This window comes from Xyrauchen texanus, chromosome 27 (assembly GCF_025860055.1).
Source record: "Xyrauchen texanus isolate HMW12.3.18 chromosome 27, RBS_HiC_50CHRs, whole genome shotgun sequence".
NCBI lineage: Eukaryota > Metazoa > Chordata > Actinopteri > Cypriniformes > Catostomidae > Xyrauchen > Xyrauchen texanus.
Genome location: NC_068302.1, coordinates 27,771,306 through 27,915,484, shown reverse-complemented (window position 1 = coordinate 27,915,484; position 144,179 = coordinate 27,771,306). Strand labels below are relative to the sequence as shown.

Genomic DNA, 144,179 nt, shown 5'->3' with positions numbered 1-144,179 from the left:
TAATCTATTATTTATATTGCCAAGCCAGTTCTCGCCTCCTCCTTGCCCATCGAAATCCCTTTACAAAGCCATGTCAAAAAACACTTTTCATTCAACTTCCATTAATTTAAGCAGTTTATAGCTACACTTTAGGGTTTGGGTTCCGTGTTAAATAATTACCATTTGGATGAAAATATGGTCCTTCTCCTTGTGTAAATTATATCAAACATCTTGTATAACTGATAATATGAACTATAGCTGATTGGTTACAACCTGATATATTTGTGCCTTAAATTGGTTAACTTTCAGAAATGAAAGTTGGGGATAGTTCACCAAAAATGTATATTCTGTCATAATTTACTCACCCGCAAACCAGCATGACTCTTTTTCTCTCTCCATGGAATACATAGGGAGATGTTCAGCAGAATGTTAGGGAATGACAACCTCAGTCACCATTCACTTTCATTGCATTGTTTTCCCATTTGGAGAGTGTTGTGGTTAAAAAGAGGTGACTGGGATAATGTTATGCCTTCCAGTGGTGAAATCATGCACACTTTGAATCTAGGCCAGGCCACTTACATAAGGAATAATGTATAACAGGGCAGAGTCCAGGAAAATAAGTTTGTCTTTCCCATCCTCATCCTCTCTAAAGCTATTATTTTGTAGCTTTATTCGGTCTGATTCTTTTGGATTTTATGAATGGAGGTATGAATGTGTTTGTTTGATTATGTTTGTGTGTGTGTGTTGGTGACTAAAGTTGCAGTTTGTGCTGTTGTGTCGACTGGTCAGCCAGTATCTGGAGCATAGGAAGCTTTGTCCTTGATGGGTCCCTAATCAGGGCTTTGGCTAAAAACAGACTGAATTTGAGCTGAGTCAGGCCTCTAGGACCAAATAACACAGAGATGGAAGATTGGACGTGCCTTTCAGACAAATGCTATTGTATAACCATATTAATAAAAAGAACAAAGTGTTCTGTACAGGTAGGGCCGTAGACAGGACATGCTGTTAGAGTGGGCCTCCAAAATAATAATAATTAAAATAAAAAATATCCTATTGGCTCAGTGATATTTCATATTATACAACATTTTGCACTGTAATTGTGTGGCTGTTAATACCAACTGGGTAGGCTGTGCCTACCTCGTCTCTGCTGTAAGGTACGGGTTTTGTACAAAGTGTTTTCTTAATTTTAGAAAAAAGTTGTTAAAACAATATTTTGGGTTCAATACAAGTTAAGCTCTATTGACAGCATATGTGGCATAATGTTGATTATCACAAAAAATAACTTCTACAAATCTTGTCCAATCTTCACCAAATTGTAATCATATGATCTCCAGACTAGGCCGCAAAAAAAGTTATCAATTTGATTTTTGATATACCAACCCGCTACAGAGAAATCACCTTATGAATTTGACAATGAGGACACCAAAAAGGAAGTAAGGCTGTTTCTTTACAATGCTTTGAGCTATTGTAACAAAATTGGTATATGTCATTGTGTGGCGTGGGGACGTAGTCATGTGTCGGTCTGTGGGAAAGGGAAGCACTATCGGCTTGTAGGTCACTCTCTCGCTCTCTCTTTGGACACTTGGCATGCCTTTTATGTCACATCACTATAACAAGAGACTGGTGTTCGGATTATTTATGAACCAAGTGACAAGCCTTACCGCTCGCTCTCTCTCTCTCTCTCTCTCTCTCTCTCTCTCTCTCTCTCTCTCTCTCACAGACCGACACATGACCACGTCCCCACGCCACACATTGCTATCAATCTCTGATGGTACCTGAGAAGTTTGGTAAAGAACCACCTAGTCGTCAGGAAATTACAGAAAATGCTCAAATCATTTATTTATGTGAAACGTCCTAAATATTGAAGTACATAAAGAGTACACACACAGAGTACACTTGGATCTGATGTTGTTGTGCTTGGCCCAGATTATTGATAATTGCTGATTGCAGCTCTATTTTATTATCGCTTTTGTAGAATTTTTACACTGAATTTGCCAAAGATTTGCACCCCTAAACTGTTGCAGGAGAAATTGACAAGCATCGGAAATCGTTGTTGAATCGGATTCCTGAATCGAAATTGAATAAAATTAAGAGGTGGCTAAGGATTCCCACCCCTACTAAATGCAAGATGGCCATACTTAACTTGGTTAGGTCTACAGATCTTGAGATATCTTGAGTGTTTACAGTAGTGCTGATTATGGCTGCACGATATAGAGGAAAAATGCAATATGCTCACTGAAATGTGTCAACTCTCATGTAATTACCAACTCTGTTGAAATGACAATGGAAAAAATGAATAGGGAATATCTCATGCTTTTCTGTGGCGCCTATGCACACTGCATGTACACACACACAAGTAACAATCGCACAGCCAGTGTATTATCTATCCGCGTCCCCATAAACATTACTTCATAAAGTATTAAAATAATTCCGTTATCTGATTATGAACATTTTTGAAATTTCAGTAAATGCGATTTATCGTGCAGCCCTAGTGCTGAGTGGCAGTTATGGATGAAGAACTGTTCTATGAATGAAGTCTAGAGAGGTCTGAATCATTGACTTTGGTCGTGTAGAAGGTAACCCTCCAGTTGCCGAAAGTCTTGTGAGAGCCGCATGTGACATTCACACACTGAGTTTATTTTGTTTATATGGAGTCCAACGGAAAACCTACATGACCCCTAACCCTAACCTTAACCCTACCTCTAAATCTAACCATAACCCTAACATTCGTAACCATGAATAAGACTCTTGTGAGACTTTGGCTGCCGGTGGATTAGCTACCAGACATGGGTCAGAATGACAGCTAAGAAACAATCATCTCTGATTGGCTGGAGAGTAATGGTATTTATAATTTACAGATGTTTGAGGAGCTTCTATTGGACGCAGACTTGAGTGTGAACGTGGGCAGCTGGATGTAGCTCTCCTTTAGCTCTTTCTTTCAACTGTTTTTTAATTGATACTGTTCAGTGGGATTCGGCAGGAGCACTGACCCTAATGGCGATTTCATTTGGTTGGTAACATTCCCAAATGTTCACACATAACCCAGAGTGAATTAGCTGCTTGGAAAAAAAAACACTTCAAAGCTAGTGAATTGCATTAAATATTAACCTTAAAGAAGGACAATTAAGTAAAATAAGAGAACTAAGAATTTTTTTCCCCAAAGTAACTTGATGGCCACAAAGCATTATTGGGTAATTTGGGAGGGTAATTCATTCAGTGATATGAGAATTTTAGAGGGGGAGAGGGGGGGTATACTCACCTTTTTTCCAACTATAGACCTCATTTGTCTTGGTATATTCTGTCTGAGATAAAAGTAACAAATGAGGCCAAGAATTGTGGTTTAGGTAACAACGTAAATTAGTCAGGAAAGAAAGGAACAGACTGAACCCAATAGCCTGTCCAGGTATTCTGATTTTATTCTCTCTATTCCTTGTATTTCAAGAATATGGTACAGTACAAATTTTTTAAAGAAAGTTGAATCATGTAGTTAGAAGGCCTCATGGCCATGTTTGTCTTTTAAATATTTGTGTGATCATTATATTTAGCTTCATAAGCATGTTGGCCAAAAGCTTGAATGTTTTGCATTACTGTGCGATCGTCTCATGGATTGGGTGAAAAGTTAAGCTTTACCTTTCCACTTTGTGAATTGTGGTTGATTGTCTTTAAGTCAAAAGCTATTCTCAGCCAAAGCATGGCTTTGGTTGGATCTGTACAAGCGTTATTATTTTTTTCATTCACTTATATATTACAAAGTTAAGTGTATTTTCCTGAGTCTAGACTCCTAACCTGAAATTTTCTAAACATGGGAACCCAAAAGCCACCTCGTGTAGTAACCTTCCTCATGTTTATGATGAGACTGATTTAATCTCTCTTTGTTTTTCAGACGATATTTACCTGTTCTCCGAGGTTTCCCTGCCAAGTATATCTATGACCCGTGGAACGCCCCAGATTCTGTGCAGGCCGCTGCCAAGTGCATCATTGGAGTCCACTACCCCAAACCCATGATCAACCATGCAGAAATGAGCCGCCTCAACATCGAGAGGATGAAGCAGATCTATCAGGTACTTTTGCGTTACAGACGACTTGGCAAGGATTTGGATAGTTTGAATTAGCATGCAACTAGCTAGGTCAGATGCAATTTATGTTCATAAAATGTATTCCTAAAACCCCCCTGTTGAAAAGAACAGCCCTGCGATTTGTATGCTTGTTCCTAGTATATGATGCTCTGGTGTCCCTACCGGGCTTCTTAACTAGCAAGCCTCCATTGTTCAACCAACTTTATCATAAAGACCACTCTTGTAGACAACAATATTTTGCTGGTTAAAAACATAACTACTCTGGTTCAACAGCTAGACCAGCAGCTTACCAGCATGTCTCAGCTTGAAACAGCATGGAAATACCTGCTAGTCTAAGCTGGTCTTTTAAGCAGGGCAAGCATTTGAGAATACAGATGTAATATGTAATTCAGTATATGTGAAAAAACAATAAAAATGTATGAGGATGTCAGATGCAAAATGGTATCAGTAGTACCTTAGTAGAAAAGTTAATTAAACAGTTTTTCCAGGACTTTTGGCCTCTGTACCATCCACACACAACGGGAATGGAATGGCATACTCCCCAGGGGAACAGCAGCCTGGGAAAAACACACTAGGTGAGAGTCACATTTTTTCCCTTGGTTTGAGGTGCTAGAATATACTGGTTAACCCATTTCACAACAACCACTACTGCATGGAGCCTATTAAGAGTTACTATTTCTTATTCTGATAAATAGATTGACTGAACAAATCAAGAAAAAGTAATGGATAATGTAAGATTTGATTTTCTTTGACAAATGAGTGGAGAACTCTTGTATTTATTTCAAGTAAAAAAAAACAAAAAAAAAACAATGATGTAATGCAAATTGACTTTTTGACATCCCAGTAGCACCAGCCATATCGGGCAGTTCTGTTGCTAGTGGTAACCGGAATGGAAGTATTCTGCTGAAGTTTGACAGTGAAGAGCACCAGGGACCAAGTGGAATTAGGCAGCAACAACAGCAACAATTAGGTAAGATGTCCCACAAACTTGGGTTTGGCCATTCATGTGGACATTAATTTGACATGTGCCACATACTTAAACATCGTTGCAGACCAGGCACACCCCTTCATGGCAATGGTATTTCCTGATGTCAGTGGCCTTTTTCAGCATGATAATGCACCCTGCCACACATTGTTCAGGAATGGTTTGAGGAACATGATGAAGAATTCAAGGTGTTACCCTGGCCTCCAAATTCCCCAGATCTCAATCTGATTGAGCATCTGTGGGATGAGCTGGATCAACAAGTTCGATCCATGGCAGCTTTACCTCTCAACTTACAGCACTTGAAGGATCTGCTGCTAATGTCTTGGTGCCAGATACCACAAGACACCCTATAGTGTCTTATAGAGTCCATGCCTCACCAGGTTGGTGCTGTTTTTGCGGCACGTGGAGGATCAACAGCATATTAGGCAGGTGGAGGTGGTCATAATGTTCATTTGTGTATATATAAAGTTCACATATGGTTGTTTATCATGGGGATCTTGCAACCTCTCACAAAATATGACACTATATGACACAATAATAAAATTGTTGTTTTTGTCACAGCAGATGAAGTATGACATTTGTTTGCCTCTTATGAATTAGACTGTTGTTGCATTTTTTGTTTTTTTTTGTCTAAATTCTATCCTTCTCAAGTCTGTACACAGTTGTAAAAGTAAATTAGTAAAATCTGGTTAAAACTGGTCTTATGCTTGACCAGATCTTAGCATTGTAACACACCAGATCATCTGCAGACCTGCAATCATTTTGATGCAAGAAAACTGAATAAGGAAACAACCTTAGTTCTTGTAGGAATGAAATAAGTAACTGATACCACTGGGGGGCATCATTCATGCTTATTTAAATTCTTGCATTTGGCTTTGTGTGGGATTTTAGCAATGCATACTTTAAAATAATAATAATAATAATATTTTTGCAATGTTGTTGATTAGTTAAAAACTTTTTTTTTTATCAAAGCAAAGGCAATGAATAAAACTGACATATAGTTCCTCTGTATTTTTCCTTCATGCAGCAACATGCTTTGTTATTATTTTTATTACTATATGTTTCATTTAACAAAGTTTTAGAAGGTACCTTGATCAATAAATAACAGAAAGAAATTGAAACTAAAACCAAAAAGAGAGGGCAATTGAGAGAAAAGAAAAATGAATAAAACAAATCCACAATTTCATGATTGAAATCATTATTTCAGAAATTCAAGAGGTTGTTTGTTTGCCATTTGAATTGTAGGAGTTTGTGGGGACTGAGCTTCATTCACACACATTCTGTTCACTCTCTGGGGCTTGGCCACAATGAAGAACGAAAAATGTGTTGAGATGTCCGGGGCCCTCAAGAGGCAGGGAAATCTGGCCTTCCGGGCACTTATCCTGCTTTGCAGTACCTACTTTTGCTCTTTATGTGTCTTGAATACAAAATTATGACAAGAAAATACAATTTAAAAAAAAACTTTATCCTTAAACTGGCACCGTGATTTATTGAATCAGAATGAAAATAACTTGTATTTCCTGTCCTCTATATGCGGTGGTCCATGGCTCCGGTTGCGTTGTTCTTCATGTCCAGGACCTCAAGCCAGACCCTGATTTGTATGTTAGTGTACAGAAGAGGCCAAAACTAGTTGCCACAGCAACTGTGCTGAATCTCTCACGGACCCCCCATCCCCTTCCACCCCTCTCAGAACACTGTGAAACAAAACAAACATTGTCCCTTAACAAGGCAAGGAGAGACAGCGTTCTGTTTAGAAGTGAGGGACATTCAGGTCATATTAGTCCTTCCTCGTTGAGTCTAGAGTGTGTACACATACAGGACACGCTACTTTCTCATGTCTGCTTAGAGTGACTTAGAACAGGAAGCCCCAGAGTTACTTCACCAGCCGGTCACCTTACCCATGACAAAATACCACTTAAAGGTGTAGTGTGCAATTTACACAAAGATTTGTTTGTGATAAACTTACCAGAGTACATAACAATGCCTCTAGTTCTGAGACAGGGAATCTTTACAGATCAGTCTTGTCTTGGGCCATAGATATGTGTTTAAGTCTTTGTTCAGTTAATTCAGTTTATGCTAAATGTAAGGTAGGGGGTAGGGAAAACAACTCAACATCATTAGTCATGACATTTGTCAAACAATACAATTATGTAACCCTCTTGTCTATTTATTATGTCATCTTCATTAGGTTTTTAATATTTCTTGTTTGTTGTGGCAGGCCATGCTTATACATTCTAATAGAGGTTTTAGAATGTATGGCAACTGAGACAGGGGGCATGACATTTTGGTATTCTATGGTGGTGGGGAATTTAATTCCACCCAGTGAGTCGGGTCTTTTGAATCCGTTCACTGAAAAGAATTAGTCAGTAACCGTGTCTGCAGATTGCATATTTATGCCAGTAGATGGCGAAAAATGAGCATCATTTAAGCGTTGTGTGTCATTCATTGAGTCAACTGATTCCTTAAAAAACATTGTCATGACCGAAACAATGGAAGTAAACGATAATGTTTTGCTTACTGAAAAGATTCTTATAAAAACACTTATTCGTTCAGGTAGGAACACACTAGTATTTTAGGCAAAACTCTCAAGTGAGGCAAAAAAGTTTTAACAAAATGGCGGAAAGTATGACAAACAGTCAGAGATGGGTAAATTACTAATTATTTATGTAAAAATGCTTCATAATGCACCACACATTCTGAATTGGAGATAGGTCAGAACTGCAGGCAGGCCAATCTAGCACCCACACTCTCTGCTCACACAGCCATGCACTTGTAATCTGGCCAGTATGTGGTTTGAGGTTGTCCTGCTGTAAAATGCAGGGACGTCCTTGGAAAAGACTGTGCTGAATGGCAGTATATGTTGCTCCAAAATGTTTAATATCTGTCTGCGTTCATGGTGTTCTCACAGATGTGTGAGTTACCCATACCATGGGCACTGACACACTCCTTGCCCATACAGACACTGGCTTTTGGATCTGATGATTATAACAGCTTGGATGGCCGTTTTCCTCTTTGGCCCAGATAACACGACGGCTGTGTTTTTCACAAACTTTTTAAATTGTGGACTCTTCGGACCAAAAAACACAGTTCCACTGTTCTACTTTCCATCTAAGATGAGACCGAGCCCAGAGAAGTCGGCAGCGCTTCAGGTCGGACAGTGTTGATGTAGGGCTTCTGCTTTACATAGTAAAGTCTTAACTTGCATCTGTGAATGCAGTGGCGAATTATGTTGACTAACAATGGTTTACTAAAAGTAATCCCAAGCCCATGTTCATGATATCTATTACAGATGAATGATGTTTTTTAAGAGAGTGATGTCTGAGGGATCAGAAATCACACACATTCAGAAGTGGTTTTCATCTTGCCCTTGAATCTTTTAACTATATTGTGCAATGTAGAGGGTGAAATGCTAAAAATCCTTTCAATTTGTCATTGGGGAACATTGTTCTCAAAGTGCTGGATTATTTGCTGAAGCATCTGTTGGCAAATTGACAAGTCTTGAACGATCCTTGCTTTTGAAGGACTAGGATGTTTTTGGAGGCTCATTATATGACACATTTGCCTCAACTGTTTCACATCGCCTTGTTATTTCAACTCGTCAAATTGTTTTGTCGTCTTAAATTGCTCGTCTCAACTTTTTTGGAGTGTGTTGCAATCATCCATCCATCCATCCATCTTCAACCGCTTATCCGAAGTCGGGTCGCGGGGGCAGCTGCTCCAGCAGGGGGCCCCAAACTTCCCTATCCCGAGCCACATTAACCAGCTCTGACTGGGGGACCCCGAGGTGTTCCCAGGCCAGTTTGGAGATGTAATCTCTCCACCTAATCCTGGGTCTTCCCCGAGGCCTCCTCCCAGCTGGATGTGCCTGAAACACCTCCCTAGGGAGGCGGCCAGGGGGCATCCTTACCAGATGCCCAAACCACCTCAACTGACTCCTTTCGACGCAAAGGAGCAGCTGCTCTACTCCGAGCTCCTCACGGATGACTGAGCTCCTCACCCTATCTCTAAGGGAGAAGCCCGCCACCCTTCTGAGGAAGCCCATTTCGGCCGCTTGTACTCGCTGACCTAGTTCTTTCGGTCATGACCCAGCCTTCATGACCATAGGTGAGGGTAGGAACAAAATTGACCGGTAGATCGAGAGCTTTGCCTTCGGCTCAGCTCTCTTTTCGTGGACAACAGTGCGATAGAGCCGAGTGCAATACCGCCCTCGCTGCCCCGATTCTCCGCCAACCTCCCGCTCCATTGTCCCCTCACTCGTGAACAAGACCCCGAGGTACTTGAACTCCTTCACTTGGGGCAATACCTCCTTCCCTACCTGGAGTACGCACTCCATCGGTTTCCTGCTGAGAATGTGTTGCAATCATCTGATTTGTAATTACAGTACATTAAAAAAAACTATGAAATTCACAGGTTAAAACATCATATAATGTGTAGTTGTAGTGTTATAATATAGCAAATGATTATTATAATTTACAAATCACTGTTTTTTGTTTTTATTAGCATTTTTTATACTGTCCCAAATTTTTGGGAATTAGGGTTGTATGAGAAAGAAGCTAAATTAATTAAATTAAATGTAAGTCAGTGGGACAGATTCATTAAACAGTTGTGCCACCTTTGCAAGTGGTATTTCAGTCTTATGCTGCCTTCATGTGCTATCAAAATTATCATAAATACAAGTTCCAGTGGATAAATTAGCCACTACATGGTCTGTGATTGATATCTAGTAAACATATTTGTCAACTAATATTTACGATTTTATTTCTGTTAACATAAATAGGCTATGTTTTTTTTTTTTTTTAAATGATTAATTTCCTATACACGTATATCTTTCCATAACAGGGCGGTTATGTTATGCTTGACCACATATGACTAACACCACAACATAAAGGAAAACATAAATACATTTTTTTTAAATAAACTTTCAATAACTCAAAGTAATTTTGCAGAATGGGTGATGTACATCTCCAGTCAGGGCTGGACTGGTAATCTGGCATACCGGGAATTTTCCCGGTTGGGTCAATGCACTTTGGGGCCGATCAGGGGCAGAATGGCCATCGGTAGAAGCGAACGGGCCGGTGGGTCGGCCACGTAACGTGCTGAATGGGCCGTGATAAGAAAAAATAAGGCACCACGTTATGCAGAACGGACCACAAAATGGCGCCACGATATGCAGAAAAGGACCGCAGTTTGGGTGTGTGAGACGCTAAAATGTGGGACAAACGGCATTGCGTTTGGATTTCACACGGAACACAATTTTTTTCCAGGACGATTCCTTATTTTACAGGATGTTTGGCATATTTTGTTCATTCATTTTACTTGATGCTGCTTCAGCGTTAGCATGACTCTCCCTCTCTCTCCACATAAATTCCCTCAGTTGTTGATGGTGGCGACAATGGTTGTCAGGGGTGTGGAATGACAGAATTCAAGTGATAATGCACAAGTTACAACAAAGAATGTCCAGTTTCACAAAATAGCATCCAATACAGTTAAAGTCAAACTAATGACAGTAGGTTATAGACATCTGATGCAGCAAAACAAGTGGGTATACTGAGGGTATACACAAATATTGATCCTTAGAAGTTGTTACAAGCAAACAGCCCTGGGAAAAAAGTCAGTATATGGTGTACACGTGTGTATGGCCCCGACTACACCACTGCTATAATTCATTCTTAGTGAATCTGACTTAGTAACTTTAATTTGGTTACAATAATTTCAAATGTATTCAATTTCACTACATTTTTTTTAATAAAAATTTATTAGATTACAGTATCTAATTACTTTGATTACAGCCAACACTGCAAACATTACATAAAATACATGTTCACATAAATCATGCTAATTATCTAACCACATTCCTAGTGTGTTCTATGTTCTAAGGTTCTTACAAATGGCAGTTTAAAACCTGTGAAAGACAATAAAAACACCCAGCATTCAAGCACATGCCATATTTTCCATAATCAATCACATAAAAAACAAGGAGCGGTGCTTGGCCTTGCAAAACTTGCCATTATGATGCTATGCTATGGTGTTGTGGATGGTTGCCAGGGCTTTGCTATGCAGTTGCTAAGGTGTTTTGAGTGATGTTAATATATTGCTATGCTGTTGGTTCGATTTGGTTGGTTTAATATTTAAATGCCCACTTCCTGCTCTCAGTCAATGAAAACTGTCTGGAGCAGCATGATATTACATATGTTCTCTCTTGTCCAAACTGACATTGTCATGAATGTGACCTCAATGAGACTCATGGCAAATGCTACTGACTGCATGACAGACAAAGCGAGACCATCACATGTATGGCTGTCATGCTCAAATGGATGTAAAATGAATTAGGTTGCAATCAAATTAAAGGGATAGTTCACCCAAAAATGTAAATGATCTCATAATTTACCTTCCCAGATGTGTATGACTTTTTTTATTCTGCTGAACTCAAACAAAGAGTTTACCAGAAGGTACAAAAAGCACATAAAGGCAGAATAAAAGTAATCTAGTTGACTCCAGTGGTTAAATCCATGTTTTCAGAAGTGATCTGATAGGTGTGGGTGAGAAATTGATCAATATTTAAGTCCTATTTTACTATAAATTTTCCTGCCTGCTTATGGTGATATGCACAAAGAATGCAAATCGCAGAAAAAAAAAAAAAGAATGCGGAAGTGAAAGTAAAAGTGAAGATTGATAGTTAAAAATGAACTAAATACTGATCTGTTTATCACCCACACCTATCATATAACTTCTGACGATATGTATTTAAACACAGGAGTCATTTGGCTAATTATTATGCTACCTTTAAATTGTTTTGGACCTTCAAAGATCTGGCCACCATCCACTTACATTGAAAAGACCTACAGAGCTGAGATATTCTTCTGAAAATCTTTGTTTCTGTTCAGTAGAAAAAAGAAAGCCATACACATCTGAACGGCAGAAGGCTGTGTACATTTTGAGAGAATTTTCATTTTTGGGTGAACTATCCCATTAACATGGAGAGTTTCACATTTACCATCCTTAATAAAAAAAAAAAGTTTAAAAACATATTTTTTAACCATTTTTGTTTAAGGCTTTGATTTATTGTAGTATAATGTTTCCTCTCTCATTGGTCATTGGCAAGAGTGTTGTGAGATTTGTTGATTTGTGCCACAAATGCATTACAGGGAACAGAGGCTCGCCTGTTCTCCTTCAGTCATTATGGCCAGCAGAGCTCCTCTCTCTTCAAGTCCAACTTCAATTCTCTAATGAGGCCATTCTCTTCCTCTCTCACTTGTCTTCTGAGTCCCTGACAGGCTCTGAGCGCAGGCCAAAACCAGAAGACTTCAAAACCCCTTAAAGAACACCCTGTCTAACCCAAACGCTGAATGCACCATTTAGATATTTAATTTAGCATCATGAAAGGTACTGTAGTAAAATGGAAATATACTGCTTTTTATAAAACGGTAGCAATAGCAGTTTGATAAAAGAGACCAATCTTCAATAAACAGTTCAAGTTAGTATTAACAAGCATCAGAATAAACAATTGTAGGCTGTTGTTGGCGATGGAACAGCAACATGGCGCATTAATACGAAATAAGCTGTCACATGTGTGTTTATAGTCATTTTAAAGGCTTCAAACTAATTTAATTAATTTTATGATAATATTTATAAATGGATACTTAATGGCTAGTTTTAACATCTCAGTTGACAACTATCGATATGTTTTTATAGAGCCTTCCACAAAAACACTTCTTTAACTTCACGGTAATGACTCCTTTTAGTTTCTTGCTTTAATTCTCACTGGTCGGCTCACCGACAAACATGATAATAATAGAAACTTGTTTTACTATTGACAAATTCTTGATTCCCACATTGAAAAGAAAGGGTGGGAAATCCAAGTGGGTTTCCTTTTCATTTGCACTTGGCCAATCTGAAAAACACGTGAATTTTTAGATGGTATCTTGGCAACTCCGCCGTAGTCTGGGCATTGAAATTCACAGTAGAGGCTTCCATCTCCTTTTCTAACAATCCTAGTCTGTGATGACAAACCTTCTCCCTCAGGTTCTTATTGACATATGACAGATTAAATCTCTTTCTTACACTTTACTGTTTCTTGAAACTTCAAAGATTAATTAGACAACATAAATTATTGAAAGGTATTTATTGAGTTTTTAAACGTTTTATGGACTTTTAAAACAATTTGCTTATGAAAGCAACTATGTGCAAAAGTTACAATAGTCCACTGAGGAGAGACCATTACATTTTTGTCTTTTCATACTACTACTACTAAGGATTTTGCTGTTTTAAAAATGATCCATTTACATTCTAATGATACAGCTGAGTGCATATACAGACATTGGAAATCAACAGTGTGAACAAATATTCAGTGGTTATGAAAAATGTATTATTAATTAAAGTTAGTGATAAATAACTTTAGCCTAACAGACAAATACTCTCAAGCCTTACCAAGCTTTTGTTTAGCATGTTTTCATATATATGAACAATATGTATTATTTGTGATCTGGTTGCATTTTCACAGAGTGTTTTTACTAATAAATTGAAATACCTGGAACTATGCATATAATTAACAATTGTATCTTCATAACAGTAGAACTATGAGTTTGGGAAATTAAATAACTACAATAACTTCATTTGAGACCCAGGTGATAGTAGATATTATGCCATCCTGAGATGTAATGGAATGAAACCTCAGCTTTATAATTTTCTTAGCTAAGTTTAATACTTGCTCCTGATTGAAATGGTCTTTTCCTATTAAGAGTTCATGTTCAAACCATAGAAATTGCATAAAATGGCCTCAAATTTGTGAACAGTGCAAACATGCACCAAAATTAACAGTGGAAACTTCCAATATAAAGATGGACACTTGTGGATAATGGGATGAGGGTAGGTGGTAGGTGTGGCTCCATTCATTTCATGATTAGTTGGGGACGGGATCCGCCTACTCAGCTACCAATTGACAAGATGGTCGTACTGTCCTTGGCTTTGTCAAAAAAAATGGAGGACACATCGTTGGAGGACATGAGCTTGCCTTCTGCAATATTTTGGGTGGATGAAGAGTTGCTTGGTTGGCATTCTTCACAGCAGCAGCAGCAACAGTCCATGAATGCCTGACCCAGAGACTTGCACAGGCAAAGCAGCAGCACGGGTGTCACAGACGACTTAAAGAAAAGGAAAAACTGATTTATTAGGGTCAAAAGAGAAGACACCTCCTCTGACACCTGGATGGGTGCATAAGCCAGGGTCAGATTGCAAACGTTCTCTGGTAGCATACAAACTCCATAGACCACCGCTAGAGCCATGACCGTGCAGTTAAGCTGTCGCTCAACTTGTTGAGCATGCTGAAGCTTCTGTTTTTTGGATGGAGATTGGTCCTCCGACCGCTTGGGAGAACTTTGGCTCCCGCCAGACACGTTACAAGTGGCCAACTGACAGAGCAGGGTGAAGAAGACAGGTAGACAGAAGTAACAGCCAAAGTACCACCACATGTGTGCGTCGTGGTAGTTGATAATCAGAGAATAGATAGATTCTGGGAGATCTGGATATGGACTCATGATGCAGGTGTCTACCTGGTTGCCCATAGTATGTGGTGTCACTTGATGCAGCTGCCACAGGAGCAGCTCTGGAGCTGCAAGCAGCATGGAGCCAATCCACACCACGGCCAGCTTGGCCAGGATCTTCTGACAGCGCTCAACCCGTCGGGCCATTGGCAGGGAGCTTGTTGCAGCGTGGAAACGGTCAATACCCAAACCACACAGACTGAAAGTGGTCACACCTAGTGATGTTACCTGGAGGATATACAAAACAGATCATTACATCCCTTGAATTATTATTTGTGTATTTGTTTGTGATTTTATTCATGTGGATTATAATGCACATAGATATGCAAGGATTTTTAGAGACAAATAACCACAAAATGATCATGCTTACTGTGCATTTACAGGCCCACCCTGAATCTGTGCACGAAACAATGCAGAAAGCTCTAATTTCTGTAGAATTCAATTGCCTGTCATGTACGTGTTTGTTTGTTAAATAGCTACTTTGACCAATTTGATACTGCTTTGAGCTACCAATAAAAGTGAAGTAATCTCAGCTCAATTTAATGCACTTTATCATGTTTAAATCCGTTCCAAATAATTCCACAGATTTCCTCAAATCTGAGCAGCAGATGCAGGGGATTCCCACAGAAAATTGGGATATTCCATCTGGGCCAGGGCACTTATAATATTATTAAATAGGAAAAACATTGTATATTAAAGTTCAGATTTGATGGTATGTATGGTATAATATCAGAGAACCAGAAGTATATCTGTGTATGTCTTGTGAATGCTTAGAATCCATTGGCCAGAGCTCTGAAACTTTGCTAATGACAAATTTGACCGTTAACAAATGTTGACAGTGGGTGCTGAATATATGTAAAACTGATCAAGACTAAGTACAAACTTTAGAATAAGCCTTATAAGGCCCTCACCTCTATGAAAGGCACAACCCTGCAGGAGAAATCTCCCAGCAGCCTCTTATTGGTGAGTTCATTGAAGACCACCATAGGCAGACAGACGCACAATACCAGGAAATCCCAAAACGCCAGACTAGCGAGAAAGTAGTTCCAAGTACTCCTCATGAAGTAATTTTGCCAAACAATGCACATTACTGCCAAATTACCCACAACACCAAAGGCAAACACCACAAAGGCAAGAAAGAGAATGCCATAGGCACTGTAGGAGCTGTCAGTGAAAGGAAACAATGGATTGTGTATTTTTGTGATGCTCCTTTTAGTTGGATTGCCATTAGGGATTTCTTCACCAGTTGTTTCATTGCTGTTTTCATTTCCAGACATTGAGGAATTGAAAATCACCGTGAAAGACAAAGGGCTTGCAGTTGAGGTGTTCGTGGATCCTCTATCTTCATCCGTACTGTCTTCCAAAGGAAACACTACTTCTTGCTGAGGGCGTTTTTGTGAATCATCTTGATCAAAGCTGTCCTCTTCAACATTCAAAGGTGTCTTTTTGTTTGCATTTGGGTCCTGACCATTCTGCCCTGGCTTTTCTCTTTTTGCTCCAGAAATGCAAACACTCAGAAACAAAACAAATGTTGCAAAATAAATTAATTTAAAACCTCTAATCCCCATCTTTAAAGAAAAAATCCAGAAATGTACAAGTTAGAGGGCACTTCTTTAAATTGTCCAGCACAGTTCCTAAGTGAAGACCCTGGTGAAGGCACTGCCGAAGTTGCGATCCTTTGTGCCAAAAGCTGTTTTCTGCAGTCAGCTCTCTTTCAGAATGAGGCTCTCTCAGCAAAGCCATGGATGGCTGTTCACTCTCAAAAGGGTTCCACATAGGCACACCCCCTGTTTCTACTCTTCCTTGCAGTCTGAGGGGGATGATGCCCTCTGCTGGCATTAAAATTATGATTTCAAGTTCTTTGCCATTTCATAAACTGATTTACAGCAATTAGGGTTTTAAACCTGATTGTTAAAATGACCCTCAAGCTGAGTTTAAAGAGGTTCCAAAAGAAAAAAAACTAAATTTAACAAAGAATTATTCTACTCTCAATAATTTCTATGAATTATTTCTCTAAAATTGTAATCAGATTACTTTATGAATTATATAATTGAAAAGTAATCACATTACTACTTACTACTTAAGGAAACACTTTTCCTTTTTTCCAAATTCAAAATAATGTCTATATTTCTTCCTTGTTCCTTGTTTCACAAACGTCACACTCAACACCTTCACATTTCTCCTTTACAATAACTTGTTACGGGGCCGTAATTCATGTATTCTACATAAATAATATATTAGAAATAAGCATAATCCTATAATGTACGTTAAAGTAATTAAATGAATTGAAAGTCAGTAACTGTAATATGATTACAAGAATTTTAAATGTAATGCATTACACTACTTTTTTGACTAACTAATTACTTTGTAATTGGATTACACCCAACACTACAAACAGGTAAAGGGACATGAGTTTAAGAGCAATAGCTTCGGAAGAGAAAAAAAATAAGTTAAATCTATCAATGATAAAAAGACATTCAAGGAGTTGATTTATCTCAGTGTGATTATGGAGTTTAATTTGTATGTTCAAGTCAGAGAATGCCAAGGGAGAATTGGTATTGCTATTGAGAAACTTAATGTTATTATGGATGTTGGTGTTTTAGCAGTTAATAAAAATAATACTATAACTGTGAACAAAAAACACCTTTAATCCCCTTTTTATATGACCCTTTAAACCTGTCATAATGACTCATAAGCTTCTTGAAACTTGTGTTCATTTATTATATTTAATCTTGATAATTGATTCTACTTTGAGGGACAGTAGATGTGTCTAGTCACACTTAAATCTGACTAGAGGATGGAAAAACATATGCACATAGAATATAAATCTGATTTTCTCAAAAATCATTATTACTATAATTTCAACATTTTGATACATTTTATACAAAAACTTGCCATCTTAAGTCCTAAAAAGTTGGGTTGCGTGGATGTCATTATTTATCAACTTGCAGAAGAGACATTTTGTGCTGCAGTTCCTGTTTTGTTCTGGGGAGGGCACAGTCTGCACACGAATACAAATTAACTACACTGGATAAAGCGGGAACATTAGGGGCAGTTCACATCAAACATGTTTTTGTGTATGTCAGCACTGTTTCCGGTTGTTTTCTCGTATAAACATGCATTTTGTCCATGTCACTGCGTGTAGATTTTTATTTATTTATTTTATTGTATTTTATATTTTTTAGAGCAAGGACCGCTGTCCGTTGTGAATGGCCCTTTAAGTGTTACCATAAAGAGCAACTTCAACCTAATATAACCCTTGAAATGAGTTTTGCTGGTGTAAATTCATGTTGATTCAGTGATGTTAAATAATATTGACTTGAATAATACTAATTAATGTTTAAGTTACCACAAAAAGGAGATTTTTTAGGTTAACATTTTTTCAGTTTACAGAAATAGGCCTGGGCAGTGGCCATATTTTACCGCAGGACTCTGGCCACAAGTATTAAAAGGTTAAATGCATATTGAAATGCATATAAGTGACACAGTTTCTCAGTGTCAGCCAGATATATCAACCATTCACACATTTTCTTATTCATTTTGCGGAAGTATACTTGTGTACTTATAAATAACATTTGGAACTGGATTAATTATTTACAGCTTTCTTGGAAGTCTTTATTTTAACTGGGTCAAATTGACCCAGAGGGACTACAAAGGGACTTTCTTTATAACTTACTTTTAAAAAACATAATATGAATGATTTTAAATAATCTTCAAATCACCTGCATGGAGGACGACATAAAGTTTCAGGCTGAAAGTTAAAGTTCCGTTGATGTAAATTGGTGTACAAATCTAAAATGGGCCAAATTGACCCGGGAGGTACTTGTGTTAAAGGCCTAAAGCTGTGTCTAAACAATTGGTAATACATCACATGAAGTCTCCTCCTCATAGTGGAGAGGTATGTGGTTTTACATACCATTTATACATTTCTTTCATATATGTTTCATTCTCCAGTCCATTTGATTACATATTGTACTCTGATATTGAGAAGTGATTAATACATATTGGATTGATTGGATGACAGGAAATGACTATGTAAAAAAAAAAAACAATTATACCAATGTTTTCTTCTGTTGTGTTCTAGTGCAATATATCTCGTTTAAGTCTCTATGAGTGTTAGAATGTTTGTGAGTGTGTGTTAATATAAGTGACTATACTATTCTCTCCATTTAAGATATTCTATAAAAGTGTTATCACACAAATCATTTGCACATATGAGTCACATCATACATGGTGCTTGCTAAACTCTGAAACCTGATGTTTTATGAGCAGCAGTATTACTGAAACAGGAAGGAGTGGTACTTTTACACATTATACTGCTATGGTTGGAGGAAAGATTATCAAAATGGATGATATCTCTGCTTCTCACACATGCACAAAAGTGCAAAGAATATCTCACTCTTAAACCCAAAGTTACACCCTCATCTGTCAAGATGTATTGAAAATGGAAATGCACCTATCAACCACCCTGCTGTCAATAACGGTAAAATAAGCAGTCTTGGGTGAACTTGATTACATTTATAATTCCATAATTCTAAAGAATAATTACAAAATCATAATGTTATACTTTATAATATTTTGTTGCAATAGCAAAACCATAAACCATAATGTCCAAATCTTGTAAGCCATCTGACATCAACAGGAAATCTCAATCTAATACTAATGAGGGCGAGTCATTAGTGGTTACTCAGAAGAACATTTCACAAGAGAATTGAACCAGAGATGCTCCAGTATAGATCCATTTACGGGAAATGTGTTCAGCGTTATATATCTGGGAAAGAAACCGTGATCCTAAGAGATGTTTCTAAACATGGATTTGTTACTTTTTTCCTTTAAAGTGAGGAAATGTAGGACACAACAAATTGATGTTTTATGACTGACAGATAATTTTCCTCCTATTTGATAAGTGGGCTGAGGCATTGTAGACATCTCCCTATGTCAATAAGGATATGAACTGTAAGTAAACCTGGAAATCTGGTGCAGGAAGCACAGCCGTGCTTTAAATATGCAAACACACTCACACTGCCTATTGACACACTACAACACTTTTCACTGACAGGTGTTTTTTTAATAACACCCGTCTGCAGGAAAGGCCTTGTTCGCTCTAGCGGCTCTTATCGTTGTCACTGATCATCAGTTATGGAAAGCGTTTCCCTTCGTCTGTTTATGTCTTTCTGCATCACAATTCTTTCTTATCCATTTTTTATTCTCTTGGTCTGCTCAATTGTCATTGTTTCTGTTTGTGTGTGTGTGCCGATTAAACATGCATTGTTTTTCAGTGTTATGTGCGTTAATTAATCTTAATTTAATCAGAGCTAAATAAATCTGGCCTGGGTCAGTATGATTTTATTGAAACCCATCAAATTCTTCTTAAAGGGATAGTTACCCCAATATAAACATTCTTTAATCATTTACTTACCCTCATGCCATCCTATATGTGTATGACTTTCTTTATTCTGCAGAACACAAACAAAGATTTTTCAAAGAATATTTAATCATTTAGGTCCATACAATGCAAGTGAATGACTCCAGTGGTTTAATCCATGTCTTGAGAAGCTATTGATAGGTGTGAAAAATATCAATATTTAAGTCATTTTTACTATAAATTGTCCTTCCTGCCAAGTAGGGGGCAATGTGCTCAAAGAATGCGAATTGCCAAAAACAAAAGAAGAATGTGAAAATAGGGACTGATCGTAAAAAAAGTAGACTAAATACTATACTAAATATTGATCGGTTTCACAACCACACCTATATTATTGCTTCTGAAGGTATGCATTTAAGCACTGGAGTCTTATAGAATACTATAACACTGCATTTATGTGCATTTTGGACCTTCAAAATTTTGGTACCAATTCACTTGCATTGTTAGGACCTAAAGAGCTGAAATACTCTTCAAAAAATCATTTGTATTCAGCAGAAGAAAGAAAGTCACACATCTGGGAGTAAATAATGAAAGAATTTTATCTTTGGGTGAAATTTATTTAATTTAGTTTCTTACAATGAAAATTCAATAGTTGTAATTGACTGTTAATATAAAGACTCTTAGGAGCCTTTGAAATACCCCCTTGATCCACACACACACACACACACACACACATACAAAATGCAATGCAATGTTTTCACACCAATTAAGTAATTCAGTGAGAAGTGAGAAATAAACATAAAACACAATATAATTGTTCAGACAAAATAGCTATTAAAATGAACCCATTTGCTAAAATATTAAGCTATTAAGAAATGTCCTACCGGTTACTTGTAGTCCCCAAATGTGGCCTTGCGCTCAGGGGTGGTGCTAATAAATGTCTTTATGAGATTTTCCAAGGTGTAAGTGATAGCGTTGAAACATGAGAACACTAAAGCTCTAATCGGTTCTGTTCTTTTTTGTTGTTGTTGTAAATTATTATAATTTCAAAGGATAAGCTTACATACAGGTAAAGCACAATATTTTTCTGGAGAAAAATATTTAAGATTGAGGTTTGATTCATTTGTTTTTATTAATATAAACTGTAATATTACACTACAATATTTATTATTAAACAACAGCATTAATACAATAACAGTTTAATCGTAATTTATTTTTACATTTCTGTTGCATTGGTAACAATCACTTTTTTGCAAATAATAGGAAAAAATGGAGAGTACAATTCACTATTATCCATCACAAGGGATCTCTTCAGTTCGAAAGAGCCCTGCCCACAAACATGACAAATCTCTCTGAAACAGGATGCGATCTTTATTAAAATAAATGACAGATATACTGAAAGCAAACATTTTATTATATACTGCATAAATGCAGTGAAATATATTAAGTTTCTTTGATACTCACTAGGGTTGCTTCAGCACCCTCAGCACCCCCATTCCTGTGTCTTTGTCGATCTCTGTATCATGATGTTATGATGGAATAGGGGATCCGTTCATTGCAAAACTTCATAAAACAACTATGTTTGGCAGCCAATGGTGTAATACATTCATTTGTAACACCTTAAGATTCTGGCACACACATAGGGATGGCCAGTGTTGTTTTGCTTAATATAGCAAAGCCCTCTTAACATACTCAGATCATGCAAGTGCTAGTCCTTGCCTCCTCAGTCTCACCCAACTGCCTCTTAACAGTCATTAATATGAAGTCAACCAAAATTTGTGGCCATATAGGAAAATTTTAGCTAAACATAATCCAGGCCTCTTTAACGGGTCAGTGAATGGTAGCAAATTACCTGTGAAAAATACTGAGCTTCAAGATAATGTGAATTTTAAGACATTTCCAAATGAGGCCATAACTAAGGCTGGAGAAAGAAAGCCTTCTATGGTGTCGTTGAGTTTTAATAGCTGTTATGTGGGGAATATTCACTAACTGAAAACAATGGCTAGGAAAGGAAATCACAGCACACACAATTGTTTAATTAATGTAGCTCAAATGGTAGGATTGGCAATAGCAACACAAATGTCATAGTTTTTTTTTTTTGGGAACACACAAACTGATAAAATGTATACATTGAATGCACTGTAAGAAGCTTTGGATAAAAGTGTCTGGTAAATGCATTAATGTAAATGTGATTTTTGGAGATTAAGTGGTGTTTGCAACCATTACATGATGAGCAAATACTTTGTCCCAAAACAATAACATTATGGATAAATTCTTTGCTAATATGCACCTTGTTACAGTATATGTATTTTCAGGACTATCAAGCCCTCATGTTGCTCCAGGAACATGCCCCACTTGTGTAAATCACATTGTGTGCCTAATTGTCCATAATATCCCTGTAGTTTCTGAAGTGGAGGTCACATTTCAACAAAAAATGTGGGGTTGCATAAGGAGAGAGTATAGGGAAATTGCAATAAACTTGTAATTGACTTTCATATGCCAGCCAGTAATGCATATCCAGCCACAATTGAATCCCATCTTTCCTGAAGCTTGATTTGAATGCAAATTTGCCTAGACATCCATTTTGAATATGTGGAAACATGGCTCAACGTTCAGAGCGAACACTTGTGCACAGATGTGATTTTGCATGTCACAAATACACAAGTCTCTTAGTACCTTTTCTTACTATTGATGGCTCTTTCGTTTCCTCAACTCTTTTTGAATACCCCTTTTATATGCAACATCAACGTACTGTGACCTTGTTTTGAAGCAGAGATAATTAAAAGGTTTATGCAACCTTTCTCAGCTGTGAATTTAAAACCTACAGCGTAGTGCTATAAACCACAACTACATCTGGAGAAGAAACACATCAAAGTGCTAAAAACTCTCACTGTAGTAGCTGTCTACAGTATTCATACTGTATACTGTAACACATAATGTCAAATTCTACAGGAAATGTATTCAAAACTCAACATTGCGACTCATGGCATTGTAGAATAATCTGGTTAAAATAACTTGAAAAGTGCAAGATTAAAGCATTAAATATTGATAACATTGCACTCATGTGGTTATTAGAAGTATTGTACACAAAGACGTCTTGCTCTGTGGATCAGATTGATATGTCTAAAACAAAATAGTTTCAGTAGAGGTTGAACTGACTAACTGACTAATTTGAACATTATACTGTGGGCCCATATTTAGACCATGTGGCCTTTGTATTGTATTGTTGAACACCAAGGTTTGTTTTATGAATTGAAACAGGAAATTTAACCCTAAAACGTCAGGTTGGGTGGGTCTACTTTTATACCGGCCAGTACACTGCCAGACATGAGAGACACTGTTACTCAGTTTGCTAAGCTATTGAAAATGAACCATGGTAACCATAGTTTGCTTAAAATTACCAAAGTCAGGCCTACTACACTATTGGTTAGACTACTATTAAACCAGACTAATAAAATATTAGATCTCATTGAGACCTTTTGGCTTAAGTGTCAAAAGTTTTCAGAAAAAAGCTATTCTTTTTGCCATTTCTAATTTTAATGTCAGTGGTGTGTATGTTTGTGTGTGCTAATCAGCTGAACAACACTGCAAATCTCGCACTAAGACCCAGTGCCACAAATAGAGCATTTAAGTGATTTTAAAGATGCTGTAAGCAATTTTAGCCATTCTGGAACTTCCACAACACTAAGATGTTAAATTAGATACACCCCTCTTTGTAAAACACCACCCTCCGAAGATAGCTTAAAGGTGCTGTAAGCAATTTAGCCGTTCTGGAACTTCCACGAAAATGAGCTGTTGATTTAGCCACGCCCCTCTTTCCAAAACACTGCAAAGATACAGTTGAGACCCAAAGCATGTTCCCAAGGTTGTCAAACACAACAGTATCTTAATGGTGGCCATTATAATTCAAATTGTAAATCAGAATATGGCATTAATCCTCAATAATTCGCTACAACAACACTTTAAGAACCCACAAAATGATTTACAGACAGAAAGCACCAGAGACCGCAGCACGTGGACACATTTTTGTTTGCTGTTTACACAGAGACCGGTGGGATATCTCAAGACGCTTATTTCAGTGATATATTTAATGGAGAAGGAACCTTTTCTGCATACCATTCCATAAAAAAATCGCTTACAGCACCTTTAACTTGACACAGCGTCTAAAAAACGCAGCGCGAATGCGCGAGACGCTGACAAAGCAGCAAAACGCGGCGTAACAGTCAAAGACGCACATTTCGGTATGAACGTCCCTTATACCAGAAGCATACTAATAACGAACCAAATACGAGTCTAAAAAACGAAATACATAAAATACAATATACTAGTTTACACGAGTTCTTTCTTTGTTTCTTTGATAGCAGGTCTGGCTTTAGATATGACTGTCCAGCAACTCACATCGCGTCGCTAACTTGCAGCGAGTAAAAGTGAAGTGTCTCATCTATATTCTTCCACGCGATGCCCTCCCGTACAGGCGTGTTTTGACTTGACAAAGTTGCGCGTGCTTCCTGGTTTGAAGCACTATGTTCTCAGGTACATCGGCGCAAAGCTCCAAGATCGAGTCACATCTGTCACACTCTGGTCACCATTCCCGGCTGCCCGTTCAAACTGTAATACACTTTTGCAGTTTTTTGTTCTTCTGCGTGGTTCCCAACTCTACCGGAATGTATTTATACTTTAACTGTGGGTGAAGCGCGTGCCCACACCCGCTTTATCAGGAAGAGTTGTCAAGAAAAGTGTCCGGTGTTCTTAAGATCATATTGAAGCATCCAGACTTTAAAAAGAGAAGATGTCTGATTCAGCGTCCAGTTTTTTGCATATAGGGGATATTGTGTCCCTTTATGCAGAAGGAACTGTCAATGGTTTTATAAGCACATTGGGGTAAGTGACTTTCATTGACTTCACTGTCTTCCTGCCTTCAACCCCTCAGACCCTGCAGCAGCAAAACACTTATATTGTGTATTGAAAATGCAGGCGTAAACTACAGCTATTGTGTGAAATGTAATTTCGTATCAATTAAATTACAAACAAAATATTAAAATAAACTGATTTTTTAGAATGCAATTTTTTTGCCTGGCTGTTTTGTTGCTGTCCGACTTTTTATGTGTTATGAGTCTTTGGTTTGGTAAGTCTGGGAGCTCCTCACAAAGTGTTTTTAGTAGTGCAGTCACTTTTGAATAAATGCTAAATCAGATCACAATACTTCATGTTTTGAGAATTTTTTGTATGCTATGGTGCTGGTGCTGGTCCCTGGCATTAGTTTATCAGGTCTATTCCAAGATTGCAGGTGGTCAACAATACCAATAACGGATGTTTTTTAAAACTGTATAAGCTACAACACACTATTATAATAGTATTACTGTATATAACCTGTTTGATTAAGGATGCTGGGGCCACAGAAACTTCCCTCAAACTGTTTGTAAAAACATCAGCTTAAAGGAATACCCCCCCCATTTACACACACTCATGCCATTACAGATTTGTATGACTTTCTTTCTTCTGCTGAACACAAATGAAGATTTTTAGAAAAATATCTTATCTCCATACAATGCAAGTGAATGGGTACCAACCCCTTGTGAAACATCAAATAGCACCCCTGTAAAACCACCATCCCCACTTACCATCCCCTTTAGATAAATTGTGTCATGTATTACTTAGAACTAATCATGCAGGTAAAATATTTACTTTTCTATGTTTGATGAATAACAGATTTTAAAGGTGCAGTATGTAAGATTCAGAAACCCTTGTTATTAATGACACCTGTGGCCGTTACGTGAACTGCAGCTAACGAACTATTGCTCGTGATAACGCTCGCGCACACACACCGTAGGGACGTGAGCATATACAAAAACAATGATGTAGCATACAAAGAGACTCATGCTGACAGATGAGGTAGCATAATTCAAATTACACAGTTATGATTGTTTTACTACAAATTTTGAGACTAAACTGAAACTACTTTTCAGCTAACATACCATACTGATACACACGTACAGCTACACACTACCGAACTATACCAGACAGTTTACTGTTGCAATGTTATGTTGTACTGTTGTATGTTTTGTATGTCATATGTTGTACTACGATCAAGAAACCAGCATATTTGCTTAAATTCATCCTGTATACCTGACTTTTAGTATAAAGAGAAGATTTTTGAAATTATTTGAAAATGATGAAGCAAGGTAGCTCGCAATTCGTTAGCATTAGCAGGCAAGATCAAGTTAGCTAAAATTAAACAGATCAATCCTTATGGCACTATATTTCACAAGCTTTGGAGTTATGTAAATTTACCTGTCCAATAAGAAGAATGCCAATTCAGGGTCGGTTTTGATCCCCAAAACTAAACAAACTTCCCTCCAGGAATCAAATGCCCTGCCGATGTTCACTGTAGTTTTCACTCGAACACCATCACGTTCCCACTTAGCCAGATGGGATTCAGTAGATACATTTTTTTTGTGTTAATTTTTTTTGGCTTACTCTGAGTTTGTGTAGGAGTCGGTGTTGTGCTGGAAGCCGGACGTTTGCTGAATTCCATCTCTAAGATAACGTTACCTGGTGTTGCAGTTTGTTGTCGCTATTGAATAGCTGAAGAGAATTACTGAGGCAAGGCTTTCGGAGTGCACATCAACGTCACATTCTTTGGATTTTCCCAGCAAAACCGACCCGCTCCCTTGGCATGAAAATCATGTCTACAGGCTTTAATAGGCAACCTAGGAAATCCGGGAGGGACTTTTTTGAAAATTGCTACATATTGCACCTGTAAATAAGGGCGATTAGCCCTATTTCGACTTGTGATGTTGCCAGATTTCTATAGGTGAAATCCCCAATTAGATCTTGATTGACACTTGTACAGTTTGAAAATATTCTGTCAGAGTGACGCTGTAGTCATGCAATCTGCCCTCTCTCCACTGCGAAAAGACACCGGTTTGTCGAGATTTAGCAATGGGTTGACTTGTTCTTTCTAGTGTTCACATGAAACTTACACCACTGAAGGTAATGCAAGTTTACATATATTTCACACATTTTTATAAATGGCCTAGAGAACATTTCAAGGAAATATTTTGACTTTCTTTTAAAAAGAGAACATAAGATAATATATTGCTATTCCCCTCTTTCTGGGGCTTAAAATAAAAAAGTTATGTGGTGTGCAGAGATGGAAAAAAAAAGTCAAAGCCTCATTAAAAAGTGAAATTCCAGAAAAAAGAAACGTTGGCATGACTGGTGCAGAATAATCAGTTACTGTTATTTCTTTTAAAAAAAAAAAGAATAAAAAAAAGCAGTGAACCAATTGTTTTAAAATATTTAAAAACACCTTTGTTCACAAAATAAAAGTCATTGGGTGTAACCAACATGTAGGTTTACGCTGACCATAAAAACGAGCAGACAACTTTAGACCCTCAAGACTGAGCATGAAGTTTAAAAAAAAAACAGCTGATATTTATTTTGACATTTTTATTAAAAGGCACATTTTGTTCAAGTCATGTGTTGTAACCCTGTGAAAATGACTTGATATTGTGTGACTCAAAAATTCATAATTTGTTTTTACCTTGAAAATTGTGTTTGAAATCTTTTTGGAAATTAATGATTAAGTTGTTTATACTCTCATGTATTCAAGGTGCAAATAAAGTATTATAATACTTTTGACTTGATGGTTACACCACATGACAATTTGAAAGTTTACATTTGTTTTGTAGAAAATGCTATAAACATAAAAAAAAATTATGAAACTAAATTGGAAACAAAGATTACATGTCTGAGAATATGACACATGACACAAAACAAGTTTTTTTAGAAGTCAACCACCGTATATAAGCAAATAAAATATTGATTCTGATCTGTTGTATTAGTTACGTTTACGCTGACTTTATGTGCTTTTTGGAGCTTCAAAGTTTTGGTTACCATTCACTTGCACTCTATATTGCAATTACATCACACATTACAGAGCTGAGATATTCTTCTAAAAGTCTTCGTTTGTGTTCAGCAGAAGAAAGAAAGTCATACACATCTGGGATGGCATGAGGGTGAGTAAATGATGAGATTATTTTCATATTTTGGTTGAACTAACCCTATAATATAGAGGTTTTCGCACTGAATAAAGTCTTGAAGGTGAAAATTACATACTGTAAATTTACATGTTCATGATTTAAACCTTTTTGAAGATTCATTGAAAGAGAGAAACCTTATTTCGTGCTGTTCTCACTCTATCGACATTTCAGCCAAACCCTTACTGTTGTTTTATTGTCAGAAATAAATACCACCACTGTTTTGGGTACAGGCCAAGATGCAAAAACAAAAAGAGGGAGGCAGACATCTTAAAATGCAAATTTTATTCAGGAATCAGACTCTTTGTGTGGTAAATAGTGCAGCTCTCAGAGTGTCTAGGTCTTTTCCCTCTGGCTATTTCATTCACTCAGTCAGAAAGTCTCACCAATTGTCTTATTGTAACTGGCTTGGCAACCAGTTTCTAAGAAACCCTCAAAGACTGCTATAGTTAGTGGTTAGTTACCCTAAGGGTATTATCAAATAGGATTTAATTTATGATATATTTAGCCCTTGAATGAAATTTGGCAGAATATTTGCACCTTAGATGATAAAATATTTAGCAGGATGTCCATTAGAGGTCTGCGGAAATTAGGACATGCACCCTTCAAGCCAGGACTGAAGCTCATTTAGAACTTGTGACCCATAATTTTATATGATCACTGGTGTGGCTCTCAGAGGATTTTGAAGAATCGTTTTATTGGGACACTTTGATGACTCCTTGTGTTTACCTTCCCAGGTTGGTAGATGACCGTTGTGTCGTGGAGCCAGCTGGTGGAGATCTGGACAACCCTCCCAAAAAATTCAGAGGTGCATTATACTTATATAAAAAAGTGTTGAAAGCGGTATGTAAAATGTTTCTTTGGAATTTTGGTTTCGAGTCATGGCTGCAAGATAATGTTTAATTTAGAGTTGGTTATGAAGCTACTATTTACATTTGTCTCGGTTTGTTGGTGCTAACTGGGTCAGCGATGCAGCAAAGTAACCTCAAACCATATAACCCCAACCTCAAGCTCCATTATTGGGATGATTAGCTGTATATTCTTTTTATTCTAATTTAAGTCTATTTTAGATGAAAATGTCTTGCACGGTTCTTTTTTTCCTGTTTCCAATGAAAGTTTGATGCAATTTGTAAATATTCCTCTTATTCTTCCCAAAAACTCAAATTCACTTAACAGTGTGGTCACTTTTGTGTAAAGTGTTCTTTGGAGAATGAGCCATATTTACAAAAACAGACACACAGGAAATTAATCTAACCGATGCTGGTGTTTTTTTTAACAATTTTTTTTATAAAGACTGCCTCTTCAAGGTGTATCCCATGAACCGATATTCTGCCCAGAAACAGTTTTGGAAGGCCAAACAGGCTAAACATGAGAAAGATAAGATCGGAGATATGGTGCTTCTTCAGAAATTACAAGTAAGTGACACCCCCCTCCCCCCCCACACAAACAAACATGCACTACTGTGGTCGCCAGCAACTAGATCATCAAAATAAATACAAAAACTGCATAAAGAAAACAAACTAAATAAAAAAAAAACACATACCCAACTAAACTACAAATCCCTCTCTACAGCCACTCCCCGAGAACCCTCCAAAAAAGCCAAATAACCCCCTCACTTTCTGACGAACAAATCCCATTTCCCCAGCCTTCTAAAAAACATCTCCTCAAACACCGCCTCCTCGCCCATCTCCCCAGACATTCCCTAAATGATGAAGCCCCAGCCCACGTCCATCCCTTGAGGATGATCTTCTTACCAGTCATGACTCAAGCTAGGACCCAACTTTTTAAATAACTGTCCCCAATATCCAGAGTATTCCCATCACCCAGGATACAGAGTCTGGGGCTAAATGAAAAATCAGTGTTCAACACCTCACACATAAAGTTCTGAACCTCCAACCCAAATTCTTGGATCATTACACATCCCCAAAATACATGTATTGTGTCCCTGTCTTCTGATTCTTTAAGACCCAACCTATACAATCTAGAGGGGGTCCAGTAGAACCAATGCAAAATCTTCAATTGCATCAGACCGACCCTTGCTTCTCTAGATGCAGATTTGATTATTTTTAGGATCCTAGCCCACACTCCCTTCTCCAATACAGGTTTAAATCCTTCTCCCATAATCTCTTGAGAGAAGATGAAGCTCAATCCCCCAGACTATGAATTAACAGGGAGTAATACACAGATGCTTCATGACCTTTCCCAAAAGCAGTAATCACCATTTCCAGAGTATCTGCCGCTTTATGGGGGTGTACACTACTCCCAAAAATAGTATAGAGTAGGTGGCACAGCTGTGTATTACCTAAAGAACTGGGATCTAGGAAACTTACAATGTTGAACCAAATTATCAAAAGATCTCAGTAATCCACTCTCATATATTTCACCTGTGGCCAAAAGTATTGGCAGTGAAATACATTTTGTGTTTTGCAAAGTTTACTGCTTCTGTTGTTTTGGTGTTGATTCACGTTGTTTCTAGATTATTGTGCAGATCAGATGCATTTTAAATAATTGCAAAAAGCTTCATTGGCCAAATTTTTTTACTTTATAATAAAAATCAAAATTTCACTGTTTTTTGGCCCTGGCACAAAATTACCAGCTAACATAATTTCACTAATCATATCTGCAGCACCTGGGAAAGTGTGAACGAGTACTAGTCAGGTGAAATCACTCTATCATTCTGATTGGATTATAAGAGCAGACTGATTGCTATAAAAGGAGGGAAGAAGTGCTTCCAATCATTGTGTTCTTGTTAGCAAAGTTTACCTCTAAAGAAAGACATGCAGCCATCATCGCTTTGCATCAAAATGGTCTCACATGCAAGGAAATTGCTGCAAAGAATATTGCACCTAAAAGAACCATTTACCGGATCATCAAGAACTTCAAAGAGAGAGGTTAAACTGCAGTGAAGAAGGCTTCAGGACGTCCCAGAGTGTCCAGCAAGCGCCAGGACCATCTCCTCCTGAGGAGTCAGCTACGGAATCGTGTCACCATCAGTGCAGAGCTTGCTCAATATTGGCAGCAGGTTGGAGTGAGTGCATCTGCACGCACAGTGAGGCAAAGACTTTTGGACAATGGCCTGGTGTCAAGAAGGGCAGCAAAGAAGCATCATCTCTCCAAGAAAAACATCAAGGACAGACTGAAATTCTGCAGATAGGACACGGATTGGACAGCAGAAGACTTGTGCAAAGTTATTTTCTCTGATGAAGCCCCCTTCCTTTCCAGACGTTTGGGACATCTGGAAAATCGATAGTACGGAGAAGAAAAGGTGAACTCTACCATGAGTCCTGTGTCATGCCAACAGTGAAGCATCCTGAGACCATCTATGTGTGGGGTTGCTTTTCATCCAAGGGAGTGGGCCCTCTCACAATTCTGCCCAAAAACACTGCCATTAATCCCACAGAGAACCTGTGGTCAATCCTCAAAAGGCGGGTGGACAAGCAGAAGCCCACAAATTGTGATCAACTCCAAACACTAATAAGGCAAGAATGGATCACCATCAGTCAGGATTTGGCCCAGAAGCTGATATCCAGCATGCCAGAGTGAATTTTATAGGTTACGAAGAACAAGGGTCAAGACTGTAAATATTGACTCTTTGCATATATTGAATGTTTTTGCCAATAAAAGCCTTTAAAACTCATGAAATGCTTATCATTGTTTTCCAGTATACCATAGAAACATGTGAAAAAATAATCTGCAAATACTGGAGCAGCAAACTTTGCAAAACACAACATTTATGTCAACATTTATGTTGTTTCAAGTTGACTCAGAGGCCAGATAAGAAACACACCATGATTTTGTCAGTCCCTCAACTCTATTAAAGACATTGCTTGTTGTAGGCATGTAGATATTTTGCTGTCATTCTTATCACTGGCCAGGAACTTCAGTGTAAAAGCGATCTTCCGTCAATGCAAATGTTTCTTGATGGAGTGTTATTCCACAAAACAAACTCCAGCCGCTAGGCAGAACCAACACAAAAAGAAACAAAAATGGCACCCAGCTTCCTCAGACAGCCAAGAGTAAGTGCAGCGAGTCAGTCCACTCACATGAGAAACACAAAATGGCTTATTCACTCCAATGTTTTTATGAAGGACAGTGCTTGCTTGGGGCATAAAATACTTTGTGGCCATCCTTAGTATTTATACTCAGTTTGGCCAGAAACTTCAGTGCAAAAGCGATCTTCCATTGATGTAAAATCAAAACCGAGATCAAAAATCAAATCGGAATCAAAATTAAATCCGAGTCTCTGGTCCGCAGGCCCATCAGAGGTTTCAGCTTGAGCACGTAAGTGTCTTTTCATATCTCCAGAGAGCGAGTATTTTGAATTTTTTGACATATTGACTTCAAAGAGCAAATATGCAGCAAGGTGTATAAAATCTCATCAGATTATAACGCAAAAATAACTAAAAACTAGTGCGCAGAGCTCGCCATTTACACATCCGGTCCTTGCATGGCGTCCAAGCTCAAATACAGGTGTGAACTAATCTGATCTATTGATATTGTCTGATGGTATAAGTGTTAATTATAAATGTTGATTGATATCTTATATGGTTTGATCTGTGATGTTGCTTACTGCTCTTTGTTCTTTCTTTGTTCTTTTTCTGTTTGCACCAAAGCATGCAGCTAACTTGGAACAGAAACAGAATGATTCTGAGAACAAAAAGGTCCACGGGGACATTGTAAAATATGGCAATGTGATTCAGGTGAGAGTCACAGAATTAATAAAATTATATGCGTTAATGAAGTGATGAGAGAGTCAATGCTATCTGATGCTTTTATTTTTATTTATTTTTTTAAGCATGATACTTTATCTGCAAGGTTTATGTCTACAATTACATCTCTGCATTTTTGATATATAGATATTTTACAGTGGCATAGTGCCTTATATAATAATTCTTCCATATTGTAATGAAAGTTTTAATTATTAAATCGCAATCTAGTCAAGATATTTGGACCTAAGAGTAAAACCACAGAAGCCCTTGTATATAGGAGTAGAAATGTCAGAACATCAGTTCTGTTTCTAGAAACAAAAGATTAAAAGGTAGCCTAGTTACCCTGAATAATTCCAATTCTGATTTCAAGTTGACTTTAAAAGAGAAAGTGTTAACAAACTTTACGTTTAATTAAGGGGTTATAAACTTAACCTCAAATTTGTATCTCAAATATTAAAATGGCGCACTGCCTTGCTTTAGTGAGGTCATTTGTAGATAATGGTGCACACACTATAGGAAGCCAGGCCTTTTCCTGATACCATACAGTGTTCTGTGGGTTACAGCTTTTGCTTAGAAATCCAGCCAACACATTTGTCTGGTTCTTTTCCATAGATAGTTCTGGTTAGTGTTTAGGGCTGTGGCACTGGCACAGAAAAAAGCACTTTTTTCATACAGATATAAGATAAATTATTAGACTTGAATTATGAATTGTTTACTTATGCACACAATATTTATTTTATGAGGTTATGTGTTTTAATAGAACCCAGGGCCCATAGACCATTGTCCTATATAGCGTTCAGTTGAATGAAAATATTATTTCATTTAATGTGAGCACATGCAGGGTTTATCTGCAGGGACAAGTAGTCCCATAACCAAACCAAAATCAGTTTCACATTTCTCTGTCGCAATGTGAACTTGAGTTTCACTTTCCATTTTTCATCACATTCAAACTTTTGCGTATAAAGTGACAAGGACCAGCCCTGCATTTAAACAAACCCAGGCAAGCTTTCTGAGGCATGGCTTTGTGGTGGACTTGGCTGAAATAACTCTCTCGTAGCCACTGGGTAATTGTTAAGTGGTTTAAAGCGATAGCTCTATTCACTGCCATTCAGCTCGCACACAGTATCTGAGGTGGTGCTACCATACTGTAGTGTACATGTTCAAGACATTTACACAAAAAGGAAGTATCTTCTTTTTAATAACTCGTTGTAGAATTTTGTAATAAAGCAATAAGCCAGAAGAGGCTGTGTGTTACAGTGAACTTATCGCAGTTAATGTTTGTTGTTGGGCATGATGCAAAGCGAACTGACTGGAGTGGCTTATTACTTTTATTAAATGGGACAATGTGATATTACACATAAATGTTCAATTAATAATTTAATATATAATAATTCTTCTGCCATATAATACATTTTAATAGCTTAAAGGGATGGTTCAATCAAAAAAAAATTATTCTCTCATAATTTACTCACACTCATGCCATCCCAGGTGTGTATGACTTTCTTCTGCTAAAAACAAACAAAGATTTTAGAAGAATATTTCAGCTCTGTAGGTCCTTTCAATGCAAGTGAATAATGGCCAGAACTTTGAAGCTACAAAAATCACATTCAGGCAGCATAAAAGTATTCCATTACTTTTAGTCCACTGGTTAAATATATTTGTTCGAAGTGATGCAATCATTTCAATACTTTTTTTTACTATAAATCTCCACTATTACTTTCAGAGATTTATAGAAAAAAAATTACTTAAATATTTATATATTTCTCATGCATATATAGATTTAACCATTGGAGATATATGGATTATATTAATGTGGCATTTATGTAATTTTTTGGAGATTGACAGGTCTGGTCATCCTTTACTTGCATTGTATAGACCTATAGAGCTGAAATATTCATTTAAAAATCCTTGTGTTCAGCAGAAGAAAGAAAGTCAAACACATCTGGGATGGCATGAGGGTAAGTAAATGTTGAAAGAATTTTCATTTTGGCTGAACTATCACTTTAACTATTTTAAAGCTGAAGTGTGTCATTTCTTCTATGTTAAAATACTTTTTCCTATCCCAGTTTAATGTGCAGAGACAATTACTGTATAAGTAATCCATTTGTAGATTTATTTCTGAAAAGTGTAAACACTGTGGCTCTGTGGAGCTATCACAACATTGCTCTGTTTGTTTGAGCATCCAATCAGCCTTACATGGCAGACAGGTGAAGTGTTTGAAAGCAACCCTATAAAGCAATCATTATTTTTACAATTCTTTCTGGTGATGTTAATGAATCAGAAAATACACAATTTAGCTTTAACACTTTTAATGGTTTTTAGCAAAATGGTGCATTCATATAGAATTTACTTGATGTGCTTTTACAGGTGTGCAACTTGGATGTAGCTCATTCAGTCACATTTGTGAGCTGGAACTATACATTTTATAATGGATAATTTTTCCAATAAGAGTTTTACAAAGTAGAAATAGTTCATCTATTTTTTATTCTGTTTTCAGCTCCTGCACATGAAGAGTAATAAGTATTTGACTGTGAATAAGCGTCTCCCAGCGTTGCTGGAGAAGAACGCTATGCGTGTAACTCTTGATGGGACGGGCAATGAAGGCTCCTGGCTTTTTATCCAGCCATTCTGGAAGCTCAGAGCCACTGGGGACAATGTAATTAACACACACATGCAATAAAACAATCCTCTTAACAGTAGGCACACAGTATACACAAGTTTTATGGGTGAATCTCACATAACATGTCAGAGCGTACCCCAAACTCAAATGAAAAAATAAAAAAATTATATTTTGCATAATCAAAATGAAAACTATTTTGTAGGATCATTGAGAGTTTTTGCATTGTGATATTATTTTCATGACAATCAAACATACTCCCCAATTCTCATTACCGTAATGCAATGTATTTTTTTTGTAAGTATTTATACATGGTAGTTTGTGTTCTACTGCCTTCAATTTTTGCAGATTTTACTAAAAATAATTGTACATTTTTGGATATACTTTGTCAAAAAATACTATTACAGTAATGAGAATTACAGAGAATTATGAGAATGACCAAAAAAAAAAAAAAAAAAAATCTTAATTTTAATGGAACTGCAAAAAATATAAATGGTCCTAAAAAATAAGCTTGATTTTCTGTATTTACATTTTTTTTTAATCATTTTGGGGGTATAAGCCGGGCATGTTTTCATGAGATTCATACTGTACACCCACGCATGCATTAATTTTTTCAAAGGCATATGTTTACCTGCACACCAATACAAATATAGGCAAACATGCTCTGTACACACATACACACTCACAAAGTTAAGTAAATGAATGCAAATGATCCTTATACACATTTAAATCAGGTTTACAGAGTTAATCCATGTTTAAATGTTTGTAGATTGCTTCTCGCTTGTGTAAATTGCAAGAGATGTACATATTTGCTTTTCAGTTACAGGTGGCTGTGACAGTCATGCGCAGCCCCTCACTTAATCTTTTTTACACCGTTTCAGATTGTAGTTGGAGATAAGGTAATCCTGAATCCTGTTAATGCTGGACAGCCTCTCCACGCTAGTAGTTATGAGCTTCTTGATCACCCAGGATGTAAAGAGGTGGGCCTGCTTCAGAAGACATGATCAGTGTGGTGTAAAGTTCTATGTCAAAATGGATTTTGGGTTATTAAGAAAGGTCCTAATGACTATTAGAGACATTTATTCATGTCCTAAAGCAGTGGTTCTCAACCTTTGTTTCATGAACACCCCCTACTTCATTCCCTTACACTTGACGCTGCTAGATGCTAGACTTCAAAATCAGATGAACCGCGGTACAAATGCGTACCAAGCCATATAATTGAGAACCAACTGATATACTCCAAGTCTAGACAAACGTTTTAATGCAAAGAGGAACTTGATAGATTTGGTTCTTATGACTGATAAACACCCCCCATTTGTATCCTAATGGGATCTACTAATTTGCTCTCAGCGCACCTTACTGCTCCCGTTGAAAACCCCCGGCCTAAAGGATTCGTTCACCCCAACACAAAAATTCTGTCGTAATTTACTCACTCCTTATGTTAGCCCAAAACCCATGGAAGCCCATTTCTGGTGAAATCAAAATTATGAGATACAAAGTAATTATGTTGAAAAAAGTCATAATTATAAAATACAAAGTAATTACATTGAAATAAAAAGTCATAATTATAAAATACATATTCATAATTATGACATACAAATGAAACATCATTAGATGCTAAGTTACATTTATGAGATACCTAGTCAAATCTTTTAGAAAAAAGTAGTTTATGATACTAAATCAAAATAATGAGATACTAAATCATAATTATGAGATACTAAATCATAATTATATCTCAAAATTATGGCTTAGGCTCTAATTATTATGATTTAGTATCTCATAATTATGACTTTTTTTTATAATTAAGACTTTTAATCTAAAACTTTGACTATTATGTCTACAATTAATTATAAAAACTATAACTAAACTATAATTATGACTTTCCAAAGCAGGTTTTTTTCTTTCCATGTGGTGGAAATGGGCTTCCATACAAACCTGTATCACATTCTTTGGTGCTTTCACCCCTTACTTTTAAGCTGTGATGAGTGATGAGTGCTGTATGCGCAGTTTTCATTATCTTTAAAATGTTACACTGCCCTCTACAGATCAACTCGGTGAATAGCAACACCAGCTGGAAGATCAGCCTGTTTATGATGTTCAGTGATCATAAAGATGAAGTTCTTAAGGGAGTAAGTGCAACTGCCCTGCAGAAAGTTTCTTATGTTAATGTCAACTCAATCAGATGTCAAATTTTATACAAACTCTTATGATGAAACAAACAAATTGGTGCTGATGCCTATATATATATGTCCACACATTCTCAAATGTGGGGCTGGCAGCTCTTATGTGTACACTTGAGACCTACTGAGACAAGTTTTATGATTATCTAACCAATACAAAAGCAATAAAATAAAGTAATAAAGCAAATGTGTGACAGACTTAATACAAAGATACTATGAAAAAATCTAAATAGAAGCATTTTCACAAGTGGACTCATGGACAGTTGATGTCATGGTGACCCATTTTGTATGATGTCCTTGAATAGGGGGATGTGGTGAGGCTTTTCCATGCAGAACAGGAGAAGTTTTTGACCTGCGATGAGTACAAATCTAATCTGCACGTATTCTTGCGCACGACTCTACGCCAGTCTGCTACTTCAGCCACCAGTTCCAATGCTTTATGGGAAGTGGAGGTAAGAACACCCTGTACATAGACCTGTGAGCCGAGCTGCAGTTAATAGTAGAATTTGTTTATGGAAGTGTGGGTAAATTCTCAAAAGTAATAAAAATGTGGGGCCTTTCTATCTCAGCAAGTAAAGATGCTTACTACCACACCTGGAGTCGTGAGTTCGAATCCAGGGTGTGCTGAGTGACCCCAGCCAGGTCTCCTAAGCAACCAAATTGGCCCGGTTGCTAGGGAGGGTTGAGTCACATGGGGTAACACCCTCATGGTGGCTATATTTTGGTCAGCTCTCGGTGGGGCGCATGGCGAGTTGTGCGTGGATGCGGAGAGTAGCATGAGCCTCCACACGCGCTATGTCTCCGCAGTATTGTGCTCATCAAGCCACGTGATAAGATGCGCAGGTTGACGGTCTCAGACGCGGAGGCAACTGAGATTCGTCCTCTGCCACCCGGATTGAGGCAAGTCACTAATCCACCACGAGGACTTAGAGCGCATTGGGAATTGGGCATTCCAAAATGGGGAGAAAAAGGGGATAAAATCAGAAAAAAAGGTAAAAAAAATTGTTGCTACAAAAAAATACATTTGAATTAGAAATCATTCCTAAAAAAGTTAATTGTTAATTAGAGGTGGTGTTTTTTTTTTTACACAGTCCTTTTGTTTATTTTGTAGTATTTAGAATGTCAAACAATTCTTTATGTGAAGACGGATTGTTTGCTTGTTATATGTAGGTGGTGCATCATGATCCCTGTCGAGGGGGAGCAGGCCATTGGAACAGCCTCTACCGATTTAAACATTTGGCCACAGGCAACTATCTTGCTGCTGAGGTAATACTGTCAATATAATCATTGAAATATGCTAAAATAATCTAAATATGATGGATATAAAAATGTCTTGATGTTTTTGTTTGTGTGGCAGGAGAATCCAGGCTACAGAGAAAACATCAGTGAAATAGAGGTAGTTTAAAATGGCATATTCTGAATGAATTGTTATATAAGACGCATATTACACTTATATTAAGTAATAAAAAAAAAAAAAAGTCTGGTATACTGTATATGCGTGAGCCTGTCTCTCTGAGAGTGTCTATGAATGGTGCTTTTTCAATAGTTGAATAGTAGCCGCATCAAGCGAAGCCTCGGTGAGAGGATCAAGTATAAACTAGTCGCGGTGCCTCATGGGAATGATATTGCCTCTTTGTTTGAGCTGGACCCCACTACACTACAGAAGACCGATTCATTTGTGCCAAGGTATTCAAATATGCATTTGTCACTGTCTTTTTCCACACTCTGTTATGCGAAAAGCTTGTTGATGTAACCTCCTACCTTTATCTGCTCTTGCCAACAGAAATTCTTATGTTCGATTCCGTCACCTGTGCACAAACACTTGGATCCAAAGCACCAACATTCCCATTGACATTGATGAGGAGAGGCCCATTCGATTAATGGTGAGAAATTGACTATTTCTCCAATAAGTCTAACCTTATAGGCATAGTTCACACAAAAATGACAATTCTCACATCATTTAATCCCCATCATGCCATCCCAGATGTGTGACTTTCTTTCTTTTACAGAACACAAAGATACAGATTTTTAGGAGAATATCTCTGCTTTGTAGGTCCATACAGTGCAAGTGAATGGTGACCAAAACTTTGAAGCTCCAAAAAGCACAAAGAAAGCATAAAAACAATCCATATGATTTCAGTGGTTTAATCCATGTCTTCTGAAGCGATCCAATCGGTTTTGGGTGACAACAGACCAAAATATAACTCAATTATCACTGTACATCTTGCCATTGCAGTCTCTAGGCCATGATCAGGATTTAAAGCTTGATTATACTTTCTTGTGCTCGATGCATGTGCATAGCGCTAAATGGCGCTAGGAAGTGTAATCGAGCTTTATATTGAGAAAAATTTGTTACATTTTGGTGTGTTCTCACCCAAAACTGATTGGATCCCTTCAGAAGACATGGATTAAGCCACTGGAATAATATGGATTACTTTTATGCTTCCTCTATGTGAAGCTCCACAGACCAACAGAGCTGAGATCTTTTTCAAAAATGTTTGTTTGTGTTCTGCAGAAGAAAGAATGTAATACACATCTGAACTGGCATGAGGTTAAATCATTTTTGGGTGAACTATCACTTTAACTTCTTTGAATGTTTCTTTTTCATTTATAAATTATTAATACATTTCAAATGTGGACTTTCATTCAGACTTAAGTAGAGTTAAAACATAATTATATGTATTTTCTTAAATCTTTTGGGTTTCATCATTAAATCTTTTATTGAAACTATTTAAAAAAATATTTGTATGTATTTAGAGTTTTTTTTTGTTACTCTTCATTTTGTAAATATGGAAGCATTTCACAGTCTGTGGTGAAGCATTTCTGCCTTAATTTAGCAGGGTGAATCTTACAAACTGTCTTTTATTATTTTTTGATTTTGTATTATTTAATGTAAATTTATATCACTATAATTTGGCTGATAAAGTACTTACTGAATTCATAATAATAAAAAAAAATCTTTACTGAGGCATTGCCTGTAAATTTGGCATCTTTCTCTTTTCTGACTGCTGTAATCCACCACTTTGTTTTTTTCTCTCTTTTAGAAAGTCATGGAAATGTAATAGTGGAGTTATTCTTTACCTGTTGGAGCTAATGGGAAATGGGAAATAAAATATATGTTGTGGTCTCCCATTTGCCTCTATACGATTACCCCGCTATAGTTTACTTATGTGTTCCAAACACAGAAATGTGAAAGGGTCCATTGTGTATCATATTATCTTTTTTAAATTGTATATGAACAGTTTAGTGTTCAGCCCTAGTGTTGAGTTTCATCTTCTCTACATATCTTCTCCTCCTGTAGCTGGGCACCTGCCCCACAAAAGAAGACAAGGAAGCTTTTGCCATTGTCTCCGTGCCAGTCATGGAGATAAGAGATTTAGACTTTGCTAATGATGCCAGCCTGATGTTGAGCACCGTGGTTGAAAAGTTCAATGTTGGTTTCCCCAGCCCTAATGATAGAAGGTAGAGTTGATAAGACACACCCAAATGTCTTTGATGAATGTGGAATTACTGTGTAAGTGTTTGTAAAGTAAACCTGTTGCAGAACCTGCTGTTAGAGCTTTGTGTTGCCTCTCTATGCACAGGTATGCCATTAAACTGCTGGAAGATGTAGTTTTCTTTGTTGTGGACCAGTCTAACAATGGCCAGCCTGCCCTGGAAGTGACGATGAACAAGCCCAACAGAGAGAGACAGAAGCTCATGAGAGAACAGAACATTCTCAAACAGGTCTGATTTTTACAAATTGTCAAATAATCAAGGTTTCACAATAATCTAGACATATTATGTAATCCACATTCCCTTGATATCTCATCATCTTTTTAGATATTTGGGATCATTAAGACCCCATTTAAAGAGAGAGGAACAGAGCCTCCACTGTTGAGGTTGGAAGAGCTGTCTGATCAGAAGAATGCTCCCTATCAGTACATGCTACGATTGTGCTACAGGGTGCTGCGGCACTCGCAGGAAGACTACCGTAAGAATCAGGTACTTCGACCATGTCAGATACACCCAGTAAAACGTTTGAACACTCTTATTTCCTATGATATAAAAAAAGCAATTGTTCTAAATGCTTATGTTTAAATGCTTAAAATAAATTTTAGGACAATTATAAATTGTGTCTCCAAAAACTGCATTTTATAGCTGAATTATGTAACTTTTTCAGTGTTAAAATACTTTCTTCTATCCCAGCTTAATATGCAGAAACAAATATAAGCCATTCGCAGGTAAAGTTCCTCAAAAATTGTAAACACTGTGTTTGTGTAGCACTACAAAAAATCCTGTGTTTGTTTTGAGTGACCTACCCCACAACGTTACTCAACCAATGGTGTAAGTTGGGGCGGGACTATCTGAACAACAGTAGATGAGTTTTGAATAAATTGTTTATTTTTGCAATTCTGTCCGGTTGTGCTAGTGTGGCAGAAATTACATACTTCAGCTAAAATGTAAAAATGTTTTTGAAATGGATGCGTTGGAATAGATATTGAAGGAAAAGCAGCCAACAAGTGCCCAGCATACATGGGAACTACTTCAATACTGTTTACATGGATATATGGATGCCTCATGAAGTTGCCCAGAGTGTGCAGAGCTGTGATCTATGGAAAGGATGACTATTAAAATATAAGATAGTTTTGATTTGTTTACCATTTTTGGTCATTATGTAATTCCCACTCTTCTGTGAATGCTATTTCAAAGCTTTAATGGCTTTACTTTCATTATAAAATGTATGTAATTTTATGGAAAATAGTAATAATAAAGAACAAGTAGATGTGTCCAAACTTGTGACTCCTAGTGTATTACACAGGTGCTCAAGACTGGTTGAGAATACATTTTCAACCTGAAGATATTGTCAGTAAAACATTGATATGTTAAGGTGATGATGTTCAGAATTTGTCACACTGGAAGAGCTACAGGAAAACATTCAAAGAGAAGGGCTGATCAATCCATCTGTTGTAATACCTGTCATTTCCTCCCCCTCTCTGCTGTCTTACAGGAGGACATAGCCAAACAGTTTGGAATGATGCAGTCTCAGATTGGCTATGATATTCTGGCTGAGGACACCATCACAGCCCTGCTACACAACAACCGCAAGCTGCTGGAGAAACACATAACCAAGACTGAAGTGGAGACCTTCGTCAGTCTTGTGCGGAGGAACAGGGAGCCAAGGTCAGTCTTTCCATGCCATTAACCATTATTGTGAGTAATTTTCAATTACTGCCACTGAAATAAACACTGTTTGCTCCAGCTATGTCATATATTACACAAATTAACTATGCATTTAATGCAAATTGGTTTGAGTGGAGCACATTACAATAAGCTTAGTTCTTAAAGGGATAGTTCACCCAAATATTTAAATTATCTAATCATATAATCACCCTTATTCCATACCAGATGTGTATAACTTTCTTCTGCAGAACTCAAAGATTTTTAGAAGAATATTTCAGCTCTGTAGGTCCATACAACGCAATTGAATGGTGGACAAAACTTTGAAGATCCAAAAAGCATATAAAGGCAGCATAAAAGTAATCCATATGACTCCCATATGATAGGTGTGGGTGAGAAACAGAAACAGTGCTTTTTTACTATCAATCTCCACTTTTATGTTATTTTTCTCCATTAATCTACATCTTATGGAGTTTTGTGTTCCTTGCCACAGTCGCCTACAGCTTGCTCACTGGGGTTATTAATACAATTATCATTTAATTATTTTTAAACACTATTAAAAATCGTATTTTATCTAAATTACACAATGATGATTAATCGACTTTATAGACATTACAGTTTTATCATCTGTTAATGCTGATATTCTGTAAAGCTGCTTTGAAACGATGTGTGTTGTGAAAAGCGCTATACAAATAAAATTGACTTGACTTGACTTGACTTTAACTTTCACATTCTTCTACTTTTGTTTTTGGTGATTCACATTCTTTGTGCATATCACCACCTTCTGGACAGGGAGGAGAATTTATGTTAAAGAAGGACCTAAATATTTATCTGTTTTTTACCCATACCTATCATATTGCTTCTGAAGAAATGGATTTAACCCCTGGAGTTGAATGGATAACTGTTATGCTGCCTTTATGTGCTTTTTGGACCTCAAGAGTTATGGCCACCATTCACTTGCATTATAAGGACGTACAGAGATGAGATATTCTTCTAACAATATTTTTTGTCAGATATTAGTGAAAATCACAGTACACAAAAAAATCACCAATTACTTATTGATGGCGGAGGATGCTGGAGAGTGCTCCGTTTTAGTGTTGCTTGATTTAACTGCAGCATTTAATACAGTTGATCATTAAGTCTTTTCTGATACAGTAAAGAGATGGGTGGGAATATATGGGGTGGCTTTAGACTGGTTTCTTTCTTATTTGTCAAATAGGAATTTTGTAGTGTCTGTTGGAGATGAGATGTCTTCCTCTTCAAAGAAGTATTGTGGTGTTTCCGCAAGGATCCTTGTTAGGGCCAATTTTGTTTTCTCTATATATGTTACCTCTTGGTTCTGTGAGTTGAAAATACAAATTCAATATACATTTTCATTGCTATGCAGATGACCTACAGTTATACTTGTCTTTGAATCCCAATGATCTATCTAGTTTAAATGTTCTTCAATGTGTTTAGCAGATATAACAAATGGGATGGCATGTACATTTCTGCAGTTAAATACTGATAAAACAGGAGTTGTCATAATCGGTCATGATTAAAAAAAAAGACAGATTGAGTCAGCACTTAGACAGGTGGTCCAGAATATTCTGCAGATGGTTAGAAATTTGGGCGTCCACTTTGCCATACATTTAAATTTTGAATATCACATCAGGAAGTTAGTTCATTCTTGTTTTTATCAGTAAGTTGTAACATGGTCAAATTGAAGTCCTAAAATGCAAGTTCAAATCCCAATGGCACATAATACATTCCATAGCATTCACCTTTTTAAACCTTGCCTGATTTTGACACCATTTCTGCTTTTGGCACCCCCCACTGGGAAACTGCAGTGAAACGTGTAATTAAGCACGTAATTTTGTTTTGCAAAAATGTTACCATGGTCTCGTAATGTTCATGAGATTGGGCTAACAATATGACATTTCCAAATCTGATTGTCTGTGAATACTATTCCATACAGTGTATGTTTTGGTTTCTAGGTTTCTGGACTATCTTTCAGACCTCTGTGTGTCCAATAATGTTGCGATTGCAGTGACTCAAGAGCTAATCTGCAAGTGTGTGCTGGACGCCAAGAACCAGGATATTCTCATGAAAACAGAGTAAGTTGACAAGTCTACAACAATTGCAATATCATACCTGGGCAACAAAGAAGCTGTTATTCTGCTTGTGTGTATGTCTATATTGTGTGGTGTGCTTTTGTATATGATTTTTTGTGTTAATGAAGGCGACGAGCCCCTAAAGAGGTTCAGCACACTACTGAGTACCTGGAAGAGTTTGTAGAGGATGATGAAGTTTGGCTGATCTGGTCTGATAAGGCAAATGAGACACATGAGAAGAGCATTCGGCAGCTTGCCCAAGAGGCCCGTCAAGGAAATGTGCATGATGAAAATGTGCTAACTTATTACAGGTACTGGAAAAGAGAAATAACAAAGAGCTTCTAAAAAAGAGCTTATTACATGGCTCCCTGGAATACTTGATCCCAATGGATCACAGCATTGAGCATGAATATTTTTATGTAATGCCTATTTTGCGATAATGTCCAACTAGCTTTATGTTATCCCTTACATATTATTCCTGGACAGTGCCAGAAGTTACATTACTTTAAAAATATTGTTTCTCTCCAGGTACCAGCTCAAGCTGTTTGCACGAATGTGTTTTGATCGGCAGTATCTGGCCATAGATGAGATCTCAAAGCAGCTGGATGTGGAGCTGATCTCGCTCTGTATGATGGATGAGACACTTCCCTTTGATCTGCGGGCATCTTTCTGTAGACTCATGCTACATGCACATGTTGACTGTGACCCTCAGGAGCTTGTGACACCCATCAAGTTTGCTCGCTTGTGGGCAGAGATCCCCATCTCTATCAGCATCAAAGAGTGTGTTAACATACCCACTCCTTCACCTATCATTTTTTTTTTTTTCTTAGGATACACAGCTTTGTAAAGACAGTTTACACTCATATGTAAAATGTCATGTAAAAGTAACCCATTTTAGTTTGTTCTGTGGAACACGAAAGAAGATGTTAGGGACTGACAGCCTAAGTCACTTTCATTGTGTGGAAGAAAAGAGAAACATTCTTCAAATTTCTCCTATTGTGTTCTATTTAAGAAAGATAATCAAGGGTTTTGAATGACATGAGGGTGAGAAAATGACCGCAGATTTAATGTTTGGGTCAACTAGACCGTTTTATTGTAGGAGGGTCAGTAAAACATTTAGATGGGCACTTAAAAACTTTATTTTTGCTTGTAAAATACAACTTATTTTGCCAAAAAACAAAAATTCTCTCATCATTTACTCACCCTCATATCATCACATATATGTATGACTTTCTCTCTTCTGCTCAACACAAAGATTTTTAGAACAATATCTCAGTTCTGTAGGTCCTCACAATGCAAGTGAATGGTTACCAAATCTTTGACGCTCCAGTGTTTAAATCTATCTTCAGAAGCGATATGATAGGTGTGGATGAGAAACAGATCTATAATTAAGTGTTTTTTCTATAAATCCCTGCCCAGTAGATGGCAATATGCACAAAGAATATGAATTGCCAAAAACTAATTAAGAAAAATGTGAAAGTGGATATTGATAGTAAAAATGGGCTTACATGTTTATTTAATTCTCTCCCACACATATCGTGTCCCTTCTGAAGATAATGATCTAACCACTGGAGTTATATGGATTACTTCTATGCTGCATTTATGAGCTATTTATAGCTTCAAGATTGTGGTACCCATTTTCTTGCATTGTATGGACCTACAGAGCTGAAATATTCTTCTAAAAATCTTTGTGTTCAGCAGAAGAAAGAAAGTCATACACATCTGGTATGGTATGAGGGTGAGTAAATGATGAGAGAATTTCATTTTTGGGTGAACTACTGTATTCCTTTACTGTAATTGTTTCACAAAAAATGTATTTGATATCTAACAATAATTGACGCACCCCATGTAGTACCACACTGGCATAGAGTATAAAGTCACTATTTAATCCGGTAATCCTGTTATTTGCAATTTTTTTCTAGTTATGATTCTCACATGGACTATTCAAGAGACAATAAAAAGAACAAGTTTGCCAATACAATGGCTTTTATGGAGGAGTACCTCAACAATGTTCTCAACGATGACCTGCCTTTTGCCAATGAGGAGAAGAACAAGCTAACATATGAGGTACAGTTTTATATATTGTTTTCAAATAAGACAACATGCTTTTTTAACTCTAACATTCCCAAATGACACTATATGTATTTTAAGGTGCTTGATTGACCTTGTTATGTAGGTGGTGAGCTTGGCGAGGCATCTCATCTACTTTGGGTTCTACAGTTTTTTCGAGCTCCTGAGATTGACTCGCACTCTCCTGGGAATCATAGACTGCACTCCGAACCCTGCTGCCATCAATCCCATGTTTAGTAGTGATGATGGCAGTGGTATGTATTTTTCATACAATATTTCATACAATAATTCAATTCATACAATATTTTATGCAGTTCAGATTTACAGCGGCCCCAAAAAGTATTCAGACACCTAAATTACACTTACAAATGTCTGAATGTCATTGCAATATAGAATTAATTTGAAATAGTTTTCAAATTTCTGAGTCACGTGACGCCATCGAGGATCGGACGTGTGAACGGCGAGCTCTGCGCACTTAGCTAATTTTAATACCTTTTTATGACATAAACCAATGAGATTCGATACACTCTATTCCATAGCTGTTCTAGGAGGACTGTATGTCAAAGAATTCAACATTACTTGGGCTCTGGAGACATTAAAAGACACTTATGTGCTTAGGCTGTCACCCCTGAGCAGGCTGCGGACAAGGGAGTCAATTTGGTCGGAGAGATGCGGGAAATGTGGCAAGAGATGTTGAACATGTCGGTAATGCTGACGAAGGTCGTTGCTGACTTGGAGGATCTTGCTGTTATGTGTTGATCGATCACTGCCATGGAGGCAAACTTTATTGATGTTGTCACAAGAGTGGGGGATGTCGAGAAACGGATCGGTTATATGGAGTCATCGGAGAGGGAATTAACAGCTAATCTGCTAGTGACCAAGGTGGATTTGGAGTATGTCTGGGAGAAGTTTGAGAACATGGAAAATATAGCTGGCAGAATAACGTCCATATCGTGGGAGTCCCGGAGGGAGTGGAGGGACAGAATATGGTGGAATTCCTGGACGGGCTCTTTCCGAGTCTGCTCGGCATAGCAGGCCATAAGATGGAAATTGAGTGAGCTCACAGGGTTCCAGCTCGGCTATCCACTGAGAGAGACAGGCCCCAAACAATTCTTGCCAATTTTCTGAGATCATCCGATAAAGATCATGTGTTACGTGAGGCGAGAATAAAGGAAGTTATTCTTGTAAGAACCACAGCATTTTCTTGTTCCTAGACTTTGTTAATTCGACAAGTGAGAAACGTGATTGATTCAAGGAATGCAAGAAACTTTTATATCAACGGAAGGCCGCTTTTGCGCTGACGTTCCCGGCCAAATTGAGAATAGATGCTAAGGTAAACATTCACAGGTCCCTAGAAAGTGATGTCCTTCATGAAATCAATGGAGTGAGTGGGTCATGTTGTGGTGCTCACGTTGCAGCTGGGAGGACCAGCTCAATGAACATTCGTTTGAATGTTTGAAGAATCTGCACGTTCTTTTTTGAGCTGGTTCCGCCTAGCGGCTGGAGTTTGTTTTATAGATTATCTTATGCTGTGTAATTCTGTCTCACAAAATGTGTATAGATACACTGGACTTGAGCTATCCGACGGCAAAGTTGTCATGGGGGTTCTCATAGGCATACCTGAACAGTTTGAGTTTGGAGGGACGGATGCCAGTTGGCACTGTCGTGCGCTGGGTTAATGTGCACTATTTATTTTTTCTGTTTTTTTTTTTTTCTAAGGAAAGTTCGGGGTTTGATTTTACCCCTCATGATATAATATTGGGTGGACACTTTTATCTTTTGATGGACTCAGTCCTTGATCATTGTGAAGCAAAAGTAAAAACTGTTAATCAGAAATTGTTTTCCAATTTCAAATTAAAGGTTTCAAATGATAAACAATAAATATTGTTCAAATACAGATAAACCTCACCTGTGGTTGCTCTGCAAGTACACGTGTGTGCAAATGTGACTTAAAGGTTCTATTTCAGGTTCAGTACAATTAAACTCAATCAAAAGCATTTGTGTCATAAAGTTGATTACCAAAACTTTCCCTCCTTCCCTGCCCTACTTTAAAAAAGCAAAAATCTGGGTTAAAGTGAGGCACTTACAATGGAAGTGAATGGGGCCAGTCCATAAACGTTAAAATACTCACTTCAAAAACTTCAAAAGTTTAGCCAAAAGACAATGTGCCTGTTAACATGATTTAAGTGATTAAATCACTTACTAACCTTTTGTGTAAAGTTATATCCAATTTGACAACTTCGTTTTCATGACGGCGTAACGCTGTAAACACTAAAACGATCGTAAAAACGACAATTTAAACAATAGCTAAAAAAATACACAAGTTTTAACAGAAGAACTATTTTTGCTTTTTTTTTTTTTTAAAAGAGAAGACGGGGCGAGTCAAAGTTATTTTTTGTGGTAATCAACATTATGCCACAAATGCTTTCCATTGAGCGCAACGTGTATTAAACCTGGAATATTAATTAAAGTGTCCGAATACATTTAGGTGCCACTCTATATTAATTAATAATTTATGTTGCATCCACAAAGACAGAACCAATCCTGCTAGAATTACATTGTCAATGTTCCAAAATTGGAGAGTAAAATGCTTCTTTTATCTTGAATCATTCTTCCAAGGAATGAATGTCAGACGCTCCATCCATGGCATGGGGCAGATGATGTCCACCATGGTGCTGAGCAGGAAGCAGTCAGTTTTTACCGGCCCTGGTCGCCCTGGCGCTTTAGACAGCCAGGCCGGCAGTAAAGACAGCATTGACACACAGGACATCACTGTCATGGACACCAAACTGAAGATCCTGGAGATATTACAGGTAGACACTTCCATAGATGAAGATGTTTGTGAAGAAACTGCTTTGTGCTGTCATAGTTGGAAACATCTAAAACAACTTCTGGTTTTCTTTAGTTTATTCTCAGTGTAAGGCTGGACTATCGCCTCTCCTTCCTACTCTCCGTCTTCAAGAAGGAGTTTGTAGAGGTCTATCCTATGGGTGATGCAGATGCAACACATTATACGGAGCATGAGGGTAACTACTCTTCAAATGGACTTGAGTGGTAATCAAGCTGCATGTATAGCAACCGAGTTTCCAGATACATATATAAAACAGCTTTTATAAGGCTATGTTTAGGCTGATATTACTGATGAGTCTTCATCATCATACAAATGGATGTGATTTTAAACATATTTTTCAAATGTAATACTCATTTCTTTGTGTAAAACTTTTTTAATTGAGGAAAAATGTATGTCTGATTGAAAGATTGATCTTCCTATTCAATAAATGTTTTTATATTCTTCTAAATTCTTCTTTATTTGTTATTACATTCAACAGCTTCCATCAACCTCCAACAAATTGGAGAGCAGGCAGAAGCCATGTTTGGAATTGGGTATGCTAATTGACAATTCATTCAATTAATTCATTCAATTAATAAAAAAAAAAATAAGATGGATCATTAGGATTATATTTACCATTTGTGATCTTATTGACCTTTTCCTGAACCTGCAGTAAAGGGAACAGCATTCTGGAGGTAGATGACGAGGGTGGGCGAATGTTTCTGCGCGTTCTGATCCACCTCATCATGCACGACTACCCTCCACTGGTATCCGGGGCCTTGCAGTTGCTCTTCAAACACTTTAGTCAAAGACAGGAAGTCCTACAAACCTTTAAACAGGTAGAATGTACAGCCCACTGAAACAAACACAAACAGGCTTGAACAGGGAAAAAGTGTGCCCAGACAAGCACAGCATTCTCAGATTTTTCGAAATGCAGGTGTAAACTTTTTTTTTTTAAATGCACAGATATGGAATTTCCGAGATGATAATGACAACCGATAATCAATGATACAAATAACCAATAATAAACAAATAGCCACTTAGAATTGTGAAAGGTGATCTGGCCAACTCTTAAAAACTGCTTTTAATTGGCTGATAAATTAAAAGTATTCAAAAAATATTTCCAGTGCCATTTTGTGCCACAGAAATCAAGGGCACTCTCTCTGGTGGTCATAATGCAATCACACTGATATAGCAGGACATCTTGCATCGCTCTTCAGAGAAATATGCATTTGTTTTATGCATATGCATTACGGCTGGGTACTGATACAGGTTTTCGATTCACAAGCTTTCGATTCTATCAGATTCCGATCTCGATTTGATTCGATATTGATTTCTGTTGCAGTGTCCATATTGCTTACATATAAAATACATTCTCTCTCAACTAATGCTCTTAATTATAAAGGAACCTTCTAGACAACCCTTCAAGGTACGAATCAAAAATATACATTTTACAAATTATATTTGATCAGTTCATAAAATTGGTCACATATTAGATTTTAAAAATATTTCAAATTCAGTCTATTCCATCAATGTCTTGAAATTGCATATATGATGTTGCATATGTTTTTGTTAAATTTGTATTGTTTTCTTGCATAATTTGTACTATTAATAAGTATTTACTTTGATATCTAGAACATGTGCTTAATCGGTACTGTCAAGCGCATATAACTAGATAAGACGTGAGTAATTTCTTTAACGCATCCATGTTAATTATAATTTAATGTGTATTTCTTTGTTGTATTTAATCAACAACTGAGTGTAGAAAACAGAAAGGATATTAACATAGACACTATACAATGACATATGGATCTGTGGATCTCGTCTTTGGATGAGTTAAACAAAACTTTTACCGTCAACACTCTGTGCTAAAAACTCCTTCTCAAATATACTACTCATTCACTGGTGAATTAAATCTGAACATTTACCAGCCAGTGGATAATCATAGACTCTTTTAGTTGCATAGTGTGAGATTTGGTTGAACATGCAAGTGATTTACTTGCATAGTAGAAGGTTGCACATAGAGTTTAAGATTGATCTTAGGATTTAAAGAATCGATATCGAGATTGCGATGCATCGGAAAAAAAATTATTTACCCAGCCCTAATATGTATTAAATTTTATACATGCCAATGGCTGATATCAGTGAGGGTTTTTTTTCTTCTCAGGTCCAGCTCCTCATTTCAACTCAGGATGTAGACAACTACAAACACATAAAAAACGATCTGGATCTTCTGCGCACCATGGTGGAAAAGTCAGAGCTTTGGGTCATTAAGAAAAGCATCTCTGGGGGAGATGGAAAGAAAGACAAGAAAGGCAAAAAAGACAAGAAGGACAAAAAAGAGCCTGTAGAGGTGAGGCATCTCTGTAGTGTCCCGTGGAGAACTTTATGACTGCACAGCAATCTTTTAGCATTATATCATTGTGTAGAGTATAACACAATAATTGGGTGAAAGAAGGCTCATTTCTCTTTTCTCTTGCAGCCGCCTCCAGAGGAGGACACAATCTCTAAGAAACAGAAGGTGGAAAAGAGCAATGAAAGCTACCAGAACGTCAAAGAGGTTCATAATGTGTTCACTTCTCTCCTGACTGTACTTAAAGAGTGTGATCCAAAAGGGTGAGGCCACGTTGAAAATCTGGGATTCAAAATCTAATTTAGACCTGGAAAGTTGCATTTCACTAATGGTCTCAGACTTTTGGACCCCACTAGAATATGTTGGAATGACAGACATAAATTCTTCAGAAATATAGAATGAATGAAGAAACCAGTGTTAACTCTTTCTGGTCCCTAGATCCTGGAGCGGCTGAATAAAATGTGCAGTTCAGGTGTATTTAAGAAGCAACAAAGGCTACTGAAGAACATGAGCGCCCACAAAGTGATGCTGGAACTGTTGCAGATCTCCTATGATCGGGTTTGTGATCTTTTTGAAGTGACACAGATAAGATCTGTAGTAGATATGAAGCGGTGCTGCTCTTCCAGGTCATATCCCTCACTAAACTCTTGATTTTCCTGTTAACAGACTGACACCAAAATGCTGGAGATCATCAAGTACACACACCTGTTCCTGCAGAAGTTCTGCTCAGGGAATCTGGAGAATCAGGCCCTTCTCCATAAACATCTTAACCTCTTTCTTACCCCTGGGGTGAGTGCAATCACACAGGATCTCTTATACTAAAAATAGTGACCCCACAAATCAACTGGACCTATTGATAAACAATATCAATGCAGGTGGCATCTAACTGGAAACAAAAGATACTAACTTCACTTTTCTGAGACAGATTTTCAATGACTTTGAACCAAAGGTGTCTTTAGTCTAGGATTTAAGTTCATACAGGTGTCTTAGCAGAGCAACCACACGCGTAGTTTATCAAATTAACAATGGACATGCTCCACAAGGTTTGGTATCCAGAAAGTGTCCAAATAATTTTTGTCTTAATTTTAAACAATATGTACACTGATGAGCCAAAACATTATGACCACTCACAGGTGAAGTGAATAACTTGGATCATCTCTTAACAAGGCCACATGTCAAGATGTTACGATGGTTCGTGAACAATAAGTTCTCGTAGTCAACATGTTGAACGCAGGAGAAATGGGCAGAAGTAAAGGCCTGAGCAACTTTTGACAAGGGCCAAATTGTTATGGCCAGACAATTGGGTCAGAGCATCTCTGAAACGGCAAGGCTTGTGGGGTACTCCTGGTCAGCAGTGGTGAGTACCTACAAACAGTGGTCCGAGGAGGGACAAACCACAAACCGTCGACAGGGTATTGGGCAACCAAAGCTCATTAATGCACGAGGGCAACAAAGGCTATTCCATCTTGTCCGAACCGACAGAAGGACTACTTTGGCATAAGTCACAGAAAAATGTTATGCTAGTTAAGGTAGGAATGTGTCACAACACACAGTGCATTGCACCCTGCTGCGTATGGGGTGCATAGCCGCAGACCGATCAGAGTGCCCATGATGACCCCTGTCCACATCCAAGCGCCTAAAATGGGCACATTAGCGTCAGATGTGGACCTTGGAGCAGTGGAAGAAGGTCGCCTGGTACAGTGAGTCCTGTTTTCTTTTACATCATGTGGATGGCCATGTACGGCATTTACCTGGGGAAGTGATGGCACCAGGATGCACTGTGTAAAGACGAGAAGCCATGGAGGGAGTGTGATGCTCTGGGCAATGTTCTGCTGGGAAACCCTGGGTCTGGCCTCTCATGTGCCACCTACCTTAATATCATTGCAGACCAGGTATACCCATCATGGTAATGGTATTCCTATTGGCAGTTAGAGATGACAGTGGTTTCTTTCAGCATGATAATGCACCCTGCCACACTGTTCGGGATTGGTTTGAGGAACATGATGAAGAGTTGTTGCCCTGTCCTCCAAATTCCCCAGATCTCAATCCGATTGAGCATCTGTGGGATGTTCTGGACCAACAAGTCCGATCCACGGCGACTCCACCTCGCAACTTACTGGACTTGAAGGATCTGCTGCTAATGTCTTGGTGCCAGATACCACAAGACACATTCAGGGGTCTTGTAGCATCTTCAGGGGTCTTGTTTTGGCGGCACATGGAGGACCAACAGCATATTAGGCAGGTGGTCATAATGTTTTGGCTCATTTATGTATAGTACAATATATTAATATTTTTTATAATTTGAAACCTAACACATTTTTTTATTAAATGTTTTACCTTAAAAGTTTGCTTGTACTTTTGTTATTTAAAATGAATAAATAACACTTTGTTTTATAATGCTATAAAGATTTTCATACATTTTGAAATGTGCTTCAAGTATCCAAATGCTTTAGGGGCCACTGTAATGTAATGTGTACCAGGATATGTAATCACAGAAGCACAAGTTTAAATGTCTTTTCTTTTCATCTCTCACTCATCTTGTCTCACCAGCTTTTTGTTGTTTTCTTTGCTCTATTCCTTCTTAAATCATGCTTTGTTTTGTTTTTTTCTCAGCTCCTAGAGGCAGAGACAATGCAGCATATTTTCAGTAATAATTACCAGATCTGTTCAGAGATCAGTGAGTCTGTGTTGCATCATTTTATCCACTGCCTGGCCACACATGGCCGCCATATTCAGTACCTCAACTTCCTGCACACCATCATTAAGGCCGAGGGCAAATATGTGAAGAAATGTCAAGACATGATCATGACTGAGGTTTGTGATTGTGACCAAAATACAGAAATCTTGCAGTGCACAGTATTCAGTAAATACACAGTGTAAAACATCACCGATGTGAGATGACATCTCTCTTCACTATTAGCTCACAAGTGCTGGTGATGATGTGGTCGTCTTCTACAATGATAAGACATCATTTGCCACCATGTTGGATCTGATGACGCAGTCAAGGGAGGGGGTGCAGGAGAACAGCGCTCTGCGTTATCACATTTCTCTGGTAGAGCTTCTGGCTGCATGTGCTGAGGGCAAAAACGTCTACACTGAGATTAAGTGCACATCTCTGCTGCCCCTAGAGGACATGGTGAGAGTAATCACTCATGAAGACTGCATCACAGAGGTAAATGGCTGATGGTAAAAATTAAATGTTCACTACTTACGGTATACACAAAATGTCTTAATTCTTAATTACTGTGCTTGCAAGGTGTGCACAAGTGTATATTGAAATTCCTCTGATTAACTTTGATAAGCCGAAGACATACTATCTAGGCATGATTTTATAAGCATTATAATTTTTTAAGAAATAAAGATTAACCCTTTAAGCTCTGAGGGTGTTTTTAAAGATTTCCTGTTTCAGTGGTATACCCAAAATTAAAGGCTTATTAAGAAAAGAAAACAGTCAGAGCTGTAGCCTAGTGGGCTGTACTCAAGACATGTGGTGCTGGCGCATTGCGGGTGACCCGAGTTTGAGTACCGGGTGGTGAGGTCATTTCCCAATCCTATTCCCAATCTTCTCCCCTGTTATTTCCTGTCTCCTCTCCACTAACTCTGTAATTAAAAAGCATACAGATAGCCAAAAAGTTGCAACAAGGAGGGTCAAGTGTTTGGTTTCAAAGAAGCTTTTACATTTTTTTGTGATTTAGATTATGATAAATTATGAGCAAAATGTACTTTTCTTTCTGATTTGACATTATTTACATCAGGGTGTAAATAAGTTAGCGCTGAAAAACTTTTGTTTTGTTCATGTCACCTGTAACTGAGTTAAATTTTGTGTTGATACGACAAGACATTCAAAAGTTCAAGCAGAACAACTCTAATTTATGTGTCCAAAAATGTCTCCAAGTGTCCAAAAGCCTCTCCAAACAAATAAAACATGCTATTGTAAGGAAGAACTTATCACACATATAAAAACAATGACTTAAAAAATAATTTTAGTAATGAGATTTCACAGAATAAGTTTCATTCTGTGCCATTTGAGTCATCATTGCATCTGATCCTCTAAGTAGTGGTATGTGGCATTTTATGTTCCAATTATTTTTTGTGAAGCTATTAGCAAAAACACAGCATATGAGCAACACTTATTCACATGAAACATGGATGTCAGAGACATATACTTAGCTGTTACTCACTTTATTTTTATTTTTCTGTTAGTAAACCAAATAGGCTGTTTGTATTTTACTCTTTGAGAGCTTTCCAACAACATATGATGCATGGCTATTTGATGAGTTTGATGTTTTTACAAAAATTATCGAAACAGAACACTTCTGATTTGTCTGCAAATTTCAAAGCACTTGTTCAGTTTTGGTGATTATGCTTACATGCATTGTAAAGTAGAGCTTCTAAGCTTTAACAGAATACCTATTTTGTGTTGGTCAAGAATGCAGTTATTAATATTTTGAAAATTATTAAAGTTTAAGATTTTAAATCACCCTTGACAGCGCTGATGTCATTGTAATTTTAACATATGAATTAGCATTAGCATTACCACAGTTTTTTGCTGTTGTGCAAGCACTGGTATTTTTTTTTAGGAAATGTAAATATTTTGTTTTCTCTTATCCTAAAGGATTACATCTGATTTGAGTTTCAAAATCCAATGAATGCATTTTCTGGAGACTAAACCTAAAAACTAGCCAAAGCCTAATGCATTTGGTTATGAAACTCCTCTATATCTTACAGGTGAAAATTGCTTATGTTAACTTTGTGAACCACTGCTACGTAGACACAGAAGTGGAAATGAAGGAGATCTACACTAGCAACCACATCTGGAATCTGTTTGAGGACTTCACTACAGATATGGCCAGGGTATATATATATATATATAGAGAGAGAGAGTTTCAATATGTACTGTATGAAATTGTTGTTTGTTCTGAGTGGGGTTTCATTTCTTCATTGAGCTTTGAATCCGATTCTCTTTGTGTTATTGAAATTCCAGGTGTGCTCTAACCGTGAGAGACACATGTCAGACCCCGTGCTGGAGAAGTACGTGATTCAGGTGGTTTTAGACACTATAAATGCCTTCTTCAGCTCTCCATTTTCAGAGAACAGCACCAGCACAGAGGTAAAGTATCATCAGTCTTTCATAGTATTATTTCTGTTCTCTGCCACATTGTCTGTGAATGCCACTAATTATTATTTGTTTAAAGATTTCATCATCCTTTCAGTAGCCTGTAAATGCAGAAGCACTGTAATACAATACAAATGGAAAGGATATTGGCTGTTGATTAATTAATGGATCATTGGATTAATGTTTTTATCCTATTTAGGCTCATCACACCACAGTAAGGCAGCTCCTGCAGTCTACCATGCGTCTGTTAGACTGTCCCTGGTTGCAACCACTGCAGAAAGTCCAAGTAGATGCCTGCATTCGAACTCTGGCAGTGACGAGTAAATCAGTCTTCCTTAAACATAGTTTTGCCTATTTAAACAAGTTTGAAGCACACAAGTTCATTGTTTACATAAATTATTGCACATTGTAAGTACATTGTTTCTGTACATGACAAGTGGATCTCAAAGGGGAAATAAATAAAAACATTTGATATGGCCCCTTTATAGGCAAGCATATTTCAGTATTTCTTTTTGTGACTATTCTTCCAGCAAAGAGTCGTTCCATCCCTCTGCCGGTGGAATTAGAGGCTCATGTCAGCATGATGTTGAGTCACAGCAACTCCGGCACACTGTCCCGCTCCAGCAACATCAGTAAAAACCTGTCACGCCTCACAAAACCTGTTGCTCCCAGCAACCCCTGGGACTACAAAAACATAATTGAGAAACTACAGGTGTGTGTTTGTCTGCAAAACATATGACACCATGGCTTATGCTTAAATCAGTTTTTTGTGTCCTATTTTTATAAATATAACTTTTTAAATGTTTGTGTGTGTGTGTGCGTGCGTGTGTTAATGTGTGTGTGTGTGTGTGTGTGAGAGCGTGTATTTATCACTTTGTGAAGACCAAATGTCCCCCATAAGGATTGTAAAACCCAAATATTTTGACGTGGGGAAATGAGGAAAACAGCTTATAAATCATACTAAATTATGTTTTTTGAAAATGTAAAAATGCAGAAAGTTTTCTGTGAGGGTTAGGTTTAGGGTAGGGTTAGGGTTAGGGTTAGGGGATAGAATATATAGTTTGTACAGTATAAAAACCATTATGTCTATGGAAAGTCCCCATAAAATATGGAAACACAACATGTGTGTGTGTGTGGCTTTAATTGTCTTTAAATGTTACACTCTGCTGTTAGGATATCACTAACGCACTGGAGGAACGTCTGATGCCTTTGGTGAATGCAGAGCTGTCAGTGCTAGTGGATGTGCTGCATCAGCCTGAGCTGTTGTTCCAGGAGGGCACAGATGCTCGAACACGCTGTGAATCAGGAGGCTTCATATCTAAGTGAGTTACTGATGTTTTAACCTGTGACTTGACCAAAGACTGTCCCATAAAGCTTGTTATAGCTTGTTAAGATTTTTGGTAACAAACCTACATGATTTAGTGCTCAATAGATTAACAATTTGCTATGCAAAAGCAAAACACAGTTACTACACATTTGGTCAAAATTTTGTTATAGACCGAAAATTGTCTTTGACTATGATCTGTCCTGTGAAAAACAGATTTGACTCAACTATGCTCAGACTCATTTCGCAGAGTATTTTGTGGAGTACTTTGCAGTATCTACAAAATTTACACTACAAACAAGTAACTTTGAAGCCATTTTTCTCATTTTCAGTGTTGCTGTAATTACTGGGTTTTGTCTTTGTATGGCAGAATAGTTGATGTACGCACATTTAAATAGTTACAAATAGAGCTAAACCGATATATCGATTTTACCAATTAATTGGTGTTGATAGTTGCATTTTGGAACTTTTGGTTATTGGCCAAAATCTGATCTGAAATCTGAAACAAAAAACATAAAAATTACTTCTCCATTTTCCTCTGCGGTCAGCACTCGAGGAGTGTACAGTTAGAATGGCTTGGCTCTACAGTATAACAGTGTCCTCTAGAGGTGAATTAAAAACAATCACTGATACCTCATGGGGATCTAAATCTTTAATGCATATTTATATAGAGAATTCAGAAAGTATTCAGACCCCTTCATTGTTTTCACATTTGTTATGTTGCAGCCTTTTGCAAGAAATTTTTTTTTCCTCTGCCGTTTTCACCCTTATTTGGTATGCCCACTTCCCAATGCCCTCTTGTTCCTTGTGTTGGCGTAGTGACTCAACTCAGTTCGGGTGGTGGAGGATGAATCTCAGTTGCCTCTGTGTCTGAGACAGTCAAGCCATGCATTTTATTACGTGGCTTGTTGAGCACGTTACCACGAAGACCTAGTACACGTGGAAGCTCACGCTTTTCTCTGCGGCATTCATGGACAACTCACCACGCAACCCACTGAGAGCGAGAACCACATTATAGCGACCACTAGGAGGTTAAACCAACATTACTCTACCCACCCTAGCAATGGTGCCAATTGGTTGCTTAGGAAGCCTGACTGGAGTCACTCACCACACCCTGGATTCGAACTTGCGACTCCAGGTGCGGTAGTCAGCGTCTTTACTTGCTGAGCTACCCAGGCCACTGCTAAAATGCTTTAAATAATTTTTATTCTCACATCAGTCTGCACTACATTCCCCATAATGACAAAGCAAAAAACAGATTTTTGATAACTTTGCAGATTTAGTAAAAAGAAAAAACTGAAATATCACATTTACATAAGGATTCAGACCCTTTGCTATGACACTTGAAATGTAGCTCCAGTGCATCCCATTTCTCTGGATCATCTTTGAGATGTTTCTACATTTAATTGGAGTCCACCTTTGGCAAATTAAATTTTGGATATGACTTGGAAAGGCACACACCAGTCTACATAAGGTCTCACAGCTGAAAATGCATCTCAGAGCAAAAACCAAGCCATGAGGTCAAAGGAACTGCCTGCAGAGCTCAGAGACAGGATTATGTTGTGGCACAGATCTGGGGAAGGCCACAAAAAATGTGTGGCTGCATTGAAGGTTCCCAAGAGCACAGTTGTCTTCATAGTTCTTAAATGGAAGAAGTTTGGAACGACCAGGACTCTTCCTAGAGCTGGCTGCCTGGCCAAACTGAGCATCGGAACCGGATGGTCACTCTGGTTGAGCTCCAGATATCATGTGTGGAGATGGGAGAAACTTTGAGTAGGACAGCCATCACTGCAGAACTCCACCAATCTGGGTTTTATGGCAGAGTGGCCAGATGGAAGCCTCTCCTCAGTGCAAGACACATGAAAGCCCTCTTGGAATTGCCAAAAAGTGCCTAAAAGACTCTCAGCCTGTGATAAAACGAAGATTGAACTGTTTGGCCTCAATTCCAAGTGTCATGTCTGGAGGAAACCAGGCACTGCTCATCACCTGCACAATACCATACCAACGGTAAAGCATGGTGGTGGTAGCATCATGCTGTGTGGGTATTTTTCAGCGGCAGGTACTAGGGGACTAGTCAGGGTTTAAGGAAAGCTGAATGCAGCAAAATACAGAGCTTCAGAGGATCTGCAGAGAAGAAAGGTCTTGATCCGGTGATCCTCCATCCACACCTTGATTGACCTGGCTGTGTGGAATGGAGCATTGTCCTGCTAGAAAAACAATTAACAGAGTTGGGGAACATTGTGGAAGCAGATGGAAGCAAGTTTTTTCCAGGATAACCTTGTATGTGGTTTGATTCATGCGTCCTTTGCAAAGACAAATCTGCCCAGTTCCAGCATTGCTTAATCACCCCAGGTCATCACCGATCCTCCACCAAATTTCCCAGTGGGTGTGAGACACTTTGCAGCGGGATGGACTGGGGGACTAGTCAGGGTTAAAGGAAAGCTGAATGCCGCAAAATACAGAGATATCCTTAATCAAAACCTGTTTCAGAGTGCTCAGGACCTCAGACTGGGCCAGGAGAGGTATAAAGTCACCCAACAATGTGAAAGGCTGGTAGAGAGCATGCCAAGATGCATGAAAGCTGTGATTGAAAATCAGGTTTATTCCACCAAATATTTATTACTACTCTTCCGAAGTTAAAACATTATTATTCTGTTGTTTAAAAATTAATATGAACTTGTTTTCTTTGCATTATGTGAAGTCTGAAAACACTGCTTTTTTTACTATTTTGACCAGTTATGTTATTTTCTGAAAATAAATGCTTTGGGAGAAATGTTGTCAGTACTTTATAGAATAAAACAAAAATGTTCATTTTACACAAACACATACCTATACATTGTAAATCCAGAGAAACTCTTATACCATGGAGACTTTTCACCATTATATCAGCTAATTGTGTGACAGCAGTGCAATGCATAAAATCATGCAGATAAGGATCAGTAGCTTCAGTTAACATTCACATAAACCATCAGAATAGGTAAAATAAAAGGTATATGTGTGTTCATCTTTTAGTGCACGTGTGGCTGTAGCGTCATAACTATTTGATTAAGTTAAGACCGAATCTGACTCCATTAATAACTTAATCTGACACCAATTGTATTAGACCTCAAATTTAGTTTGAGATTCCAGTTATTATTGATCATCAATTGAGATCTTATCTAGATTTGGATACTTGATTATTCTAGTTAATTCTATACTTTTACATTGCACTCGTTCATTTGGATTCCTGTTAGTAGAGTCTATGCACCGTCTGGGTTATACATGATCATTCCACAAACTGGCCAGTTTTGGATCATTATCCAGAGGTAATTGACTTACACTATTCAGACAAGTTGCTCCCTGCATACTTTTATCTGAATAATAGTTTTGTTTATTTCCCCTAGATCTGCATACACTTAATTAAAATAACACAACTGTCTGGATAGGCTGACCAATGCTACCTTATCTGGATAGTACTTTTAAATAGTCTTCAATGTTTCCTATGTACTCTTGGCCGGAATAATCTTTACAGTAATCAGAGGTAATGACTATCATTATTTAGGCGGTTCGACCAACATTTTGTTGTTCTAAATGTTTATAATTAGTCCCTACATTTTAGGTACACTTAGTTAATGCTAAATAGTTATCCATAAAGCTAAGGTCTCAGAAGACATGCCCGATGCTCTATCAATGCTGAGCCGTTAATTTGTACTAACACTGATCACAGATTTCTGTCAACAAGGACTTAACATAAACTACTGAAAGCAAGAATTTCAGAATAGAATATAGTTTATTAGTATTTAGAATATAGTTAAACAATTTATTAGTCAGGTTGTAAAACAGTTAAAGGATGGGCAAGGAGGAGGCGAGAACCAGCTTGTCAATATAAATCATAATTTAATGAAAACTCAATCCAAAAACACATAAACAAACACACATGACGGACATGCCCGTAATTCTCTCTCTCTCGAACAATCGTCACCGGCCGCCTTTATCCCTCGCGTGCCTCATCAGGCCGATTGGGGACCGGGCGCGCGATATTCCGACCCGGCCCCGCCCCCCTTCGCTCCACACAGGTATATATGTATCAAGCCAATTACATAATTAATCAATTCAGAAATAATCAATACAAAACATCTAATGCTCAAAGAAGAATCTTAAGAATAACATGCATGCCTGACTTCAGCAAATTACATAGTACATTGTTCATTGGAATTTCTACAAAAATCCCTGTAGTTTCATACTAAGTTTCCTAAATTCTCAGACCACAACCAAATGGAATGACAATAAGAATTTGGGGATGAATAGGTTTATATGTCCTGGGGTCACACCTTATCTGCATATAGGAAGATGGGACGCCCCAGAACTTGTCAGAATTTCTCTAAATTCTCAAAACTGTTATCATGTAGTTTACCGTTATGGTAATTAGACCGTCTTAACAGTCACACTGAGACATTTTCAAATATATGAAACATGAATAGTCAGATATATAATTTGACATTTGTTACCTACAAGATTTAAGTGTGTTTTAAGGTGATTTTGAGCTTAGAGGGACACCAACAACATGATTGTTGATGCCAGATGGACTGGTTTGAGTATTTCTATAACTGCTGATCTTATGGGATTTTCACGCACAACAGTCTCTAGAGTTTACTCCAAATGGTGCCAAAAAATATCCAGTGAGCAGCAGTCATGCAGACGGAAACCCCATGTTGATGTCAGAGGTCAACGGAGAATGGCCAGACTGGTTCAAGCTGACAGATTCCATCATGCTGTTGTTTCTATGTGTATGTTTGTGAATATGTTTGCGTGTTTGTGCAGATTGATCCAGCACACCAAAGCCCTGATGAGCTCAGATGAGAAGCTTTGTATCAAAGTCCTAAGAACTCTACAGGAAATGCTTATTCGTGACCTAGACTTCGATGAGAAGGTGAGACTAAAGAAGTGCTATTCCTATGAAATGGTGTATTAGTGTACTTTTGTGGATGTTTTAACATTGCTTTTGGGGACAAAATTGCTGTCCACAGAGATAAGCTAAATCTAAAAAAAATGTAATCCAAATGATATTATTGTTTACCAAGATGTCTATAATTAATGTCTATATTCATGTCTAAAAATTTCAGAAATGTTACATTTATTGGTAATATTTGAATAGAAACAAAAGGAAAGTCTTTTTTTTTTATAAACATGAATGAGTGTGTTTATCAATTAAATCAATGCTGTCTTTTGCAGGGCTTCACCTTGAGAAAGGTGTTGCTCCACAACTACCTCTTCAACAACAAAAAGAACTTGAAAGTAGAACTTGTTGAACATGGGGGAGGTAATTTTACATATAAATACATGAATACTACACAAACTCTAATGAGAAATGCATAGAATAATACCAAATTAAACATAACTCCAGACTGCATAACACTATGTAACAAGGTAAAAGGATAAACATGAAACACATCTGTGTGGGCTTATCTATGTTTAGTGCATGATGTACGATGATCTGTATGTGAAGGTGCAGAGGGAGAGAGAGACTGGGTGGCAGTTGCAGCTTTACAGTGTCGTCTGGACAGAGAAGGCTGCACTAAACTCTTCACAGACCTCATAACCAGCACGAAGAATGAGAAAATCTTCTTGGAGAGCATTCAGCTCGCCATCTGTCTGCTCGAAGGTGGCAACACAGAGATCCAGGTGGGGATAGTAAAAGCAAAAGCTCTATGCAGAAACTTTGTTGATAATTTCAGCGAAAATTTCCAAAAGTTTAACCCAAAAAAAAGTCGAGAGTGGAAAATTATCAATCAATATTTCAATAAATATAAGTCATCAAAATTTTGGTTTTAGTTGATGCAAAAATGAGTTTCTGACTTCCCCTCTTATTTTAAAACACATCATATGTGTGTGTGTGAGAGTGTGAGAGCACATGAGAGAGAGAGTGTGTGTGTGAGAGATTTATAATTGTCCCACATTATACATTTTGCATATGTACAGTGAAATTCTTTTTTTCACATATCAGCCATGATATGGCACCCCTGTAGCAGATATGGTCAAGGGCCTTGCTCAAGGGCCCAACAGTGGCATCTTGGTGGTGTTGGGGCTTGAACCCCTGACCTTCTGGTCTGTAACCGCTGAGTCACCACTGCCCACAGAGAGAGAGAGAGTTTGTGAGAGAGAGAGAGAGAGTGTGTGTGAGAGATTTATAATTGTCACACATTATACATTTTGCATATGTACAGTGAAATTCTTTTTTTCACATATCTGCTGGGGTCAGAGCGCAGGGTAAGCCATGATACGGCACCCCTGGAGCAGGTAGGGTCAAGGGCCTTGCTCAAGGGGCCCAACAGTGGCATCTTGGTGGTGTTGGGGCTTGAACCCCCAACCTTTTGGTCTGTAACCCAGAGCCTTAACCGCTGAGTCACCACTGCCCACAGAGAGAGAGTGAGTGTGTGAGAGAAAGAGAGTCTGTGTGTGAGAGAGAGAGAGTGTGTGTATGTGTGAGCGTGTATTTATCACTTTGTGGGGACCAAATGTCCCCATAAGGATAGTAAAACCTGAAATTTTTGACCTTGTGGGGACATTTTGTCGGTCCCCATGAGGAAAACAGCTTATAAATCATACTAAATTATGTTTTTTGAAAATGTAAAAATGCAGAAAGTTTTCTGTGAGGGTTAGGTTTAGGGGTTGGGTTAGGTTTAGGGGATAGAATATAAAGTTTGTACAGTATAAAAACCATTATGTCTATGGAAAGTCCCCATAAAACATGGAAACACAACATGTGTGTGTGTGTGTGTGTGTGAGAGAGTGTTTGTGTGTGTGTGTGTGTGTGTGTGTGTGTGAGAAAGTGTGTGTGTGTGTGTGTGAGAGAGAGAGTGTGTGTGTGTGTGTGTGTGTGTGTGTGTGTGTGTGTGAGAGAGAGAGAGAGATAGAGAGAGAGAGAAAGAGTGTGTGTGTGTGTGTGTGGTGTGTGTGTGAGAGTGTGTGTGTGTGTGTGTATGTGAGAGAGAGAGAGAGAGTGTGTGTGTGTGTTTGAGAGAGTGTGTGTGTGTGTGTGTGTGTGTGTGTGAGAGTGAGTGTATGTGTGTGAGAGAGAGAGTATGTGTAAGAGAGCGTGTGTGTTTGTGAGGGCGTTTGTGTGTGTAAGAGAGCGTGTGTGTGTGAGACAGCATCTAATCTAATGTAAATCTAATGAAGTGCACAGGTTTCTATCAGAGCATGTGAGCGTAGCGGAGCGTGAGCGTAGCGGTAATACTTCCTCCTGAGCAGAGAGCGCCTTTCTGAAGATTCCGCTCCGTCTGCTCAGCGCCGCTCGCTCTACCCGGAATGCCCTATTGTGATTTGCTAGTTCGAGAATCGGTGAATTAGCTAAAGCAATAGTGGGTTGGTTATGGAGTTCAAATATTGTTTTAAGGAAGTTGCGAGCCTTATGCATAAATGCACAGTAAAAATCACAGTTAAGAACGAGCAGGGAGGAGAAATTGAAAGGGAGTGTGGAGGGACTGTGAGAGTTAGCAAAGATTCATATTGGAATATAAAGCGTCACATTGCCAGAAAGCACGAGGATGTGCTACGCAAACATGGTAGTGCAGCAAAAGGTGAGCTATAGCCTATACCATTCGAAAATAAATGAATAGATAAATGGGTAAGGTAGGCTGTTGTACTGAGCCCCTCTCATGACATGCAGACAAAAATATATTGTAATATACAAATTAACATTTCGTTCCCAACGTCCCATGAATTAAGAATTCGTTCTCTCATTTAGGGTGGCCACAAATTAAATTCGTTTCTACAAATTCGTAAATCGTTCCCTGGTTTAGTAAATCGTGGCCATGTTGAACTAATTCGTAGGCTACTCTCGTTTTATTAAAACAAGGAAACAAATTATTACAACGTGGTCACGATTTACTAAACCATGGATCGAAATATTATATTGTTAATTTTGTACGATTTAAATAAAATTAGGAAATTAATTATTAAAACATGCTGACGTCAGGTTGGAACGAATTGTTAATTCGTTATGCAATCATCATATCAGTGCAACTAAAAATAACCTATAGCCAACTCACAATATGAATTAGCCTACATAATTGTAGTTGGTGTAGCCTATTTTTAAGTTGAAATTAGACAGAAGTTATTGAACCACTTGTTAAATTTAAATAAAAAAATAAAAAAACTGACCCGAATAATTAGGTAGGCCTATAATTTAGATGTAGGCCTAGGCAACAGAAAATGTACTGTACGCTATTATAATGTACGCAAATGAGTTTTTACAGAAAAAACTGCTACCAATCAAAGGGAGATAAATAATTTTTTTCCTCTCCTGCGTCCCCAGACTCCCCAGTTCTGAGCGCGTGTTTTCCGCCGCTGGATTACTGTCCCGGGCACACCGCATGAGCCTGAAACCTAATACTTTGTCCAAGCTAATGTTTGTAAAAGTAAATTCTAAAGTGATGTAAAGATTGAGACGTTTTTAAATAGACCGCAATTACCCGCAGTTATATTTAAACTTTAGAACGCGCGTTTCTTTTACTAATGCCAGTAAATCATCCAGGTGTGCTTTGATAAGATGTTGTTAAGTGCATTTCACCTGTGTGTGCTTTTATGAGCATGATAGTCCAGATGTGTTTTGTGAAGTTCTACATGCATTTCATCTTGTTTGTGTGTGTGTGCGTGTGCGTTTTAATATGCCTGTTTTGCAACTGCAGTTATGTTCACGGAAATAAAATAACGAAAATCAAATATACCTTTTCAGTTATTGCATTTAATAGGCAAGTTTGTCAAAGGGCTAGACATGTTTTATAATTAAGTTAATTTAATGCATTTAAATGAATAAAAAGAACAGACTTTTATTCAGAATCACCCCGAAATAACTTCTATTTACAATCCTAGCTACTGTAATTTATACACGTATTCCAGATATTCATTACAAAGTACAAACAGAAAGCAAGTAGCCTACAGAGACATTTTATGTCTGAGCGGGATCTGAGCGGGATTTGTTTTACCGGTGAGCGTGAGCGATTCGTCAGTGGAGCGTTCGCTTGGGACGCGAGCGACTGAGTGGAGCGCACGCGCATAGAGCAGAATATTGAGCTGAGCGTCACACCGCTCCGCTTCGCTCACATGCTCTGGTTTCTATGAGGGGTAGGGTTAGGGATAGAATATATATCTGGCCTGCAATAAAATCAATGAAAGTCTATGAGATGTCCTCACAAGTATAGCAAATCAAACACGTGTGTGTGTGTGTGTGTGTGTGTGTGTGTGTGTGTGTGTGTGTGTGTGTGTGTGTGTGTGAGAGAGTGTGTGAGTGTGAGAGAGTGTGTGAAAGAGTGTGTATGTGATAGAGCATGTGTGTGTGTTTGAGTGTAACAAAACTGTGAAAAGTTTAGCTTTACAGTTGCATGTATGACGTGTAAGTGTAATAAATGTGTATGTGTAATATTGTTGATTAACCCTTTTCTTCCCTTAATCTGCAACTTATCTCAGGGGATACGCACAATTTAAAATGTGCAAAAAACAACATGAACAACAAATGGCTTAATTTACATCTACCGAATCTTAAGACAATGTTCACAATTAATATATATTAATATGTAATTAATTATCACAAAGTCTGCATGACCTGAACCATGGGCAGATCCAACTATGATAAATGATAACAAGATTGGGTGAGAATCTCTTTCTCATACCCTCTAATAAACTAAAGAATATGTATCTTGGGGTGCACGTTACTTGTTTTAGAGTTGAGATATTGTTTCTGACCTGATCATACAGTGTCCCATACTAAAAGTAGGTCTTTTGTATTGTACACGTTTACAACAGAACTCCTTCTACAAACTCATGATGGGAGATAACAAGTCTGAGAAGTTTTTTAAAGTTCTGAATGACCGCATGAAGAACGCACAGCTGGACATCAAATCCACCATTTCAGTCAATGTGGGCGAAATTAGCAACAAGGCCAAGGATGACAAAGACTTAGAGACAGGTAATTCAAAAAGAAAACAACAAAGTCCACACTTGTTTCAGTTTACTGTATGATGGTAAAAATGGGTAACTTCAGCCAGTAATGACAACTGGGTTGAGAGAGAAAGGATGCAAATGTATTAGTTCAATGTGCAATTATAACAGCTACAGCCGATTTATGCAATTGGATTTCTAATAACTGAAATAAATGCTATTTTTAAATCTACATTCATTCCTGGTTTTAACAATGGTGTTTTCATTCAGGTGCAGTGCCTTCCTTTGGCCAGCCTGAGACACCTCAACAGGTTGAGCAGCAGGAAGTAGAGACAGAAATGGGCCCCTCTGTCACCATCATGAAACCCATCCTCCGTTTCTTACAGCTGCTCTGCGAGAACCACAATCAAGATCTTCAGGTCTGATACATTTTTGATTAAAGTGATAGTTCACCCCAAAATGAAATTCTGTTAACATTTACTCACCCTAATGTCACTCCAAACTTGTATGACTTACTTTGGTCCTTATCCCTATTCGAACGGGATTAGTTGTCTAAATGATGTTTGAGTTTCAATTATTATTATCCGACATCTGTGATTTCATGTACTAATTTGGACAGGACTTAGATCCCCATGCATATTACAGAGTTGGGAGTGTCTGTTTTCTAGATGTAATCATCAAAATCACATTGAACATATTGTATTAATTTAGGTGATAAAATACATTTTTAAACCTTATCTTTTAAAATTACAAATTATTTATCATTTTAAAAATAATATTTTTTTTAATTTTATCAAAATTACTTAAAAACCTCAATTAAATAAGCTTCACATGAGTTTATAGAAGTTGCTGCTACCCACTGAAATAAACAAGACTTATCTGTGATTAATTATATCATTATAACATTACATAACTGAGCGGAGAAATTAAGCTGAGTATCTTACCTGATGCTGATATTACTGTGGCCAGTCTCAGTTTCTATGATTTGGCTCTCCTTATTGGTTTTATTTCTTTTTTTTAGTTGGATAGCAAAAATGACTACAAACAATATCCATATTGAAAGGTGCGCAGCAGGAAGAAGATTGTCACGCATAAGTACGATCTTAACGGTAGTTCATATACCCTGTAGGTCAAAAACATGACAGGGAAAAGCGTTGTGAAAATACAGTATCAGCAATCACAGACATTCGCATTCAGGCACGATTCGATTTCTCAGAGGACCCTTGAGTTACCCGAAAAATAGTAGGTAATTTGCTCTGAAATTTTTAAAGCGGTTGTGTGGGAAAAACTCGGATGGGATTAAAATCACAAAGTAGATGTGTGAAACACAAATTTCCGAATTTCCTCAGGGAGAACTAGTCTCGTCCCAATTGGGCTCTTGTGACAGATTTATTTATTTATTATTATAAACTGTTCACACAGCTCTTTGACAATGAATAGTGACTCCAGGCTATCAAGGTCCAAACAGGACTCATGCATTATATTCCATGTTTTCTGAAGCTGTGATGAACATGCCGAATTTAAATGAATATTCCAGTTTCAATACAAGTTAAGATCAATTGACAGCATTTGTGGTATAATATTGATTACCACAAAACAATATTTTCTTTAAAAAAGTAGAAATCAAGGTGACAGTGAGGCACTTAAAATGGAGAGTTTAAAGGCAGAAATGTGGAGCTTATAATTTTACAAAAGCAATTACATTGAATCTTCTGTTAAAACTCATGTATCATTTGAGCTGTAAAGTTGTTTAAATCCTAATATTTACAGTCGTTTTAGGATTTGTTGACATTACATTGCCATGGCAATGAAGTTGTTAAATGTATTTCCATTGTAAGTGCCTCACTGTAAACTATAATCAATATTATAGCTTAACTTGTATTGTAAGTCGTGATTCACTCTCCGATCAAGTCATTGATGGATCATAACTGCATCCTCGCAGATTATACCCATTTATTGCTATATCTTTTTAAAAGTGTGTCGTAACTGTCTATTAATTATATATATTTAAAACATTTCCCCTAGAATTTTCTTCGCTGTCAGAATAACAAAACAAACTATAACCTGGTATGTGAGACACTCCAGATTCTGGACATCATGTGTGGGAGCACGACAGGAGGGCTTGGGTTGTTGGGCCTTTACATAAATGAGAACAATGTTGAGCTGATCACACAAACACTAGAGACGCTCACAGAGTACTGCCAGGGACCATGCCAAGAGAACCAGGTGAGATTATCAATTAGCAATACTGTACAGTGCAATTCCATGATTCTACATACAAATTTTTATAGCACAACAAAATCTTATATGCTATTGAACACACATTACTTCATACATTTAAAATTGAAGCCATAAATAAGTTGAATAAGTTTGAACAGCTGGATGTTTTGTTGCTGAATTCAGGAAGTGCTTACATTTGCCTCTTTTTGTCTCTTTGAAGACATGCATTGTGTCTCACGAATGCAACGGCATTGACATTATCACAGCCTTGATTCTGAATGACATCAGTCCACTCTGTCGTTACCGCATGGAGTTGGTGTTGCAGCTTAAGGTGAGGATCAGGTTATGACCTCTCTTACAAACTGTCGATGCTAATTATAAGTACATTTCCTATTGACAAAATTCTTCATAACTAGGCTGTCTTTTTATCAGGATAATGCCTCCAAGCTCTTGCTTGCTTTGATGGAGAGTCGTCATGACAGTGAGAATGCAGAGAGGATCCTGTTTAACCTTCGACCACGTGAACTGGTCAGTCGAACACATGACTTTGTTGTTTGAATTATGTTTATGAAATTAATAGCACTTACAAGATAGCACTTCTGTATATTTAACATTTTGTGTGCTTTATTTCTATAGGTGGAGGTGATAAAGAAGGCTTATCTGCAAGAGGCTGAATGTGAGGAGGGAGAGGTGTCCCCACGGGAGGTCGGACACAACATCTACATACTGGCACTACAGGTGGACCCTTACTATCATAATGCATATTGTATTTTGTTAATTTTCATATGGGAAGTTGATGCAAAACATGTCAATGGATTTTATTTGGGGGGCGGGGGGAGCGAGGTGGGCGGGGCGTTTAGAGACCCAGTTTCAGTGTTGATCTTGTTTTTTGCAGCTTGCCCGACACAACAAAACTCTCCTCACGCTGCTTAAACCGCAAAAGAAGACAAAGGAGGAAGGAGAGGAAGGCATCTCCTCTATGGTAACTTGAAAAAATGGTCATTTTTATGAAGCAAACTTTCAACAATGCCTATAGAATACATCAAGACATCACCAATCAATTGTTTTCTGTCTATAAGTTTTTCACTTGTTTTTTACTGTAGCTCAACTTGAACAACAAGCAGGAGGACCCACAGGAGGATCCATTAGAGTACTATGACCATCAAACCTCTCAGATTGAGGTAATCTTAAAAATATTATATACACAGTATATTTAATTTCTCTACATATTCCTTGTTTTATGTCCTCAAATTGAAAATCTAATTAAAAAAAAAATTGTGGACCACAGAAGAAATTTAATAATAAACAAAACTGTTATGACACCTTTAATCAAAGGTTATCTGTCATCAGCCATAAGTTAACACAATAGGTACTATAACTATAACTAAGAATGAACAATACATGTACAGCATTTATTATACTGATTAATGGTAATATACAAATATGAATACAGATACTAATACATTTTTAACATTAATGTTAAAAGTAGTTCATTAATGATCAATTAACATGAACTAGCAATGAACAATAGAACTGTATTCATAAATTAACATTACCCAAGATTAATAAATGCTGCAAAAATAATTGTTCATTGTTAGTTCATGATACCCAATGCATTAACCAATGTTAACATATAGAACCTTACTGTAAAGTGTTACCAATGAATCTATCCAGGAACTATAATTTAAATTGTGATTTAGCTCACTACTTTACCACTGATGTGATTAAAAGCCAATTTATCAATGTAAAGAAGCTGTGAAGTAATTTTTGTCAACATGTCACATGCAGATTGTGCGTGAGGACCGCAGTATGGAGCAGATCGTGTTTCCCATTCACCCCATCTGTGAGTACTTGACGGAGGAGTCAAAGTTCCGTGTGTTTACCACCACAGAGCAGGATGAGCAGGGCAGCAAGGTCACGCACTACTTTGAGCAGACCTCCTTCCTGCACAATGAAATGGAATGGCAGAAAAAACTTCGCAGTAAGTCTTTGGGTGGTGTGGCCAAAGAGCTTGACTGACGGCCCAAATTTTGTCAGTTTAAACCCTATATGGAGGGATTTATGAACTGCTTATTGTACATTATGTCCTGAGGAAGGTGCTTAACCCCAGGTTGGTCCAGGGGGATTTTCACTCTAGTAAATATACTGCTCCATGTTGCTTTGGACAATGTATAGGCTAAATGAAGAATAATGTAATGTAAGCTCAAGCCAATAGTTTGGACAGAACAGAAGTGACATTAAATGAATGTTTGTGTTAAATATTTAATCTGTGTTATATTTGTGCTAAATAGTTTAGTTTTATTGATGGCATATCTGGTCTGCTGCTAATTACATCAGAATAATTTTCTACTCGCCCCGTAGTAAATTTGTTTTGTTTGCGTTAAAACAAAACTGCACCAGCTGTACCAGCACCCCAAATAAGCTTTTAAACTCTATGAAGCATTATCATACTGTTTTTCACAAGTAAAACCATGACACTTAATTGTTACACATGTTATCTTGAGACTGGTGTGATAAAATCACTTATCAAAATGATCTATGCAAAGATATTATTTTTATATGCATGTTATGACCAGATAAAAAGTAAACCCAATTCATTTTAGTTGAGATCTATGTAAAAATCCCTTTTTTGCATCAGTTTCTTTTTAACAGAGCAAGGAAATACTTCAGCCAATAACATTTAGTATTGTTTTATAGAGAGAGGGAGAAAGAGAACCAGGGATTAGTTCAAACTTCACATGCTTCAAGGGATATTTCACCCAAAAATGGAATTTATTTGATTGTTTACTCTGTTTCATGCCATCCCAGATGTGTATGACTTTCTTTCTTCTGCTGAACACAAACAAAGATATTTCAGAATAATATTTCAGCTCTGTAGGTCCTTACAAAGCAGGTTTGTGACCAGTCATTTGTAGCTCCAAAAATCACATAAAGGCAGCATAAAAGTAATCCATACAAATCCAGTTGTTTAATACTGTAAATACCGTCTGAAGAGATGCAATCACTTTGTTTGCAAAACAGATTCATATTTCAATTATTATTTTAATATACATTTCCACATTCACTTTCACATTCTGAAAGAGAAAGTGAAAGTGAAGATTTATAGTATGATCTGTTTCTCACTAACACCTATCATATCGCTTCTGAAGACTAAGATTTAACCACTGGATTCTTATGGATTACCTTTATGCTACCTTTATGTGATTTTTGGAGCTTCAAAGGACTGGTCACTATTTACCTGCTTTGTATGGACCTACAGAGCTGAAATATTATTCTAAAAATCTTTGTTTGTGTTCAGCAGAAGAAAGGAAGTCATACACATCTGGGACAGCATGAAGGTGAGTAAATGATCAGATAATTTTTCTTTTTGGGTTAACTATTCCTTTAATTATTGTAAATTATGATTTTGTGTGTGTCTTAGGCATGCCAGTGCTTTTCTGGTTCTCTCGCCGAATGTCTCTATGGGGCACTATATCGTTCAATCTGGCTGTCTTCATCAACCTTATCATCGCTTTGTTCTACCCACATGATGCTGGTCAAAGTATGTTCCCAGTGTGTTTGTTGTTTAGTATGTGTGTATTTCCTGTTTATAACTTTGATAGAGTATTGATTGTATTTATATACATTTCATGAAATTGCTACATTTACAGGTGGTTTCAAAAAACAATTTTTTTTCTAATTTTGTTCCACTGAGATTGTGATAACATTCAAAGCAGAATGCTTTGCTGGAAAATTGAGGTTAAGCTGATAGCTGTGTTTTAGAACATGGTAGCTGGTTTCTTGCTGGTTCAATCTGGTCATTAGCTGGTCGACTTATGTTCCAAAAAACATTTTGACCACCTTAAATTGGTATGACCAGTTAGTAGCTGAATTGTTGATGGATGAAGTTGGTCTACCAGCTTGGGCCAGCAAGAAACCATGTAGAGTACCATGTTCCAAATCACAGCTACCAGCTTAAGATGGATTTTTGAGCAAGGGTATGGGTAAATGGATGTATTTAATTTGTGTTTTCATGTAATTGTAACTGTTTGTGGTGTTTTCAGGTAGCATAGACTCTTCTCTGCTGATTATGGGGTTCTGGTGTTTTGCTGGACTGGCTGTTGTTGGCCTGTTATCTAAGCGCTATGGGTTCCAGGCCCTCACAGTCACCATAACCCTGCGTTGCATATATCACTTTGGGATTGGACCCACACTGATCCTGCTTGGAGCTCTCAATGTAAGTCTTAGATACCAGCATATTTTGTGCTTTGCTGGCATACATCAAGTTGTAATAAAATGTTTTAACTTCTTTCTCTATTTAAACAGCTGATTAATAAGTTTGTGTTCGTGTTGAGCTTTGTGGGAAACAACGGCACCTTCATCATGGGTTATAAAGCTATGGTAATGGACGTAGAGTTCCTGTACCACTTGGCCTATGTGTTAACCAGTACACTGGGGTTGTTTGTCCATGAGCTCTTCTACAGCATATTGGTGGGTTTCTCAAACCTAATTTCATCACTTCAAGTATTTTAAGTATCTGAATGTTCTGAATTAAGATATCTGAAACAAAGCAACACTTTTTTTTCATACTGTTATCCACATTGTATTTAATATAGTAGAATATAATGTTATCTTTCACACCAACATGTCAAAATGTAAGTTATTAATTAATTTTAGTTATTAAAAAAAATAGCAACTGAAAATGATTACAATTTTCACTTATAACGTGTTATATGGAAATCACAGAACAGATATAACACAGGAAATGTAAAGATACAAATTTGGAAATATCAGGCCTGCTATAGTCATGGAAATGAATTGTATATTAACACACATATATTTAGACATTTTTACATATACAGTGGCGGCCAAAAGTTTTAAATAATGTACAGATTTTGCTGTTTCGGAAGGAAATTGGTACTTTCATTCACCAATGTGGCATTCATCTGAGCACAAAGGATAGTCGGGACATTACTGATGTAAAAAAACAGCACCATCACTATTTGAAAAAAGTCATGTTTGATCAAATCTAGACAGGTCCCATTTCCAGCAGCCATCATTCCAACACCTTATCCTTGAGTAATAATACTAAATTGCTAATTTGGTACTGGAAAATCACTTGCCATTATATCAAACACAGTTGAAAGCTATTTGTATAAATGAAGCTTAACATTGTCTTTGTGTTTGTTTTGAGTTGCCACAGGATGCAATAGACTGACATGTCTTAAGGTCAATATTAGGTAAACAATGACAAAAAAAAGAAACTGCTTTTTCTAGGAACTCATCAGTTAATCATTGTTTTGAGGAATGAAGGCTATACAATGTTTGAAATTGCCAAAAAAAAAAACAACTGATTTCATACAATGGTTTACACTAGAGTCTTCAAAGTCAAAGGACAAATGGCTCAAACAAGCACAGAAAGAGATGTGGAAGGCCAGATGTACAACTAAACAAAAGTACATCAGAGTCTCTAGTTTGAGAAATAGATGCCTCTCATATCCTCAGCTGACAGCTTCATTGAAATGTACCTGCTCAACACCATGTACAAAAATAAAGAGAAGACTCAGGGGTGCAGGCCTTATGGGAAGAATTGCAAAGAAAAAGCCACTTTTGGAACAGAAAAACTAAAAGAAAAGGTTAGATTGGGCAAAGAAACAAAGACATTGGACAATAGATAATTGGAAAAGAGTGTTATGGATCTGAACTCCATTGAGCTTTTGTGGGATCAGCTAGACTGTAAGGTGCGTGAGAAGTGCCTGACAAGACAGCCATGTCTATAGCAAGTGCTACAGGAAGCGCAGAGTGAAATGTCACCCGAGGATCTGGACAAACTGACAGCTAGTGGAGGAGTTTTTGATGAGAACTCTTTGAAGTAGTTGAAGAAGTTCTTGAACTGTAAAATTCAAATTGTAAAAGTAATTTTTCATATTATCAATGTCCTGACAATAAATTGTGATCAGTTTAATGCCACTTTGTTGAATAAAAGTACCAATTTCTTTCCATAAGAGCAAAATCTGTACATTATTCCAAACTTTTGCCTACCAGTGTATATATACAAATTTCTATTGTGTAATTTTCTAGTTGTGCTTTTCTCTATAAAGATTTTACTAGTGAATAACTGTTTCCTTTTTTTTTCTTAATGTTTTTTGAAAAAAAAGAAAGTAATTCCAATGATATTCCACTTCATTCCAGATTGGATAGATTGGAAATTCAGATATCTCTAAAAAAGGTTTAGTAATCAAAAATGACTTAAAAGGTCAGGAAAAATCATGGGAAGTTCATTGACCAAAACATGTGGGATAGGATGTGAAAAGTTTTGGATTCGAAATTTCACTGTGGGCATCACTAAATCTTATGTTCCCCTTCTCCCTTTTTCAGCTGTTTGATCTGATCTACCGTGAGGATACGCTCTTCAACGTCATCAAGAGTGTGACTCGTAACGGCCGCTCTATCCTCCTCACTGCTGTGTTGGCCATCATCCTGGTCTATCTGTTCTCCATCGTTGGATTTCTCTTCCTCAGGAATGACTTCATCATGGAGGTGGACAGACTTGCCATTCCAGATGCAGGTAAATGGCATACTGTACTCCTGAAGAGATGGGAGTAGTTAGTGGGGGTAAGATATATGAGGCCTTTTGAATAAGAAATTGAGAAATGAAACTGATTTGGAAGTGGTTGTGGTACACTTTTTGATAACTTTGGCCTTTAATCTACTGTATGTGTAAATTTTTAATGTATATACAAGTTTTTATAGTAGTTGCAGTAAAGCATCAAAACAAGAATTTATGATTTATTGTAAATTATGATTAAACATACAATACACCATTTATTAGAACAGATATCTACTCCTTTAGCGCCTATGGGTCAGGTAGAATATTGTAGAGCAATACTGTAATATTATAATCTTTATGGTGACTTGTCCTCTAATTAGGTACAGATAACTCTATGGGCAGTTGCAGTACAGATGGAGTGGAATGCGATGAAGAAACTGGCCTGGTTGCACCTCCAGATGGTGAGATTAACAATAAAAACTAGTATTATAATAACTTTTCTTGGAAGTATTCATAAAGTACTAAACAAATCAATGAGCTTTTTGAATGTTGTATCCATTAAGCCACTTGGTTTCTAGAGTAGTGGTTCCCAAACATTTTTAAACTACGGCACACATTTATAGTGTTTGTTTTCCACAGCACCTCAACTAGTAAATGTCAGTTGCCAATGTAACTACGATAAAATGGGGCTAATATGATCATATTTCTTGGTTGTAGTCAGCACTCTGGCTGCTGCATTTTGAACCAATTGAAGTGTACTTACTGAACTTGCTGGACATCCTCCCAGTAATGCATTACAATAATCTAGTCTTGAGGTCATGAATGCATTAATTCATTTTCGGCATCAGCAACAGAGAGCATTTGTTTTAACTTAGCAATATTTCTTAGGTGGAAGAATGCTGTTCTACAAATATTGGACATTTTATTTTCAAAGGACAGATTGGTATCAAATATAACACTTAAGTTCTTCACTGTTGAAGATGATGTAATAGTGTATCTATTGAAAGTCAAAATATATTTTAACGGCTTATTTTTAAAGGTTTTGGCTCCAATAACTAGTACCCCTGTTTTCTCTGAAGTGAGTAGAAGGAAATTTGTGGCCAGCCAATCTTTGATCCAATCTTCGATTTCATTGATACACTCTGCTAATTTGGAGAACATAGGAAATTTCGTCAGATTTCAAAGAAATATAAAGTTGGGTATCGTCGGCAGTGGAAACTTATTCCATGATTCCTGATAATATTCCAAGGGAAGCATGTATAAGGAGAAAAGCAGAGGCCCTAAAACTGATCCCTTTGGCACTCCATACTTAACTTTTGTTTGATTTGACAATTCCTCGTTTACACACACAAAGTGGTAGTGGTCTGCTAAATGAGACCTAAATCATGCTAATTCAAGTCCACAAATGCCAAAATAGCAAGTCATTAGTAACTCTGATATGGTGGTGTGGTCTAAATCCTGACTGAAACTGTTCACATGTACTATTTCACTGTAGAAATGAACATAATTCGGAGGACACAACCTTTTCTAGAATTTTCAACATAAACGGGAGATTTGAAATCAGTCTATAATTTGCCAAGTCTCCAGGATCAAGTTGTGGCCTCTTAATAAGCAGTTTGATAACTGCCTTTTTAAAGTTTCTTGGGACATGTTCTAAGAATAATGAGGAGTTAATAATATTAAGAAGAGGTTCTGAGATTACAGGGAATACCTCTAAGAGCTTAGTTGGTATTGGATCCAGTGCTGGACTAGTAATCTAGCATACCGAGCATTTTCGCCGCACTTTGGGGCCGATCAGGGACGGACTGGATATCGGGACAACCGAGCGGTCCGGTGGGTCGGCCGCGAAATGTGCTGAATGGGCTGCGTTAAGCTTAATTGAGCCGCCGCGTTATGCAGAACGGACCACAAAATGGCACCGCAATATGCAGAAAAGGACAGCAAACACCTAACCAACACAATAAATCAGTGCAAATAGTTTTAATAAAGTTCAAATAGTATAACATTAATGTGAAGAAGAAAAGCTAGAAAACAAGAAAGCTAAACTGTTTATTCAGCCAAACTTAAGGATAAGCACGGTTTAACAAGATAACTAGTTTAATATGAGATAAACTTGATCAGTTACTGTCAACTAGGGCTGCCCACTGATAGTCGACTAACTATTAGTTGATGAGAAGTGTTTTGATTGGTCGGTTGGTATAAAAAAAAAAAAACTCTGCAGGAAAACAACGTACAACAGTATTACCGCTGGTTGGACGCTAGGTGGTACTATTGGGTAATTTTTGGTAAACATGGTTAGGGTTAAGCCTACACAATAAAACAAGACACCTTGATTTCAAACTTTGAACTTTATTTTTTATTTATTTTAAAAGTTCAAATGAAACTGGAAAAAAATTAAAGTACATTTAAATAGTAACCACCATTCCATTTACCATCAGAATCCATCTAAACATGCAGGCGGAAAATTACTTGCACAAATGAAGACATAAAAACAATTATAAATGTAAAAATAATAATTATAATGATGATAACAATCACTGAAATATAAATCATGGTTCGAGGTGAACTTGTTTTTTAATTATTGTATACATTTTTTATTATTTTATATAATTTGTATTTTACAGGCTGCAGAGTTGCGTTCACAATAAACTGCTCTGTGGAAATAAAGTGAAATGAACTCAAAGCACCTCCTGAACTGAGATGTCTGAGGCCATTTGCAGCACTAATTTAAAAATAAATCGGAAGGATAGAAACAAAGTGTGAGATCCTTAGATGCGCGTGTTCACTAGACTGCACACATCCGTATCAGCACATCATATATGCGCATATATGGCTTTTTTGTCATCTGTACTTAATAATATAATCAAGAGTGTTTCTTCAAATGCATGTCTTTGTGTCTAGGGGCAAATTATTTGTAATATTAATTTGATAATAATAATAGTCTAATAATAATAATAATTTAATAGATTAATGGGAAAATTAGCCAAATATCATCATGACATGGTCAAAGTCATCAGCTATTAACGGTCACTCTGACCATCGTCGATACCCGAGGTCATCGTCTGTTTGCTCAACAGGAATGTGCATTTCTCTCAATAAATTAACAAAAAAATTTCAGACAGTCTCTTGCTTGTTTTTCCGCTGCATCTCTCTTTGTGCGTGCGCTTGTAAAAAATTATATTTTAAAGTCTCATTTTTATGGTTGAGTATTTCTCTGTAATGTAGAACAGTGTTAGCAATGTTAGTGATAACATTCTTTCTCAGTCCTGGAACTCGAACCATTTTCTGATACTAGTGTTTTTCCTTGATGCCTACAGAAAACCAATTACCAGCACTTTTAGATTTGGGCACATCCAGCATGCTACATGCTTATCACTGATGTTGACTAGATTAACCCCTTAGGTATCGAAATTTGGTACCGAACGACAAGACATTTTTTGATACTCGATTGTTTAGAGGCAATTCGGTCTGTGCCTAAAATGTATTGAACTCGATACCCAGCCCTGCTTCCAGGTTCCGAGCTGTTCTGGTTGGTGTTAGGGGAGTTGAACCAAGATAAATAGTGAGGTTGTGGTCGACAGATGGGTTGGCTGGGATTGAGGAGTTCTGTCTTGGCAAGGTTGAGCTGAAGGTGGCGTTTCTTCATCCAGGCCGAAATGTCCGAGAGGCAGTCAGAGATATGAGTTGAGACAGGGTCATCAGGCTGGAACGACAGGTAGAGCTGTGTGTAATCTGCATAGCAGTGGTAGGAAAAGCCATGTGCCTCACTGATCGTCAGAGTGATGTTATGTATATCGAGAAGAGGAGGTGTCCAAGTGCTGATCCTTGGGGAAAACCAGTGCTCAGCTGGTGTGACTTGGCCACCTCTCCGCTCCAGGAAACCATGAAAGATCTGCTAATTTGTTATGACTCTACCCATCCCAGTGCAGTTCCTGTGATGCCCAGGTCAGACAGTGGTTCACTGTGTCGAAATCAGGAGACAAGTAAATGAGGATGAGAAAAGCTGATTTGGAGTTTGCTCTTGCCAATAGTAGGGTTTCAGTTACTGACAAGAGGGCAGTCTCTGTTGAGTGTCCTTTTTTGAAGCCAGACTGATGTCTGTCAAGTAGGTTGATCTGTAAGAGAAAGGTAGACAACTGGTTGAATACAACCCTCTCAATAGTTTTAGACAGGAAGGGTTGGAAGAGAGACTGGTCTCAAATTGTCGACTACTTTTGGGTTATTTGTTGATTTTCTGAGCAGTGGGGTTACTCGAGCCTGCTATAATTTATTGGGAAAGTTTCCAGTTGTAAGAGATGTGTTGATAATGTGTGTGAGTGTGAGGGGATAGGGTCAAGTGGACAGATGGTAGGACGGATAGAAAGAAGCACTTTAAAGACCTCAGTCTCGGATAGAGGGGAGAAAAAGGAGAACAGAGGATGGGTTGTAGTCAAAACAGTGTGGGTACCATATTCACTCAGTAATTTAGATTCTGGTAATTTTTACATTGGTGGCTTTAAAGATATTGAACTGAGCAGAGATTCCACGGCAGCCCTAGCCAGTAATGGCAGCACCCAATTTGGGAACCACTGCTTTAGAGATTAGTTGTGTTATTAGCATGATAAGAAAAAGGAATTATCTATGATGTGTTTAATTATGTGGTTTTGCAGAAGAGGAAGGTGATACAGAAAGAGCCTGTGATACACTCCTATTGTGTATTGTTACTGTACTGAACCATGGGCTGAGGAACGGAGGAGGTGTGGGAGATGTTCTACGCAAACCTTCGAAAAATGTATGGAGACACACATTCACATGTGAACACATGCATGCATGAATTCACACCTACCCAAGCTGACAAAAATGTTCTTCACCTTACAGGAGCCATTGTTCCCTGCTCGTGTGGTGTATGACCTTCTCTTCTACTTCATTGTAATCATCATCGTCCTTAATTTGATTTTTGGTGTGATTATTGACACTTTCGCTGACCTGCGTAGTGAAAAACAAAAGAAGGAGGAGATCTTGAAGACCACATGTTTCATCTGCGGTACGTCTTGAGTAGATATATACAGTGCATTCAAAAAGTATTCAGACCCCTTCATTTTTTCACATTTTGTTATGTTGCAGCCTTATGCTAAAATGCTTTAAATTATTATTAGTAATTTATTTCACATCAATCTACACTCCATACCCCATAATGACAAAGAAAATCCTGATTTTGATAACTTTGCAGATTTATTAAAAATAAAAAACTTGAAATATCACATTGAAATAAGGATTCAGACCCTATGACACTTGAAATGTAGCTCAGGTGCATCCTGTTTCTCTGGATCATCATTGAGATGTTTCTACACTTTGATTGGAGTCCACCTATGGCAAATTCAATTGATTGGACATGATTTGGAAAGGCAAAGGTCAAAGCTGAAAATGCATATCAGAGCAAAAAACAAGATATGAGGTCAAAGGAATTAACTGCAGTGCTCAGAGACAGGATTGTGTCGAGGAACAGATCTGGGGAAGGCTAAAAAAAAACAATTCAGCTGCATTTAAATATACATTTATGCATTTGGCAGACTTTTATCCAAAGTGACTTACAGTGCACTTATTACAGGGACAATAACCCCAGAGCAAACTGGCGTTAAGTGCCTTGCTCACGGGCACAATGGTGGTGGATGTGACGATCAAACTGGCAACCTTCTGTTTACCAGTTCTGTGTTTTACCACACTACGCCACCAACACTCCACAATACAAGCCTGAAGGCTGTATTGAAGGTTCCCAAGAGCACAGTGTTCTCCATGATTCATAAATGGAAGAAGTTTGGAACAATCAGGACTCTTCCTTGAGCAATCGGGAGAGAAGTAGCTTGGTAAGAGAGGTGACCAAGAACCCGATGGTCACTGGTTGAGCTCCAGAGATCATGTGTGGAGCTGGGAGAAACTTGCAGAAGGACAACCATCACTGCAACACTCCACCGATCTGGAGATGTTGATCTAGAGGCACTGCTTTTCACCTGCACAATACCATACCAATGATGAAACATGGTGGTGGTAGCTTCATGCTGTGGAGGTGTTTTTCAGTTGCTGGGACTGGGGGACTGGTCAGGGTTGAAGGAAAGCTGAACGCAGCAAAATACAGAGATATCCTTTAAAAAAAATTTGTCATCCCCCTTTCTCCCAATTTGGAATGCCCAATTCCCACTACTTTGTTGGTCCTCATGGTGGTGCACTTACTTACCTCAATCCGGGTGGCAGAGGACAAGTCTCAGTTGCCTCTGCTTCTGAGACAGTCAATCTGCACATTTTATCATGTGGCTTGTTGTGCATGACACCACAGAGGCTCCCAGCATATGGAGGCACATGCTACCCTCCACGATTCACACACAAATTACCATGCACCCAATTGAGAGCAAGGACCACTAATTGTGACCACGAGGAAGTTACCACATGTGACTCTACCCTCCCTAGCAACCGGGCCAATTTGGTTGCTTAGTAGACCTGGCTAGAGTCACTCAGCACACTCTGGATTCGAACTCATGAGCATCAATATTCACTAAGTTACCCAGGTCCCCAATACAGAGATATCCTTAGTGAAAACCTGGTCCAGAGTGCTCAGGACTTCAGACTGCGCCAAAGGTTCACCTTCCACCAGGACAATGACCCGAAGTACACAGCCAAGACAACACAAGTATGGCTTATGGCCAATCTGGGAATGTCCTTGAGTGGCCCAGCCAGAGCCAGGACTTGAACCCAATCAAACATCTCTGGAGAGACCTGAAAATGGCTGTCCACCGACGGTCCCCTTCCAACGTGACAGAACTTGAGAGGATCTGCAGAGAAGAATGGCAGAAAATCCCCAAATTCAGGTGTGCAAATCTTGTTGCATCATACCCAAAAGACTTGAGACTGTAATCGCTGCCAAAGGTGCTTAAACTAAGTACAGTTAACGGTCTGAATACTTATGTCAATGTGGTATTTCAGTTTTTTCTTTTTTAATAAATTTGATTTGTCATTATGGGGTATGGAGTGTAGATTGATGTGATTTTTTTTGTTTTAAAGCATTTTAGCATAAGGTTGCAACTACAACATGTGAAAAAAATGATAGGGTATGAATACATTCTGAATGGACTGTACATTATGGCTAATGCATTACTGCTACAGTCTGGTGATGTAACTGATTTACTCAGACTTTTCTCAATGCTTCCAGTGCAGGTTTCACTGATATTTTTTTTTTGTCAATAATGAGGAGGTCCACACAGAATCTGTCTTATTCTATACAATCTTTGCCCCTTATGTGTTTGTTTATGATCTGTGTATTTTGCCCAATATGATGATGCTTTCAGCTACCAATAAGGGAGCAGTACTCTCAGCTCTCTTTAAGACATTTAACATGTTGGTAATACTTTACAATATGGTTCCATTTTTTAACATTAGTTAGCAACATTAGTTAGCATGAATTTACAATGAACAGTATTTTTACAGGATTTATTATACTTAGTTAATGTTATATCCTCATATCATGGCCCATTTAAAGAATGGGCTCAAAAAATAAATGAAGAGAAATCATAGCAAACATAAAGGAACTGACTGCTCTGTATTTGTGATGTTATATCTGTTCCAACAGGTCTTGAGAGGGACAAGTTTGATAATAAAACAGTGTCATTTGAGGAACACATTAAATTAGAGCACAACATCTGGAACTACCTCTATTTCATTGTTTTGGTCCGAGAGAAAAATAAGACAGACTACACTGGCCCAGAGAGCTATGTGGCCCATATGATAAAGGTAAATTATTGCTTGCTCATAACACCTTGCTACGGTTTTGATTCATTGTTGCAGGAATATAGATAATACTGTTAAAATAATATATAATATTGTATAATTAAAGGGTTAGTTCACCCTAAAATTTCAATTATCTCATCATTTAGTCACCTTCATGCCATTCCAGATGTGTCTGACTTTCTTTCTTCTGCTGAATGCAAATTAAGATTTTTAGAAGAATATCTCACCCCTGTAGGTCCAATGCAAGTTCATTTTTGCCAGACCTTTTGAAGGTCCAAAAATTACATAAAGGTTAGATTTACATAAAATTAATCCATATGACTCCAGTGGTTTTGGGTGACTTGTCAATGCAGTCTCAAGGCACGATAATGATTTTAAGCTTGATTACACTTCCTAGTGCTTGACACATGCAAAGAGCACTAGAAAGTGCTATAGGAAGTGTTATCAAGCTTGAAATCATTATCGCCAAAGAGATTGCTATCAAGATGTACAGTGAAAATTCTAGGAATTCTATTTTGGTTTGCTCTCACTCAAAACCAACTGGATCGATTCAGGAGACATGGATTAAACCACTGGAGTCTTTTGGATTACTTTTATGCTGACTTTATCTGCTTTTTGGACCATCAAAGTTGGACCTACAGATCTGAGTTGTTCTTCTAGAAATCTTTGTTTGTGTTCAGCTGAAGAAAGAAAGTCATACACATCTGGGATGGCATGAGGGTGAGGGGTGAACTAACCCTTTTAAGTAATGTTAAATGTTGTTATAATTATAATATAAGATAATATTGATCATATTATAATACTGTCTTTTAAATAAGATCTTACTGTGCCAATTTAAAAAATTATCTCTAGACAGCAGCTTTAGTTGAAATATTAATACATTCATTGATGAATCTGCCCTTCTCTTGATAGAATAAGAACTTGGATTGGTTCCCACGCATGCAGGCCATGTCTCTGGTTGTAACGGATGGAGACGGTGAACAAAATGAGATGAGGAACCTGCAGGATCGTCTCACCTCCACCATGAAAGTGGTCACACAACTCACGAGTCAGTTAACAGAGCTGAAAGAGCAGGTATTTTTCTAAGATTTAGTGAGACATTTCCATATTCTTTTCAGTAGTTTTACATCGTTTTTCCATAAAAATATGTATATTGTGATATATATTGTTAATATCAACCAAAATGTTTTGATAATTTTGTGAGACAACCACCCCATTCCATGCTCAAGCAGATCAAATAGTGGTTATGTGTTTGATCATTTAGATGACAGAGCAGAGGAAGAGACGGCAGCGGATGGGTTTTGCTGATGTTCAGGCTGGCTCAAACCCTGGGCTGCCTATTCCGCCGAGTGCTGCAGGAGGAAATCACGTCTTAATGTCCCCAGCCAAGCTTCCACAGGCTTTATAATGTAATTGTCAACATGGAGAAGCTGTGTGCTGTGCATTTACACATCCATACACGAAGAGCTCTACTGTCACAACATTCAGTCAGTCATTGATGGGTTAGGTTCAATTTAAAGGTTTAAAGATTTTAGTACGCACACAATTTATATATATATAAAAAATCATGATATATATATATATATATATATATATATATATATATATATATATATATATATATATATATTATTTTATTTTTTCACTCTTGTTTTAGAGCAGCCTTTGGTTGATGTATTTGATTTGTTAAAATCATTGATTGTGCATTTAAATGTAAGCTTCTTTAAAAAAGCATACTGGATGTACAGATAAACTTGTCATTATGTAAGGCTGATTTCTACAATAATAATAAGGGATCATAAAGTTAATACATTAAAACTGTTTATTTTTATGTGTGAGATCATATTTTTAGGACTGAGTTTCACAAAAATACAGCATCATGCACCTGGCTTCATTTAAATGTAGTAATTTGGGAAAGCATTTTATGTTTTGGTTGTGAAAATTTACCCAACGTGCAGTTTGATATCATGTCCTTTATTAACCATGTCATGATAAACCTGGCAATGCTAACATATTTGTGTAGTTGAACTGAGATTTCTCTTGTCTGAAGATTATAAATGGCATATTGTAAAGCAGTATATTTAATTGTGTTTAAAGTTCCTAGAGCTTTAAATTAAAAGTCAAAGTGCCTATGTCTAAAACAGCATCTGTCCAAATAACATGAATTAGCATCTGCTAAGGAAAATAACAGATTTACAAGATGTATCTACTGTGTCATAGAAACACCAGTGAGGTTTTATATTATACATTGTATGTTCATGTTTATTTATGTGTGACTTTTTTTTTTTTAATAATTTATTGTGTGACCATAACTAAAATGTAAACTGTTGCTTTGGAGCAGTTTTTATGGCCATGAATAGAATGCTGGAACTTGAATCTTGGCATTGCTATTATATCAGTGTGTATATAAAGGTAGCCAGTGTTTGTAATTATTAAATTCCTCTACTGATATACCAGTTTCAGAGGCCATTAACAATTTACTGTCCATATTTGCTATATATAGGGCTTCACCAGACTTGCACATATAACCAGTAGACTTTTGACTTCTTGTGTCTCATCATTATTAAACATGACAACACAGTAAGGGAAACGAATTTATCATATGATTTTACTAGGATAAAATTGTACAACAATGTTTAGTAATTCATGAACACAGTCCACAAGCTGAAAGACTGCATGAACGAATCATTCTTACTAATCATAACAAAATTATAGTGTCTACATTCAAGTAAAATAAACAGTCTAGGTCAAATATGCTCTCGGTAATAAGTGACTGATATGTCTTGTGTGTTGTGTCTGATTACGTCCCTTCTGTCGCGCAAAATTCACAGTATCAGGGTGTGAACAGAATGAGGGGCTCAATTCCCTCGCGTGAGCGTCGCGTGCTGTTCAGAAGTTCGTCCTCAGTGCAGGTCAACAGGTAGGCCTAATATTTGAATTTTAAGGTCATATTTAAAATTTGAACCATTGTATCGAACAATTATGTGTGCGTATAATATAAATCTTAGATTGAATATTTACATACAAACACTTGTAAAATTAAAATTAGACTTAAAAAGTATCTCGGCATTTAGTCCTATATGGATACATCAGTAACCACAAAGTGCTGCTTAAAAGTCGATGATCTACAGTTGGCAAACTTGTTTGCTTAATTTATATACAAAGTGTCTTATCTGATCGTTTAGGGTTATGTGAATGTAACCTCAGACCACAGGAATAATCGACAGGGAAACCACATGTTTTATCTTGAAACCACAACTAGACCTCTAAAATATGTATAGCCTAGGTATAGGTTAACGGTGCTTTGTTGTTTGTTGGTTTTTATTTCAATTGAAAAATGGCACACACACAGACACACAAGTTGTTGCGGCTATCCTTATGAGGACTCTCCATAGACATCATGATTTGTTTACTGTACGAACTATTTATTATATTCCCTAAAACTAACCCTCACAAAAAACTTTCTGCATTTTTACATAAAAAAAAAAACAAAAACAAAAACATATATTTTAGTATGTTTTGTAAGCTATTTGAATGTCCGCATAACACCCTTAATTACCTGTTTATAACCTAAGAAAAGTCCTTGTAAACCACTTAAATATGCCCCCCCCACCACCACCACCACCACCACCACACACACATTATATATAGGCTATATATATATATTTTATATAAATGTAAATGTATGTAGTAAGTTTTAATTTACCTTTCATACATTAACAACACAACTCGACACATTTAGGCTATTTGTTGACTATTTTAAATATGCTTTCTGTTTAATGGGTTTATACTTCTCGGTAAGCTTAATCGAGCTTTCATCAGTGCGTATGACGAGCGTCTGCGCGCTCTAGATAAAGCGAGCTATCGATTGGGCCGCGCCCGGGTGCTGGACGCGCCCAGCGCTCCAATGAAGTTTGGAGAAGCGTCATTTGATAGGGTCTTGAAGGGACTGACATGTTTATATTATGTAACTGTGGCCAATATTATACTTAGTGTAGTTGGACTTCTTAACAATCTAAGTAAATTCTTATTACACCCTAAAAAGCTTTTTATTTATTTTATTTTTTTAAGGCCTATAGGCCTACGGTATATAATTTTGATTGTGCACATAAGACATTAGACATAATTTGCTACTAATCACCATTTTGTCATTCTTTACAGCTGTTAAAATCATGTCTGCTTTTCTACATCACTGTCCATTCCTGAAGTCCACTCCGGGCCCTTCTTTGAGGAATGTGGCAGCTTACCTTGGCTTGGCACACCGATGCCCGATCATTGTACGGCAGATCTCTGTAAAAGCCGCTCAGTCCTCGAAGGAAAATGGTAAGTGGTGTGCTTTCAAAATGTAGTTCTACTTTGTCTAAATGATAATGCCAAAGTGACACTCATTTGTTTTAAACTATTTAATTGTGAGGTTTATCAGCCATATAGAGTAAATTAAATTCCATTTTTTGGCATTAAGTTTTCCAAATTAACAGTTGTATGTTAACTGTATCTTAGAAATATACAGTTGCTTACATTTGGGTGCTTATTCTTTTCAGTGCTCCCTTATAAGGAGCCAAAGCGACAGCTGGCCACGACAGCCACTCAGGTGGCGATCTCAATGTCGCAGAGCTGTCCATTTGTTTCCTCTAAGATTGGACTAGTTAAAGCCAGTCCACAAGTGCAGGAGGATGTACAGCCAATAGATCAAACAGAAAATCAAAGCACCACAGGTAAACAAAAAAAAAAATAAAGCTGGCTCATTGCATGAATGTTTTGATGAGTGTGTCAGTGCTGGTTGGAATGTGGATAGGTATACTGTGAGTGTGGAAATATTGTTTACAAATTAAAAAATTTAAATAAATAACAATAGACAAAATATTGAAATTCTTAATTAACTATCGAAAGACTAAATAACTTTATTGATCAACGAAGAAATGTGCAGTACACCACAAAAATGGTACTTCAAATGAACATAATATGTTTTTGTGACTTTTTGCCAGCAGTGCTAACAAGAAGTGTTTATATATTGCTTAAGAGGCAGATGCTGTTTAGCTGTTTTTTTATAGAGCCGTATTGTCTGTATGTCTCTTTTTGCCACCACTGTGTAACTCGTTTTTTGCCGAATAGCTCTTTTGTTTGTCTGAGCAGTGTATCATGCAGCAGTTACAAGCCCTTTGTACTGCAATTTTCACAATTTATCTTTAATTTGAAAGCTTCGTATGTGCCCTAGAAAAGTATGGCAAAATATCTTCTTGTTTTATCATAACTTAGTCTGGTGGAGCACAATACCATGTCAATAAACATCTTAAACCTTAAAAATGTAAGTGTGTCTTTTAAAAACCAAGACAACTTACAAAGATTGTCAACAGTGGCAAGTAAACTGACAAAACACCTACTTTGTTGTATGTTTACAAATGCAACAAGCTTCCTTAACTCCGCCTGCTTATCTTTACCATCAACATCGTCTGAAACCTTGCAGAAATACAAGCATATCTTCAGTAGTTTATTCAGTTATTAAATCTTGCAGCTGATCTGTGAATACTGGAAAGTGTGGTAAAGATAGAAGTAACAAAATATTTTACACTTATCCTACCATGCAGTGGAAATTTACATATTTCATCATTTTTTTAAGCTCGTTTACAGCCAACTTAGAGTACCTATCTTTCTTCCTGGCAACCTATAACATCCTTGGAAAAACTAAATAATAATGAAGCAGAAATCATTTAGGAAAAAAAAATTCTACTCATACATCAGTGGTGTTATTGTAGAGGTATAACAATGAGCAAAAAAAGGTAGAGAAATGTTATCAAAATTGTAGACTTGCATTGTTATCTGGCTGAGGTAGTACATAGGGCCTGAATTAATTCGTTTTTGCATTTTATTTTAGTAGGAGGCTTAAGCTGTGGGTCCTCCCTCATCAGAAATATTTCAGCTGTACTGGAGAGTTCAATGACATAACATGTTCAGTACTGCCCTGGCTGAAAACAACAAAAAGCTTAAAGTTGTGAATTTCTTAAATTATATTAATGTCATCCTATGCTAACATTATATGTTAAACTGGTTCTATTTCCTTTCATTCCATACTGTATGCACTAGTTGAAAACTCTAGCGCTTGCTCTTTGACCGAGAATACAATTAGAAAGTTGTCACACCGTGACGCATGATGTGTCTTTAGCTATAAAAACCCCTGAACCCCCCGCCAGCTCAATCTCTTCTAGTGATGGGAAAATCTGATAATTTTACTGATTTGGATCTTTGAGTCTCGTTCAGCAAAATGAACGAATCTTCAAGTCATTTTGTTCATTTGAGCAGAATTAAATTAAAATGTTACTTTTTCAATAGTCAAATCCACCCCAACATGTCTATTTATGCAAACTTTGATTATAATCCCAATAAGGAAAAAAATACAATGCAGCCAAGGACAAATTATGAACAAATGATTAGTTCACCTCTGGAGTGAATCTTCTTTTCCAAATTCTTTGCTCTTTCGTCACGTGACAACTGTATACGCTCACATGACAAAAGAACGAACGACTCAGACCAGAAGACTCGAGAGGTGAACTAATAATTTCTGTTTCCTGTGTGAGTAATGCATAGTGTATATGCCTGTCACTTGACAAAAGAACGAACGACTCGGACCAGAAGACTGGAGAGGTGAACTAATAATTTCTGTTTCCTGTGTGAGTAATGCATAGTGTATATGCCTGTCACTTGACAAAAGAACGAACGACTCGGACCAGAAGACTGGAGAGGTGAACTAATAATTTTTGTTTCCTATACAGCGCCTAGATGCGGTTTTCACTTAATAAACGAACGGAGGTTGCGCAATACACATGTGCGGCCAACACAAAATGAACGAATCACTCTCTGAGACTACTTGTATCCTGTCAAAAAGCTACACTTTGATGCTGCACTGATTTAGTGCTTTGGGAACAGTTTTAGGTGTGACCAGCTGTGAATATGTGTGCAACACGTCATGTGGGCAACTAGAATTTATAGCCTCTGTTGGTGACATCAATTGGATGCACCTGTAGCAGGGCTATAAATAGATGTGTCACAGGTGCATCGTCATATCTTTTGTCTTCAGACCATTCTGTGTGTGTTGTGCTTCTTGACTGTTAGAACTTTCTAGTCTAGTCTCTTTAGAGTTAGAATGGTTAGGCAGTGAGCAGAAAAAAAAGAAGAAGAAAAAGAATGACTGACAAACTGCCCTCAGCAGCCCCCAAAGCAAGACCTCAGGGCAGTAATTTCTAAGAGGAAAAAACCCTGACGGTCTTGCGCCCAGCCTTGTGGGGGTAGCCCCCCTTGGGACGGGGCACATCATCCACTTCTTCCCTCCCCATACCCCCATGAAACCTCTCCATTCCCGCCGCCTCTGGCGTTTTGGGAGTCAGAGGCTTCCAGCGAAATGTTGGGTGTACCATTGCTTCCTGCCTTAGTCCAGGACGCGGAAACACTCGACATCCCCATTCATAACGGCGTGGTTTCCCACTACCATGAAACCGGAGCAAGCATGTCTACTGTGGAAAGAACTGCAAAATCTCTTGGTCAAAAGGGCCATAGGACATGTTCCCCTTCCAGAGAAAGAGTCAGGTTATTACAGCAGATACTTTCTGGTTCCCAATAAGGGTGAGGGGTTGCGTCCGATCTTAGATCTTTGAGGCTTGTATCGCTTAGTCAGAGCCTTCAAGATGCTAACTAGCAAGATGGTCGTGTCCCAAATCCAACATCACGATTGGTTGGTCACGATCGATCTCATGGATGCATACTTTCATATAGAAATTCTGCCATAACACAGGAAGTTCCTGAGGTTTGCTTTCGGGGGCGAAGCCTTCCAATATCAGGTTCTTCCATTCGGCCTAGCCCTATCACCCCGCACATTCACGAAATGCATTGATGCAGCACTGGCATTCTGAATTACATAGACGACTGGCTGATACTAGCACAGTCTCAAGAACTGGCAGTTCAGCACAGGGATATTGTCTTCGATCATCTGGTTTTTCTGGGTGTGAGACGCAACGTCAAAAAGAGCTTTCTCTCTCCCACTCTGGGAATTACCTATCTGGGCATTGTATGGAATTCGATCATGATGCGGGTACAATTGTCTCCCGCTCAAATTGTATCCATTCAGAACACCACATCGCCTCTCTCTGACACCAAGCGTGTTTTCAAAGTGTGTCCAGGCTGCACTGGAACCACTACAGAGGAACATTAGGAGAGTTTTGCCATACCTGGATGATTGGCTTGTCTGTGTAGCATCACCACAGCAGGAAATGGATCAAACTCGCTAGTTGCTGGACCATATTAAAGCTTTGGGGTTCACAGTGAATTGGGACAAGGCTTGTCCCAACTCAGTCGACCCATTTTATAGGTCTGACACTCAACTCTCCCAACTATCTTTGCTGGCCTCCCCCACACCAGAGAGGATATGTAAAATTCTGACAGTGGTGAATCATCTTCGAGTGGGCATCACTCAACGCTGCAGTACATTAATGAGGCTCTTAGGGAAGCTTACAGCAGCAGCAGCATTGGTGCCACCGGGATTGCTATGGCTGATACCATTCCAACGCTGGCTCATTCAGAAGCAGCTGTGTCCAGTGCGGGACAAATAAACAAGGGTCAAAATCACAGCGTTGCTTTCAAGCCCTGGCTCCATGGTCACAGAAACAGTTCCTCCTAAAAAGAGTTCCACTGGGTCCTCCACTTTCTCGGTGGGAGGTAATAAAGATGGTTCCCAGTCTCTCGGATGGGGTGGAGTCTGGCGCCGGAGAGGAGTGAATGGCACTTGGAGCAGGGCTTTGTGCACAGTACATATAAACTTTCTGGAATTGACTTCAGTGTTTCTCACTCTTCTCCATTTTCAGATGGTGCTTAGGGACAAACATGTCTTGGATTTTAGTTTTTTACATCAATCATCAGGGGGGCACAAGGCCACGGAAAACACTTCAAGTAGCTCACAATCTGCTGATATAGGCTCAAGAAAACCTTCTTACCATTTGAGTAGTTTACCTGCCCGGTCAACTCAACCATGCCATGGATGCTCTCTCACACAGTAGGGAGTTACAGTGAGATTGGAGTCTACACCTGGAGGTGGTACAGATGATATGGTGGACTTATGGGACCGCAGCATAATAATTCACATTATGTGAGATTACTAAGTGCGAATAAACTTTTTATGGTCTAAAGAACTATGGCACTATGCCATAGTGCCAAAATACTATATTTTGGCACTATGAAGAACCTTTTGTGGAATGGGAAGGTTCCACAGATGTTAAAGGTTCTTCATAAATACATATACCCAACAATGAACCATTTAAGTACCTTTATTTTTAAGAGTGTACAGGGCTTGTAATTTACTGAAAAATATTAAAAAGACTTAGACAATGGCATGAGGTTAACACCAATGTTTGTAAGTGCAGCAGTTAAGTGTTAAGTAGTATGAAAAAGAGCTAAAAAAATACATTTATTGTTTGTTTAAAGATTTTTTTACATTCAACCTCCTTTTATCCAGGCGTGATGACCTCACTCTTCAGTGGCTTACAAAGTCATCACTCTATCGGTCCTACACACCTTCTCCAGGACAACATTGGTATGTTCAACAAATTTTCCTTGAAGATTTTTTATCATCCATAATTTCCTTCCTTCCTTCCTTTTTCACTCCTCCCTTCCTTTTCTTCCTTCTATCCTTTTACCTTCTTTCTTTCCTTCCTTCTTTCCTCTTCTTTACTCCCTTCCTTCCTTCTTTCTTCTCCTTTCCTCCCTCCTTCCTGCCCTCTATCTTTTTCCTTCTTTCCCTGCTTACTTTTCTTCCTCCCATCCTTCCTTCCTATTCCTTTTCAATTATTTTCTTCCTTCCTATTCCTTTTCAATTATTTTTTCCTTCCTTCCTTCCTTCCCTTCCTTTTTCCCTATCTTCCTTCCTTTTCTTCCTTCTTTCATTGACTTTCCTCCTTTCCTTGCTTCCTTCCTTGCTTCTTCATTCTTCCTTCCTTACTGACTAAGGTGGTTGCCCATTTGCTCTTTAAATATTACAGCCAGGCCCAGTTTCAACTACGATGACTTTTTCACTCAGAAGATTGTGGAGAAGATGAATGACCATACCTACCGTGTCTTTAAGACGGTGAACCGTTTTGCAGAGGTTTTTCCCTTTGCTGAGGACTATTCTGTCCCAGGACGCACAGGCTCCCAGGTGTCTGTATGGTGCAGTAATGATTACCTGGGCATGAGTCGACATCCCCGTGTTGTCAAGGCAATTCGGTTAGTACATAGAACAGGAAATGAAATTAATTGTTTGTCAATTTCATTAAACATATACATTTAGATTAACATTTAAAACTATTTCTGATAATTTGCTCTTTTTTAATACATAGCTTTTCAAACTTGTTCTGATGGGATGAAATAAACTAGCTGTCCAATCACAGGGTTTAACAATGTTTTCTAGAGAATCTTTGGAAAAACATGGAGCAGGAGCAGGTGGTACCCGGAATATTTCTGGGACAAGTAACTTTCATGTGGCCCTGGAGCGTGAACTGGCCAGTCTACACCAGAAAGATGGAGCATTAGTCTTCTCTTCCTGCTTTGTGGCCAATGATTCCACCCTCTTTACCTTGGCAAAAATGCTCCCAGGTATTCAACAAATGGATCAACCTTTGAACGATGAATTAATGTTTACAGTAATACTGATCATAGGGGTCATGATAGAAACTAAATTAAATCAAATTAAATGCTGCAGGTTGTCTCCTATCTGTGCCTTTCAATATAGAAAGACAATCCATACTACAATCCATAATCATTCAAACAAGAGAGGCCATCTAAGCCTATAAAAGTGTGTTGTCTTTGTGATTCACCATAGACATACAGTATTTGGGAATGTTAGAATTGTTCTATTTAACAGTGTCTTTAATTAAGCAGTTAGTGGTTAGTAGTGCTTTTTTTATTACAAGGTTTTAAGTACCTTAAATGTCTCCTGTCTGCACAGGCTGCGAGATCTACTCAGACATGGGCAATCATGCCTCCATGATCCAGGGCATCAGGAACAGTGGAGCCAAACGTTACATTTTCAGACACAATGATGCCAATCATTTGGAGGAACTTCTGAGTCGTTCAGATCCACTCACCCCCAAAATTGTGGCTTTTGAAACCGTGCACTCTATGGATGGTGAGTCAGGGGAGGTTACAAATCTAATCCAAGGTGGAAAATTTTCCATTATTGAAGCCCTCCAGATCACCAAATTTGAGAAGTAAATGATGACAGAATTGTTATTTTTGCATGAAGTAGTCCTAACACAAAGTTCTTGCTTTGCCTTGGGAATTAATTAATATCCCATTTTGTTTTTCAGGTGCCATTTGCCCTCTAGAAGAGCTGTGTGATGTAGCTCACAAATATGGTGCTCTGACCTTTGTGGATGAGGTTCATGCTGTCGGGCTGTATGGGGCACATGGAGCAGGTGTGGGAGAGAGAGACAATATCATGCACAAGATCGATATTGTTTCTGGAACTCTGGGTAAGAGAGATCAATGTCCTGTGCATAATCCCCCCCCCAATAAAAGATTTGCATAAAATGTCATGTTACTCAGTCAGTGTCACCTTACTGTCAGCCCTGTGTTCTTATTCATGATTATATTTATATGTAACGTTATATTAAACATCTCTAGGTAAGGCATTTGGCTGTGTGGGCGGGTACATAGCCAGTACTGCCGCCCTGGTGGACACTGTGCGCTCCTATGCTGCAGGGTTTATCTTCACTACCTCCTTGCCTCCTATGGTGCTTGCGGGGGCTCTGGAATCGGTGCGTGTGCTGAAGAGCCCAGAGGGCCAAGCTTTGCGCAGAGCTCACCAGAGAAATGTAAAACATATGAGACAGCTGCTGCTGGATGCCGGACTGCCTGTGGTCAACTGCCCCAGTCACATTATTCCCATACAGGTCAGTGTCTGCAAAAGTTTGCAAAAAAAAAATAAAACATTTACAAAACAAATAATGTTGAAATGGGAGAGCACATGCATGGAAGAATGCCAAATGCAATATGCGGTTTGAAAATATACGTTGCCATCATCGATGTCGGTTTTTGAAAAATCAGCGGGAAATTTTCAAACTTGAATATTACATTTCTTAAAAAGTACAGAGCTTACAAAAAACAAAAAGGTTGCACACCAAAGGCTAAAATTAACTAACAAAATTTGAATGGATTGATCAAGCAGTTTGGGCTGAATTACAGTTTCTCAACTGATTTGGCACATTTACTGAAACAATTGTCAAAACACTAAGTGCAGTCCTCACATCACATGGTACATTCAGCACACCACTCTATGTGACCTGCAAGAGGTGATTACTCAATCAAAAGAATTAACTCATGTTTCAAATGTAAATAAATCCATCAATTAATAAAACATCTAAACAAAAGGTTCCTTTATCATTGCTTAGACCAAGACAGTCAAAATGCAAAGACATCTTGTCAAATGACAGTGTACTCTGAAAGTGTGATAGTTACCCACTATGTATTATTGTCCAATTGCTAAAATTGTATATCTAGGCAGCTGAAATTGATGTCAAGAAGTCATGGCACACACTATACTTTCAACAAAACATTTATTCAAACATTTCTCATCATTGTATGTACATACTTTACAGCCAACCAAACAAAACGTAAAGAAAGTTGTACAGAAAAAAATATATACAACAGAAAAATTCAAAAAATATGCTGCAAGTTCATTAACCTCATGGGTCTTCCAATCTCTCCTCTCTGTCTGGCCACAACATTTAATCTACATCACACTTGATATCCTCTCTTGCAATGCAATGAAGGAAAAATCTTTTGGCATGACGCAGCCACCCCCTACAACAATCTGCTGTGATATCCTCACAACCAGCATCCATTGCAACCAGTAAGGACAACTAGTCGTGAGGACAGTGATCATAGACCTTCCATCTCCATGCAGAAAATAATTCCTCAATGGGATTTAGGAATGGGGAGTATGGTGGGAGAAACTCAATTAAAAACATGGGTTGGCAACAAACCATTCCCTGACTGTATTTGAACGATGGAAACTTACGTTGTCCCAAACTATAACATACGTTGGCAAGTCATTTCTTACTACCCCCTCTCTCATTCTCAGGAATGAGATCCCTGTAAAGAGTTTCCAGGAAATTGAGGAGATGTTGTGTGTTATAGGGACCAATGATGGGAATGTGGCGGAGTACTCCTTTCCCACATATGGCAGAACACATTGTAACGTTCCCTTCACGCTGGCCTGGCACATCAACAGTAACTCGGTGGCCAATAATATTACAGCCACGCCTCCTGACTTTGGTCAAGTTGAATCCTGCTTCATCATCATACACAAAAATATGTGGGGCTTCATCAGCCTCCAGCTCAATCACTCTGTATAAAAGATAGTAAAGCAATTTAGGAAATAATTTACAGTAGATATTGTAAATCATACAGTTACACATATCCCACATTGTGTAACATATTCTGCATATACAGGTTGTACTTGTCAATACTGAAAGACAATGAGATTACAGCACTGTGTAATAAACAATGATAATTCTTACCTGTACATACTGGTACCTCAGCTACTTCACTCTCTCACCATTCATCTCAAAAGGTACCTTGTAGAGTTGCTTCAATGCAATCTGATTTCTCTTCTGCACTCTATCAATTATGAGAGGCTGACATTGTTGTCATTTTGAAAGATGCCATCATCTTGTCATTTTGAAAGATGCCGTCATCTTGTATGACTGCACTTTAATATTTTTTAGTCTAATAGCATTGTTTGCTACGACCGTATTAGACATTTCAAATTCTTGTTGAGCAGTGAAAACAGATCTTCTGCCAACACCATGGGGCAGACGCTCAATCCTAGACAGAAAATACAGCACATGTTTGAGAACTGACAGTATATGAGTTTCACCTGTTAGATAAATTGGACGGCATTTGCTCTAAATTTGGAGGAAATGTAATTGTTCCCTATCTAGCCTAAATCTATCAATCTGAAAACTATAACAACAATACCACATAACTATTATTTGTCTAATATATGTGTGACAAGTTTTTGTGATTTTTGGTTGCTCTATTTAGCATGTAGGGATTAACACAATGAACATGTGTATAATTGCATTTGAGAGTAATATCATTCAATAGCAAATTAATGCAACTATTTTGATCTGCAAGGCTTACTCAATGCATGTTGTGCCAAAGTGACTATAGTTATGTGAACAAATGACCTAATGTTCACATAGTTAGTCATATAGTTTGATGAAGTTTAATAGTCATTTGAAGATTGTGCCATAGCGATTTAGAAAAACTGTAACTGCAGAAGTTTAACACTTAGGGTTAGGGATTTAGAAAAAACCCTAACAGAATGTTTATGGAATATCAATACGTAATAAAAAGGCTAATGCTGCACTTTAAGTGCTGTGACTTTTTTTATTATGTTTGAACCAAACTATAGCTTTTCAACCAGCTTTTTCCAAAATCAGTTATGATAGATTTGAATTGAGGAAGCCTCATAATCTGGACAAGTTTGAATGTTTATTACAGGTTGGAAATGCTGCAAAAAACTCAGAAGTGTGTGATATTCTGTTGGAGAGACACAACATCTACATGCAGGCCATAAATTACCCAACAGTGCCTCGTGGAGAGGAGCTGCTGCGGCTGGCTCCTTCCCCTTTCCACAACCCCATTATGATGAACTACTTTGTTGGTGAGTGGTTAAGTGCTAGTGAAAACACTTTTGGTTTTTGATCTGATTAGAATTTTGGATTTTATCCCGACATGATGCAAAGGGGTCTTTATTCATCCTGAAGCAGCTACTTAATAAACAAGTTAATGGGTTGACTTTAAATCATTGATTTCAATCGAAATAATTGTATTTTGTGATAAGAGCATGGAGTGCTATGAGACAATAAACTAGCACAGTATAGGAGACTGAATGTTGCAATTTAACAATAAGAAATAATTATTCCAGAATTGAGTATTCCAGAAATAACATCTGGTTGAATTTCATACTGATAATGACTTACCATGGTATTTTTAAATAATATTTATTGGTATTTTGTGTTGGACAGAGAAACTGTTGGACGTCTGGCAGGAGGTGGGACTACCACTGAATGGACCAGCGATGGCCTCCTGTACCTTCTGTGATCGCCCACTCCACTTTGACCTCATGAGCGAGTGGGAGAAGTCTTACTTTGGAAACATGGAGCCCAGGTACATCACTGTGGCTGCATAGTGAGTCAGCCATTGAGCAGATCAAGATGATGAACATCAAGTCCTCAAAAATTTGAACATCCAGTTCCAAACCTGATTATCTTTCATGGTATCTAAAACAAATGTGGGGGTGCTCAAAAATGTCCTAAATTATGTTAAGCACTGTTTGTGTCAATGTGAAGTTTTGCTGTTTTGTTTGCTGTGATTGTTATTAATAATGCAAGGAGAATATGTTTCATGTATTTGTATTAAGTTACCACTAAAATGTAGTTAAATTGGCTTAATTACACAGTAGTTGAGTGTCCTATTTGCATGACAACAAACCTGCACATGGGCACGTTTTGGTAGTTCTTATTCAAGGAATCACATTGAAGTATTATTACAACCCCCCATTCAAAGTGTTATGTATGCATGAAAGACCATGTTTAATAACAGCTTACACTGAAATTATGTCCACTTTGTGCTTTAGACCATGTTATTTTCCTATTGAAATGTATGTATTTAGAAATTCAATAAAAATTATACGTGCTAACTACAAAAAAAAAAAAGATTATGATTGATTTTTTTTCTTGGCCATACATAAAGTGAATTTAGATGGGATCTGAGACTGAAAATGCATTTGAGACACTTTTTCATCAAAACATTGAAAAAGACCATTTAGAAGCAAAATGCTAACATATGTTAGACATTCTAGTCACATAAATATTCTTGTGTAACTTGCGTAAAGAGTGGCTCTCTAAATACTGTAAAACACCACACTGTCGGACAGTTTCGAAAAAGCAAAAACAAACTAAAAACTAAAAACACCAAATCATTTAGGTCGTAAAGTGCATATCAACCGTGCATCTATAACATTGCTAAATAGTACCTGCAAATAAATATACACTCATTCTTGTGTGTGTGGTTTTAAAAAATATATTTTATTGTTCAAGGAATGGATGGTACAAAACTCTGTCCACTTTAATAAGAGGCCATGTTCTGTGAAAGATTAGAAAGGGAAAAGAACACTGTCAATAGTAATCTCCACAATGACAAACATTGTCCTATAGAAAATGCCAATTCATTTTAATGTGACTATTGAATCAGTCTCTTCTGTTTGCTATTAAACAACACATACCTTGCTGATCCAGTCAATATAGGCGCTCACACGAGTGAAAACAGTGGGCTTCTTCGCGTAATTGCAGCTCAGGCCAGAACCAAAGCTCACAATACCATGAACTTCCCAAGCTCCATCATTACCCTTACAGTTCAGAGGGCCACCAGAGTCGCCCTGTGTCAAGTGACAAATAGAGGTTCATTGATCCTAAATGATTTAAAGAAGATTCTATGAAGTCTAAAGACTTCTTTGATGGAACTAACCAAATTACTGAGCCAAAACTTTCATTATGAAAAATGTCCCTACTTTAAATAATAATTTAAATAACAAACTTTTATCACTACTTTCACATTACACTAATGAGAAAATTTTAATATGTTTGTCTAATTGCCCTATATATATATATATATATATATATATATATATATATATATATATATATATATATATATATATATATATATATGTACATACATATATACATACATACAGTGTATATTATTATTATTGTTTTTTTTGAGTGAAGTAAAAACATTTTATTTGACAGGTTTTATGAGATTGGTCTAATCTTGAATATATATTCAAAATACACTTTTTCCAAATTATTTGTAACGACTGACTGAGTGTTACCCTTCAACAGTGTATTCTCAATGCATATTCTCAACAAATAAATAAATAAAATAAAATGTCCTTACATTACATCCAGCAACAACACCATCTCCACCAGCGCAGACCATGTTCTGTGTGACCTGAGATCCCCACCAGTCAGACTTTGAGCAAGTGGGATAATCCACCACAGGCAGGAGAGCCTGCTGCAGGTTATCAGCAATGGGACCATTGGCTAGATGTTGAGAATTGGAAAAGTGGGTGAGAGAAAAGTTAGGGTAAATTATACAGTAGCTGATTGTCATTCTTTAATCCTTATAGTATTTATTTAGCAGAGTATTAGATAAAACAGACTGAAATTAAATAAGTTCTATATGGGTCAGAGGAGCATAAAGTAAAATGTTGAAAGAAGTAAAAAATACAGTAGGGTACAAAAGTCTGGGTCCAGCTGTGAGAAGCCTTCTATTTTGCATTTTTATAATTTAATACAGTTTTTGCTTTACAAATTATATCATCAGCTACCAATTTCAGTGAAAGGTTTATTTGAATTATTAAGAATTTTTTAATATTTATTATTTTCTCCTTTTGCTTTAATGACAGCATGCACTCAAGCTGGCATTGGCTCCAGAAGTTTGTGTAAAACCTGTAGATCCATGCTATTCCTGAATAATTTTAGAATGTTTCAAAGAGCATCTTGTGTGCTTTAATGGAAGCAAGGAAATCTGCACTTTTGCAGAAAGTAGTTATGATGGTCAAATTTTCCCAAATGACAAATCTTTATATCCAGGTTTAAATTATATTTGAATTCCAGATTTTCAATGTGAACATTTGACCCCACTCTAGTTACTCCTTATGAGTGGAAATCTCAATTTTTTGGGGATTGTGCCGCCTGTAGTCAGTTGAATTTAGCAGCACAATGCCACCATCTTGATCCATAATCATAAACATTACTTACTGTAGAGGCGTCCCCAACCAGTGACGTAGCAGGGTGCATTGTTGGGCTGAATATCCCCATCCACAGGAAGACATGCAGGTGCGATTTTGTCATTTGGGGTGATAGGAGTCTGCAGTTTGATCAGGGCAATGTCATTACTGCAATCCAGAGACAACAAAATTATTAGTACATTAGACTCATTATTATCTTCAAAACATTTGTTTCCCAGACATTTAGAGTCTTTTGGCCTTCATACCGGATAGTAAAGGAATTCCAACCCTCATGGACAATGATCTTGCCAGCGGGAATGGCAACAGATCCATCCTCCTCCTGCTTCAGGTTATGTTTTCCCAGATACACTCTATAAGTTCTGCTGCTGCTGCAGGGTCACAAGATGAAGACAAAGCAGTTCAGAAGCACAAATAGAATGGATTACCAACAATTAGCTTACAATTAAGTCCTGTGGCAGTGCCATAGTGATGATATCAAATATTAATATCATGGTAATTTGAACTACCATGGTATAAAATCAATCAATCAATCAATCTATCTATCTATCTATCTATCTATCTATCTATCTATCTATCTATCTATCTATCTATCTATCTATCTATCTATCTATCTATCTATCTATCTATCTATCTATCTATCTATCTATCTATCTATCTATCAATCAATGGCTGCCTTTTTAGATCCTATGCCTATTCCTCAACATCCCCAAAATAGTGTCTAAAAGTGCACTGACTTATATTTGAAGTAAAGCAAGTCTTACCTGATGCAGTGGGCAGCAGTAAGAACCCACTCATTTGAAATGAGAGTGCCTCCGCAAGTGTGACCCCAAGTACTACCACTGCTGTACTGAAGGGAGATCTGAGGAATAACAGAACAGGCATCAGTTATCTACCTCATTCCCTGTGCTTACAAGAGGGAAAACATTTAAATAATTCAGTGTACACAAGTAGATTTGTTTGAAATAGGACCCCTGGACAAGATGCCCAAATATTAGGACATAGGATTAACTTTCTTAGCTGATAATTTGGACAGAAATTAAAATGATCCTTAAAAAATAATGAAATAATTGTATATGAATATACCTGCCAGGGCCAGCTGTGTGGACGCACGTCCTCACCCCCCACTACCCTCGTCACAACAGGGGGGTAGGTGGGAAGCCCACATCCGTAAGCTGAGGAATAAAATATTAACACAATTTTGTAGTCCACTTTCCTAAATTTGTTGGCATGGCAATAAAGTTATTGTTAAGGGTTTACAATTATTTCTTGTAAAAGTAGTATAATTGCTATAACTGTTAATTTAAATATGTTTTATGCTACTCATGGTTCCTTCCTATGTTATCTAGAAAAGAACAAATTAGTTAAAATCTTCTTTTATAATAAAGGCTTCATACCTCCAACGACCAGAACAGCCAGCACCACAAACTTCATCATGTTTGTATCTTCACTATTTGCCCTATCTGCTAGGGTTTATATACTGACCAGTTCACTCTTGAATCATTAAGCAATTCTTTGGAAAGCCCTTGACTGCTTTTGGAAAAACAAATAAGAGACCCCCTATGGATACAATTTGTTCTCAGAATATAATCTGTATTTATTCACAGAATGTAATAATCAAACTAATTTAGCTTTTAATAACAGTTTTTTTCAATCGCTTTGGCTATATACTTGAATGAGAATAAAGTTTTTCAAAACAATAAGTTCAAATTTCCGAACAATTCATTTCTTGTTCACACCAGAAATTTAAATTTCTTATTCATTTAAGCAAATTGCACGTGTTTTGGCACATGTGTGCAAAAGAGTAAGTACAATTGTCTACAGTTTGCACAATAACTAAATGCACATGACTTGCTGATCAAAACTGATGAGTTGATTCTCAGTGAATTTGACCTACTCTTCAAAACTTCTAAACATTCTTTCATCATGTGAGCCTCACATGCAAAATGATCCATTCAATTATCAAAATCTGTCAGACATACATGTCCACAAACATATGTGACATGGAATGTTTGTGATGTCTGCTAAATCTCTGGCCAGACCAGCAAGAGTATCAAGATGTCCACCAACAAGATTTGAACATGTAGTGTTACATACAATTTATCATTTATATTTTTACATAATAATAACTATCGCAGGTTTTTTTCATTGTTGCAGTTTTTTTTTTTTTTTTTTGCATGGATGTCATTTTGTGGCAATTTTCTGTTCACTATGTATGACTTTACATGTAAGAAATATGTAAAAATGGACATGCAAATGTGAATTTTCTGTTTACATGTAACACTGCAACAAAAATGTATTTACTGTATACATACAAATGTGCACATGCCTTTTCTGTGTACTACAGTATTGTACAGCATTGACTTTTCCCAGTAAACTTTTACCTACTGTTGAAATAGGTATCTAAAAAGCTCAGTGTGATACACAATAGGATTCAGATAGACAAAACTGGAAGTCAATGTCAACATAAAAGTAGAACATAAATGAAATTTGTATATAACAAACATTTCTAAGGTTGACTGCCATGGTGAAAAAACATCTAAACATTCTGACCAGTACGGCTCACATGATGACAATTTTTTAGTGACATAATAGCAAGGTTTTGAAGCGTGAATTAAATGTTTTGGGTGAGTTACTACATTTTGCAAACATGCAATAGAGTTGTGATGTCCCATAAAATAGACAATTGCACTCACAATTTAGAGAATGTTAAGACTGTTTAAAAAAAATTAGCCAAAGCGATTGAGAAAAACTGTAACTTGTCGTGGTTTGTCATGTTCTTACATTTTGTTTTATCGCAGGATAGCCATTTTATTGTTTTTATTTTAATTTGCATCAACAATATGTATAATTCATGCATGCTTAGAAAAACACTTTCCAAATCTTGATTTGACTAATTATAGAGTTTGTCACAAATTAATATAAATAAATCCCCATAAATTCAGGTCTTCCTCAGAACACTCTATGTGCAATAAAATGTCATATTTATTTTATTTTTTTGCACAGGGTGTTACAATTCAGGTCGTCATCTGTGTGTTTCACAGACTGCATACTGTAAATAGTACCGTTAAGATAACTTTGATATTTTGGGGGTGTTTATCTGCAAGGTTAAATGATACTGATAGTGCATTGCTTCATCAATTGATACTGGTCATTGGTGTTGGGGTCTAAGTGAGTTATATAAATGATGGGTGCTTGCCTTTAGCCATTACAATCAGGCATCATGAAACTAGTGATCTTGGCTTTGCTCATTGCTGGTGGTAAGATTACTTTTTGTTTCTACTTTAAAAAGAAAAAACATATTTTGTACTTTTGATTCTTTTTTGTTAACATTTGTCTGTTAAACAAAAAATCCTTATACAAATATTTATGGCGAAAATGTTACAAATGAATTAATCAGATAATACATAATTACAGCCAATTAAATCTTTATTTATTTAAATAATGCATGCTTTTTATCCTGAAACAGCATACGGCTGTGGCCAACCCACCTTCGATCCAGTCCTCTCAAGGGTGGTGGGTGGAAGTGATGTTAGACCAAACAGCTGGCCATGGCAGGTACTATGAATACTGTTCACTAATCTAATTCTTAAATGCTCTGTCATCAATTAATAATTTTATACAAAGTCATGTATTCTAATTCTGGATATTCTGCAATCATTTTGACTACATTAGTGCTAATCCACTAATTCCAATGGCTCCTTCTACGACTTAACATCTTCCATAGCCTAATAATACATCTTAAACTAGAAACTTGCTCATCCACAACAACTTCCCATTTTCAGGCATACTGACATTTCACTTAATTTCTTGGAATTGGCTTTTATTTAGTATTTGACTGAATCTCTGGAATGCTCATATCAAGTGAGGACAGTTCAACACATTTCACCTCTTTTTGCTTTGTACCTCCATATTTCAGGCATCTCTCCAGTACCAGAGTGGCTCCAGCTTCTACCACACCTGTGGTGGAACCTTGATCTCCAAGGATTGGGTGATGACTGCTGCTCACTGCATTGGGTATAGCTGCTCTTAATATAAAAAAAATAGGCATTATGTATTGAAGCATAATGCTGAATTTCATTCATTGGGAGAGCAAGTGTGCAATAATAGTTTTCATATGAGCTGACTTGTATTGTAAGATGGACTGAAACCATGCCTTTTGTGCTTTTGCTGAGCAGCAGCCGTACTTACAGAGTCTACCTGGGTAAGCACAACCTGCCACTCACCAGTGAGGCTGGCTCCATCGCCATCGCTCCTGCCAAGATTATTGTGCATGAGAATTGGGATTCCTACAACATCCGGTTGGTTCTTATCTTATTCTCTTTTCCTTATTTTTTTCCAACCAGCCCAAGTATTTTGTTGGAGAAAAGAAGCCTAACCTGTTTTTCAAATGTGTGTTCCTCAGCAATGACATTGCCCTGATCAAGCTGGCGACTCCAGTGCAGTTCTCAGACACCATCTCACCTGCTTGTCTGCCTGATGATGGTGCCATCATGCCCAACAACTTCCCCTGCTATGTCACTGGCTGGGGACGTCTCTGGAGTAGGTGTTTTTCCTCTACTAAGACTTATGAGTAATACACCATAGCATCTATGGTGTATTACAACAAGATACCTGTACAGTGGGATTCAAAACCACAATGAAAATTTGGGATTGAAAATCAAATTTAAACCTGGAAATAACCAGAAACTTTAAAAAATTAAAAAGACTTCCAGTCTTAACGGACACACCCCTTTTTGTCTCTCTCTCCCCAGCCAATGGTCCCATCGCTGATATCCTGCAGCAGGCCCTGCTCCCTGTTGTGGACCACCCAACCTGCACTAGGTCTGATTGGTGGGGCTCCCTGGTTACCAATCTCATGGTGTGTGCCGGTGGAGATGGAGTGGTGTCCAGCTGCAATGTGGGTTTGATGAACATTTGATATTTTTCAAGGCTATATCTGATAAACCTTCTCAAAATTTGTCCTTGTATAGAACAAATGGAACAGATGTACATTCCCAGTCAACAGTATGGACCCGCCTACTTATTTTTTATTTGTATAGTTTTCCACATGTAATAGTAAATAATAACAAAGTCATAAAAACTATGAAAACACATGGAAATATGGGAATTATGTAGTGACCAAACATTTTTAAACAAATCAAAACTACCTATATTAGCTTCTTCAAAGTGGCAACCCTCTGCCTAGATAACAGCTCTGCATACTCTGGACATTCTCTTAACCAACTTCTTAAGGGCCACCTACTTTTTAAACAGAATTGAAATTCCATGTACTGTATGCTGTAAATTTAATAATAAATATTAAATTAAGTATTTAAATAATATTTAAATAATGTTTTCAAAAAGTTTTTCAAGATCACGACAAACAAAAATTAAGTCAAGTATGTCCAAACTTTTAACTGGCAGTGTACTGTATAAGTAATGAATTTGTGAAGAATCGATTATAATGTGTATGAACCCCATCCAATACTCACTGGTGCAGGGTGACTCTGGTGGCCCTCTGAACTGCCAGAGAAGTGATGGCATCTGGGATGTTCATGGTATTGTGAGCTTTGGCTCCAGCTTGGGCTGCAACTACCCCAAGAAACCCTCCGTCTTCACCCGTGTCTCTGGCTACATTTCCTGGATCAATAGAGTGAGTTGGAGGCCACACTTTGCATAACTCTTACTACATTTTTGGCTTTCCCCGAAAGCATAAGATATTTAAATTTGTATAATGTATAACATTTGATATCAAGATGTTTTGAATACGTTTTTAATCTTGCCTTTTATTTTTTTCAGGTGATGACCTCTAACTAAATTGTGGGAGGCACAATCAAAATCAACGTCATAAACAACAACACTGTAAAAACAACAACAAACAGAAACAGAAAATGTATAAACATGAAACATATTGTAATCAATTAAACAAGTTCAAAACTCTTGGGCATAAATAAATAAACAAGCATTATTTTCTCATGTTTTCTTGTTGTTGTTGTTCTTATTATCAATGGCATAATGATGATTATTATTTTATTTCAATAAAATATCTAATTAAAATATTTCTTCTTTTTGAATATATGTTGAGTAAGTGCAACTAGAGACAGAATTACTCCAGATTTAAAATGGGCATGGACATGAACAGTATAGGTGGCCTACTTTTCAAATGTTTGGATTTAAAAGGTAAAGAATGAGGCCATATGTGTGTAAATATACACACACAGTTGGTGCAACTATCATTATGAGGACTCTCCATAATGATTTTTATACTGTACGAACTAGATTCAATCCCCTAAACCTAACATTTTCAATAAAACATAGTTTAGTATGATTTTTAAACGATTTGAATTACGGGGCACTAATGTCTTCATAAACCACACACAAAACCCTTGTAATTACCAGTTTGTAACCTTAAAAAAAGTCCTTATAGTCCTTTGGGTTCACTCAGTCAAACGAGGCAGGAGACAGTTTGATGCTTGTCTCAGAACTTCGACTTTACAGTGACCGGCACCTAAAGTACTTTCGGATGAGTGCCGAACAGATGGATAATGTTCTTTCTCTGGTTGGAGCAGACATCACAAGGCAAACCACAACGTATCGTGCGTCCATCGAATCATATATGATGCCATTTTGCAACTTTTGGGACTATAATCATACTTTTTTGTTTTTCTTGAGCCTGTAATTTAGTAACTGTAGAACACATTAACTGAAATTATGCGTATATGATGAAATTATTACAGTTTCTTGACAATATATGTCTATTTTAATGTGAACAATGCGCTGTCACTTTAATTCACTGCGGTGCAGCACAGCAAAAATAGACTCGGTCCGTAAACGATCGCTGCACTGCTGTATACGCACCGCAACTGGAACGGATCGACGGACTGCATCTGCGTGCAGTGTCTAACCCTACCCCTAAACCTAACCCTCACAGAAAACTTTCTGCATTTTTACCTTTTCAAAAAACATAATTTAGTATGATTTATAAGCTGTTTTCCTCATGGGGACCGACAAAATGTCCCCACAAGGTCAAAAATTTCGGGTTTTACTATCCTTATGGGGACATTTGGTCCACACACACACACACACACACTCATGTTGTGTTTTCATGTTTTATGGGGACTTTCCATAGACATAATGGTTTTTATACTGTACAAACTTTATATTCTATCCCCTAAACCTAACCCTACCCCTAAACCTAACCCTCACAGAAAACTTTCTGCATTATTACATTTTCAAAAAACATAATTTAGTATGATTTATAAGCTGTTTTCCTTATGGGGACCGACAAAATGTCCCCACAAGGTCAAAAATTTTGGGTTTTACTATCCTTATGGGGACATTTGGTCCCCACAAAGTGATAAATACACGCTCACACACACACACACACACACACACACACACACACACACACACACACACACACACACACACACACACACACACACACACACACACACACGCCAGGTTCGTAGCGCAGTGCGCTAACCGCTACACTACCGCTACAATTCGTTTTTGTTTCATTTTTTTGTGTCCCGAACTCGAACTGTTGCTCCGTCCCCGGCGGAAGATTTAATGGACTCGGTGTTGAAGGCGGGGCTCTACTGGTCACAACGTTACCATGGCACTCATACACAACCTACTGCACAGTGCAGGTTGTGACAGCAACATGCCCACAAGAGGCCCGGTAATACACAGAGTTTGGACAAATGCAGATGAAAACTATAACTGGTGAGCTGACAAGACAATCGTTGATCATTAAAATCCATCTTTTAAATTGCTGGTGCTTTGTAAATCTTTGTACACTAGTAGCTAATCAAAGATTTTAAAATGGAGACAGCAAGTCAACAAAGTTTTTTCTGTGCACTTCAGGTTTAGGCTGCAGTCAGTTCATGTACTACATGTATTATTCAACTATTAAAACGACTTGTTTCTATCTTGAAACATATCATTACTGTAGTAGTGAATAATTTTTTCCCAATAGGCTGAAATGAGGGGCTACCTCAAAACTTTAACCTGGGTATTTAAACTCCAGCCTAAAAGCACTTCTATAGGAAGACACAAGGACTCTGATCTCTGTCTTCAGGTATGTCACTTCACTAACATAATTACTTTTCATTGTTTAGCGATTATATTCTTTAATCAGAGATATGATCTGATATGACATGTATTGACTCTTGTTGGACATGTCACTGTTGGATTATGTCTATTTGACTGGAGAGCACTCTCTGTCTGTCTATTCTGTTCTGCTCAGAATGGTGGGGTGGAAGAGTTTCATGCTACTATTGACTGGTGTGAAGCGGAGAGCTGCTATTTTATTCGGGACCTGAACTCTGCTCATGGCACTTACGTCAATGACTGTCGCATACACAATGCCACTGTGCGACTCTCTCAGGGAGACCAGCTTCACTTTGGCTACGGAGGATCAACCTATGAGCTCTCCATTGACAGCGAGAAACCAGTAATATTTATGATATGATTAAACATAGGCATGTGATTACATGTATTACACCTTTGAAGTTCAAGTTCAAATGCATAGGTATTATAATTATTAATGAATAATTATTAATATAAATAATTAATAGGCTATCTCATCAAAGAAATTAGACCTGAAATGTGCAAACTCCGCCATTTTTTGGGGGGAATTTAAATTAATTCTTTCATCCTCACATACAGATCCATTATTTTGCTAATTCTCCTTTGCAACCAATTTCTGGTACTTATGTTTTGCTGCTTTAATGTGAAAATAATTTCACTATTTTTCATCTCACTCCACAACCAGTTTCCTCTTCTCGCTGCCCAGTCTCCCACTCCCCAGGCCTGGGTACGGGCTCGGACCCCCTCTGTTACACCCCACCCTCCCACCAGACCACGGCCCATGAGCGCCGGGTCCAAACGGTGTCACGTTACACCTGATCGCAGGACCCATTCAAACAGACCAGGTAACAATTATTGTCAGCACATATTATTTTGTGTTTATATTTTTGTTGTATATTTTGTTGAATTACTTCATTTTTAAATGTATGATTCCAAAGGAACATTTGGTTTATTTGAGATTGAGACAATGAAAATGAAAATCAGATGAGTCCAAGCTATAATTTCCATTATTTTAAAACAGAACATGGAATGTGGATTGTGTATTTTTACAGCTTTTTACTTTGCTTTATACTAGGCATATATTGCATATTAGCATAATATTTGAACAAAATGATTTGCAGTATCCAAATACCATAGAATAAACACTATTTATACCTTAGAATAAACACTATATATATTTGACATTTCTTGCTTATTGTAGTTTTTTCTTTCAGCATTAAGTCTCTAATATTTAATTTATAAATATCTAATTTATAATTTCTACTGTCTACTTTTCTATTATATGTTAATGGCTAAACATCAGGTGGACACACAAAGTAAAACATTTATGGTACAGGGTAACCTGTTACCCTGTGCAAATGACAATTAATATCTTGACTTGACTGCAGGGAGTTGGAGTGGTAACACAGGAAGAGGATGTAGTAAGACTGTACCTCAAAATTCTCAAAGCATCCAATTCTTGCCACTGAAAAGGGTGAGTGCCATGTCCTGTTTTAAATACTTCCCTCTAGCCTTCCTTTGTGGGACTTTTATATGGACATAAAACATTATATGATATTATAAGGCCATAAAACTGCTGGTGTTAATCTTCCAATTGTATTTTTTCTGTAAAATTGTACAATAAGTTTGTACTTGTTATCATTAGTTAATGCATTAGGTATCATAAACTACCAATGAACAATATATTTTTAAAGCATTTATTCATCTTGGTTAATGTTAATTTATGAAAACACAATTGTTCATTGTTAGTTCATGTTAGTTCATAATGCATTTATGTTAGCGTATACAACTTGTTAAAAATTAACATTAACCAAGATTAATAATTGCTGTAAAAGTATTTTTAATTGTTAGTTCATGTTAACAAATGTTGTTAAAGATGCTATATTTAATATTTTTTACTGTACTAAATCATAAAAGGACCAAAATATGTCATTAAAAATGAGGAAACATGCTAAGTTGAAGTACTGGCTTCTCCGATAACAATGCTACAGCCAACAAACTAGATCAGAGATAACAGATTCCACCCAACCTAAATAAGCCTCGCCATCCTTCTAAAAACCACCATGACCAGAGGCGTAGTAAAACAAGGATAAATATTGGAGACATTTTTGCTCATTCTGGCAACCCACATGAGCTTCGAGTCTGGGGTGGGGCAGACAACTCTCCAATATTTTGAATTTGGATGGCAGTACCTATTTTAAACACTTTTTGTCAATCTTACATATATCACTTTTAACTAATGTTAACAAATACAACTTTATTGTAAAGTTTAAAAAAAATATTCCATCAGGAGTTGTGGTTGCATTGGCCGGGAGAGGGACTTGATCATGTGCCTGTGTGCCTTGAGAATGAGTCTCAGAGGAAAGATGATGTTATCATGGCCCTTAAGGAGGAAGTGTCAGCTCTCAAGCTCCAGCTGTCTCAGAGCAAGCAGGCTGATCCAGAGGTCAAGCACAGACTCCGCTGCCTGGAGAGTGACATCAAAGAGAAAAAAGATCAGATACAACAGCTAAAAGATCAGGTATGTTATATCAGATTCTGCTTTGGTTTCTTTGTTTTTGTTCTGTCTATCTGTATAATTCTGTGTTATTTGACTGGGTAAGGTCCCTGAAGCTAGGAATTGTGTGTTCACGTACCACCTGGGACATTGCTGAAGGAGATGGTGTGTAAATACTGTAGAGGAATACCTCTTCATATGCTAGCATGCTAACCAAATACAAGCATCTTTTTCATGTAATGTAACAGAGAGTTTTGATACAACAGAATTCATAGTGCACTACAATAGAAAGTAAATCTGGGATTAAGAGCCATATTTCTGCTGGAGAATAAGACTGTGATAGCAGTAACTTCATTTCACTTGTGATGCATATTATTAAAGGGATGACACATATGGGACTTGAACCCACAATTCCCAGCTCCAGAATCTTTATCCATTAGGCCACTGGGCTAAAATACACCATTATGTTTTGTATAATTTCATTATTTATTTAAAACTATTTGTGCTTTCTTCACTAGGGAAAGTATTTGTTTATTTTTTGTAACCCAGAAACAATACATATTAACAAATAAGTTTAATGTGATAATTAATAATTATATTGCTGTCACTTTGTTTAAATACATGATATATACTGTATTGCCTTTAATGCTTTTAGCTTGGATAATCAGTGTTCCATTTTGATAATTTATTAATAATTTTGCACTGTACATATTATTGAAATCAGCAAAACCATCAAACTCATCAAATAGCCATGTGTAATATGTTGTTGGAAAGCTCTCAATGAGTAGAATGCAACCAACATATTCGTTTTACTCACAGACAAAAATATAGCGAGGGATAGCTAAGTAAACTGTATATCTTTGACATTTATGTTTCATGCGAATAGGTGTTTCTCATATGTCGCATTTTCGCTAATAAATAAATATCACATTCTATTACTTGGAGGAGGCCATTATCTTTCAAAAGAGCCCACAAACAAGGTAATTGAATGCATAGATCTTTAGATATCTGACACAATGCACAATTTGCACAGAGCACCTGGCATCTGGCTATCTGGCATCTTGCAATCTGGCTGAAAACATGTTAGCTTTCCTGGATCAGATGACATTATCGGAAATAATGTAGCATCATGGAACGCTAAACCAATCAGATTGGCTCAGATCAAAGTCATCCATATTTGGACAGAGGGAAATGTGATTGGTGAATGCTACTTATGGCCACCAGTAGATGGCACCAAGTACATGACACAGACTCAATCATTACTCAAATAGCACAGAGTGAAACTCATTCTGTGAAATCTCATGACTAAATTCCTGTCTGCATGCTATGCAAACATTTAGTCATTGTTGTGTTTGCATGTGTAATTAGTTCTTATGTGCAATTATGTATTATTTGTTTGGAGAGGCTTTTGGACACTTGGAGATGTTTTTGGACACTAGGATAAACACATTTTTGTAATGCTATTACTTTTGATTGCTTTGTCATATCACTGAAACCGAAAATCTTTGAAAACATCATCAGAGCTTAATGGTTAACTACGTTATAGATGCTTGAGCTTCAGAGGTGTTCTGGAGAGATGCTTGGACAGGCTGTGTCAAAGAGAGACCTGAAGATCAGCAGTCTCTCAGAACAGCTGGATAAACTGAGAAATGAAAATAACTCATCGACAGGTATGAGGATGATATATATGTGTAAATCTCACAAAACAGTCAAGAAATATTTGGGTCATATTTCACTAACCAAAACATTTTAATGCAAAATGTACTGCCTTTAATTTATGGCAATTTTAAAATTGTGTCTGTACAGGATAATTTTCATTACTGTATTACAGTACTTTTTGTAACACTTTGTTTTATTTCTAATTCTGATCCAGCATTGGTTAGCAGTTTGCAGAGAGATCTAACTGCTCGAGAGAAACAGGCTCTGAAACTAGCTGCTGAGGTGGACAAGCTCAGACAAGATTTCAGACACAAAGATGCCAAGCTCACAAACTTGGCAGACAAGGTTCTAGCATCCCTCTTCTTCCATAGCCACTAAGCGTAGATCAGCGCTTGTGTTTGTATGACACAGTTTCACTGTTTAAAGCAGGTCCACTATATTCATTCTAAAAAAGATAACAGTTTCTCTCTTTGATATTGTTTTTTAAAGTTGAAAGAGACCCAGAAGCATCATGATGAGCTTATTGCCAGGCAAAACAATGTAGAATCCCTCAAGAAAGTGAGCACTTTTATTCTCACTCACATAATCCTGATGTTTGCACATTCATGTAAACAGATTTTCTCATAAACTACGAACCAGTTGGGACCCACAATCCCCAGCTCCATTAGGCCACTGTGCCTATAATTACTCTGTTTTCCATGTGTTTATTATACTATAGGAACAGGCCTCTCTGCTCTCTGAGGTGGACAGACTGAAGCAGCTCCACCAGCAGACACAGCAGAGAGAACAGAGAGTCCAAGCAGAACTCAAACAGACACAGTCATGCGTGAGTGAGCTACTGACTGGAACAACAACTTGGTATGGCATCTCTTCTGGTACCCATTACTCTAACGTTGTTTTTTTTATTTTTTTGAAGTTTGACAGTTTTCGTAAGCAGGTCATCAAGGCTGCACAACTCAACTCTGACAAAGAGTCAGACCAACAGGTAAGGAGTATATCATTGGTGATATATCGTAGGGTTGATGTCAGTGGTTGAGGTACTTCCCTGCTGCAGAAAGAAATTTAAACCAACATAATCTTGTTTGCTGGCCTAGCTGGTCTCCCCATCTAGCCAAGATGCAAACCTGCAAACCAGCCTGTCCAGGCAGGGAGACCAGCAAACCATCTTTGGCATTTTTTTCTGAAGAGTTATTTGCAGTTATGTTCAAATTTTGAAGACCTGCTTGATCTGTTGTAAGTAGATGTTTTTATTTTTTTTGTCGAGGTGTTGGACTATTTATCTGAGCTAATGGAACAAATGGAGATGTACAAAACCAAAGCACATGAGTTTGAAAAGAAACTCAAAGAGGAAAGTGAGAGACAGAGGAAAATGTCAGAAGAGACCCAGAAATTCAGAGCTAGACTAGAGGAATGTCAGGTATGAGTTGACAGTACTGTTAAAATAAAATATTGATTATTCTTTGTAGATCAAGTAAATATAACATTGGAAAATAACTTTTGTAATCTGTAATGTTTTATGTTTGAGTTACATCAATGCAAACATTTTCTACAGTTAAAAAATGTCTCTTTAATGTCATTTGTATGCAGAGTCGTGTACAAACTGCATGCATGGCAGATGCAGTGCAAATGGAAATATCTGCACTGCAGGGCATGAGTTTGAGTCCTGCGCTCAGCTGGGTTCAGGAGCATTCGCTCTCAATACTTAACCTCCTGCATGCACTACAGCATACAACTGTTCAGAGGCTTCAGACAGCAGGGGTAGATGTATCAGCAAATACTGGAGGTAAGAGAAAGACGAAAAATACCAGAGTGATCCCAAAGGACTGGACTTGACTTGAAAATTGAAGTGCTTCTATTGAATTCACTATATAGTATTATGAATATAACGTTTTGAAATTATTTTGAAATTCAGCACACTTCCGAGAGAAATAAAACATTTTAGTCATGCTCATGGATGTTTTGAAAGATTTTACAAAGCAGTTGGGGGTAACACTTTACAATTAGGTTCTACATTCACTGAGCTTTTTATTAGGAACTCTATGGTTCTAATAAAGTACCCTACATGGCCTTCTACTTTTGTAGCCCATCTGCCTCAAGGTTTGGCGTGTTGTGCATTCTGAGATGCTATTCTGCTCACTACAATTGTACAGAGTGGTTATCTGAGTTAATGCAGCCTTTCTGTCAACTCAAACCAGTCTGGCCATTTTCTGTTGAGCTCTCTCATCAACAAGGTGTTTCCGTCCACATAACTGCCGCTCACTGGATGTTTTTTGTTTTTGGCACCATTCTGAGTAAACTCTGGAGACTGTTGTGCGTGAAAATCCCAGGAGATCAGCAGTTACACGAATACTCAAACCATCCCGTCTGGCACCAACAATCATGCCAAGTAGGGCTAGGCGATATGACGATATATATCGTGGAGAAGATATAAAGTGTCAATCAACAGAGATTTCGCTATATCATGTATATCGTGAAATGTAAATATCCATGTGCGTATCTATCAGTGGACAGGGCTTCATGTGAGACTGACAGAATTTAGGAAACATGGACAGGGTTTTCATGACATTAGAATTTTTTTGCCAGCCACCTAAGCAAATTCCATGACATTCATCTCATGTTAGGCACTTCTTATGTGCTTAATATGCTTCTCATCTGACACGCGCATGTGTCTCATGTGTGTGTGTTGTGCCCGCTATCTCTGGAGCACGAAAGTGCACATGAGTCCAGTCCAGTATTATTTAGGTATTTACATGAGAGCTAAATCATTTTTGACCCAGGAAAAAAACATGATAAACATCTCCACAGAATGAGACGACTCCCAAACAAGTAAAAAAAAACGAAGAGGAACTTGTGATGAAAACAGGTGCGACATCTGTGGTTTAGGTTCACAAAAGCCAACACAGAGCAGAAAATCTGCAAACTGTTTCGCACAATACCTCCTAATACAAGCAAATTGTTTTACCACCTCAAGTGAAGCACGCAAAATAATATTAGTAAAGCCAAACGACTGCATTAATTTGGTCATATTTGGTTGTTTTTACGTTGTTTTTTTGTTAGTTTTTTGCAAGAAGTGTTTATATTTATTTAATATTTATTTTATGCAGGAAGTGTCTACATAATTTTGGATATTTTCTGCAAAAAGTGTTTATTTTCATTTTCATTTGATTTTGATTTTATTTTTTTACTTATGCATTATTTTCTTTGTTGCATTGCTTTGGGAAGATCTTTGGTATAATAATATGGGTCAACAACATATCATACTGAAATGTGGAAAATTTGACATTTAGCAATATGGAATGAATGATTTAAATGTAGTGTTTTGTATTCTATTTTATTTTTTACTTGGACTATTTTCAAGTTCCAAATAAAGTGAAAATAATATATAAGTAATTGGAAGAATTTAAATAACTGACTGAATTATTAAAAAATAGTTCAATCTAGTTATTTAATATATTAACACATTTTTGTTTATTTTCCCCAAATAATTTACTATATTGTGATATATGTATAGTTATTGTGATATAAATGTACTCTAATGTCACGGCCGAAATCACTAAGATCACATTCTTTTCCCATTCTGATGGTTGAACAATAACTGAAGCTTTTGACCTATATTTGCATGATTTTATGAATTGCACTGCTGCCACAGTTTGGCTGATTTGATAATTGCATAAATAAGTATGTGTACAGGTGTTCCTAATAAAGTGCTCATGAGTGCATCAATTTACGATTGTTCATTGTTAATTGATGTTAGTACATGATGCATTAAGTAATGTCACAACAATGTATACAACTTTTAATGTCAAGATGTATTAGTAAAATTGTAATCTTCGTGAACAAAGATTAGTAGATGCTGTTAAAACATAGTTTATTGATAGCTCATATTAGCTATTGCTTTCAGTATTGATAACATATAAAAACATATTTGTATCGTATTTATTTAATTAGTGAGGAAAACTTTATGAAAAGTAGAAAAAGTTTGATAAACTAATGCATTCATTTGTCTCCAGGAGTATCAGCTGCCTTACAGATTTTGTGCCAGGAGCACAAGAACAACCAATCAGAGCTCAGGAATCTAAAGGTATAGTAACAAATATTTCACAAATGTTTCAAAATCGAATTAAGGCATCTACCAAATGCATACAAATGAATGGAATTTCATAAAAAAAGTAATTTCTCGATTCTCAAGAAACCAACTTTACTGCATGAGATATGTTATGACATTTGGATTTCTTTTCTGTCCTAAAGTCAGAGATACAAAGGCTTCAAGAGAGAGAGATGCAGAGCAGAGATCTTCAAAGCAGACTTGAGTCTATGCAGAAGCTGCTGGAGATGGAGAGGCTACAGGTGCGGCTGCCTGTCTCACAAAAATACAGGCAGTCAAATTTCACTCCAGACCTCCTGAGGAGATGGTCTCATTTAGGCTGTCATTCAACGTTTTGCCATTTTTGTAATTATAATCCAAACTCATCCTAGTACCAAGAGAAATTCAGATATCCTTGACAGTGTTTCTGCCAATGGACTCCAAACAGATTAAATACATTTCCTGAACAGAATTCAGTACAGACTGAATTAATATGATTTATTTTTTAAACCTGTTAATGCTGCAGGCTGCAGAGTCACAGAGTGTCTTGAAAAACACACTGATGAGGCAACTGGAGGAGGTGAAGGCTGATCTACACTCAGTTCAACAAACAGAGGCGAGTTAAAACAAATGAATGTAATTGAAATTTTCCCCTGAAGTTGCTGGGATTGAAATGTTATTCACCTAAACTCCCTTCACATAGTGTTTGGAGGAGCATCTGTTACCTGAATCTGGTTTCTGAGTTTTTTTTTGTGTAGCATCCAGGCACTTGCAATAATTTGTCATTATAGACTCTGTTGCCTTCCCAGGATGCCTTGCGCAGAGAGATGGAGACACGCAAAGCTGAGTGGCAAACCGATAAAGAAAAAGCCAAGGTACAAGAGGCAGAGCTGAAAGAAAAGCTGCATGAAATACAGCTCAGAGAGGATGAAAGGAACAAGATGATGGAGTATGAGGAGAAAGAGGTGAAGGCCCTTCAGAGAGGAGCTGAAGAGGAGAGAGAGAGACACCGTGTGGAGGTGGAGGAATACAGGGAGCAGGTGCGACAGCATGCATTCACCATCGTTGCCATGGAAACACAAATAAATAAAGCCCAGCAGAGTCAGGAAAGATGGAGAGAGATGGAAGAGGAGAGAGACTTACTAAAGGAACAGCTCAAGGGTGAGAACAGACTCTCATTTGTAGTACAGAGAATGTTTTAATTTTCTACTTTTATATTTCTGAGGGATTAGCATCGCAAACATTATTATTATTATCTACCAACAAATTACTTTGGTGTCCCTGCATATTAAGCTAAAATAGGCTAAAGTATTTTAACATGGAAAAAATTACACCTTTCACCTTTAAATGTTTTCTCATACTCACAAAAAGAATGGAAGGTCTGCACTCTGAAAATGTCTTCATAAGAGTTATTTATTATTTTACATCAGGGGTCCTGATGTAAAAGAATAAATAACTCTTATTTACATAAGGGGAATTCCCCTGATATAAAGAATAAATAACTCTTATGAAGACTCTTATTTTCAGAGAGCAGACCTTCCTTTATTTTTGTGATTAAAATTTTCGGCCTTGGCACCTGAACTTTCTGGGAGAGCGCGGTGACAACATTTCCTCATACTCACAGAAATAATTTTGACAAGCTGCAGTTCCATGTTTTACCCATAGAAGGCAGTGTATCAGACAACCTGATATTTTAATGAAACCAACTCGAGAAACAGCATTTTATGAGTCTTACAGTCCAATATACTGTATTTTTACTTTGCTCATGCTAATGTTTGCCCTTGTTGAACTTTTCCACAGAAGCGCTGAGGCGAGTGGAGGAAACTGAAAGCAACTACACATCTTACACATCAGAAAAAGAACAAGGACTGGAAAAGACCATAACATCCCTCAGGTAAAATACAGCTCCACTGAAGACCTGACGCCACATTGCTCATAATTTAAAGGTGCACTAAGTAATTTTTAAGTACTCCTTAAGAAATGAATTGTAATTTTGAAACATATTTAGGAAAACATGACAACTCACATTAAAATGAAGACTCTAGTCATATCAGTAACCTTATAAAAGCTGTTTTATTCTACATGAAGAGGGTCCCCACATGGGGGCTGCCTTGTTAATTCACATGACCAGCCAAATACTACTCGCTTTATCTCAGTAAACGTCCTGTTATTTGACACTTTCACTCATTGATAAAAGTAATCATGGTTGACTGTGAAGTGTGAATTTTTACATTGGCATCAGAAACTGAAAACTATTGCGTTTGAATGATGCCGCATCCAGAGTAGGGTTGCACTAGCTGTGCGTAAGTTCTCACTTATGCTGAGACATAAAGTTCACACTATAGGGCATAGTAATACTTGTTAGTTTGTTACTAAGTCAGTGTTTAATTTGGGTTGCACCACCTGTTCTTAAGGCAAGACTTAACTAGTAGGTCGTAAGCTCTCTGTAAAGTAATGCGTAGTTGCATAATATGACGTTTACCTGTATTTAACCAATAAGCAGCCCTCAAAATTGTGCACAGAATTGTGAAACAGTCATGAATTTCAGTTTGATCTTGTTATGATTTATGTTCAAACCTTGTTTGCTCAAGTAACTGTCAGCTGTAATAAATGATATCCCCACTGAAATAATACGTAATTCATACATAATGAAACAAGATTTAATTAATGGTATATTTAGCCTAGATGTAAATAATAATATTCAATAACTGTATCTCAAATATAAGGGGCAAATAAATAAATAAGTACTAATACAACAGGCTGGAAAAATAGACATTTATTCGTTTTAATATCTATTTCCTATGCTGAAACTTGACACCAGGTAGCATGCACAGGGAAGTGCACTGTTAGATCGGTTTCATGCTGAAGAAGTAAGTTTTTTACTTAATGTTTTCTCCCATAAATTTAAACGTGTGTTATGCAACATCATCATATATACACTCACCTAAAGGATTATTAGGAACACCATACTAATACTGTGTTTGACCCCCTTTCGCCTTCAGAACTGCCTTAATTCTACGTGGCATTGATTCCACAAGGTGCTGAAAGCATTCTTTAGAAATGTTGGCCCATATTGATAGGATAGCATCTTGCAGTTGATGGAGATTTGTGGGATGCACATCCAGGGCACAAAGCTCCCGTTCCACCACATCCCAAAGATGCTCTATTGGGTTGAGCTCTGGTGACAGTGGGGGCCATTTTAGTACAGTGAACTCATTGTCATGTTCAAGAAACCAATTTGAAATGATTCGAGCTTTGTGACATGGTGCATTATCCTGCTGGAAGTAGCCATCAGAGGATGGGTACATGGTGGCCATAAAGGGATGGACATGGTCAGAAACAATGCTCAGGTAGGCCGTGGCATTTAAACGATGCCCAATTGGCACTAAGGGGCCTAAAGTGTGCCAAGAAAACATCCCCCACACCATTACACCACCACCACCAGCCTGCACAGTGGTAACAAGGTATGATGGATCCATGTTCTCATTCTGTTTACACCAAATTCTGACTCTACCATCTGAATGTCTCAACAGAAATCGAGACTCATCAGACCAGGCAACATTTTTCCAGTCTTCAACTGTCCAATTTTGGTGAGCTCTTGCAAATTGTAGCCTCTTTTTCCTATTTGTAGTGGAGATGAGTGGTACCCGGTGGGGTCTTCTGCTGTTGTAGCCCATCCGCCTGAAGGTTGTGCGTGTTGTGGCTTCACAAATGCTTTGCTGCATACCTCGGTTGTAACGAGTGGTTATTTCAGGCAAAGTTGCTCTTCTATCAGCTTGAATCAGTCGGCCCATTCTCCTCTGACCTCTAGCATCAACAAGGTATTTTCGCCCTCAGGACTGCCGCATACTGGATGTTTTTCCCTTTTCACACCATTCTTTGTAAACCCTAGAAATGGTTGTGCGTGAAAATCCCAGTAACTGAGCAGATTGTGAAATACTCAGACCGGCCCGTCTGGCACCAACAACCATGCCACGCTCAAAATTGCTTAAATCACCTTTCTTTCCCATTCTGACATTCAGTCTGGAGTTCAGGAGATTGTCTTGACCAGGACCACACCCCTAAATGCATTGAAGCAACTGCCATGTGATTGGTTGATTAGATAATTGCATTAATGAGAAATTGAACAGGTGTTCCTAATAATCCTTTAGGTGAGTGTATGTCAAAAGGACTGAAGACTGTCAACCAAATCATGAGCTTATTGATGTCATCCATCTGTTACTCCTGGTCGGAGGCTTCTGTAAATATTTAGTTTATACATGGGGTTAAATGGTGCAACGCTCAAATATTTAGTAGTGCTTAAATTGTGACTTAGTGCCCAATTACGCCACAACTAGGCTAAGTTGTAACTAACATATAGCTGGTGCAACCAACCCCAGGCCACTAGGTGTCAGTGTAGGTCTAAGACGACATGAACAAGAACTTAGTGCACCTTTAAAATAAATGTAGTGTTCTTTAATAGAGCTGTTCAACTTGGAGTCCAAATCCCCGTAAGAGAATTCGCCATCGGCTCCTTCTGGATTTTCCAATGGGTTTTTATAATGACATTGGATTAATGAGGAAAACAAGGTCTGTGGTAAACATTACTTGACGATCCGTGGACGTTTTGTTCTACAACATAAATTACACAGTCATACCTCAAATGTGAATTTTGAAGCATATTGCATTGCATACTTAAACACACACACACACACACACACACACACACACACACACACACACACACACACACACACACACACACACACATGTTGTGTTTCCATGTTTTATGGGGACTTTCCATAGACATAATGGTTTTTATACTGTACAAACTTTATATTCTATCCCCTAAACCTAACCCTACCCCTAAACCTAACCCTCACAGAAAACTTTCTGCATTTTTACATTTTCAAAAAACATAATTTAGTATGATTTATAAGCTGTTTTCCTCATGGGGACCGACAAAATGTCCCCACAAGGTCAAAAATTTCGGGTTTTACTATCCTTATGGGGACATTTGGTCCCCACAAAGTGATAAATACACGCTCACACACACACACACACACACACACACACACACACACACACACACGGCAGCTTCAAAAGTCACATTTAAGGTATGAAAATGTGTAATTTATGTTGTAGATCAAAATGCCCACATATCTTCAATTAAAGTTTTCTACAGAACTTATTTTACTCATATTAAAAAAAAAAACATAAAAATTCATAGGAAAATCTAGAGGGAACCTATTGCGAATTAGCCTTCTGGGTTTGTCTACATGGCATGACATCACACCGCAGACCACCACACTTCCGGGTTCTTTCGAGCATCAGATTTCAATGGTGGACATGAGCAGCGCTAGTTTAAATAATTTTTTTAGCATTATATAATGTAATAATGTTTGTAGATGTTAATAAGTGTAAATAAAAAGGAATATATATATATATATGGTTTACAGTGAAGAAAGTATGTTGGTTCTTTCTGAATTATCAGGAAAAACAAGATTTAACTTGATTCAATATACCTGTATGACTGTCGGACATGTAACAGGTTGATACATTCACATCCTCAAACGCTTAACACACTTTTAAAGCTAGAAAATGTGGTATATATCAATTAAAACTACCATCAGACATGCAATATACATCTTTACTGCCTATAATATTTTTTCATATACAGTAAATAACAACATTTGACTTCAATATCATCATATTCCTTACTCAAACTTGATAACTGCCATTTTCGATTTAGCAATTGTTACTTAAAATAAATACAAAGGCACCATTTTAGCAGAATTACATTATTTTTATTAGCATATCCTTTCACAAACAGTAGCCTCTGTACTGTGATAGTGAGTCCCGGACTTCCTGTTAGACTTTCCATGGGTTTCGTTCATATAGGATCATCATATTTGACCTCTTATCTTTCACAGTTGTTGCACTTTGTAAATGAAAAACAGCCATTTGCGAATGGAGTTTGTGCGATTTATTAATAAAACTTAAAATCCACCAACAGCAGCTGCGGGTCAACTCAAGTAGGTATAGCTGCAGTCCGGACACCTCCAAATGGGGACGGAATCTCCAAAAGAGGGCAGGGTTATTCCAAAAAGGGTTTGCGCCAACTCCAAAAGGATTAACGTTAGGGAAAGGGTAAGGTTAGGGGCTCCCTATATCTTTAATGGCGATTTGGAGCTCATGCCCCTTTTTGGAGCTATGCATGCTGCTATAAACTTCTCGGTCAACTGGGTCTAATATAGCAGAGACATTATATTTTTCCTGACCCAACGATCCTGATGGAAATTTAAAGAAGAACAAATCTCCAGTATTCTGTAGGAAACGGCGTATTTTAACCCCACAAACAACATGGTTTGGGCATTTTCAGCAAAATTTGTGTGAAGCACCTATTGAACTGAGCTCTTTTCTGGGCTGCAAGTGGTGGCGAAAGTGGTGGAGTGGTGCCTTTGTTTGTAAACATTAACTAAATCTATACTTACTAATTCTAAAAGTTTCAACCATTTGACCTACTTTTCAATCCAGTAACAAATGCTGTATATTATTCTGTTTATTTAGGAGAAATGTTGTTCAATTATCTTTAGTTTAGCTTTTAATATGTGTAAAGCGACTGTGATAGGGACTGGAGTGGTCACAAGGAGAATCACACCAGAGAGAAGGAATGCTGTTCCAAAAATCCTTTAGAGGTGCAAAATTTGCAAATAAATAATGTTTTAAAAACAATCATAAAAACAAGATTACATAAAAAATTTTTATAAAAAAAACAGTGTAAAATCTAGATCTGTTTTAGGTACTAAAACGTTACCAAACTCCCATTCCTAAACATTAGAGGCCAGAGTTTTTGTTCTTGTCTTTCCCACTCTAATGGCAGCTGGTTTAAATACATGATTTTCCCACCACAAGTAATTGTAACTTACCATTATCTTAAAATGAACCCTCGCCTCCTGATTCTTTTTTTTTCTATTAACATTTTTCATTGATTCAATGAAAAAATTATACATTGAATCAACAATTCAACTATTACCCCTACCCAATCACCAACCTCAACGAACATCCTCATGTTCACACACACACACACACACACACACACACACACACACACACACACACACACACACACACACACACACACACACACACACACACACACACACACACGATGAGGGTGCTTCAGCTGACTTGCATCCCCTTAAATAATCTGTCTGCCTGTCATCACACTGGTCAGGACCCTATTTTTTATTTGTTTTTATTTGTTTATTTTGATTACCGCCCCATCTCCCAAAATACAGAGTCTGGGGCAAAATGAAATTTGAGTGCCCAATAAGTCACACATAAAACTCTGAACCTTCAACCAAAATTCTTGGATCTTAACACCCCCCCCAAAAAACATGGGTTGTGTCTTCATCTTCTGATTGGCATTGCCAGCAGGTGGGTGTGTCTTTAAGACCAAGCCTATACAATTTAGAAGGGGTCCAATAGAATCTATGTAAAATCTTGAATTGCATAAGGCGCACCCTTGCATCTCTAGATACAGACTTGATGTTTTTTAGAATCCAAGCCTACATTTCCTCCTCCAATACCAAGTTTAAATCTTTCTCCCATAATCTCTTGATAGAAGTTGAATTGATAGATGGATTAAATATTTGCACAATGAAACCCCAATAAATATTGTAAATTGCGAGGAAAACAATAAATAAGTCCTTTGAACACAGTAAAATCCTATGATGGAGAACAACTCGCAGGCTCTCCATCACAGCGACACACACTCACTGTGAACAGCACAACATCCATACAGTGTGATCCTTTATGCAAAATGGATTCAGTTAATTATTTACAGTATTCATTCATTATTCATGAAACTCTTGCTTAATAACTAATTACACAGTCCACGTCTCCCTTAAAAACATCTCTTACATCAGGCAGTGTAAGATTAAAATCTAATCTTAAAAACTTCTTAGTCCATAATAATATTTCAGTGATAACCACAGAATATTTCTGGTTATTAACATCAGTAATAGATTTATTCATTCTAAAAATGACAAAGAAAGTGGACACTTGTAATAAGGTCACATTTTAAAGGTCAGGAAGTGAGAACAATGCAAGAACAGAATTCAGGAATTTAAACAGCAGTTATTATGTAGAGAAAATGGCTGTTGAATATTTACCATATTTTTATTTTTGTGAATTTTTGCTTGATCACAGTGTTTCAGAAGTCACTGAGTTTCTGATTATCTCTCTCTTTCTTTCCTGCAGGAAATCTCTACTCACATCCCAACAGGATGTGATCAGTCAGAATGAGATCATCAAAGCCTTAAGCTGTGATCTGGCTCAAGCCCATGCTCGCCTATCTGACATGACAGGTGCCACACTGCAGGAGCACCGCTGATTTGAGTGTATGTATGCCAGGTAGTGTTTGTGTTTCTGAGCTTGTATCTCTCTGTTCAGGAGAGCTGAGTGAACAGCAGAAGTTGGAGTTGGAGACTCACAGAGCTTTAGTGGTGGACCAGAGGATGCAACTGAGCATGCTTACACAGAAGCTAACCATGATGTCACAACTGGTGGAACAGAAAGAGGAAGAGACAAAAAAGCTGGCTGAAAAACTGAGGTATGTCTAAAAAGAGACACATGTTTCCACATTTCCAGTGCTTTGTAAGTTTATGTTCCATTTTGCTAGACAAATTGAGGAGGACCTGAAAAGTAAAGCAGCAGCGAACAGAGAGATGAGGAACACAAGCCCCGTTCCACTTCAAACCTCAAGAAACACTAAAGTAAGACTTGCAGCAAACAATGACAAAAAAAGCATTTACCTAAATAAAACATAAACAATCCATCAACGTTCCCTTTCATGTTTTATACAAAAACAAGTCAAGCTTACAAGATAAATATGCTTTGGATTTGGATCTAGCTAAATTAGTTATCTTAAAATTCACTATTACTTCAATTTTAGTTTCATTCATTGACCTTCGGCCTTGCATTTGCATTGTAAAAAAATTCCATCACAAATTGTTGTACCGTAGTACATAGGTTGTAGGCAATATTAACCCAACAAGCATGTGTGGATGAATGCCTCAAAAATAGTATGCCATATGGGGATCTTTAACATACTGTACAATTTACAATGTATTGTACTATGGTTTTGGATGCACTAACACTAGTCTTACATATTATTTGAGACAGTATGCCATTTTGTATTCAGCCTTTAACTACTATGAAATCAATATCATTTTCTTTTTACAGTCTCTGACCCAACTGAGAGAAAATTTTTCAGATTGAAAGTTTGTCTTCACATGTCAAGCATTAATATCTGATCATTTAGAGAAATGGGCAACAAAGACAGCAAGGCACACTCCCATACATACACCGTCATATATCACACAAGGACACTTTGCTAACAGTGGTGGATGTTGTTTTTTCAGGATGTGGCACTCATGACAACTCCTAATGATCTCATCCATCAGAGGTCAAAGCACAAAGGTAATCGCCGTGAGGAAGTGATACTTCAGCAGCAGGAAGGTTTGCGTGACATGAGAGAGCGAATCAGAGCTCTAGAACAGAAATGGCCCACCAGTAAGTTTTATGAGCCTTGGTATTTTTCTTTTAAACTGATGATGTAATGAAGCTCTAATCAAGTCTGTATGCTAGTAAATCTGAATTCAATTTGTCTCACTTTTTCTGTGTGGTGTGTAGGGCGTGTTGTCCAGCAGGGGGAGCCAGAGAGGCGGGGTGAGATGAAGAGTGAGAGGCTACAGAAATCTGCATTTTTGAGAGAATCCAACAGTTCTGTGGTATTAGCCTCACCAAACCACATCTTTGAGTACAGAACTCAACCAGACTGTGAAAGTAGGGCAAAAATAGTTTAGAGATGTAAATGATCCCCTCAGTCACATTTTGAATGTTAAGGACTCTGGGATTAGATTGTGAAAATGTATGTATGTATATATGTGTATTTGTTTGGCTTTGTGATGTTTTTGCATTATAATTGTGGTAATTTTGTTCAATGCAGAGTGGTTTAGCATTCCCTGAAGCTCTGACAGAGGCAGCACGAGAACGCACAGCCAGGCTGGACATGTCTGATGCTCTGGAGCTTAGCGAGAGAACAGTGAGTTGCACGCAACACATGTTTGTGTGTACATTGGTGTGCAAACAGAATCATGTGAAATGGCCATCTGTGGCCCTGAGATTGTGCCCTATTCGGAGTTTCTTATAATGTAATCACCAACATTTGTTTATCGTTGGTGAATTTGTCTTAAAGGTGATGTTTAATTTGTTTTGTGTTAAAAGCCTTTCTCCTTTCCCAGCATACTTATAGCAGAGTCTACCAATGACATGAGCAGGGGCTAAATTAGAATTTTGGAGGTGGGAGAACCCCAAAATTGGACGGTTATTCCAGTGCCATAGACAAAACATGACATGATTCCAAAAAAGCTTTATAATATTTTATAATTTAATAGTAACATTATTAGTGCCGTCTCTAATGTGCCACATCTACCAGGGCCCGTAACTGACTAGAGCGAGGCTTAATGTATTGAACTATTAAAAATATGTTTTTGTGTAAATGGAGACAGAATTTGTAAAATTGATCATCAAACAAAAAATGGACCAGAACATAAAAGAAATGGAATAGATTGACAAGCACGCTGGCATTTTTTATTTTTTAATCAAAGTTGCTGGAATGCCCTCCCAGACGTTCTGGCCCAAATTAACCCCTGAGCGTGATTTTGGGGCAGGGCTATCTGTTTTGATGAGCAATGCTGGATGGGGGAAGTGTTCTATAAACCTGTTTGACAACAATTCTGTTAATGTCACTATTTAGGCCCAGAAATTACACAGTTCACCTTTGATTACAAAACTTATTTTTGGTCTTTTGTTTAGTACCTGGAGCTAGCACAGGTGCTGTGTGAAGCTCTGGAGCTCAGCGAGGGGGATCTGTCAGGCTGTGCTAGTTTAAAGCACCTCCCACCTGATGAGAGACAGCACATAGTCTCCTTGAGACAAACAGACCTGGAGCTTTTGAAAACCCAACTTGATCTTCAGAAAAGCTATAGCCAACAGCAAGAATTACTGTTGCAGGAGAACCAGAGAGAGATACACACACACAGGTACATACAACAGTACAACACAAACTCAAAACAAATATTTCCCTCCCTTGTGTTTCAGTTGGGCTTATTGGCATGACAAATAATGATACATTTGTATTGCCAAACCATTTGTGAGAGAAGATTATAAAAAAAGAACAGCATGATTTAAACAGCCCTGATACACATATATTATGTCACCATGATTTTGGCTCTGTTCCAAAACTTAGTGAGCTACCTTGCTGTCTCCTGCCTACATAGGCAGCTGTTTTCTATGGCAGCATCCTTACTGAATTGATGCCTCATAAGAGAGCGATTTAGAATGCTCTGCATAGGTGACAGCACCTCATGTCATTAAAATAGCACGTGTCGCGCTCAGGAAGAGCATGCAAGACTAGATTTGCAATTGATTTCAATAGAGGTGATGCGAGAGGAACAATGCAATACTCTATTGAGCATAAATACACACAGTAACACATTTTGGGTCAAATAGTCAGTCTTCTATGACATAAAAAAAATTATTCTAAATACTTTTCACTGTTGAATATATTAGAAATATATTTATATTCCAGATTTCTCTCGCTTCGTCCACCATCTTGGATTAATTTTTTCATCTAGATAATCACAATGCATTCTAGGATGGCCTACCTTGGGAAGAATACATATGATGCTATATTCCGATTAACATTTTTTATTGATTCGTACAGATAACAAAGAAAAACAAAATATATAAACACTGAATCAACATTTAACCCCAACGATTACCCCTCCCCAATCACCAACCCCACCCTGACCCTCAACGAACATTCCTGTGGTCACAGATAAGTACACACACACACACACACACACACACACACACACACACACACACACACACGCAGCATAAAAATAAAAATAAATAATATTCATAAACATTTAAAACTATGCTTCTCAAACAAATCCCAGATCCCCAGCCTTCTACATGACTCTTCACGAAAGCTGCCACCCTCCCCATCTCCGTGCACCACTCATAAAACTCTGAACCTTCAACCAAAAGTCTTGTATCTTAAAACACCACTAAAAATCATGGGTTGTGTCTCCATCTTCTGATTGGCATCACCAGCAGGTGGGTGGGTGTTTAAGACCAAGCCTATACAATCTAGAGGGGGTCCAATAGAATCTATGTAAAATCAAGACTTGCATAAGGCGCACCCTTGCATCTCTAGATACAGACTTGATGTTTTTTAGAATCCTAGCCTACACTTCCTCATCCAATACCATGTTTAAATCTTTCTCCCAAAATCTCTTGATTGCAGTTAAAGCTCAATACCCCAAACTCTGAATTAGCATGGAGTAATACACTGATGCCTCATGACCTTTTCCAAAAGCAGGAAACACCACTCCTAGAGTATCTGCCGCTTTAGGGGGGTGTTTGCTACTCCCAAAAACAATACAGAGCAGGAGGGGCTGCTATAAATACCTAAAGAACTGAGATCTGCAAATCCCAAAATATTGAACCACATTTTCAAAGGATCTCAACACTCCACTCTCATATAGGTCACAGAGCGTATTAACCTTCCTCACAATCTACTCTGACCAGCAGAAAGGGGACTTATTAATACATCATTTTGGGTTCAGCCATATGCTTGAGACACCATTTAAATACATGTCTGAATTAAACATTCTGGACACTTTTGTGCATACCGAGTGCAAATGCAAAAACGGGGTGTAACTTAACTTCTCTGGTTAGTTTGATAGAAAGGCTTTGCAATGGCAAAATAGGGGCAAGAACTTCCTGATCAATACAAAACCAGGGATGGTCTCTCTCAGGCGGAAGCGACCAATGAGCCAAATTCTGAGAGCGAATGCATAATAATAAAACAAAATCTTGGGTAGGCCTAGCCCACTTTTGTCAATCGGACTATGCAATTTACTGAAATGTAATCTGTGATGATTACCATTCCAAATGAAGGACTTCGCTATGCTATCAAATTGCTTGAAATAAGAGAGGGGAACCTCTACAGGGAGAGAATGTAGCAGGTAGTTGAATTTTAGAATATAATTCATTTTAATAACATTAACCTTCCCAATCATAGATAAATGTATTTAAGCCCACCTGCCCACATCGCCTGAAAACCTTTTTATTAAGGGGTCAAAATTAACTCAACACAAATTTGCTGAGAATAAAATGCCCAAACACTTAATGCCCTGTTTCGGCCACAGGAAGTTGCCCGGCTGAAAAGCCATTGCTGGGCAGTATGCTGTCAGAGCCAAGGCTTTGGGTTCAGACCAATTGACTCTGTATCCTGAGAACTTAGAAAAGGAAAGAATAAATCTGTGGAGGCAAGGCACACATCTAGTGGGGTTGGAGACGAATAATAAGATATCATCTGCATAAAGCAAAAGCTTATGCGCCACACCTCCCACCACCACCCCTGGAAAATTATCTTCCTTTCTGCTAATGGTGCCAGGGCAAGACCTTGCCGGGTGCCCCTATCCAGAGTAAAATAATCTGACATTAATACACTTTTTTGTACCACTGCTGCCAGGTGTCTATAAAGTAACTTAATACATCCACTAAAAGTATTTCTGAACACGTATATTTCCAAAATCTTAAAAAGATAATCACATTCCACCATATCATACCATATAAACTTCTAACAATGGTGAAGCCAGTTCTGCAGTATAAGATCTTAAGAAATTCAGTTGCAAAGCCATCTGGTCCTGGAGCCTTGTCTGTTGGCAAGGCCTTAATTACCTCGCCGAGCTCCCCCAAGAGCTCAGAATCAAGAGAATTATTTTGCTCAGCCATCTGTTTAGCGAGTTCTAATGGTTCCACAAAGTTTCTAATATCTTCATGAGTAGAAGAAGATGTGGAACTACACAGATCAAATTAGAATTCTTTAAAAGCATTATTAAAATCAATGGCCATTGTAAATATTTGACCACCAGCAGATTTCACTGAGAGAATGGTAGAAAAAGACTCTCTCTGCTTTATATATCTAGCCAAAAGCTTCCCTGCATATTTAGGGTGCATCAAAATAATCCACACAGTCGACAAAAAAGATTCTTCTGAACCCAAACCAGCAACTGACCTCTGTGAATTTTGTCTCCATGGCAGTGATCAGCCGATGTATTACAGCAAGATCCTCCAAGTCAGCAAAGACTTTTGTCAGCATTGCCTAAATGTTAAACAATTCTTGCAGAATTTCTCTCACTTCTCTGGCCAAATCGGCTCCCGGGCTTGCGGCCTGCTTGGGGGTGTCAGCTTGAGCACGTAAGTGTCTTTTAATGTCTCCAGAGCCCGAGGATTTTTAATTCTTTGACATATTGTCTTCCTAGAACAGATAACGATCAGGGTGTATCGAATCTCACTGGTTGATTAAATCAAAAGTATTTAAACTAGCAAAGTCCGAACCTCGCGTGGCGTTACATGACTACCCATATGATGCGATATTCAAATTTTTCCAAAATGAGGTATCTTATGAGGCAGCATAATTAAGATACCTACGTTTTGGAACAGCATGCGTGTCGGAAGGAAGCCTATGATGTCTTAAAATACTGCCTCTGGAGGAGGCACACTAGGTTTTGGAACAGACCCATCATATGTTTTAGTCTGGAAGGTGGTTTATAGAGCATTTGCTCACCACTTAATACATCATCACATGCATCATCATCTTCACAATACATCACTAAAACATACTCTAATCAATGGTAGACGTATATATGATACAAATGAATAATTATGTTTAAAAACGGATTACTAAAAGTAAGAAATATAAATTAAGTACCTGTGCATACCATTTCTTCTTGCTTGCTATATTTGTGAGTCTGTATCTTCTCCCACCCCCCCCCAGAGAAAGCTTGGCGCTGGCGCACCAATTGCAGACCGAGCTTGAGAGTGTGAAGGCAGAGCTGGAGACTCAGAAACAAGAGACTGAACAGCTTCGTCAGGCTCCACAGGACAGCAACAGCCAGCTGCAAAGAAACCAGCAACAACATAGTGTTGCCAACAGAAATAATAGGGTATCAGACACGCACTTTCACACAAAGATAGAACGCCCCTAGCAAACTGTCTGTAACAGAGCTGTGTCTATAGGGTTTGAGTATGGAGAGAACAGACAGAAGAACTGGAAGAGTGGGCCATCACAGCTGTATACCAAATGAAAGCTATGAGAAGGTAAACTCAATGTCCCAGTGGACTGGTCTTGAACCAGCTTCCTGATCAGTGACATAACTACCAGTAATGTTGGGAGTTGCACTGGGGCCCATTTACCGGGGGGCCCAGAACAACCAAGCCCTCTCATAACATAACATGCACAAGCGACTTTGATAAATTATAAAAATAACAAACAAATTGTTTAACTCTACTCTTCAATGCCTAGATATCTTATACTCTATGCATTTCATCCAAAGTGGCTACTTCTTTAAATTCTAAAAAACATAAGCCTAATGTCACATCACATGATTCACCATGTCTATTAAGCCTTACACCTTACTGTAAAACTCATTTAAATAGCAATATGACTAATTTCAAACCCTCACCATATTATGGGCTCCTTTCTCCCATATTAATGTGAGGAAAGTGCTGCTGACACAGTGATAGTCAGAGACATACGTAGAACATTTAATGAGAGTAAAGAGTGGAAGCAACACAGCATATTTTTGGCCAAAATAGCACAGCATAAAAATGCAACCCAACAGAGAAGCTATCTTCATGCTGTGGTAAAGCACCCACTGTAACACTTATTAGTTTGTTTTTCCTAAATTTAGCTTTATGAAGGAAAATTCAGACTTTTGGAATAAGCAAACAGAATGAAGGCTAGCCAGCTATTTTGTGAAATTCCCTTAAATGATAGTATAATTATAAAAAGTATAAAAAGGGATGACCGAAACATTGAATGTCTCATAGTTTGTGAAAAGGTGCCTTGAGAGGACCAACTTGGTTTAGACATGTGATAGCAATATTGAGTACACAAAAAATTACAACGTTATATTTTCATGTATTTTAAGTTTGCTCTTATGGGCTGTGGCAGGGTGGGGGTGACAGAGGGCCCATCAAGTTTTTTCACCCTGAGCCCATATGGAAAAACAATCAGCATCAACCTGATTCTGTTCTTCTGATGGCATTAGACCCTTGATCTGATACCATTACCATGTTTGTGTTTGTGTGTACACAGGTCTCAGTGGTGAAGAAACAGATCTCATGGGGGAAGATAAAAAAGAGAGAGAGCAAGGTGGAGAATCTGAAAAAAGCAGCAGGGCGGAAAGAGCAACAGATCTGTTCGATGGTGTCTGATTTGGCCAGTTCTCTACAAGCCCCAGAGATCTCACAGCTCCCTATGCTCACCGAGGCCCACTGATATGGACACAGCTCAAGACCATCTTTGATCATGCAACCGTGCATTTAATCACACTTGGGTTGACTGGGATATCAAGTCTGGGTTCATGGAGAAAATGCATTTTGCCAAGATCTGTCACATTAGTAACTTGAGTTGTCAGAATTAATACGCTAACCTATGTGATTAATTTAAAATGCATTTACCAATATGATGTTAGATTCTGACATTTTATACAGCTTCGTGTGAATTCTGAATGCTGGTTGGAATAGGGCAGAACCTTTGTGATGTGTTAGATGTGCGCAAATCATGTAAATGCGGCTTCACGATTGCTGTAGCATAGTGCTATAATATTTTATAATAATAGTCATTTTATTCTGAATTTGTTGTTATCCTCATCTATATCAGCACTTGTATACTTGTATTGCAGTTAGATAGGCACAGATATATAAAGACAGTTTAATGATCCTCAAATGTTAAAACACAGCTAAACACACCCACATTAAGTATAAACAGTTAAAAAGTGCAATACACGATTTTTTGGTGAAGAGTGACAATTCAGTGTTGATCATTTGTCTTTTCTGTATAAATAACCGAACAGTTTCCATTTCAATAGTTTCCTGCATCTATTCATACACAAACATTTTTAGACTAGACCTGCATCCAAAGTTAAGTCAAGACAAGTCAATTTTATTTGTATAGCGCCTTTCACAACACACATCTTTTCAAAGCAGCTTTACAGAAAATCATGCATTAACAGAAAATTAAACTGTAATATCTATAAAGTCTTAGAGTCATTATTGTGTAGTTTGATAAAATACGATTTTGAATTGTGTTTGAAAATAAGTAATTAAATTATAATTGTACACCAGTTAGCAAGCTGAAGGTGAATGTGGCAAGGAACATAAAGCCCCATAAGACCTTGGGAGAAACCAGCCTCACTGTGGGGGCCAGTTCCCCTCTGGCTAACATCAAGAATATAATTCCAATATTACTTATTTATAGTGCAAGTCATGGTTTAAAATGATTAAACTAAGTAAGTGTTAAGGGCCAGTGTTTGAGGGCCATAGATTTTGTTTGAACTGTAAGATTAATGTCTTTGAAGTCCATCCTGGATTTACTGCAGATGTTCACATAGATGCATTGTTTTGTTAGTTGGCTGATGAAGTTGTTTTGTTGGCAATTAATTGATAGTCTATGTATTCCATTTCAAGAGTGTAGTCCATCATTAGACCGAGGTGATGCAGGCAGAGATCAGTTAGGTGTATCGCAGTTCAACTGGCCGGTCATTTCGGTGAGGTCTATCCTAAGTCCAAGGTTCAGGTAATGGCATATGAAGTATCCCATGTCTTATGGTTGGAGTTGGCATCAGTTCATCCTCTGAAGTCCATCAGTTCATCCTCTGAAGTACATCATAATAGACTGAAGTGATGTTTGGCTCACACCGGGTGCATTTAGTCGTATTCACTCAGTGACACGTAGCAGTGAAGTGCAACACGAAGCAGAAAAGGAGCTGGAGCTGGATCCTGCCGGATCTGGTGACCTCGGGATAGGAGTTTTTGTGGATTTTGAATTTCTAGGAACTATTAACAGGCCAGAATTTTGCAATCTTAAATCGTGACGGAATATAGCATGTCAGAAGGTCACTTAAGTACTGCGGAGCTAGACCATTCAAAGCTTTGTATGTAGTTAACAGAATTGTAAAATTAATATGAAATTTAACAGGCAGCCAATGTAATGATGATAAAACGGGGCTAATATGATCATATTTCTTGGTTGTAGTCAGCACTCTGGCTGCTGCATTTTGAACCAATTGAAGTTTATTTATTGATCTTGCTGGACATCCTCCCAGTAATGCATTACAATAATCTAGTCTTGAGATCATGAATGCATGAATTTGTTTTCGGCATCAGCAACAGAGATCATGTGTTGTAATTTAGCAATATTGCTTAGGTGGAAGAATGCTGTTCTACAAATATTGGTAATTTGATTTTCAAAGGACAGATCGGTATCAAATATAACACTTAAGTTCTTCGCTGTTGAAGATGATGTAACAGTACATCCATCTAGAGTCAAATTATATTTTAGCGGCTGGTTTTTAGAGGTTTTTGGTCCAATAATTAGTACCTCTGTTTTGTCAGAACTGAGTAGATTACATAATTGAGTAGATACATAAGCCCTAGTTCCATCACCTGGCACAAACTGGAAAGGAACTGATTGTGCATAGCTGAGGGCCACTCAATCTGTCTTGCATAGGCACAATTTTTTGTTTCTTTTTCCATTGCTCACAGTTGCTTTTTGGCTGCAGGTTACTGTGAAGTTTAAGAGGATTACTTTAAGGGTGACAGTGTTTCAAAGGTGTTTTGTTCAGACAAGAAGGAATAATTTTTTCCAGAACATGATTAAGAAAAAGCTTGGGATTGTGCTGATTGAAGTTTTTCTGTGCTGATTATTAACACACTGTAATGAGGTACATGCAGTTATGGTGCCTTGATCTTGCCTCAGAATAAAAAATAAAATAAAAAAGGAGGTAATTCTGACTTTATATCTCACAATTGTGATTATTTTTTGCAATTACAAATATAATACTCGTAATTGCGAGTTCATATCTTGCAATTGTGGCTTTATATCTCTCAATGACAAGAAATAAAGTCACAATTGTAAGATAAAAAAAAACCAAAAAACTTTTTTATTCCTAGGCAGGATCTGGCTTCCATATGCAAGCCTGTCCAGCAGGGGAAAGAAAACATATTCATGCATACTTCTGCTGTGATGCAAGTTCCTTGGGGGTTGAGGGTGTCTGACCCCCCACAATAGGCAGACAAATCCCCTCCAAAAAATTATAAAAAGAGGTTGAGGGAGTTTTATTCATATACATATTACACACATACTCTCACTTAGAACTTTATTAGGAACACCTGTACACCTATTTATTAATGTGATTATTAAATCAGCCAGTTGTGTGGCAGCAGTGCTATGCATAAAATCATGCAGATATGGGTCAGGAGCTCACCCAACAGGATGGGGAAAAAAACAATTCTAAGGGATTTCGAACGTGGCATGATTGTTGGTGCAAGATGAGCTGTTTTTAGTATATCTGTACATGCTGATCTTCTGCGATTTTCATGCACAACTGTCTCTGGAGAATGGTGCCAAAAACAAACAAACAAACAAAAAAAACACAGTGAGCGACAGTTCTGCGGAAGGAAACGCCTTGTTAATGAGAGAGGTCAACAGAGAATGGCCAGACTGGTTCGAGATGACAGATATTGTGACTCAGACAACAACTCTGAACAATTGCAGTGAACAGAATAGCATCTCAGAATGTACAACACATCAAACCTTAAAGGATGGGATACAACAGCAGAAGACCATGTCAGGCACTTTATTAATTTATAATTGAGTGGCCTTTCTCCTCCATATACTGTCTGTAGTTAGATTGACAGTACACTGTTAAAGATTGTCTGATCAAAAACATTAAAGAACTGGCAGCAGTGTTGCCAGCATGTTAATGTAAAATTAACAGTCTCTTGCTGTTGCTATAATGAACAGTTAGATACTGTTTTCACAGCTACAGTACATCATACAGCTGTCCAATTACATACTATCTAATGATGTTGAAATTAACAGCTATGTTCCCAGCATGCACTGCGGCATGAAGAAATTACTATTTTGACGTTGTTTTTGTTGTAGTCTAAGTTACTTGTATTTTAATGTTCACTTTTTCACCTGAAAGTATGTTTGATAATTGTCACCATTTTTGTGTATTGTATGCAGAGAGTTGATTTCTGTGTGTGTCTTAATAACAACTCAAGTTATGCTGTAAGTTCATCAAAAATATCAAACACTCATTTTGCTGAAATAACCTTTACTCTTTTTGCTTATATGCTTTTATGTGTAATGCATTACTATTGCCACATATAGTTGGAAGGTAGGATCAGATGTTCAGTCTGACCTTAGGCTTTTTCTCCAAGTAGCACAGTGCAACAACTTGTGTTTTACTTAAACATAAATTGACTGGCTAGAAGAACATAATATAATTATAAAGAAGGTCCAAGCTGCCAGCTAAAGAAAACACTAATCACCATAATATTGACTTCAGACAAAAACACCGCTATTGATAACAAAACAACAACACTAATTAAACAAAGACTTCTATTAAGTCTGAATAAAAACTTTTGTATGAGTTATTTATTTATTTAAATTTTTTTGTAGCCCCACTGCATTGCCAATAGTCTCTTCTCTGAGGAAAAATTACCTTAGTATTTGTTCCTCACTTACAGTCAGTGTAGAGATGATTATGACAAAAGTAATTGTGATATACAGTATTAAAAATGGAATTAAATACACTTAGTGTTGTGTTGAGACGCATCAGTGGTGGATTTCCCCTCACATTGTCTTAATTACTTTTACACAACTGGGTGAACGGAGTACAGGAGTAAATTCCCTTAAAAGTTATGATTTTATTTAATTATACATGCAGATGAGATCATAGTAAACCTTTTGAAGAAGACATTTTATTTTATCTGAATTGTTGACTTTTTCTCTCAGATTAGTAAAATACCAGTGGCCTCTGTAATATTTGATCCTCCTCTTCCTCAGTGCTGATCACTATGAAGGGGGTGGATGACTTCCAGCTTGCAGCTGTTCCATTCAGACTGTTGGCATCAATCCAGCCCATTAGAGGATCAAGAGAGGAAAATCAGTTAAATTATTGGAAGGGAGCCCAAACATTTGTTCATGGTATATCAAACAGCACATGCAATACCGAGCTCCTTCAATTTAGACTGCTTCTCTGTGGCCAAATGTTAGTATTACATTACCAGTTGGCAGTACATTATAATTTCCCCGGAACACAGTGGCCCCCAAAATTATCTGGGCACAAGCCCCACATGTACAGTATGCATGTAATTTTAAGAAGCTTTAAGGGAGCACAAGTACAAACATTTCAGAAAAAGTTTATTTTTAAGTTGACTGTATATATAAATGTGTCCCACACTGACATTGACACAAGATAATATATTTTTACATTACTGTCAGTGTGAGTTAAATGCTGGAACAAAGATACATTTAATTTATGTCACACAAAAAAATAGTAAAGGTGCACTCGGTATGTTTTGTCTATGTGTCATATTGAACTTACACTGACACCTAGTGGCTTGGATGCAGCATAGTTTAAAATCAATAGTTTTCAGTTTCAGATGCCATTGTAGAAATTGAGTATTCACAGTCAGCCATGATTACTTCAATCAATGAGTGAAAGTATCAGATAACAGGAGGGTTACTGAGATTAAGCGAGTAGTGCTAACAAGGCAGCCCCCATGTGTGGACGCTCTTCATGTGAAATGAAACAGCTTTTATAAGGTTACTAATTTGACTGGAGTCTTCATTTTAGTGTTAGTGGTCATGATATCCTACATATATTGCAAAATTACAATTAATTTCTTTTGGAGTTAAACTTTTGAATGAGAAAAAAATACTGAGTGCACCTTTAAGATAAGACAAAAAATGTGTCAGTGTTTGCTGCATTATTAGTTTGACTGGGTGCTTTTATTTATTTATTTATTTTTTGCTCTATAAATAAATACATTAAAATACATCCAAAATGATGGATATTTTATTTGATGTCATAGCTTATATATAGACACTGACAGCTTCCTACATCACAGGCAACTGCTGCTGAGGAGACTTTAAAGGCCACTAAGTGCTGATGGACCATTTCATCAAAAGCTACTCTATCATTTACAGATATCCAGAGCTCCCCTAAGAGAGATCCAAAAGTGTAGACATTTTCCCATCCTCTCTTTTCATGAAAATGCTGATGATTTCATGGAGGAGAATGACAGATGCACTCTGAGTGGGTCCATAAATAGCAGTGGATAGCGAGGGTTCAGGGTTGATGCACCTGGCTGGCAGTAAGGATGGATTCCTTAATGACCAAAATAAATGGCCTCTCAATCCATCCACAAACAGTTTGTCTTCACCTGAATTCCCCCTTGACAGCCTGTCCTCCCTGAACAAATGTTCGCTTGTGATATAGTGTTCTGCGCTCTAGATTTATTGTGTGGCGTAAATGATTGTGTCCCGTCATAGGCATTTAATACCATTAGGTGGCACTACATAACACAAAAAACATCCCCTGAAACTTACACCGATCAACCACAACATTAAAACCACCTGCCTAATATTGTGTAGGTCCCACTTGTGCCACCAAAACAGCACCAACCCGCATCTCAGAAAAGCATTCTGGATGATATTATTCTCACCACAATTGTAGATCAGCAGTTATAGAGACACCAGCAGTCATGCCACCTTCCAAATCACTGAGACCAAATTTTTTTCCACATTCTGATGGCTGAGGTGAAAATTAAATTAAGCTTCTTATCCATATCTGCATAATTTATACACTGCACTGCTGCCACATGATTGGCTGATTAGATAATTGCATGGATGATTGTTGGTGCCAGACAGGCTGGTTTGAGTATTTCTGTACCTGCTGATCTCCTGTGATTTACGTACACCAGTCTCTTGAGTTTTCTCAGAAACAGAGAATAGTCAGACTAGTTCGAACAGAAAAAGTCTACAGTAACTCAGATAACCACTCTGTATAATTGTGGTGAGAAGAATAGCATGTCATGCTATTCTGAGATGCGGGTTGACACTGTTTTGGCGGCACAACGGGGACCTACACAATATTAGGCAGGTGGTTTTTAATGTTATGGCCGATCAGTGTATAATGGCTGTGTCTGAAACCTTACTGACTGTGTTGTATGGAAGCTTGTTTTGACCATGGTTTATTACTTTATTTCTGTCTTGATCTAGACAGAACTAAAGTTGTTTTATTGTATCACAATTGTCTCGGGATTAATACATAACAAAAGTTGTTTTCTAAAGATCTCAACTTAAGTGTCAAGTGTAATCAGTTATTAATTTGCTCTCAGATATTTATTTTATTTCTTAACAGAATACAGTGACTCATGTGAAGCCTTTGAGCCTTCACTTGGTTATTACTTAATTGTAAACATTCAATTTGGTTAACAAAAGACAAAAAAGACATAATAGCATTAATAATACATTTTATTGCTTCAAAACTTTGTCAGCAACAGCAGCTTAATGGTTGCGCTTAGTTGTTTTGATCACCAGATGGCAGTAAAGTGAACCATGTACAGAAGATTAAGTAGCAAACCCAATTTCAATACATTTGTAACGAAAGCCACATAGCTTCAGAAAACTTCATTTTCCCATCACTACTTCATGGATGGCGGATGATGACTGAGACATGCAGGTCAGCAGGCATGTGATTCACTAGACAAAACAGAGATAAAATCCATCTCAACCTAGATAAACCCTGATGAAGATGAAGATGCTGCGCCTGTGACATTGAGTCGCTGTAGGTGCAAAAAGGTGTTTTATCGTGAGAACTGTAAGTTAAAATCATGAGAACACAGGAGAAAACTAAGTCACGATCATGAGAAAACAACATTTGTTATGTTGAGATGATGAGAAAATTAAGTAATTATCATGACAAAACAAGCCAGACAAAGTAGTGTTGTGTATGAAGTTACCTCATAAAGAAAACTGGTTTCAATCTGGCTTCCAAAGCACTTGAAGTCATGTCTAATATCTCAAACAAATTTCAGCAAAAAGATCATTAAGCAAATATTTAGTGACTACAATGCTTATTTCTCTACAGACGTTGAGTCATAAGTGAAAAAGTAAAATAAGATTCCAAACACTTCTTCAGACAAATTTTTTCCCATTTTCACCAACCAACGAACTGCATGCACAGGACTAGTAGCTATAGGCAATGCTGCCTTCAAAAATCGATCAGATGAAATGTAGACTGGATATCTCTGTATAGGCAAAGGCTACATTAGTATTATTATTATTTGTACTATTTTGGACACAGCTAATGCAATGAAGAGCTCCACACAGGGCTAATTAATATTATTAATGTAAGTCAGCCGATTTGGCCTATATTTTTATTGCTCTACCTAATTGATGTATCTCCTTATCCAAAGCTAAAGCTTTACAGTGCATACATAAATTTAGTTTGAAATGTAATGAGTCAAAGTATTCACAGTAGTGGCTGTTTTTTTAATAGATGCTTTTTAAACTATAGTTTCATGTTTCTGATCCCAGGGCCATTATAAAGGTGGTTTAGCCTGTATTTTTTTGTGTTGCTGTGGAGGTCTTATCACTGCCCAATGTCCTGGCTGGGACAGTGTCATGGTGGAAAAAGGGGGAATGTGTAGTGTCTGAAAATGCTGTCTTATGGGCTGTATCCTCATGACAGATAACTTTGCTGTAGGGGGCCTTAAAGATGACATCATAATGGGTGATCATAGAGCAGCAGTAAGCATTATCTGTAACAAGTTTTTTAAGTAACACATTTTGTTTTAAACTATTCTAATGATACCTTTTGATCCTTTTTTAAGCTTTATGCACTATTGTTTTTTAAAAATGGACCACTAAATTCATTTATATCACCTCAATTTGTGTTCCTCTTAAGGAAGAAAGTCATTCAGTTTTGGAATGGCATGTGTGAGTTAAATATGAGAGGTTTTCTTTACTTAAAAATAATAAAGCATATTTTTGAAACCTATGAATTTATCATTTATCCAATTGATCAAATAATGCATTAACTGCTCCTTTAAGGTATTTTCTGATGTGCAGGCCTTTATGTTCTATTTAAAGACAAAAACAAACAACACATTGTATTAATGAAACTTGTTTTGTCCTTTAATTATTTCTGCCTGATTCGGACTGCATTGATTGGACAA

At 37.5% G+C, this 144,179-nt stretch overlaps 7 protein-coding genes across 7 annotated transcripts in view; 5 read left to right on the top strand and 2 right to left on the bottom strand.

The window, feature by feature from the left end:
* Window positions 1–13,145: 13,145 nt before the first annotated feature.
* On the bottom strand, window positions 13,146–16,291 carry gpr37l1b (G protein-coupled receptor 37 like 1b). The gene is made up of 2 exons (XM_052094688.1): window positions 15,491–16,291; window positions 13,146–14,807 (listed from the first exon to the last, which is right to left on the bottom strand). The coding sequence occupies exons 1-2, from the start codon at window positions 16,145–16,147 to the stop codon at window positions 13,965–13,967; spliced, it is 1,500 nt and encodes a 499-aa protein (XP_051950648.1). The 5' UTR covers window positions 16,148–16,291; the 3' UTR covers window positions 13,146–13,964.
* An 8,439-nt stretch (window positions 16,292–24,730) lies between these two features.
* On the top strand, window positions 24,731–86,417 carry itpr3 (inositol 1,4,5-trisphosphate receptor, type 3). Its single transcript, XM_052094460.1, has 58 exons — window positions 24,731–24,822; window positions 28,721–28,791; window positions 29,277–29,398; window positions 32,597–32,683; window positions 35,190–35,348; window positions 36,191–36,289; window positions 37,355–37,438; window positions 37,795–37,941; window positions 38,660–38,755; window positions 38,847–38,885; window positions 39,036–39,175; window positions 39,273–39,372; window positions 40,791–40,951; window positions 41,074–41,215; window positions 41,312–41,473; window positions 42,480–42,652; window positions 44,626–44,745; window positions 44,871–45,053; window positions 45,271–45,522; window positions 46,665–46,809; window positions 46,919–47,066; window positions 49,432–49,625; window positions 49,718–49,838; window positions 50,142–50,196; window positions 50,316–50,481; window positions 51,810–51,995; window positions 52,125–52,202; window positions 52,434–52,553; window positions 52,662–52,784; window positions 54,609–54,809; window positions 54,916–55,167; window positions 56,724–56,849; window positions 56,980–57,105; window positions 57,311–57,431; window positions 57,642–57,823; window positions 58,285–58,433; window positions 63,236–63,344; window positions 63,647–63,734; window positions 63,921–64,096; window positions 68,219–68,381; window positions 68,624–68,772; window positions 70,379–70,579; window positions 70,794–70,904; window positions 71,006–71,101; window positions 71,210–71,311; window positions 71,469–71,555; window positions 71,677–71,754; window positions 72,362–72,554; window positions 73,995–74,114; window positions 74,617–74,789; window positions 74,879–75,043; window positions 76,931–77,120; window positions 77,483–77,563; window positions 81,752–81,873; window positions 81,960–82,125; window positions 84,700–84,860; window positions 85,770–85,931; window positions 86,122–86,417. The coding sequence occupies exons 1-58, from the start codon at window positions 24,731–24,733 to the stop codon at window positions 86,263–86,265; spliced, it is 7,959 nt and encodes a 2,652-aa protein (XP_051950420.1). The 3' UTR covers window positions 86,266–86,417.
* Window positions 86,418–87,717: 1,300 nt separating this feature from the next.
* Window positions 87,718–100,579, top strand: alas2 (aminolevulinate, delta-, synthase 2). The gene is made up of 11 exons (XM_052093666.1): window positions 87,718–87,777; window positions 89,019–89,180; window positions 89,399–89,572; window positions 94,354–94,431; window positions 94,877–95,099; window positions 95,284–95,468; window positions 95,821–96,000; window positions 96,182–96,346; window positions 96,498–96,766; window positions 99,384–99,546; window positions 99,911–100,579. Exons 2-11 carry the CDS (start codon window positions 89,030–89,032, stop codon window positions 100,072–100,074), a joined length of 1,752 nt encoding a protein of 583 aa, XP_051949626.1. The 5' UTR covers window positions 87,718–87,777; window positions 89,019–89,029; the 3' UTR covers window positions 100,075–100,579.
* Window positions 100,580–100,941: 362 nt separating this feature from the next.
* ela2l (elastase 2 like) lies at window positions 100,942–104,172 on the bottom strand. The gene is made up of 8 exons (XM_052094349.1): window positions 104,094–104,172; window positions 103,783–103,871; window positions 103,461–103,558; window positions 102,945–103,067; window positions 102,710–102,846; window positions 101,844–101,989; window positions 101,170–101,322; window positions 100,942–101,030 (listed from the first exon to the last, which is right to left on the bottom strand). Exons 1-8 carry the CDS (start codon window positions 104,131–104,133, stop codon window positions 101,013–101,015), a joined length of 804 nt encoding a protein of 267 aa, XP_051950309.1. The 5' UTR covers window positions 104,134–104,172; the 3' UTR covers window positions 100,942–101,012.
* A 1,711-nt stretch (window positions 104,173–105,883) lies between these two features.
* Window positions 105,884–108,654, top strand: ela2 (elastase 2). The gene is made up of 8 exons (XM_052094350.1): window positions 105,884–105,956; window positions 106,166–106,254; window positions 106,616–106,713; window positions 106,875–106,997; window positions 107,102–107,238; window positions 107,451–107,596; window positions 108,179–108,331; window positions 108,478–108,654. The coding sequence occupies exons 1-8, from the start codon at window positions 105,920–105,922 to the stop codon at window positions 108,493–108,495; spliced, it is 801 nt and encodes a 266-aa protein (XP_051950310.1). The 5' UTR covers window positions 105,884–105,919; the 3' UTR covers window positions 108,496–108,654.
* A 1,672-nt stretch (window positions 108,655–110,326) lies between these two features.
* On the top strand, window positions 110,327–136,135 carry fhad1 (forkhead-associated (FHA) phosphopeptide binding domain 1). The gene is made up of 28 exons (XM_052093876.1): window positions 110,327–110,406; window positions 110,660–110,761; window positions 110,930–111,136; window positions 111,458–111,617; window positions 112,161–112,246; window positions 113,063–113,293; window positions 114,816–114,939; window positions 115,143–115,273; window positions 115,418–115,486; window positions 115,647–115,754; window positions 115,845–115,913; window positions 116,193–116,345; window positions 116,516–116,711; window positions 118,939–119,009; window positions 119,177–119,275; window positions 119,539–119,628; window positions 119,822–120,173; window positions 120,813–120,906; window positions 127,257–127,363; window positions 127,449–127,608; window positions 127,678–127,771; window positions 128,420–128,570; window positions 128,691–128,788; window positions 129,007–129,102; window positions 129,876–130,102; window positions 133,915–134,083; window positions 134,157–134,237; window positions 135,238–136,135. Exons 2-28 carry the CDS (start codon window positions 110,666–110,668, stop codon window positions 135,418–135,420), a joined length of 3,702 nt encoding a protein of 1,233 aa, XP_051949836.1. The 5' UTR covers window positions 110,327–110,406; window positions 110,660–110,665; the 3' UTR covers window positions 135,421–136,135.
* Window positions 136,136–144,178: 8,043 nt separating this feature from the next.
* The window catches only part of LOC127620679 (transmembrane protein 26), a 4,909-nt gene continuing 4,908 nt past the window's right edge, over window position 144,179 (top strand). The window contains 1 exon segment of the mRNA XM_052093875.1: window position 144,179. This exon segment is cut by the window's right edge and continues 189 nt beyond it. Within this exon segment, the coding sequence (XP_051949835.1) occupies window position 144,179 (1 nt within the window).

Coding starts and splice junctions, on each gene's coding strand:
- gpr37l1b (XM_052094688.1), bottom strand. CDS start 16,147: ATGGGGATTAGAGGTTTTAAATTAATTTATTTTGCAACATTTGTTTTG. Junction 14,808..15,490: donor GGGTTGTGCCTTTCATAGAG/GTGAGGGCCTTA, acceptor TATATCCTCCAG/GTAACATCACTAGGTGTGAC.
- itpr3 (XM_052094460.1), top strand. CDS start 24,731: ATGTCTGATTCAGCGTCCAGTTTTTTGCATATAGGGGATATTGTGTCC. Junction 37,942..38,659: donor ATGCTTTATGGGAAGTGGAG/GTAAGAACACCC, acceptor TGTTATATGTAG/GTGGTGCATCATGATCCCTG. Junction 38,886..39,035: donor AAAACATCAGTGAAATAGAG/GTAGTTTAAAAT, acceptor CTTTTTCAATAG/TTGAATAGTAGCCGCATCAA.
- alas2 (XM_052093666.1), top strand. CDS start 89,030: ATGTCTGCTTTTCTACATCACTGTCCATTCCTGAAGTCCACTCCGGGC. Junction 89,573..94,353: donor AGAAAATCAAAGCACCACAG/GTAAACAAAAAA, acceptor CCTTTTATCCAG/GCGTGATGACCTCACTCTTC. Junction 95,100..95,283: donor CGTGTTGTCAAGGCAATTCG/GTTAGTACATAG, acceptor AATGTTTTCTAG/AGAATCTTTGGAAAAACATG.
- ela2l (XM_052094349.1), bottom strand. CDS start 104,133: ATGATGAAGTTTGTGGTGCTGGCTGTTCTGGTCGTTGGAG. Junction 103,068..103,460: donor ACTGCTGCCCACTGCATCAG/GTAAGACTTGCT, acceptor GTGACCCTGCAG/CAGCAGCAGAACTTATAGAG. Junction 101,323..101,843: donor GTGTTGTTGCTGGATGTAAT/GTAAGGACATTT, acceptor CACTTGACACAG/GGCGACTCTGGTGGCCCTCT.
- ela2 (XM_052094350.1), top strand. CDS start 105,920: ATGAAACTAGTGATCTTGGCTTTGCTCATTGCTGGTG. Junction 106,255..106,615: donor CAAACAGCTGGCCATGGCAG/GTACTATGAATA, acceptor TCCATATTTCAG/GCATCTCTCCAGTACCAGAG. Junction 106,714..106,874: donor ACTGCTGCTCACTGCATTGG/GTATAGCTGCTC, acceptor TTTGCTGAGCAG/CAGCCGTACTTACAGAGTCT.
- fhad1 (XM_052093876.1), top strand. CDS start 110,666: ATGAGGGGCTACCTCAAAACTTTAACCTGGGTATTTAAACTCCAGCCT. Junction 111,137..111,457: donor CCATTGACAGCGAGAAACCA/GTAATATTTATG, acceptor CTCCACAACCAG/TTTCCTCTTCTCGCTGCCCA. Junction 115,914..116,192: donor ACAAAGAGTCAGACCAACAG/GTAAGGAGTATA, acceptor TTTTTTGTCGAG/GTGTTGGACTATTTATCTGA.